Source organism: Saccoglossus kowalevskii, chromosome 10 (genome assembly GCF_978046115.1).
Source record: "Saccoglossus kowalevskii chromosome 10, keSacKowa6.1, whole genome shotgun sequence".
Taxonomy (NCBI): domain Eukaryota; kingdom Metazoa; phylum Hemichordata; class Enteropneusta; family Harrimaniidae; genus Saccoglossus; species Saccoglossus kowalevskii.
The window spans coordinates 32,299,966-32,444,144 of record NC_140650.1 but is presented as its reverse complement, the minus strand read 5'-3'; the positions used below and the strand labels follow the sequence as shown (position 1 = coordinate 32,444,144).

The 144,179-nt window shown below is 36.0% G+C and overlaps 1 protein-coding gene across 1 annotated transcript; it reads right to left on the bottom strand.

The window, feature by feature from the left end:
- Positions 1–25,043: 25,043 nt before the first annotated feature.
- Positions 25,044–71,826, bottom strand: LOC100369101 (octopamine receptor-like). The gene is made up of 2 exons (XM_085504519.1): positions 71,721–71,826; positions 25,044–28,063 (listed from the first exon to the last, which is right to left on the bottom strand). Exon 2 carries the CDS (start codon positions 27,365–27,367, stop codon positions 26,279–26,281), a length of 1,089 nt encoding a protein of 362 aa, XP_085360645.1. The 5' UTR covers positions 27,368–28,063; positions 71,721–71,826; the 3' UTR covers positions 25,044–26,278.
- Positions 71,827–144,179: the final 72,353 nt, after the last annotated feature.

The window sequence follows — 144,179 nt, the reverse complement described above, 5'->3', positions numbered from 1 at the left end:
CATTTAAGGGCTAATTCACCTTTATGCAAAATTGAGTGAAAAGTCTGAGTAAAAATTACGGTATATATGCCAACTAGACAATCACCGAAAGTGACGTCATGACATTACCTCCAGAAAATAATTTTATGTCACGCACCAACATATATGGTCTTACCAACCTAAGTACAACTAGAAATCGAGACACGTGGTGAATTAAGTACCTCGTGGCCTAACGGATTTTATTAATCCGCATTTGGTGAACGGTAGTTGTAGCATTCTCACATGTTGTTTTTTCTGGAAAAATTCTCAATTTGAACCACTTCAGAAAGCAAAATCACCAACGATGTTTCAACCCAAAACACCAAACTATAAATGTGTTCAGAGTGTTAATGTAAAATACACATTTGTGTTCATGCGTAACTAAAACACTTTTTTACAAATTGTTTTGTCTTGAAACACTTTCTAAAACAAACACACATGTAATGTTTCAAGATAAAACACCCGACTATGCATGTTTTATAGGTGTTTACATATATGACATGTACAAACGGTCATAAGAGTAACTAAAGCACTTTTCCTTGAAACTGTTTTAATTTAAGGCACTCCAGAAAACAAACATGCAATGATTCAACCTAAAACACCCGATTATATACAGGACACTTGTGTATGCCGTCTACGCTATGCATCTATAATATACACAATAATTATTGTCGATTTTATGCAGCATATTTATTGGGAAAAAAATTGGCAGCAAGTCATACTGTGCATGTAGAGATAACTTTCCCGATTTTTGTATTTTGAGAGAGTGCATACCATGTACCTGTCACAAGTTTGATAACCGATGGAATTAAACATGCACGATGCTGTTATCAATGTTCGAGTGAGTAAACTGGACGACGGTGCGCTAAACAGGCAATTAACTGTGACCTAATCATTCCATTTCTTTACAGCTCTTATTCTATTGGCGGAGCCTCGGTGTTGAATTCCAATATGGTGATTACCACGCACCAGTGCAAATTGTCGCCCAATTTAAACGAGCTCCTTTAAGCCTCTAATAATACATAACCATTCAATTGTTATTTAGAAATGTAATTAAAGCAATAAATACAACATGAAAACAAATATTGAACAATAAATAAGTTTGCTACTTCTTTGCAAAAATTTTGAGATACCTTTCGTAATCGATGGTTGACATTAATGTTTGTTGCGTGTTCTAGTAATGATTACTTGTGTCGTGCGCACGTCCATCCAGGATTGAATGATACTATCGGGAGTATACGTAGACAGGTGGCGTATTCATTGAAGAAGCAATAACAACTTGAACCAAATGAAGTCTTTTTTTTGATTTACTGAGGAAAGAAGGAAATCGGAAGTTATCCTAAACAAACCTGAAGGTATGATGATATTGTTACTCCTTTACGAAGCGTGTGGAAAGTGTAATTGATAGAGCCAGCTTCGGCAGTTGTGTACTACATTGTTATTTGCAGCGGCCTCAATTCATTTCTTATGTTCGGCATAACTGATTAACACCTGCCAACACCCCGCAGATCAAGATAGAAATGTTGCAGAATTTAACAGGAAATTTCAGTTCATTTCGTTTGTGGTAATATTTTCGTCTTCTCATTACATGCGCGTTAGTTTATAACAACAATATCGCATTGTTTGAAACAATAATGATAAATATTTGAACATTACTCACTGCATTTTGATAATATTATACTTTTCAGATTTTAAGAGAAGCGATCGGAGCGAACAAGATGAAACTGCTAATGTTGGGAATTAATTTTGTCCTGTTAATATGGGTTACTACTGAAAGGGTTCAAATATGTTATTGCTCGTTTCAGTTAATTACTCATGTTTTGAAGTGTAAATTTTCGCAAATATTGGATATTGTATCTACAGTTTCACGAAAGGTTTGAATTTCAGTACTAGTAAACACACTCACTCACGCGATTGATACTATCTTTTACAACAATTATACATGTCTGTTTTTCTTAAATGTTACACTCGAACTTACTTTATTAATGTTGATTATGTGATTTGTTTATCGTTTGTTATGATTACTGTACAATAGTGCAAAGTGCCTCATCATGAAATGCATCATTTGATATATTTTGTTTTCAGAAATAATAATTGTAATGATTTTTTCACCATGTTATCAGTGTAAATACATTTTAAAATGTGTCTCTGTTACAAACACTTGTCAATATTGTGTTTTACTGTTCAAAGTGTTGCGACGATAAACACTTTTTCAATAAATATTTCTGGTGGAAACTCTTTTCAATGTGTGTATTATTAAATAAAACATGTTGACACATTTTTATATGTGTCGTGATTATAAACACATTACAAAATGTGTGTCTAGTAAAAGCACTTTTAAAAGTGTTGTGATAATAAGCACTTTTTATACATGTTCCTGGAGGGAACACTTAACAAATTGTGTGGCTAGTAAAAGCACTTTCAAAAGTGTTGTTATAATAATCACTTTATATACATGTTCCTGGTGGAAACACTTTAGAAATGTGTGACCAGTAACAACACGTTTATATACATGTTTCTGGTGGAAACACTTTTAAAAAGGTGTTTTAATGTGTTATGGGTAAAAACATTCCTGAAATGTTCCGCTAAAAGTGTTTTCATAATATACACTTCTCGCAATTATGCAGATTATAAACACTTTAAGTTTTTTTTAAAGTGGGACAAGCTTATAAACACTTTAAATGTTTTATCACAAAACAGTAAAAATGATTTATTTTAAAACAGTAGCGTTGTAAAATAACTCATTTGCGATTTTGAAAAAAACACTTAATGTGTTTAATTAAAAATCACTAAAAAGTGATTTTAAAGAGGGGACAAAAATGTGTCATATTTTAAAACGCATAGATTTACAGTGTATGTATGATAGTTAATTACTAATGTGAAACAACGCAGAACGTTGTTATACATTTTGAGGTACAGGTTTTAATATATATAATTACAACTCCATCAGTTCAATAAGTAGAGTGGACACTCGGTGGCTTGGATGGCCGAAGGAACCTGAGTTAAAATTAACCGGTTCGATCGATCACTTTTTGCGGTCACTTGCACTGGAGACGGGTGTTGTTTTGTTGACATTTTTTTCGATGTCATTTAAGCCTGGGATTTGTTATTAACATCTATCAGCATAATGTGATAAACTGAACCGGAAGGAATGTGGATAGGATGGAATGAATGAATGGATGGAATGAATGACAAGAACTGTACGTGACCGTTGCGGAATAACATTTGTGAATAAAAAAAATACAATTTACTAAATAAAGGTTTCTGCAAGTTGTGCATGAAAGAAGCGGAATATGCCGGTAGAATGCCCGTATAGTGATGTTACTCTAATTTTAGCAACACTAGATAATATATATTTTTCGCCGCGTTGGTGGTGTGAAAGTTTTAGGTAAAACCAGTAAACTAAAAACACAGTTTACTGTCTAGAGTCCAAATTCTCATCAACTTATAAGCTGGTTTAAACTTCTCTCTGATAAATAAAGAGAATTACCATAGGACAACATGGATTAACAAACAGGTTTTAATTTTTAAATAGAAAATGTACCTACATTGCAATAATCATCTCCAATCCCGAAAAAATAGGGAACTGGACATTGACAATTTGAGGTGCTTGAAGTCTTACTGCAGTTTAGCAAACTGAAAATAAAAATAAGTAGTTAGTGCAGCACGATCGATTTAATTTAATTTGTTTGAGTTTTTTTATTTGTAAGTGCATGGAGCCAAGGTTCTTGTTGGCTTTTTCGATTAACAACACAACATGCTAGCAAAAAGAATATAGTCCGAACAAGGATCTTATTTTAATCAAAACTCATAGCTAATAAAATGGCGTAGTTATAGACGCGCCGCCAGTCACTGGCTCTTGTGATATACGAGGTTTTTATTAATATGCATAACTGATCGACATGCAGCAGCTCTTGTGTACACGGCCCAGCTGCCACATTAAATTTTAGTATACGAATGTCATTAGAACAATAACGCAAAATGCCAACGCTCCTGTACACGTGCGTTGAATTCACAATTTCTTGGACTTTACGAGCATATCCCATTTGAAAATGTGGGCAAAATCGTTGAAAGGAATATGAGACTTTCCCTAATATAGGAGGCTATAAGTCACATAAGACCTTTTGACTCGCCAATTTCTGGATATAAAGTCTTCCCGTGCGGTCTTTTTTTATCCTGGATCAAACTTTTGTATCCCCAAATAGTCCTCGTACTCGAGCTTTATCTTATACTAAACGTGCGACCTCAACAACGTGCCATATGTTTTGTTAAAAACCGGCGGCATAAGTAAGTCTTAGCTCACGTCTTTTTTAAAAAAAAAAACGTTCAGTCGTTTTACAAATAGTAATGTGTGTATATGAGTATAAGTGCTACATTGCTACGCAAAGATCATGATTTGTAACGTACAATGTCAGCAGTGACATTTCACGCTAAACGGCACAATTATAATAGATATGCAGCTACGACATGTGTCATTATACATTGGATAACTACATGTGGGCACAAGTAGAGTCTTGAGGGAATAACGAGCCTCTCATCCATAAAAAAACGTCATTTGTTCCACCATTTAGAAGTGTCTTAAAGCAACTGAAGAGACTCAGCACTATTGAAAGTGCCATTTTCTACCTGAATTGACTTTTATTTGGGTCTGCATTTGTACTTGTCAAATACGTTCTCATTTGTAAACAAATCTTTAATTTTCCTTTGATTTTCATTCATATTATTATTATCATTATTATTCAATTACATTTCTCAAATGAATGTTACACTACGTTTTCATTTTTGATTTTTAATTACATATATCCATAATAAATATATTATGTTATACGTATCAAGAAACAGACGAATGATGTTAGTGGAAGTTTGTCAATATTAACACTGATAACATTCATGTTAAATGATTTCATTTACCTATATACACATAATGGAAATAAAGGAGAAGAAGCCATCATGATCATAACAACTAGCCGCACAAATTTAATGTATAAAACAAGTAACGCAAAGCGGGTCGAAAGGTATGTTGCCAACTAATGTTATGAGTACAAACCGCAATCGATCAATTAATAAATTGAATTGATGTAACAATTCATCCATCTCATGCTCTCTACTTGAAATGCAGAATAACATGTATTGTTTGCATGTGTGTTGTCCCCAAGGTTTTAATATTCAGTGTGTTTATTCATCGGTAGTTAATCTGCAACAACTAGTAATTTAGAATTCCTGAATGCCCTACATGACGTTTTAGACATTATTATCCTGAACATTATTATTTTCTCATAATTACAAAGGTACCATATGGCAGAGTAACTACTCATACCAATTCATCAGCTACTCTGTGTACTCATACCAATTCACAGTTACTCTGTGTACTCATACCAATTCACAGTTACTCTGTGTACTCATACCAATTCACAGTTACTCTGTGTACTCATACCAATTCACAGTTACTCTGTGTACTCATATTAATTCACAGTTACTCTATGTACTCATACCAATTCATAGTTACTCTGTGTACTCATACCAATTCACAGTTACTCTGTGTACTCATATTAATTCACAGTTACTCTATGTACTCATACCAATTCATAGTTACTCTGTGTACTCATACCAATTCACAGTTACTCTATGTACTCATACCAATTCATAGTTACTCTGTGTACTCATACCAATTCACAGTTACTCAGTGTACTCATACCAATTCACAGTAACTATGTGAACTCATACCAATTCACAGTTACTGTGTGTACTCATACCAATTCATAGTTACTCTGTGTACTCATACCAATTCACAGTTACTGTGTGTACTCGTACCAATTCATAGTTACTCAGTGTACTCATACCAATTCATAGTTACTCTGTCTACTCATACCAATTCAGAGTTACTCTGTGTACTCATACCAATTCACAGTTACTGTGTGTACTCATACCAATTCATAGTTATTCTGTGTACTCATACCAATTCATAGTTACTCTGTGTACTCATACCAATTCATAGTTACTCTGTGTACTCATACCAATTCACAGTTACTGTGTGTATTCATACCAATCCATAGTTACTCTGTGTACTCATACCAATTCATAGTTACTCTGTGTACTCATACCAATTCATAGTTACTGTGTGTACTCATACCAATTCATAGTTACTCTGTGTACTCATACCAATTCATAGTTACTGTGTGTACTCATACCAATTCATAGTTACTCTGTGTACTCATACCAATTCATAGTTACTCTGTGCACTCATACCTATTCATAGTTACTGTGTGTACTCATACCAATTCATAGTTACTCTATGTACTCATACCAATTCACAGTTACTGTGTGTACTCATACCAATTCATAGTTACTCTGTGTACTCATACCAATTCATAGTTACTCTATGTACTCATACCAATTCATAGTTACTCTGTGTACTCATACCAATTCATAGTTACTCTGTGTACTCATACCAATTCATAGTTACTCTGTGTACTCATACCAATTCACAGTTACTGTGTGTATTCATACCAATTCATAGTTACTCTGTGTACTCATACCAATTCACAGTTACTCTGTGTACTCATACCAATTCATAGTTACTCTGTGTACTCATACCAATTCATAGTTACTCTGTGTACTCATACCAATTCATAGTTACTCTGTTTACTCATACCAATTCATAATTACTCTGTGTACTCATACCAATTCACAGTTACTGTGTGTATTCATACCAATTCATAGTTACTCTGTGTACTCATACCAATTCACAGTTACTCTGTGTACTCATACCAATTCACAGTTACTCTGTGTACTCATACCAATTCACAGTTACTCTGTGTACTCATACCAATTCATAGTTACTCTGTATACTCATACCAATTCACAGTTACTCTATGTACTCATACCAATTCATAGTTACTCTGTGTACTCATACCAATTCAGTTACTCTGTGTACTCATACCAATTCACAGAAACTATGTGTACTCATTCCAATTCATAGTTACTGTGTGTACTCATACCAATTCATAGTTTGTCTGTGTACTCATACCAATTCATAGTTTGTCTGTGTAATCATACCAATTCATAGTTACTGTGTGTACTCATACCAATTCATAGTTTGTCCGTGTACTCATACCAATTCATAGTTTGTCTGTGTAATCATACCAATTCACAGTTACTCTATGTACTCATGCCAAGTCATAGTTACTCTGTGTACTCATACCAATTCACAGTTACTCTGTGTACTCATACCAGTTCACAGTAACTATGTGTACTCATACCAATTCATAGTTACTCTGTGCTCATACCAATTCACAGTTACTGTGTGTACTCATACCAATTCACAGGTACTCTGTGTACTCATACCAATTCATAGTTTGTCTGTGTACTCATACCAATTCACAGTTACTGTGTGTATTCATACCAAATCATAGTTACTCTGTGTACTCATACCAATTCACAGTTACTGTGTGTACTCATACTAATCCATAGTTACTCTGTGTACTCATACCAATTCACAGTTACTGTGTGTACTCATACCAATTCACAGTTACTCTGTGTACTCATACCAATTCATAGTTACTCTGTGTACTCATACCAATTCACAGTTACTCTGTGTACTCATACCAATTCATAGTGTGTCTGTGTACTCATACCAATTCATAGTGTGTCTGTGTAATCATACCAATTCATAGATTGTCTGTGTACTCATACCAATTCATAGTTTGTCTGTGTAATCATACCAATTCACAGTTACTGTGTGTATTCATACCAATTCATAGTTACTCTGTGTACTCATACTAATTCACAGTTACTGTGTGTACTCATACCAATTCACAGTTACTGTGTGTACTCATACCAATCCATAGTTACTCTGTGTACTTATACCAATTCACAGTTACTGTGTGTACTCATACCAATTCACAGTTACTCTGTGTACTCATACCAATTCATAGTTTGTCTGTGTACTCATACCAATTCACAGTTACTGTGTGTATTCATACCAATTCATAGCTACTCTGTGTACTCATACCAATTCACAGTTACTGTGTGTACTCATACCAATTCACAGTTACTGTGTGTACTCATACCAATCCATCGTTACTCTGTGTACTTATACCAATTCACAGTTACTGTGTGTACTCATACCAATTCACAGTTACGCTGTGTACTCATACCAATTCATAGTTACTATGTGTACTCATACCAATTCACAGTTACTCTGTGTACTCATACCAATTCATAGTTACTCTGTGTACTCATACCAATTCACAGTTACTCAGTGTACTCATACCAATTCATAGTTACTGTGTGTACTCATACCAATTCACAGGTACTCTGTGTACTCATACCAATTCATAGTTTGTCTGTGTACTCATACCAATTCACAGTTACTGTGTGTATTCATACCAAATCATAGTTACTCTGTGTACTCATACCAATTCACAGTTACTGTGTGTACTCATACCAATCCATAGTTACTCTGTGTACTCATACCAATTCACAGTTACTGTGTGTACTCATACCAATTCACAGTTACTCTGTGTACTCATACCAATTCATAGTTACTCTGTGTACTCATACCAATTCACAGTTACTCTGTGTACTCATACCAATTCATAGTGTGTCTGTGTACTCATACCAATTCATAGTGTGTCTGTGTAATCATACCAATTCATAGATTGTCTGTGTACTCATACCAATTCATAGTTTGTCTGTGTAATCATACCAATTCACAGTTACTGTGTGTATTCATACCAATTCATAGTTACTCTGTGTACTCATACTAATTCACAGTTACTGTGTGTACTCATACCAATTCACAGTTACTGTGTGTACTCATACCAATCCATAGTTACTCTGTGTACTTATACCAATTCACAGTTACTGTGTGTACTCATACCAATTCACAGTTACTCTGTGTACTCATACCAATTCATAGTTTGTCTGTGTACTCATACCAATTCACAGTTACTGTGTGTATTCATACCAATTCATAGCTACTCTGTGTACTCATACCAATTCACAGTTACTGTGTGTACTCATACCAATTCACAGTTACTGTGTGTACTCATACCAATCCATCGTTACTCTGTGTACTTATACCAATTCACAGTTACTGTGTGTACTCATACCAATTCACAGTTACGCTGTGTACTCATACCAATTCATAGTTACTATGTGTACTCATACCAATTCACAGTTACTCTGTGTACTCATACCAATTCATAGTTACTCTGTGTACTCATACCAATTCACAGTTACTCAGTGTACTCATACCAATTCATAGTTACTGTGTGTACTCATACCAATTCACAGTTACTGTGTGTATTCATACCAATTCACAGTTACTCTGTGTACTCATACCAATTCATAGTTTGTCTGCGTACTCATACCAATTCATAGTTTGTCTGTGTAATCATACCAATTCATAGTTACTGTGTGTACTCATACCAATTCATAGATTGTCTGTGTACTCATACCAATTCATAGTTTGTCTGTGTAATCATACCAATTCACAGTTACTCTATGTACTCATACAAAGTCATAGTTACTGTGTGTACTCATACCAATTCACAGTTACTCTGTGTACTCATACCAATTCATAGTTTGTCTGTGTACTCATACCAATTCACAGTTACTGTGTGTACTCATACCAATTCATAGTTACTGTGTGTACTCATACCAATTCATAGTTTGTCTGTGTACTCATACCAATTCATAGATTGTCTGTGTAATCATACCAATTCATAGTTACTGTGTGTACTCATACCAATTCATAGTTTGTCCGTGTACTCATACCAATTCATAGTTTGTCTGTGTAATCATACCAATTCACAGTTACTCTATGTACTCATACCAAGTCATAGTTACTCTGTGTACTCATACCAATTCACAGTTACTGTGTGTACTCATACCAATTCATAGTTACTGTGTGTACTCATACCAATTCATAGTTACTCTGTGTACTCATACCAATTCATAGTTACTCTGTGTACTCATACCAATTCATTGTTACTCTTTGTACTCATACCAATTCATAGTTACTCTGTGTACTCATACCAAATCATAGTTACTGTGTGTACTCATACCAATTCACAGTAACTATGTGTACTCATACCAATTCATAGTTACTCTGTGTACTCATACCAATTCACAGTTACTGTGTGTAATCATACCAATTCACAGGTACTCTGTGTACTCATACCAATTCATAGTTTGTCTGTGTACTCATACCAATTCACAGTTACTGTGTGTATTCATACCAATTCATAGTTACTCTGTGTACTCATACCAATTCACAGTTACTGTGTGTACTCATACCAATTCACAGTTACTGGGTGTACTCATACCAATTCACAGTTACTCTGTGTACTCATACCAATTCATAGTTACTCTGTGTACTCATACCAATTCACAGTTACTCTGTGTACTCATACCAATACATAGTGTGTCTGTGTACTCATACCAATTCATAGTTTGTCTGTGTAATCATACCAATTCATAGATTGTCTGTGTACTCATACCAATTCATAGTTTGTCTGTGTAATCATAAGAATTCACAGTTACTGTGTGTATTCATACCAATTCATAGTTACTCTGTGTACTCATACTAATTCACAGTTACTGTGTGTACTCATACCAATTCACAATTACTGTGTGTACTCATAGCAATCCATAGTTACTCTGTGTACTTATACCAATTCACAGTTACTCTGTGTACTCATACCAATTCACAGTTACTCTGTGTACTCATACCAATTCACAGTTACTCTGTGTACTCATACCAATTCACAGTTACTCTGTGTACTCATACCAATTCATAGTTACTCTGTGTACTCATACCAATTCACAGTTACTCAGTGTACTCATACCAATTCATAGTTACTGTGTGTACTCATACCAATTCACAGTTACTGTGTGTATTCATACCAATTCACAGTTACTCTGTGTACTCATACCAATTCATAGTTTGTCTGCGTACTCATACCAATTCATAGTTTGTCTGTGTAATCATACCAATTCATAGTTACTGTGTGTACTCATACCAATTCATAGATTGTCTGTGTACTCATACCAATTCATAGTTTGTCTGTGTAATCATACCAATTCACAGTTACTCTATGTACTCATACCAAGTCATAGTTACTGTGTGTACTCATACCAATTCACAGTTACTCTGTGTACTCATACCAATTCATAGTTTGTCTGTGTACTCATACCAATTCACAGTTACTGTGTGTACTCATACCAATTCATAGTTACTGTGTGTACTCATACCAATTCATAGTTTGTCTGTGTACTCATACCAATTCATAGATTGTCTGTGTAATCATACCAATTCATAGTTACTGTGTGTACTCATACCAATTCATAGTTTGTCCGTGTACTCATACCAATTCATAGTTTGTCTGTGTAATCATACCAATTCACAGTTACTCTATGTACTCATACCAAGTCATAGTTACTCTGTGTACTCATACCAATTCACAGTTACTGTGTGTACTCATACCAATTCATAGTTACTCTGTGTACTCATACCAATTCACAGTTACTCTGTGTACTCATACCAATTCATTGTTACTCTTTGTACTCATACCAATTCATAGTTACTCTGTGTACTCATACCAAATCATAGTTACTGTGTGTACTCATACCAATTCACAGTAACTATGTGTACTCATACCAATTCATAGTTACTCTGTGTACTCATACCAATTCACAGTTACTGTGTGTACTCATACCAATTCACAGGTACTCTGTGTACTCATACCAATTCATAGTTTGTCTGTGTACTCATACCAATTCACAGTTACTGTGTGTATTCATACCAATTCATAGTTACTCTGTGTACTCATACCAATTCACAGTTACTGTGTGTACTCATACCAATTCACAGTTACTGGGTGTACTCATACCAATTCACAGTTACTCTGTGTACTCATACCAATTCATAGTTACTCTGTGTACTCATACCAATTCACAGTTACTCTGTGTACTCATACCAATTCATAGTTACTATGTGTACTCATACCAATTCACAGTTACTCTGTGTACTCATACCAATTCATAGTTACTCTGTGTACTCATACCAATTCACAGTTACTCAGTGTAGTCATACCAATTCATAGTTACTGTGTGTACTCATACCAATTCACAGTTACTGTGTGTATTCATACCAATTCACAGTTACTCTGTGTACTCATACCAATTCATAGTTTGTCTGTGTACTCATACCAATTCATAGTTTGTCTGTGTAATCATACCAATTCATAGTTACTGTGTGTACTCATACCAATTCATAGATTGTCTGTGTACTCATACCAATTCATAGTTTGTCTGTGTAATCATACCAATTCACCATTACTCTATGTACTCATACCAAGTCATAGTTACTGTGTGTACTCATACCAATTCACAGTTACTCTGTGTACTCATACCAATTCATAGTTTGTCTGTGTACTCATACCAATTCACAGTTACTGTGTGTATTCATACAAATTCATAGTTACTGTGTGTACTCATACCAATCCATAGTTACTCTGTGTACTCATACCAATTCATAGTTACTCTGTGTACTCATACCAATTCACAGTTACTCTGTGTACTCATACCAATTCATAGTTACTGTGTGTACTCATACCAATTCACAGTTACTGTGTGTACTCATACCAATTCTTTGTTACTGTGTGTACTTATACCGATTCACAGTTACTGTGTGTATTCATACCAATTCATAGTTACTCTGTGTACTCATACCAATTCACAGTTACTGTGTGCATTCATACCAATTCATAGTTACTCTGTGTACTCATACCAATTCACAGTTACTGTGTGTACTCATACCAATTCACAGTTACTCTGTGTACTCATACCAATTCATAGTTACTCTGTGTACTCATACAAATTCACAGTTACTGTGTGTATTTATACCAATTCATAGTTACTCTGTGTACTCATACCAATTCACAGTTACTGTGTGTACTCATACCAATTCACAGTTACTCTGTGTACTCATACCAATTCATAGTTACTCTGTGTACTCATACCAATTCACAGTTACTCTGTGTACTCATACCAATTCATAGTGTGTCTGTGTATTCATACCAATTCATAGTTTGTCTGTGTAATCATACCAATTCATAGATTGTCTGTGTACTCATACCAATTCATAGTTTGTCTGTGTAATCATACCAATTCACAGTTAGTGTGTGTATTCATACCAATTCATAGTTACTCTGTGTACTCATACTAATTCACAGTTACTGTGTGTACTCATACCAATTCACAGTTACTGTGTGTACTCATACCAATCCATAGTTACTCTGTGTACTTATACCAATTCACAGTTACGGTGTGTACTCATACCAATTCACAGTTACTCTGTGTACTCATACCAATTCATAGTTTGTCTGTGTACTCATACCAATTCACAGTTACTGTGTGTATTCATACCAATTCATAGTTACTCTGTGTACTCATACCAATTCACAGTTACTGTGTGTACTCATACCAATTCACAGTTACTCTGTGTACTTATACCAATCCATAGTTACTCTGTGTACTTATACCAATTCACAGTTACTGTGTGTACTCATACCAATTCACAGTTACTCTGTGTACTCATACCAATTCATAGTTACTCTGTGTACTCATACCAATTCACAGTTACTCAGTGTAGTCATCCCAATTCATAGTTACTGTGTGTACTCATACCAATTCACAGTTACTGTGTGTATTCATACCAATTCACAGTTACTCTGTGTACTCATAGCATTTCATAGTTTGTCTGTGTACTCATACCAATTCATAGTTTGTCTGTGTAATCATACCAATTCATAGTTACTGTGTGTACTCATACCAATTCATAGATTGTCTGTGTACTCATACCAATTCATAGTTTGTCTGTGTACTCATACCAATTCACAGTTACTGTGTGTATTCATACAAAGTCATAGTTACTGTGTGTACTCATACCAATTCACAGTTACTCTGTGTACTCATACCAATTCATAGTTTGTCTGTGTAATCATACCAATTCATAGTTACTCTGTGTACTCATACCAATTCATAGTTTGTCTGTGTAATCATACCAATTCATAGTTACTGTGTGTACTCATACCAATTCATAGATTGTCTGTGTACTCATACCAATTCATAGTTTGTCTGTGTAATCATACCAATTCACAGTTACTCTGTGTACTCATACAAATTCACAGTTACTGTGTGTACTCATACCAATTCACAGTTACTGTGTGTACTCATACCAATTCATAGTTACTCTGTGTACTCATACAAATTCACAGTTACTGTGTGTACTCATACCAATTCACAGTTACTGTGTGTACTCATACCAATTCATAGTTACTCTGTGTAGTCATACCAATTCACAGTTACTCTGTGTACTCATACCAATTCACAGTTACTCTGTGTACTCATATCAATTCACAGTTACTCTGTGTACTCATACCAATTCATAGTTACTCTGTGTATTCATACCAATTCACAGTTACTCTGTGTACTCATACCAATTCATAGTTACTCTGTGAACTCATACCAATTCATAGTTACTCTGTGTACTCATACCAATTCATAGTTACTCTGTGTACTCATACCAATTCATAGTTACTCTATGTACTCATACCAATTCACAGTTACTCTGTGTACTCATACCAATTCACAGTTACTCTGTGTACTCATACCAATTCACAGTTACTCTGTGTACTCATACCAATTCACAGTTACTCTGTGTACTCATACCAATTCATAGTTACTCTGTGTATTCATACCAATTCACAGTTACTCTGTGTACTCATACCAATTCATAGTTACTCTGTGAACTCATACCAATTCATAGTTACTCTGTGTACTCATACCAATTCATAGTTACTCTGTGTACTCATACCAATTCACAGTTACTCTGTGTACTCATACCAATTCACAGTTACTCTGTGTACTCATACCAATTCACAGTTACTCTGTGTACTCAAACCAATTCATAGTTACTCTGTGTATTCATACCAATTTACAGTTACTCTATGTACTCATACCAATTCACAGTTACTCTGTGTACTCATACCAATTCACAGTTACTCTGTGTACTCATACCAATTCACAGTTACTCTGTGTACTCATACCAATTCACAGTTACTCTGTGTACTCATACCAATTCATAGTTACTCTGTGTACTCATACCAATTCACAGTTACTGTGTGTACTCATACCAATTCATAGTTACTGTGTGTACTTATACCAATTCACAGTTACTGTGTGTATTCATACCAATTCATAGTTACTCTGTGTACTCATACCAATTCACAGTTACTGTGTGCATTCATACCAATTCATAGTTACTCTGTGTACTCATACCAATTCACAGTTACTGTGTACTCATACCAATTCACAGTTACTCTGTGTACTCATACCAATTCATAGTTACTCTGTGTACTCATACAAATTCACAGTTACTGTGTGTATTTATACAAATTCATAGTTACTCTGTGTACTCATACCAATTCACAGTTACTGTGTGTACTCATACCAATTCACAGTTACTCTGTGTACTCATACCAATTCATAGTTACTCTTTGTACACATACCAATTCATAGTTACTCTGTGTACTCATACCAAATCATAGTTGCTGTGTGTATTCATACCAATTCACAGTTACTGTGTGTACTCATACCAATTCATAGTTACTCTGTGTACTCATACAAATTCACAGTTACTGTGTGTACTCATACCAATTCACAGTTACTGTGTGTATTCATACCAATTCATAGTTACTCTGTGTACTCATACCAAATCATAGTTACTGTGTGTATTCATACCAATTCACAGTTACTGTGTGTACTCATACCAATTCATAGTTACTCTGTGTACTCATACAAATTCAGAGTTACTGTGTGTATTCATACCAATTCATAGTTACTCTGTGTACTCATACCAATTCACAGTTACTGTGTGTACTCATACCAATTCACAGTTACTCTGTGTACTCATACCAATTCATAGTTACTCTTTGTACTCATACCAATTCATAGTTACTCTGTGTACTCATACCAAATCATAGTTACTGTGTGTATTCATACCAATTCACAGTTACTGTGTGTACTCATACCAATTCATAGTTACTCTGTGTACTCATACAAATTCACAGTTACTGTGTGTACTCATACCAATTCACAGTTACTGTGTGTATTCATACCAATTCATAGTTACTCTGTGTACTCATACCAAATCATAGTTACTGTGTGTATTCATACCAATTCACAGTTACTGTGTGTACTCATACCAATTCATAGTTACTCTGTGTACACATACCAATTCACAGTTACTGTGTGTATTCATACCAATTCATGGTTACTCTGTTTACACATACCAATTCACAGTTACTGTGTGTACTCATACCAATTCATAGCTACTGTGTGCATTTATACCAATTCATAGTTACTCTGTGTACTCATACCAATTCACAGTTACTGTGTGTACTCATACAAATTTATAGCTACTGTGTGTATTCATACCAATTCACAGTTACTCTATGTACTCATACCAATTCATAGTTATTCTGTGTACTCATACCAATTCATAGTTACTCTGTTTCTCATACCAGTTCACAGTTACTCTGTTTATTCATATCAATTCATAGTTACTGTGTGTACTCATACCAATTTATAGTTACTGCGTATACTCATAAAACATCATAATTACTCTGTTTACTCATACCAATTCACAGATACTCTGTTTACTCATATCAATTCACAGTTACTCTATGTACTCATACCAATTCATAGTTACTCTGTGTAATCATACCAATTCACAGTTACTATGTGTACTCATACCAATTCATAGTTACTGTATGTACTCATACCAATTCACAGTTACTGTGTGTATTCATACCAATTCATAGTTACTCTGTGTACTCATACCAATTCACAGTTACTGTGTGCATTCATACCAATTCATGGTTACTCTGTTTACACATACCAATTCACAGTTACTGTGTGTACTCATACCAATTCATAGCTACTGTGTGTATTAGTACCAATTCATAGTTACTCTGTGTACTCATACCAATTCACAGTTACTGTGTGTATTCATACAAATTCATAGTTACTGTGTGTATTCATACCAATTCACAGTTACTCTATGTACTCATACCAATTCATAGTTATTCTGTGTACTCATACCAATTCATAGTTACTCTGTTTCTCATACCAGTTCACAGTTACTCTGTTTATTCATATCAATTCATAGTTACTGTGTGTACTCATACCAATTTATAGTTACTGCGTGTACTCATAAAACATCATAATTACTCTGTTTAGTCATACCAATTCACAGTTACTGTGTGTACTCATACCAATTCATAGTTACTCTGTGTACTCATACCAATTCACAGTTACTGTGCGTACTCATAGCAATTCATAGTTACTCTGTGTACTCATACCAATTCACAGTTACTGTGTGTACTCATACCAATTCATAGTTACTCTGTGTACTCATACCAATTCATAGTTACTCTGTGTACTCATACCAATTCACAGTTACTCTGTGTACTCATACCAATTCATAGTTACTCTGTGTACTCATACCAATTCATAGTAACTCTGTCTACTCATGCCAATTCATAGTTACTCTGTGTACTCATACCAATTCACAGTTACTGTGTGTACTCATACCAATTCATAGTTACTCTGTGTACTCATACCAATTCACAGTTACTCTGTGTACTCATACCAATTCATAGTTACTCTTTGTACTCATACCAATTCATAGTTACTCTGTGTACTCATACCAAATCATAGTTACTGTGTGTATTCATACCAATTCACAGTTACTGTTTGTACTCATACCAATTCATAGTTACTCTGTGTACTCATACCAATTCACAGTTACTCTGTGTACTCATACCAATTCACAGTTACTGTGTGTATTCATACCAATTCATAGTTACTCTGTGTACTCATACCTAATCATAGTTACTGTGTGTATTCATACTAATTCACAGTTACTGTGTGTACTCATACCAATTCATAGTTACTCTGTGTACTCATACCAATTCACAATTACTGTGTGTATTCATACCAATTCATGGTTACTCTGTTTACACATACCAATTCACAGTTACTGTGTGTACTCATACCAATTCATAGCTACTGTGTGTATTTATACCAATTCATAGTTACTGTGTACTCATACCAATTCACAGTTACTGTGTGTACTCATACAAATTCATAGCTACTTTGTGTATTCATACCAATTCACAGTTACTCTATGTACTCATACCAATTCATAGTTATTCTGTGTATTCATACCAATTCATAGTTACTCTGTTTCTCATACCAGTTCACAGTTACTCTGTTTATTCATATCAATTCATAGTTACTGTGTGTACTCATGCCAATTTATAGTTACTGCGTGTACTCATAAAACATCATAATTACTCTGTTTACTCATACCAATTCACAGATACTCTGTTTACTCATATCAATTCACAGTTACTCTATGTACTCATACCAATTCACAGTTACTGTGTGTACTCATACCAATTCACAGTTACTGTGTGTACTCATACCAATTCATAGTTACTGTGTGTACTCATACCAATTCACAGTTACTGTGTGTACTCATACCAATTCACAGTTACTGTGTGTACTCATACCAATTCATAGTTACTGTGTGTACTCATACCAATTCATAGTTACTGTGTGTACTCATACCAATTCATAGTTACTCTGTGTACTCATACCAATTCATAGTTACTCTGTGTACTCATACCAATTCATAGTTACTCTGTTTACTCATACCAATTCATAGTTACTCTGTGTACTCATACCAATTCACAGTTACTGTGTGTACTCATACCAATTCACAGTTACTGTGTGTACTCATACCAATTCATAGTTACTCTGTGTACTCATACCAATTCATAGTTACTCTGTGTACTCATACCAATTCATAGTTACTCTGTGTACTCATACCAATTCACAGTTATTGTGTGTACTCATACCAATTCACAGTTACTGTGTGTACTCATACCAATTCGTAATTTCTGTGTGTACTCATACCAATTCACAGTTACTGTGTGTACTCATACAAATTCATAGTTACTGTGTGTATTCATACCAATTCACAGTTACTCTATGTACTCATACCAATTCATAGTTATTCTGTGTATTCATACCAATTCATAGTTACTCTGTTTCTCATACCAGTTCACAGTTACTCTGTTTATTCATATCAATTCATAGTTACTGTGTGTACTCATACCAATTTATAGTTACTGCGTGTACTCATAAAACATCATAATTACTCTGTTTACTCATACCAATTCACAGATACTCTGTTTACTCATATCAATTCACAGTTACTCTATGTACTCATACCAATTCACAGTTACTGTGTGTACTCATACCAATTCACAGTTACTGTGTGTACTCATACCAATTCATAGTTACTGTGTGTACTCATACCAATTCATAGTTACTGTGTGTACTCATACCAATTCATAGTTACTCTGTGTACTCATACCAATTCATAGTTACTCTGTGTACTCATACCAATTCATAGTTACTCTGTTTACTCATACCAATTCATTGTTACTCTGTGTACTCATACCAATTCATAGTTACTCTGTTTACTCATACCAATTCATAGTTACTCTGTGTACTCATACCAATTCACAGTTACTGTGTGTACTCATACCAATTCATAGTTACTCTGTGTACTCATACCAATTCATAGTTACTCTGTGTACTCATACCAATTCACAGTTATTGTGTGTACTCATACCAATTCACAGTTACTGTGTGTACTCATACCAATTCGTAGTTTCTGTGTGTACTCATACCAATTCACAGTTACTGTGTGTACTCATATCAATTTATAGTTACTGTGTGTACTCATACCAATTCACAGTTACTGTGTGTACTCATACCAATTCATAGTTTCTCTGTGTACTTATATCAATTCACAGTCACTTTCTGTTACCATACTAATTCATTGTTACTCTGTGTACTCATACCAATTCGTAGTTACTATGTGAACTCACACCAATTCACAGTTACTGTGTGTACTCATACCAATTCACAGTTACTGTGTGTACTCATACCAATTCATAGTTACTGTGTGTACTCATACCAATTCATAGTTACTCTGTGTACTTAAACCAATTCATCAGTTACTCTGTGTACACATACTTGTTATTTGCCGATAAAGACAAACTCAAATCTATTTGTGATTCACTTGATGCTACCCCAGTGATTCACGCCTAATCTATCAGCGTCTTATTGCAACTTAAAAACCACCTACAGACCAACAACATATTATCGCCAAGGCAATCTGCTATCGCCATTTTCTCTCCACTGAAACTGCTCTTGATAAATGCCAAGAGGCTGTTCTAGTTTTAACTATAGTACAACATTCGACACAATCGACCACAGTTCTAACAACTGCACAATAGATATGGAATCAGTTAAACTACTCTGCATTGGATATATCGGAACTGTAAACAAGTTGTCATCATTCAAAATATCTTTCTGACTCTTCCTCGCTTCCTCAAAGATATGTCAATGGGGCGTTAGATTTCATCTTATACACTGGGCCTTTGAGTAATGATATTAATACTCAGCCTGACACACATCGCATGATTTATACTAATGATACTCAAGTTTATATTGCACTGAACTCATCCGAGCATAATGTTACTGTTACAATAACTGGGGAATGCATGATTGATATCCGTAAATGACCTATCACAAACAAAGTCGTGCCAAACCAGAATCAGTTCATGTGCAGACATTGAGATCTTCCTACTATCAATATTGGTGGCACCATTCATTATCTCCACATTTTCAATTGCCAGAGACATTGCAAAAATGATTGATAATAACGAGCAATTAAAACAGCACGTCAAAACATTTGCACGTCAGCTAACACTGACATCCACAAAAATGGGAAATATCAACAATCAACTGAACGTCTAATCCAATCGTAAGCGCAATCAACAAATTACCTTGTTCCTGCATCAACTTCATTTGATGCCAGTTCATAAGCAGATTATTTACAAAATACCGAGGCTAACATTTGAAGCCCATAACAATTTTACCCCTGTTTACATTACTGACTTCGATGCTCCAAACACATCTTCAACTTCGTACTTCTAAACAACACCTTCTGAACCGAGTACCCTGATCAAGAACTAAAAGAGCTTTCGCAATTGCAGATTCTAAACCGAGGAATGAAGTTCCATAAATCAGCCAGTCTATTCCTACTCTACCTATTTTCAAGTCGTAACTGGAGACTCATATTTTTATTATTCATGGATCAAAAGCATTTATGCAAATTGAATTTCAAAACAACATGCAAATCCAAATAAGCATAAATATAATTGCAAATCATATTTAAAGTAAAATGTGAGATTCATTATATAATTAAAAAAATGCATATCTAACTGAAAATTAACATAAATAGAAATGCAAATGTAGAGAAAAATATATGACAAACTGTTTTAACGGTTTAATAATTAATCTTTTTGTTTTGCATTCTTCGGGTTTTTAGGTAGAGACTGGTATTTTTAATTACGTAATGTTTATTAGTAAATAACTGATAAGTAACTCATGTTATAATGACAGACTAAGAATGTTATGATGCCAGACAGTTCCGTCGATTTCGTAAGAGCCGTATATTTTCGTCACGTGTTATTCTACATGTTTACATAAATTCGAAGAGTGATATCATTTCGATAAATATTATGTTCAGGAATGCATGTTGGTAGTATTATTCCTTCATCTCTCCAGCTAGAATAAGAGAGTGCATTCAACATGGCAGTGCTCGAACGGGATTGCATAACATACCTTCCTGTGCTCAAACACTGTTAAAATGATTTCAAACTTCACATACCAACCAGCATTTGAAAGTAAGCGAACATTGAGAAGACAGTTTTCAGATATTCTATTCTGATGAATGGAGTCAACACAATGTATAGTTACTGCATCATGCCTGTACGGCATTTGTTTTGACAATGCAAATGCAATATTGTGCACTCTAAATTATATGTCATGATACTTTACCTAGTTAGCGATGGGTTAATACGTAGCAACTACGCATACTCAAATTAATATATTAATACTCGACAGTTGAAACAAACAGTTGAATACATAAAGTTATAATAAAAAATAAGTTTAGTCACAGGGCATTTCATGATATTAAAACATGACGGTTGTCAATACCATAATTTAATCAATTGAACGCCAGGAAATGGCAAACATCAATATTTGCAAGAATATATTCTATTCACATGGGGAACAACGGGTACGCACATCGACACAGAAAGATTGCCCGAAACTTTTATGTCATATAGCTTCCTTGCCAAATGTGCTGCTGGCGAGTTGCAATGTGGGAGATATTTGGAATGATATGAGAACGTGAACAAATAACCTGACATGTAAGCAGTGTGCGTATTCCATGATTGATTTTGTTCTATTACTTTCGTTTAAAAACATCGGACACATTTAGACCGAAATCGTCTAAGGCAAGAACTAAATTGAATGATTGAGACCGTAAGCCCTTATCAACTGATAAAATTCGTGTTAAACAGTAATGAGAACATTTAATTTGCCTATATACACGTAATAGAAATGAAGGAGAAGAAACCATCATAACTAATAACAATACAAATCCAATGTACAAACAAGTAAGCAAAACGAAAACGAAATGTAAAAATCTAGTTTACCTATCAGTTCGCATACACAGTGAAAGAGTAAGGAAAGAATCCGGCATAGAAACAAGTACATGTATCGGAAAATGGAATCGAAATGTATGATAACAAATAACATTATTAGTGCAATGTATTACCACGTTTTGAGTGACAATTTAATTGCAAGCCATTGAACAATTAATAAATTAAATTGCTATACCAATTCATGCATATCATGCACTCTACTTAAAATGCCGAGTAACAGGTATTGTTTGAGTGTGTGTTGTCTCCAGGGTTATAATACCCAGTATGTTTATTCATCGGTAGTTAGTCCACAACAACTAGTTATTTAGAATTCTGTGCACGCCCTACCTCGCGACTGTTTTTTTTTTATTACACAGAAAATTAATACATTGTCATAATTACAAAGGTACCATATGGCGGTATACACAATTTTAGTTGCACATAGATGGGTTTCAGTTTAACTTTCTGTGCCGACTCGCAAATTAACAAACCATTTCTGATAGTAATGACGATATGCGATTGCAATGTCTCAAACCACTATATCAGTAAAATAAAAAGTCCGCCAATGGTAAATTTTGTAAATTAACGAAAACATGGCACATTGTTTGTTTTTTCAGATGAATGTACAGTAGCATACAATTCAAACTAGTATATATATTATTTATACTATAAACGATTATGTGATTAGGTTATAGTGCTATAAACTAAAGCCTATAAACCTGACGATCCAATCGTGATTTATATTTCAGTTCGATCAATTGAAAAAAAAGACGGTCGATTTGTCTATTGAAGGTGCATTGCATTATGTGTGTGACGAAGAGACTTAATATTCATAAGAGTAAACATTATTTTTTCAAACGCATTTGCTGTTATTGCATGGCTTATCTTTGTATGACCTTTAGTTCGTTCGTGTGCGATGTGAGATTAGGTGTGTTGAGGCAAACTAGACCGCAGGGCAAACGGTTTTTCGTTACCGTTCCCCTACGCAGTTCGCTATTGGGAAGTGACGCCCAACAGGGACATATATTCAAAAGCGGAGTTACATGCATATTGCATGTGAAATCACGAGTAGTTTGTTTAGGTGGACTAGTTATCATCGTTTCCCGACGTTCTATAACACAACAAATGAATACACTATATTGTCTTAACGTTGCTTAACATCTTTAAGATCCATCAACGCCACACACAAGTCCATATTTCGGCATGTCACCAAACGATACATTAGCGGATTGAATAATTTGACAAACTGTCGATTCTGAAATTCGTTATTTGTCACTCGCAATTACGGTTGAGATGATCTGCTACGTTGTCTATCCGCGAATTAATGTTTAAACCAAACATGTCTGGCTACCGATTGAACTAATCGCTTCAAGCCGGCGTTGAACATTGGTACGATTTTGTTAGGGTGTGTGTTTTATAATAACAAGTAAGTATGAGGTATTTCTCGTTGCATATCACATCAATAACGAGACATGGGCGAATCAATTTAAGCTTTACATTTGGTGCGAGGACACTATCGATGTGCACTCAAGCCTCGATAGAAAGGACTCATTAAATAAGTGTCTATGAAGGGCAATGCTAGTGAGATTCCGTAATTTTCCTTCGTTGCCCCGGGTATTGACATGTTTTTTCAAAACGTAGTGGAATTATCAGTAGCACATGAAAATGGAAGCGCACATAGAATGTTATGACAATTTAAGTCAAATGACCCTGTTAATGGAGCTGATACACAGTGGAAATTTCATTAAGCCATTCTGGGCTTCCTCCGCTCACTGTCAGCTGCAGATGAAGTTGAAGAAACGAGTAATAGAAACTGACATCTCAAAGTGACGTGAGAATTAACAGAATTGCTTCCGTTTTCGATTTAAATAATATTGTTCCCGACGTCTCTCAATGAATCCTGTAAGCGAATTAATCAAAGGTCGTCGAATGCATTGAATGTTGAAATTATTTTAAATTTAAAATCTTCCCTCGTCATTCCAAATGTTGCCCACAATACATTTTAGGGGAGTTGCCTCCCGTTAAACATTTCATTAGATTGTCTTCTCTTATAATATAGTTTTGCTTGTTGGATACCGAATCACATATATGTAGTTATAAGATAGAACATTTCTAATAATTTCAATTCATGTTTTATAAAATAATGATTATGATTAACTAGCTCCGAAATGTTCATTTTCTCAATAAATTAGTCTTTTGTTCAAATCAATTATGATTTCTCACTCATTCAACATGTTGAACAACCTTGAACTTGATCATAAGTCGCTTGTCCCCGATTACATTGAAGGAACCTATTACAAAAAAATCTCTGATGCTGGGTGAATTTCATATTCATTATTTTTATTTATAAAAGAAAATATACAATGTGCACCGATATTCAGACGCGTAAAAGCCGTGCCTTATATATGTAAGGTAATTTCAAAATTACAATGATTTAAATATCCGTAAATATAAATGTCACTCTCTATGCCAGGGATAACAAGCCCAGAGAAAATAAATTGAATCACATAGTTGATATAGATGTCTTGGACTGACATAATTACGTTATTTAGAAATCCATCTTAATAATCATTTAATTTCATAGACAAATATTACTTGCACTAGACGTATAATAGAAACAAATCGTATATTTCGGATGACATGGATATGCAGCAGAACAAACAACTTAATAAATTCTAAATGTGTGCGACATTATGATGGCCACATGGAATTCGTAAAGTAATTCGTGAAATTATTCGTTTTCTTCGGCTAATTACTTTAGTATGTAAATGTTATTTTCAGTATACATCTCGGCAAACTAAAATGGTTAATCATGTTTGTAAACTATGGGAACCAGGAAACCACTTCACACTTGTGAGCGTCTACCACTCCCCATACTATACTGTTATATTAATCATGGATTAAATTTAAAAAAAAGAACATATGTATTTATTTTTGCATGAAGTAGAATATCACATCAAAAATTTGCTCCGTATTATAAATACCTACAACACTAATGATATTATGATTACAGGATTAGCCAATATTTGAGTCCGATCTTTTATAAACCCTATTGTGTGTGATGATTCCAAGTCTAAATGAACATGCAAACGGGATTTGTTCTTCGCCCATTGTGTTTTCTACGTCAAAGTGGGTTGATTAAATTTGGTGTCCAACATGATACCATCATCGATATTGTTTAGCAGTTATAAGATATGATCTTTTACAAATGTATCATCACAACAACGCAATAACATTAATCGAAAAAGTTAACTTATTGGTAAGAGTTCGAAACTGTATTCCAGGCAATGCCATCGGAAACATGATATGTCAATCTGTTTTGGTAATATTTTACTGTCATTGTGGTTATTCACGTACCATGTATTCGAGCATTTGTATTGGTCGCCCTGCGTAACAAAACATATTTGACTATATTTTGCAAGTGGCTATACTGAGTGATTCTCAATGGTTTGTTTTTTAACACTCACACCGAAAATCTTGCTTGTTTTATATTTTCTGTCACCCTTTACTGCACAGCGACCTGTATAGTTTTTCTGTGCAGCGTACTGTCTCTGTCAGAAACGGCACCTACCACACAACATCCGGGTAAAGGCAGTGCGAAATTCTCTGTTAAATATGGTATAAATTACCGGATTTCCACAGCTATTTGCATAGCCTATCCATGTAATAAAGGCTTCAACGTATTTATTCATACCGCAAGACGAGCCACAGAAAGGCATTATAATGTACATGATGAAGAACGGCAGCCAACATAACACGAATGAACCCATGATTATTCCTAGTGTCCGCGCGGCTTTCCGCTCTCTGCTAACTGATATCCTCGTCTTTTCCTCTCGCATTTGGTCTATCATGTCTTTCACACTTGAGTTCGCTGTCATAGTAACAGACGGAGTTCCCATCCGATTCGAGCCATCTTGCAGGTTACTATCGCTGCTTGAGCTTTGTTTAAAATTGGTCGGCTGACTCGTGAACGTAGCTGTGCTTGCCGGTCGACGTTTGCGAATGCGTAGTCTAGCTGCTTTATAAATACGAAAATACACCACTGCCATTACGATAAAGGGAACATAAAATGAACCCATAGCTGAATATATGACATACCCCTGTTCCGATGTAAGCAGACATAGTTTCTCCCATGGTTCACCATCGTACACTCTTGTATGATCATTCCACCCTACCAGTGGTGGCATTGAAATGAGAGCACTCAATCCCCAAACAAACGCAATTATGACTAATACACGGCGCCGGGTTCGTTTAGCAGCATATGCGATGGGATCGGTGATTGCCCAGTAACGATCTAAGGCAATCGCACACAGATTTAGTATCGAGGCTGTGCACAAAAACACATCGCTGGTCAGCCATATGTCGCAGAGTGAATAACTGAAAATCCAATAACCATAAAGATAATTGATGGTCGACAAAGGCATAATGTAAATAGCCACTAACAAATCAGCAACTGCAAGGGAAACAATAAAATAATTCTGGACCACTTGGAGAGAACGTTGTGTCAGCACAGATGTTATAACCAACAAATTTCCAAAAGCAGTCGCAACGATGAGAATGACAAGTATGACTCCTGTCGTTATAGCCTCTGGTACTGGCGTCAGCATTCCTCCTGACCAAGTAGTGTTATTCACAGGTACCATGTTATATCCGGTGTGACAGTCGTAGAAGTTAATGTCAGCAGATCCAGCTTCAATAGTGAACGCCGCACACACGTGTGTACTGCAAGACTACAGCGGCAACGTTTGTATCTTATTACGCCCTACTATATTTGTGTTTCTTGTCGAGTCGTTCACATAAACAATCTTCACACGGAGCGCAGCATCAACTGCACACTGACTGCGCGAACGCTCCGGTGGTTATATCTACCCACTATATTGTGCTCTTCTCTGTTAATCGCGTGATGGCGTACCTCTCAATGAGTCCACATTGAACTGTCTCGATAAATTATGCATGCCCATATAGGTGAATCGAGCAATTTGCATTTTCCTCTCGCAGTATTGAGACACACGAGAAGAACTTATTTATGTGTTTTAGTCACTGTATACGACATTTACTTGAAATTGAAATAACAATCTCCGAGCAATGTCAGCAAATTCTCTGCACTCAGTCTCACGCTACTCAGCACGGCCACGTTGTCATTAGTCTGTTTCAAATAGCGTTTCACATTGTGTTATAACCTCAGAAACATGAATAGTTGAAGAAGTATCTAATAATCAGCACCACACGGGCTTCCCAGAGTCAACACACATATTGTTCTCCACCAATGTGGCGCGCAGCTTGCACAAGCTGTCGAATGAATTGGTAAACATCAATGAAGCAGGTCAATGGTTGTAGATCTATAAAATGAGAATGGATTACACGTCAGTTGATATATATCATTATATATAACAAACAGTGACACAATGAATAACAATATTAAATTAAAATAATATATTTTATCTAGTACTGGATATGAGATCTTATAATCAATTTAGTTATGTATACATATACTACCGTACTAAGTCCAAACATAGTATTGTGTCATTATGGAGAGTTAATAACAATTGAGTATACTATGCTACCATATATTTCAGTGCGAAAGCTATTTTAGATAATGTTAACATGAGTAGGCAGATCGTATTTATCGTGTGTTACTCATACACAACAGTCAAAGCACATATCATATATTCATTTCTACATCTACACCAAATAAATGGCATTGTTGAAAAATACTGTTATGTACTAAACTTTTGTACATGCGCGTTGTGGCGGTTATACAGTGATCAATAGTTGTGGGCCCTGATATAAAATTGTCAGACTCCCGTTCTTGAAATGTTTACATGGTACTGGACAAGCTAAACAGACGCGGCATATGCATATGTTTTTTTTTTGTGTACAGCACGAATTGATTGTTTTATAGTGATACTATTTTATATGGCTTTTCTGGAATGTACAGACGCTTCCAAACCAAAGGGTTTGAGCACCACGTGGCCGTTTTAGTGAGAAGCGTCAAATCAGGTCAAACAGGCCACATATGTGCACGAATGTATCGAGTTCATAACCTTTCATCAAACAAACGCTTTAGGGATTCAATTAGTTCAACTTCACTGTGGTGTATAACATCATTAGTGTCTTTAATTGATTAACTACGTCTTAATTAAAATATAAACGGCCAGATGAACGTAAAATGCCCATTCATACCCCATTCAGACAAGATCAATCCTATGATCACTGGCTATACAAAATATGTTAGGAGGCTTACTGAGATACTAGTAATGACGTTGTCACTCAGTGCCACTTCAGTTGTAAGACTGTCAATTCACTTTAATTGGCCTTGACAATCTAGATATTAATACGCATTCCTTTGCCTGTAAACTGTCGTTTTATACAACAATAGACTACACTATATGTGGTCTTCCCTTAGTTATAACACTAATGCCTTTGCTATATATAGTTTTACCAATTTGGTTAATAAGCTGTCGTGAAGATTATTGTATAGCACACTTTGATTGTACAAAGCAAGCAAACGACAAGTACACTCCACGCGTGACAGAGAAAACTGTGATACTGTACATTTGTTGAACATTGGTTAAATTAGTAAGGATAACTAAGTGTAATAATGTATTGCTATATAAAGTTGTAAACTAACGTGTCAAAGGTTATGGGGGAGTTTCATTGTTCAACTTGCTACCTCCACAAACTGTTACATTTCCAGTTTGGTTACTCTCGTTCAGTACATCAATGTAAGCCAACTGAAATGTATAACGCAGATATCAAATAAAATAGCTCCGCCAAGACAGTGCTCACACTCAAATCGCGTGAAAAGAAATAAATGTTAAAAAGTATCATGAATACTAATTAGTCTAGCTAGTTGTTTGCCCTATTATTCTCCATGAGTGCACAAATATATTTACTAGTAATGTATAGAATTACAAGAATTGTAGTACGTGTGCATTGTGGGAGATGTTAAAAGCAATGAATTGTTGCCGACATATACTGTGAAAAGTGCTAGGTGGGTGGATGGGTGTGTGTATCGAATAATTTATGTTATACGGAATCAACTAGCAAAATTATTATTCAAATCAGTCGCCTGTTTTGGCTATTAGGTTTACAGAAAATTGCATAAACACTCAACTAATTGATTTGAAACGTTATGTATATCTTATATTTGGCAAGGTAACATAAATTTTGAAAAGCAATCCATGATTGATTGATTGATTTTAGGAATCCAACATAGCTGTGAGTCTAAGTAGTCTGAAAAAGTGACATGTGGCATAAATATATATATATATATATATATATATATATATATATATATATATATATATATATATATATATATTCTTCAAACCTCGCGATTAGGAAATTGTTGCAGTCACGTGACTGGGGTTTACATATCATATGTATCTATACATGATATAATTTGTACAAAATTTTACAATATTATTCTTCAAAAACAGATCATAAGGTTAAGAAATTAATATTTGTGTCAACATTTTTTAGAAAAACTTATAAAGGAATGTTCTGTAATCTTTATACCAGTGATGTACGATTTGAAATTAATTAGAAACCTGCGGCATTTTTTCGGGGATAATAAATATTTAACTAAACATGTTAAACCACTAACTAGACTAATTATGGAGTGTTTCTCATAAACCATTAAGAACGTATCAATCTGACAATGATCAAAGAAGAAAAAGAGATGCAATTGACATGAGAATGAGCTCACGAGTCATGTATTGAAGAGAAAAAAGTAGTTTAAAAGCAAACCTTAGTAACTGCACTAACCGTACAGCTGGTAACAACCTTTCGTGGGTAATTACCTGGAGACATCAATGTCCCCCGAATTTAGAATTTTTAAGGAAAATAAGTGCATAATAGGTTATCGTGAAATACGTCTGATGACACGATTGATAAGAGAGTAGCACGCTGTTCTGATTTACATTACACACGTTTTAGTAATCGCTATAACGTATGAACACATGCTGTGTACAGTAGGGGGTATTCTAGGGTGTAAAGGAGAACGAATAGATATAAGAAAGAAGTGCCATTAGTTTTTTGTCTATATTTTGAACACTTGTTATATCATGGCAATCTCACTCTTGGCTGTAACAACTTACAATTTGCACTATGCAAATACAAACTTCTGGAGCATCATTTTCAAGCCAAGCTACCAAGAACACTTTTGGATTTTCAGAAAGTGAATGTTATACTGTATGCAGAGTAAGGATAATCGTAATCGCAGTTTGCACTATAAATTACAAAGTTAATTGATTATACACGGCGGGATAACTACTCCAATGTGTTCATGTAAATCGTACGAGTGTTTGATAGGCGTGCACTGAATGCATCACTCTAAATTTACTACAAGATATGTTATGTAAATATTATAATGATACTGCTTATTTATATTTCGAAATAAAATACACAAACATGAACGTGACACATTAGACATGACAAAAACTATTCAAAATGTGAATTGAGTCAACAGATAATGCAGTATGTAGTTATGTCAACGAACATTATTTTATCAAATCATATCTGGAAGTGATTCGGTGTATCCTACGCTCGGCATTCGTTATACGTTTTTTGACATCGATGTAAATAAATAAGTATGATTTTTATTGAAATGTCGATTTACAAACTGTATTATTCGCTTTCGATCTGGGCTTTCGATGCCTTTCAAATGGACACGATTTGCGTTTAATGTGGTGGTACAAATATAAATTATAGCTTGATTTGTTGTTCAATTGACGAAGAAAACACTTTTTACGTTTTTGCTTTTTGATGTGTGGTCCTACACTGCAAATACGTCTCGTTTGAAGATTTTGCCATGAAAATACCATGAGTTATTATATTATTTAATTTTTACGGCAATAATATTTAGCAATGATTATAGGGTGCCTTGAATTGGTTGTTGCAACAATTGCAAGGAAACCTTGTGTTTGAGGAAGGGATTATCTATTTTACATGCATATTAATGAAAGACAATACATATGATATTCCATTGAAAATGAATGAATAATCAACAATGTATATTTAATAACCTAGATTATTAATTCTTATATTTTATTATTTATTTATGTTTAAAAATGTAGTAGAGGATTCACATAAGTAAAATTTCCACTAACCATTTCTTTAGAAGAAATGTTTTAAATCATATATTTATGAAAACTCATAATTCACGCTAATTAAAAATCGATGTTACTTTAGATGCAACATTCACATGATTACTCAGTTTAATATAGTTATTAAAGTTTCAAATAAGGGAATTGTTAAGAAATTGAAAAAAATACGTATGGCATTAATGTTAAATGTATATATATAATTTACACTGTGCGACCACATATCACTTGGCTCATAATTAAAATTCAGATCAGTTTTGTTCTGCTATTCAACGAATGCCCGTATCATTTTCCATACGTTTTTTGTTGGTACATACGTTTGTTTATTTTTATGAATTCATTGCTAAATAAATTGCTTGTATTCTCATGTATCGGGAATAAATACATTTAGGCGATCCGTTCATTTAGCTACTACTATATCATTGAGTGCCACGATGCCAAACAAAACCCAGCAACGTATAAAGTGCTAGGAATTCGGCCAAGAAATTGACAATCTGGTATACTTTACACATCAATAACTGTGACGGTACTTCTATGGTATAGGTATATTAGCTCGAAAATTGATTAGGATCACGAGGTCTCGCTAACCAGCCTTTAAATAGGTATTCATTACAATCAACACATACGTGGGTTTTAACTTCCACGATATTGTTTGTTCAAGGAAAATTGCAGCCTAATTAGATGGTATCGACGTTTGTTGATCACCATGTGCTATCTCCATGACAACATGTTATTATATTCTCCAATTACAAGTACGCCTCTGGTAACATCTGTCATAAACGCATTGGTTCTTAACCTAAACGGGAAATACTCTATTGGTATTTTAACAGCAAACAAACTACTAGGAAATACTGTACGCTAAAATAAATTAATCCGCTATGGTTAGACTATGTATTTAACCCACTGTGAATATGCCTTGAGATTTTGCTTCATAATGTTTATTTAACAGTACGGAATAATATAATTTGCATTTTTTTCGCGATCATTTTAGAGTGTTACATAATACTCAATATCTAGCATACATGCCTTCAAGCAATCACTCTTGTAAGTATGGTTTGAATATATTATTTTAATTACAGGCCATGCCCTCTAAGCGACGAGTACGCCATGATGCACCTGATCTAATGGGGAATCTGAATTTATAATAAACACAAGTGTATATTACAAACACGTTGTCTTAGTAGATGGTTAACATAAAGTGAGAGGAAAACTGACAGGAGAGTACAAATTGAGTTGAGGCATTTCATATATACAACAGGAAAATGATTATATCTTCTCTGACAAGTGTGCAATCTCGTCAACTCACGTTGGCGATTGAATGCGTCGTACCAATGCAATTAGAACAAATATAAAGCTAGGGACCAAACAGCTATAAATAGGTTGATATGCATTCAGTTAATGGCGAATTACATTACTGTACTCTTGGTGACCCGTTCATCGGTTAATGCACAATATCGCAGGCTTTTAAGAATGCTTAACTTAACGACTAAAAAGCAACAAAAGAAAGACTATTCAAACTTAAAATTGTGATATACCTTAAATTGTAAACGTTAAGAATATGGATTCAGTTAACAGACGCACATTCAGAGTTAATACACAAATATCAATACGTAACAAAAACAATATCAATATTTCTCACGAATATACGTATTGTACTATATAATCAGATGTACATGTCGGTTTGATTATACTGCACATGATTAATGGAATTTCATAATGCTATTATATCAAATTTTATCTATTGATTCATTTGTTCATTCATTCATTCATTCATTTACTATTGTACACAGAAGTGCTCCTTGTTGACCTCAAATATAAACGCGCGCGTTTTTGGAACGTTTTTTCTGTGTTTCGCGCATTGTATCACGGGAAAAAAGCAACATAATGGACGTTCTACTGAATGTGTTTTTATCAGGTATCAACTTATCCAAAAAAACGTTGGAATATTTCAGTAAGTGTAAATGTTAATCTCATTAAAACTTAGATAGAGTTTCACTCGGCTTAGCCACTAAAAACGCGAAACAAATATAGGCTCACTGTAGTATTAAGACATAATAAAAGTCACATATTAAGTTAATGGGTTACAAGTGAATATAAAAGTAAATGAACATGATCTGAACTTGGTCCTATATCTGAACTGACACGTTATAAAACAGGATGTTGAATAAAAAATAATATTTTCCCTCAAAAATCACAGTTTATATGACTAATTAGTTCCAATTTCGGTTTAATATATTGATCAACCAATATTCTATAAATTTTGATGAGTTGCTGTGTTCCAGTTACGTAATATCGAAATATGTAAAACGGAACAACGACCTCAAATGAATAACAAGTATATACCGCCGGATCAGTGCATGTTATTTCTCACAAATAATGGATTTACATTCTTCTCATATATGTCACATATATGACCAACAACCTTCAATACAAACTAGGAAATGTGATACATAATATTGCATTGTTAGAAGAGATATGAAGTAACTAGTTAATTCCGTTCCACGTGTCCGGCCTAATGTCCGGCAATGTGATTCACTTTGGAACGTGTCTATTAATGTAATTGCTACTCATTTATATGTAATTGGTACATCATATTATTACATTACTTGTGTAATGGATGACATCGATTAAATCACAAATACAATGGTACATAGCGGATCCATGTGATTCCTACCTTGAACAGAACAGGAACATCATATGTAGACATTTCTACTGGCTTAGGGGTTTTGCTAATGAAAAACAAACTATATAGTTCAAGTTTAATTGTTATAAACGGTCTATTTGCATTAATAATTTCTCCATTAGGTGATGTAACAACTTTATCTATATAACGATGTGTGAGTTGCAATATCTACATGTTAGATACAATTCAATGAACTAGGTGGGCTTCTTTACTCTGAATTTACCTCGAATCGATCGTCGCATTACCACATGCTACGGTGAACTTGTTAAAAGCTTGTATATCAAGGTCAAACTCATTTACAGTGCATGTTAATGTATATAATAATCCACGCATACCCCTGAGATTTATAGAACCATTTAACTTACTGAATATGAATAGGAGACAGACATATTTATGGCGATTCTGATCCACTGATGTAAAGTTCATTAATCTAGCAGCCACACACTCCTAAATAAATACACGCCGTAAAACAAGCTATTTTATGCCTAAAGCGTAGGCTATCAAATTACTGATTGCAGTTGGGGGGGGGCATACACCCTTAGCTATACTAAATCAATAAACAAAATGCTGACTATGTGTTCGTCTCCGGGACAAAGAAAGCTAATTTCCGCGAATAGGCCACACATAGCATTCTGAGCCATTGGCAAACCTAGGTTAAGCCATCCGACAAAGAAACACAATCACTCGCGAGACTGTAATTACACATAGGTTATTGAACACCATCGATGAAAAAACTGAGAACAGAGTAGTATTCTAAATGATGGTTACGTGTTTCGTATAAAAATAACATCATTTGTGTGTGTGATTCAATGTTAGAGTTGAGACAGTTTAGTGCAAGTTAGTGTACACGTTATCAGTGTGCATGTTACCATAGCAACGTACCCACAAAAAGGAAATAGGAAATGAATCGAAGATGCTAAACAATTTTCATTAACTCCATGGGTGCGTTATTTGACTCGTGTGTTGAAAACAGTGCTGCATCCATTGTAGACAAAAATCACTGAGAGTCATCCATGTATTACACAGGGCAATGCATTTGTACGGAAGTACACATGCTGAAAAAGTCATTTGAGTCCGGCAACAATGTTAATTTCAACATGCTATAATTTGCCTTATGTTATAATATTGATGTACATTTCAAAAACGACTGACCAATTGATACTCTATCCAAAAAAAATATTTGGAAACATTTAGCATTACCGAAAATGCCGCTGACAGAAAATTAATGGCCATCGAATGCAACCCGGGGAGGGGGTCTTTGATAAGAACATGATCATATGGCCCTGTTAGATAGTTTCAATAATAGACGATATTTTCTGTAAAAGAAATCTGTTACATTCACGGTGACCTCTTGCAGTGTGAACGTACACTAACCATGAGCATCGAAATATCGCTTAGTTACTGTCCTCTAATCATTATGCAGTGTATATTCGGTGGTGATTTGGAGAGCGAAGATATTGAACATGAAAATTAAGTTAAACATTTAGATTTTGTTATCTCTATTTCGTCATGTGTTGCTCTTTAAAGTTCAGAAATTAACATGTCTAAACATGAGTTTGATTCGTCAGAACATGCCACGTAATTAAGTGATGAGTGTGTTAATATATTGTAATGTGGGACATTCTCTAAGGAGACACATTTCATCAAATCCCAAGTTACCAATTTTGTTCGTATTATCCACTACATTATCACTGACATAATAAATACACATTTATAGGTACATGTGGCCTTAAAAGACCGATCAATTTGCTTTTATGCGAGGCATATATACTGCAGAATCGTGAAATAAGTGAAGTGCTAATTTGCATATGAACCAAAATGGCAGTTCATTGAAACAGATCAATATGGTTTTGCGTTGTTTCAAGTTTATTGGAAGATAAATTGATTTTTATTGCTAACCATTACCGGTGTTATATTAGAGCATAATATAATCTAGGATAATATAATAATATTACAAAATTAGGTCAGGATTTTCACGCTAAAAACGTCATGAGGCTTTTTAAAGATATCGTGTTCCACCTTATTAACAAATAAACTGAAATTGAGAATGAAATACTTAATTGCCCGATGCCCTTTACGATTCCTACCTAGTCATGTCTTGTAATAAGTTGTACACTATATTCTATGTGAGCGGAATATTAATGAAGCAATCACATTCAAGTGAAGTAACTGTGAAAGTAGCATTTTTGTTCCAGGGTGACTGCATATATTATTACTTCCTAAGTAATCTATGCGATTAGTTGCAGACATGCTGGATACCTGTTTCAATAAAGAATTAATAGCCTTTCCACGTCCTAAAAAAACACTATAGAAATAAATTATGTAAGTAATCTAATTGGTCGGAATTACTTCCAGAAATAGTGATGGGACGAATATCAAGTAGAAATGCATTTATTTTCATTAATATCACGAGATGATTTGCTCATTTTGTAGAATCAATACCGTAAAGCTGCAAACAGAATACCAATTAGCAGGACGCCTTTACCTCATATCAAGTCACAGTGTCTTAATGTCTTGTTGCCGATTATTTTCATTTCATAGGCTTTTATATGAACGACATCTATCAAATTAATATTAGGTACTATGTAAAACTGTGAGCACAGTGTACGTCTATAACAGATCAACGATGGAGTATTTCAAATATCGATTTCTACAATAATGATTAAAACCGAGGATGAGAATGAAAAACGGTATGGCGGTGATTACATTGCGTTTTCTCATATTGTGTTCTCATTTTAGCAGCGACTGTATGACAATGTCCTGTTATAGTGTTTGAATGATTGTCGCATGATTGAATCAGAAATAGAAATCAATGTTACCGATCAGTCAGACAAAAGATGATCATCAATTCAGTGGGCAAGCGGGACTAAATGGCGACACTAGAGAATTATATTTCAAATACGGCGCCTAACCTAACATCAGCAGTCCTCCCTAGCTGGCATAGAAATACGCAATTTGAAAACAGTAATATATTGAGTTAAATTTGTGTTTTATAAAGTGCAATTGTGTCAAACGTTAATGCACTCTGGTCTAAAAAGCTTGTTATACAGCAGGAAATGAACGTCTTGTTTGAAGCGATTCGGTGTTTACGCAATGATATCGTATGGGTGGACATATTGTTTATGCCAGAGAATAACAGCTAATAGGCGCGATTAACAGCATGATACAATTCAAACTAATATTTTGGGAGTAGAAATGTATGTTGCCATGCTGGACACGCAGATCACATGAAATGTATACATTGAATATTTATCACACATGTAGCCACGTTATCACTTAGGTGTGACGTCACACTGTGGTGATATGGATTTAATAAATTCCATACCAGTACATGTATGCGATATGGTACTTTGACACTGTCAGAATTTTCAAGGCCAGGTTTGCTGTTAGACAAATTGATAAGATTTTGAATTGTGTAGTGGGGTACACAACAAAACAAAATATATACGTCAAAAGCATACACCGGTTTCTTGGTATGATTCGTACGATTGACCGATTTCATCAGAAAACGTAATGAATTTAATTCGAACATAACTAAGAGTACATGATGGTGTGTAATTGAAAATAACTATTTTATTGAACTTTATTAATAAATTCATCAAGCTAAAATGCATAAATCTATGGCGGCACATATCCGTTGAATTATTATATTTCGCGACAGTGGCGTTTGACAGCGCATCCAATACACGGTATGCGATGCATGCCCAAGAGTTAGTCAAATCATCCGTTAATTTATTCAATCAATGTCGAAATTTTTTGACCTGAAAAGTGTCTACAAATATACTAAACATATAATTCTCTGGTATTCCTCACTCATGTGACGTCAGCTTGGTGGCTTCGAGGAATATGGCCGCTATACACACACGTTCGGAAAAACGGCGAAATATATATATGTATGTATCATGTAAAATCTACCTCATCAACCATGAGTTGTATGTTTACATTATGTCAAGAAGTGTTTTAGAATCATACCTGACATAGACTTAAAGTTGTCGCCTTTGGAAGACGGTGAGCCTGGCACGCATGTATACATTCGTGGAGGTCTCTGTTTGTTTGGTATCTAGAGCGATTGCATACGTCACGCGATATGGTAGGTACGTGTACTTTTGTATACATTGATAGAGGCCTCTGATTGGATGGACATACGATACACGATCTGATTGGCAGATTGGGGCAACAGCCTGTGTGCATTATGGCACAGGTGATGGCGCCTATGAAAACTGTGCCATGATGTGAAATTACACGTGGCCCCGGTTTCTCATTGTGTTGAACCAAGCTCCAGGAAAGGTGTTTGTTGGCGTCATTATATTGTGACACTTCTTGACAATGGTGGCAGCGATGGGATACGTGTAAGTGTTAACAAAACAAACACATACTTAGTGTCATCACTTTTCATTCACAGTGTGACCATCTCACCTAGATATTATAAATACCAATGCTCTGTAAATTTAGATAAGCTGACTGCCTGCACTTCTGCAATTTTGAATGCAGATGCTCATACCTCAGATTATTGCGTACATTGTCGCTTAATTTTAATTTTGTCGATGCTCCTGATCCCCGCGAAGGGGTCGGGTCGCAGGGTTATGAAACCACTGATATGCAAGTTGTAAAGGAAAAAAAGGGGAGCAGTATTGTAAATATGGATGGAGATTCGTAGTGGCGTTCAAGGCCATAAGAAGCAAACATTAGTTGGTCCGGCCATCCATCGAGGGTCGTAGGCCCGACGCGTATGATGACGTGGACCGAAGGACCATGTCTGCTAGGGGGGACGTGCAGAAGTGGTCCGGCCATAGCCGGTACGGTTCCTACGGCCTTGGCGTTGTAATTAGAGATGTTGGTTTTTCCTAAGCAAGGTACTAATGAACAGCGCCAGTGTGTTCTATTTACTGGTGCAAAATTTAGTCACTTAACAATAGGCACCCTTTCTACATAAGTCAGACTATGAGAGAACCACTATATGACTCAATCATTGGAAATACCATAGGAGCCCGGAAATCCCGACCGTTCTAAACTGGTAAGCCAGTGCAAATCGTCCACATCTGTGGGGAGGTAGCCTATGTTGCGGAAAAATTATGGTTACAGGGGATGGGGACTCGTGTACGCATAAAATCCCGAAATAGATTTAACCACCCACTGTGTGTCTCTCGATTTAGCACGGATAGCACTCCAGTTAAAACTGCTTGATATCGGCTCATAACAGGACCCTTGATTAAAAAGAGTGCTGGAGCTATGTGGCAAGGGGTGGAGAGTACCTAAGGACGGTCTGCAATGAAATGCAATCGAGATGAAAAACAAAAACTTAAAATCTCGCAAATGTACTAAGTGATATGTAACCGATATTTCAAGCTACGTGTTTCATGTTAAAAATATTTTTCAGATGAATTTAAAGATAAAGAAATACAACTCTCAAGCTCAATGGGTTGATAAACAACGTGTCAGCTGCCTACAAACTGAATAAACATTCTTTACGATATTTATATCAATAAAATTACCATACTTATTTTTAGTTTACAATACAGATCAAATCAGAGGTAATATGGACAAAAATGCCTTATACTGTTTACATTATTATATTCACAGATAACACGAAGAATACAATCTGAATTTCCGTTACGGCGAGTATAGAACCCCGTGTCTACATGAATTCAAAATACCTGTTGAAACTTGAAACAATGTTAATTGACAATGCATTAAAACCTTGTTGACATTTCAAGGAGAACGACACGCAAATAACATGAATGTTTATGGATCTAGATGGGCGAGTCCCATGTGTAAAACGACAAGTGGCCTGTTTAGTCTAATAGCGATCGTTTAAAGCCTGCATTCTGACTGCATGAATTGTAACTTCCAGCAGATTTCGTAAATACCCTGGAATCCCTGATAATATTGCGAAATGCCCATGCGTGTCATCGGTTAACGTCTTGGGATAACGTTTAAGTACTTTTAATCCAAGAAATCATTCAAAAGATCACGCACTCAGATTGTTATGTCTTGCCCAACTGAGGAACCAGCATGACTTACTATGTCTATATCGTATAGTATTGTGAAACATTTATATATCAATGAAAAGTGTAAATCGAGTTGTCTGTCGACGAATAAAGTTGATGGAAATTGGACATAATCATACGGGGATGGTTAAATAATTTGGAGTATGGATTATAAGATATGTAATATACATGAATATAGTTTTTTTTTAAATGCCATGAATCTTTGAAATATAATTGTTTTCTCGACCTCAATATCGCTGCACAGTGTTAGCATAGTATATTTCTAAACTATGATTTTCTTTAATATTATTAATATTCTACACGGGTTTCGTCAAATTGAAAACAGTTTGTTTCACATAGCCCCACACCCACAAGCCGTCATACAAATTACATTACTCTGTAGATATCAGTAAAGAACACGAATGTCAATTTAAAAATGTTTATTCGCGCACGAATGTTTGAATAGTGTGGTGTTGAGGGTGCCTTTATCATTAAGTATGCAAAGCATTTGAATTGTACACGTTAACGTCCATGGTGGAATATCTAATTAATACGAATTGTTATCACCAGCAATGCAGTTAAAATAACGGTACACTAAGACGTGCACTTAAAATTACATCAATAATTTAAAATGCACTATTCAGGCCAATATAAGTGTAATGCATATGTATTCGCACACAAATAAATATTTGATGAACAGGTAAACATTGTAGGAAAGCGTTACACCTTGTTATGATAAAAGTGAATGAGTTTCCAGACGATTACCACTCAACGCGTGCATTTTCTTTTTTAAATATGTTCATGTTAGTGTTAAAAAAATATGTTTTTTCTAATTGAATTATGTTTTAATTAGTCTAATTCTTTCGTGCGTCTGTCCACGGAATACAACACATCAAGCGCTGATGTATGAAGAATCTTTCTAAATTAGATCGCAGAATGCGGACATTATCATTGACTATTCAGCCTGTGTCCGTGTTACTTCTAGTTAACGCAGCATGTATGCCTGGCTTCATGCTGTCCGCACTGTATGCAATGGGTGAAATAATATATTAATTATAACGTTTACAATTACTCATTACAAAACGAGGTATCATCTAGCGACACATCACTAGCCTCGACAATTGTCCTGGCGTCTTCTAGTCGCTATGCGCATCAGAAAACGTGCGACTTACAATGTTGTTAAGCCTGGTACGTCAGCTTTTTTTTTGTCTTTTAATTGGGAACCGTGTAAATTATAATTCTTCCAGGAGATTACAACGCCTACTTCGATCGAATATAGACTGTGTTATTTTGTCGTAGCCGATGCACGGCATTTCAAGTGAACACTACCGAATAATTACATAACATAACAGTTGTTGACAAATAAGACTTTCGTATTGTTTGCATCATGTCCAGGTTTCAAACAATTAAGGTAGCGGGACTATTATTTGCATACTTGTTTTCATCTTCTAATTGTGACTAAATGACTACAAATAGACCCGGGAAAGTATATATTTTTAGAATCGCCTAACTTCAAGCTTTTCACAAGTGTATTTTGCATGCCCGTATCTGCAATCTACGACGCGTTACTCAATCAAAGTTGAAAAATTACTTTTTCTGTAAAAAAAATAATTACGCATTTATGCTGGCGATAAGAAGTATTTTTTTCACTTTTCCTAGTTGTTCAATAGTCTGGTAAATTGAATGTGTCTGGTTAGTTTTATTCAAGCAACGCGTTTTAAAAAATAGTGTCCTGAATTTCAATTACTGTTTTAGTCGCATTGCCCCCAACTCAAACCACAACTCTTTGGTAAATAATCGATGAAATAGTTTGTCTGGACACATTCAAGTTCCTCTCATTGTCACCTGAAAGCTGTGAAAATTTGGTGTTAATCCGACGACAATAAGTATACGTTATTTTTGTTAAAGACCTTGTATTTTGAAAAACATAAACTCCTAGAAAACGTCCATGAAGTAACAGCAAAGATTTTCAAGCTTGTTTATCGGCACAATCAATTTGTTTTCCCATCAAGGTCTGTTTTACCATGTGTAGGGACATCCAAATGTGTAAGGCTATTGGAAACCAAAAAAATAAAGGAATGGGATAGCTATAATTGGATAAATTCGGCATATGAAAACACCAAAATCAATGATTTTTTTATCAGTGGCTGTGTGACCTTGTGTCTGACACATTCATATGCAAATGACTAATCTGTGAAACAAACAGGGGCGGAGACAAACCACTAAAATGTTTGGAAACACTCATTGTGTGTCAGATAGCTACTGATAACACATCCTAACATTGCTTTGTCTTGAGTTTATCTTTGAAACTTATAGGCACACAGATTAAACCTGTGTTGTTGATTTTGGAAAACACTACTGAGGCTGCCTTGCTTCCCTTCAGAAAATCTATATTTTAACCAACTTACATGACATTCTATGTTATATTGACTTTATCATATGAAAGTTTATGGTGCATTTCATCAATTAATAAATAAATGTGAAAATCGTAATTTTCAACACAAATAATAGTCTCGCTACCTTAAATGCACTGTGAAATTTAAGGGGATCTGTAATCGTCATACAATAACCTACCGTATATATAACATAGAACGCACAACGCGTAGTCATCTAATCAGCTGTATCACACCACGTCGAAATCACATCAGCGAAAACGGTTTCAATAAATATTTAGTTTTTTTACAAATATTTGATGTAAAATGAAACTATTAACCCCTGTACCCACAAATAACGCGATGCCATAACAAGACAATTTACACTCACGATATGTTAAATTTGACAGAAGAGTTTAAGTGGTGTGTATATCGCTTCGGTAATACAGTATGTACTATATTCATGTATAATGTAATTTTATCCATGTTCCGACAACGTGTTAAGCCCCACTCGAGCCATTCACTGCAATATTCAATTATTACAACATGACGTACACATTTATTTTCTTCGTAGGAGGCTTTTCAACGTTCAGTTGATATTATGGAAGGTTGTATAGAACGATCGCGTGTTCGGCACTATGATACGCGGCTCTCATGCATCACCGATTAAATAGCTTGTATTATCATCAATGACGTCATACGAGTAAGTCTCGCAACGTAATAAGGACACGCAGAATATCTGAAACGATATTTCAATATTAAACTACACTATCACCGTCTTTAGAAATCCTCTTTCCCATTGTATGTTTGCATAAATCTTTCTGGATACGCATATACATTCAGTAATTCCGATTACAAAACGAATATTACGGCTGTATGCTACTGGTATGACGCAAATAGTCATTCGATTTAGAAATACATATTGTGCATTTATGGCTCTCAGATAAGTGTATTCATCATCCAAATATATTAATCGAAAAAAAAAACATCCATACCTCATACACCAACACCGTTTGCTCTCAAACCAGTCTGCTAATAAATACCGCATCGAGGTTGTGGCACACCGCAGCACGACGCTCACGCAGCGCCAATCGCCTTCAAGGAATCCGTTTGCTAATATGCTAATATGCTATATCAGCATTGTCATACTTGGCATATGTGCCATACTCTCCGTGTGAAGTGAATTATAGATTGCAGTTGCGATGTTGAGTGGCATTATGACACGTCGAATGTACCAGCATTCATACCTTCGTAGGAAAAAACAAGTGTACTTAAATGCTATTTTGGGGAGCTTTTAATGATGCCTTAGATTAGTCAAAGCTCGCGTGCCACGTACAGTTGAGTATTTGTCTATTTCAGTACATTATTATATTTTATTCAAAGATGAATACTGATAACAAATAGTAAAGACAAAGTGCTCAATAGCAAATAGACCTGATTATTTTCAAGAGTCCGGTATGTACGCCACACAATGTATAAGTAATTGACTGGGCGTGGAATTGTCATTATATTTAACTAGTGAATATCGCTCTAACATCATGCCTAGTGTTACTCGCTACATTGAAAATAATCCGTACTCATAGTAACCAACATTTCTATTCATTTTCACGACCTCATTTTCAGTAGCAGCACAATAACATGTCAAATTGCCCCCTGCAAAGGCTATTTTCAAGTAAGTGTATAGTTATATTATATAGCGTAGCTGTCATCTAGAAAAAATCTTACTGTACTTTATGTATTTGATACAATCGGGGATAATATGTGCACATGCGCAAAGCGCGTGCAGCAGTGTGTATGGTACATTGATTTCATTTATTGATGTTCAGGTATGTGAACGTTCTGAGAAAATATTCGTGAACCCTGACACTTGAACATGTTTTATTCTTATTAAGATAGGGAGACATGTACTCACCGCAATGATATTAACATTGTGACTACCACATTAGCCTTATATACATTATAAACACACAATTTTATATTTTCTTTGATAATATACAAGTATTGACGAGTGATATATTTAGCATACCATCTTAACAGAGAACGGAAAATAATTTGGCAAAAATCACCGAAACACATAAATATTAATAATATTGATAAGGTCAAAGACGGAGTCGCAATATACACCACCTAAAGATAGCGTGAAATCACAAGGAGATACATAAGGAATATGTACACGTCCTTGTTGATGTCATAAACTGCACGTTTTTTTTTTCATTTCATATCGCGACTAAAAACAAATCCATACAAACAGAAAAAGAACAATAAACCTTTCATTCAGGCAGTCAACTTCAAGAATAATATTCGCAGCATTATCAAAGCTTATTTAGTAAATGTCTTTGACAATAAAAATTGATTATTCGTGAATGGCATGTTTACAAGACACTAAGTACTAACATATCACTGGCAACATGTACAAGATTTTACACCGATCTGCATGGTGAAAAATTACTCCCTTAACAACATGATTATTTTGTTCTAAAGTAGCACAGATCAATAAATTGTGACATTTAAAAGTATGTTGTTGTAATATTAGAACCAATCGTTCATGTTCAGTAATCGCTTTACTTTTCTCAACTTTAAGTAATGAATGTAACTATTTCAGAGGTACTGCATTTAATGCACTACATTAGTGCCACGTGTTTAAAAATTACACTGATAATTCACAATGAGAGATGAAATTGCGTCTAAGTTTTGAAATACAATGCTTTGTGACAGATTAATATCCCTACAAAGGTGTTACCTATTGGTAAATTGCTAGGCTGTTTTCTCTGAAAAAAAACAGGTTCTTAAAACAGTACTCGTCGAGACACCGTGACACTTATGTGAACTCTGAATTACAGTAGGGAATACTGTAGTGTTTTCTGGGAAATGAGCGGTTACAAAACAAGGCATATAAAATGCTTTTGAACATGCATAACCACGGAAATGCAGCATGGGACAGTGAAATTAATCAACTCTTGTATAATTTTAGGTTTTCTATAGTCACTGTGTGAGAGAATCAAGAATTGGAAAACATTGGCTGGATGTTGCACGAATGTAATTAAATCCGTGCTAAATGCGAAGCAAGACGAATTTGGTATTCGGACATCACTTCGGGTGAGAAAACTAATCATTATAGGCAATTTAAATTTAATTTTGGCAGAGGGAATTACTTGAAACTTTCAATTAACACAAAACTACGTAGCGCATTACCGATCAAGACGTTCGAACCACCCTTTGGCTATATAAGTTTCAGTCAGAATTTCAATTTCCTTTAAAATTCCCCAAACTCAGTACGCTCAGATATATAATTTCTTCCATCATATTTACAAAACCCTGCATTAGCACTCTGATAAATGATTTTTCATTACATTATGGCATCAGATAATAATGGTGGCATTGCAAATGTAGCATATTCTGTTTTCATGCATTTAATTGTAATTGTAATTTCATATTATCTTTTATTCACTTCCAGACCTAGGGCACTTGCGAAATGTAATGTACGCTATTGTTACGTAAATGGATCAGCTATATATATTTAATATTATTAAACATTATGTACTACATACCAATTCAATAATTACTATATGGATACCGAGAATTGCAGCATTTGTCTAATAGATACTAGTAAACTGCTGCAAGGTAAATCGCGTATTCATTTGAAATTCAATTCATAAATGGAACTTTCGTATTCGCGCGTATTGCCCGTCACCGAAACTATATGGAACATATATTTCTCAGAACGGATAAACTTCTATCACCATGCACGTTTTATAATAAATTTTAATATGTGATGTATTATATGCTATTCTTTATATGCACCGATTATCAATCGACTGAATCATGTAAACAAAGTAAAAAAACGGGCGGCCTGCAGCGACAATTTGGACACTTGGCAATTTTTGGATGTTAATTTTTACATTTGCATCCACATTTCTCGCATATTCCATTAATCGCCCAGGCACACCCACATTTCAATAGACGTGCAAACAATATTATTTCATTTAGCATTGTTATTTTCTCCCGGGGTACATTTACTGAAAAGATAATATGCACACGGGAATTAAATGCATTCCCTTTTCAAAAAATTAGAGAAATTGTTATCATGGTTTTCTTATCAACGTAACACAGAATGAATGTAGACAGAGGAACTATGACGTGTTTTGTGAAATGTGTCAGTGTGTCATTAGTGGGCTATACATGTCCTGTATCTATATCGTTTAAATATGATAAATATGTAACACATAGCCGTATTTATGATTGATCAATCAAGTATTTCGACGCAGTATACTATGAGTGTTATATGTGCATTTATACTATAAGTTTAGTGTAATAAAGCAGTGCAATGTTCGCATTACATATCTTCACACAATCTTTAAAAAAATCCAAGTAGTCTGATTGGTCAATATAAGCAGATTGAACTGCATGACATCATTTCCTACAAATTCAAAAAGCAAAACCATTACTAACTATCGCACCCTCAGCATGTTCACATGCGAAAACGTGTTTCAGGTCAATTGTGAGTTTATCAAATATTTTGTAAAAGCTGGAAAATAATTTATAGGCTCCACATAAACCTATTACTTAATTTCATGATGGTAAACTGACAACTATCAGTGTTTACATCTTGAATATGCATTTACAAATTTCGTTTACGCGTAGTATATGCGTTTAAATAGCATACCAAATTCGTGAGCCTACAGTTTCAAATTTAATAAACTCGTGTAGTAATGTTTTTGCTCAGGGCCATTTGCTTTAGAAGTTGGTTTGTTCACTTCATAACGCTTCATACGTACACCGAACGATACATGCAGAAAATGGACGCATCCCACAACATAAACATAGCGTACGTATTGTGTAACATAGTTAACGTACTGTGTAACACAAGTAACAACAAGTTTACTATTCCAACCCAATGTTGTAAAGAGGTACGTGATATCGTTACTAATGTTCTATAATCATTTCCTAGAAACCCTTTGATGTGCGTATGCTGTACATCGGAAAAAGATAAGATTCACAGCTAAACTGAGATATGATATGCATTAGTAAAAATAAGTTTTCTGATAAGCCAGGAGAAGTTGGTCCTCGAACAAAACTATAGAATTACAAGTGCTGTAACCCGTTCAGGTAAAATAGGATCTGTTGGATATACAGAGTTAATCCATGTACGGGTGTTCCAGGCTTTAATGTATGTGTTTGTGGATGAGCTAAATCGACTAATTGTGATGTGGCTCTGTTAATCATGTGCAAAACGTGTGTACAGCTGCATACACCAACGAGAAACACAGACAACAACCTTGTCATGTTTAGGTTCTTCTCTGACTCTCCCTCTTAGTAGAACGTTATAGACTGTGTACGCTGCGTGATTAAAACGACAAGTATTTGCTGTGCCATACCATTATTCAAGCGGTCTTCATTTCATGTCATGTTTAAAGATGTAGCGGGAAATATAGACCATATCATAAATGAAACAAAGTTAGTGTGTCTGTATACTGATACATAATTCTCATTCACTCATGAAATATATTGCCTGGATTCAAAGGCAAGTCTTTTGAGGGGGGAGGCTGAGATATTGACAAACATCCAGCTCTTACAGCTGTCTATTTCACCACAATGTCAATAAACAGAAACCTTTCTGTCTTGTATTCGCCAAGAGACGAATCTTTATTAAAGCACGTTTTTTTCCGAGGGCTTTTCACGCGAAATGATGTCACCACTTAATAATTGTCAGCAAAGGTTTTTCATCTGACATGTAAGGTCAGTGGACACTTAGTAGTTCACTATAACATGCCTGTAATCTGAATACGTCATACATGTATCACGTGGACAAGTTATATGTCAAGGTCATAATTTCATAAATTTTGTCGTTATAATAATTCTTGTATATTAGGTTTTAAAGTTCGGATATGACCAGATCAGAACAATATGCAACGTAAACTGCATTTGTCAGTCCAGTGACTAGCAAGGAGCCTTTCTACGACAGTGGCTTTCTTTTGTGCTCTCATTTGTTGTTCCATGTACTGTTTTGTCACCCAAATTTGACGCTGGAATTGATTTGATCATCGCTGTATCATTTCGTGTTTGGGTGAAATGCTCACAGTTCAAAAGAAATGGATGTTCGCGTGCATATTGTCGAGTAGAAATGTCCGCCAGTATGGAATTTACTCAATCACAAACCTTACTATATTATTCACCATGCAAACAACTATCTACAACACATGTCTCTATTTGCCTTCGTGGGATATCATGTTCACTGGAGTTGATTATAGTCACACTCTCTCTATAGACGTGATAGACGGTGCGATTTATAAGACACTGGCGATATCATTACACACGTGAGCGCCATCATCGGCGACTGCTAGACAGTTTTGTTACAAGTAACAGGTTTTGGTTGCACAAATGAAAAAGACCGATGAATAACAGATAATTTATGTGAAGAATTATACGGACACGGTAAATCGAACATGCCACAAATACTACTTTAGAGCAATAACGCGATGCCTTGATTGTAGGAGAGTGGAAATGTGTCTGGTTCTATAATGGCCATATACTCAGTGACTAAACTAAATACGAGTATTACTACATAAATACATACATTCATAGATGGGCTAGTGATACCGCCTCCAATCGAAGATAAATCACGCACTGACGCACATTCATATCTGTTGACATGACAACTCACAGATGGCACACGCCTACGTTGTTTTTTGTTGATTAAATTGTCCCAATAACCCGGTTAAGCCTCTGACAAACAACGCATCGGTTCCTTCTCCTTTCAACTTTCAACAATTTGATAGTTTTATAATTTTAGATGATGTCTCAGGTCACTGATGATATATACTATTTGTAAATATTTCGCCGCCATGCCTACACTGTTACGGACGACAGCTGCCTAATTAGCATAAGATTTGCATTATGTACAGTAAATTGTATATGAAATTATATAAATATGGAGCAATATTGTTTTTTTTTTTTATATTTTTGATACTTATTTATAGTACGCCATCGTTTGTTCGGCACTCTGACACGTGTTCCCAACGTTTTCGAACGCGGAATGTCTTCGTCCTTTGGCGGAAGAGTCACCATATTGAAATAATCAGAGGTTTAGGCATTAACCGGTACAGCTTGTCGGTCATTTCACGCCAGTATTTATCATAGTACCGCATTTGGTGCTATTTGTCGGCTAGTGTGCGTTCGTTTTCCGTAAATATCTGCTGGGTATCGCTAAATTACCGTAGTGTTTTAAATATGGTGTGTATAATCCCAAAACAATGCGTGCACTGTTTCATATTGATCTACGCACTTCATTAGATGCGAAAGAGATCGCCAAGTCAAAATTAGTGATGAACAGCAACACAGGAGAATGGGTGGATATTATTTGTGGATTTGTGATGTGATATGCGCTTGTACAGTTTTGCAGAGACGGTATCGATACGATGACATATTTTGGCGGATACGACTATGCCTACACGCACCTCACAAAATATAGTACATATTATTTCTCAATCATCCATAATACGTGCTAAATATGAAAAGGCCGACTATGTCACCTTGTTGCCTGGTATTGTTGATGAAAAATACACACAACACAATACAATTAGACACGCTTGAAATCAAGTTGCACATCTGTAACCTATATCTCACGTTGTTCAGCATGGCTGCCATATTTCAATAGTTACCACCCATCATTAGGCGCTCCTGTGAACATGAACTTGTAGTATTTTAGGATCAGTTGCTGATGTTCGAGTGAATCAAAGACAAATAGCATCTCTGTTGGAAAGCGGGGATATGTAGGTGCTCCCTCTGAATAGTCTTTTACAACAAAACATGACACAGATTTCTGTTCAGTAAACGCAAATTAATGACAGTATTGCAGATTTTTGTCTATAAAATAAAATAATTTAATGTGACAATTAAATTGAACTTTTGAATTTCCAGTTTGTGAAAATATTAAAAGAGAATTATAAGATACAACGTTTCGTAATCGTCTGTACATTGCTATCATAAGGTAGAAGACTCGTGATGTGAATTTGCTTGTTCTGTGAAAACCCCAATGGGAATTAGACATTAAAGAATATTGATTTGAAAGCAATACATTTTTAGTTTATCTGTATATGTAGCACGAATGTCTTCACCGCTCACGTACGCCAGTGCCTCCTGGGTGTATTCATCGGGCTCTTGAGATAGTAAAGTGAAATCAACTACGCGACTTTAGATTGCATGCTGTGACAGCAGAACACAACAGAACATGAGACAACATATCAAAAATGCTATTCTTAGCAGTCATGCGAAAAGGAAATGTACGAAAGATTTGTGTTACTATGGTGATCGTTGCTGATGACAATGCCAACTAGGGGATTTTACATTTTCAATAAATGCCGTTCGTACATATAATACTTCTCCCATGGAAAGAATCAATAATGTAAGCCTCGTTTACGCACAATAACGAGGATTTGTACGGTTGAATTCATCGCAATTTTATTATATAATTCGCCGGTAGCAATTTCACCCCCATCGTTAATGCAGCAATTACCCAATGAGTTATCTAAGTGTAGTTTCCGTTAATAAACCATCACTATGGGAAATAATGGCATCAGAAACATGTCTAGGACAATGTGGCTTCGTTGTCTGATACAATTTATAACGTACATTACACAATATTGAAGTAACGTTTTCTTTAAGACTATTATTAGGCGTGATTCGCACTTCTGAAAGTGTTTTGTAAATGAAACACATCTGTTAAAGCAAAGCTGGTAAGCAGGAAAGGTTTATTTGTGCTTTTCAATTTAAGTTCCAATGAGAATATCTGTTAACGTGTACCTTCTCTCGTACGTCATTAGTACACGAGAAAATTACCTTATAAAAGGATTAGTATAATGGTAATATGGTGTTGTGTACTTTTACACTGGTGTTTGGTGTTGTCGAGCAGTGCACCGGGTAACTATGGTGATATCGGTGTTACTAATGGTGCGTGTGGTGTGATGGCTGTTGCTAGGAAAAACTAAACGAATGAAATCGTTGCTATGGGCAACCACGTTGTCATGTGATATATGAATATCACCCAGGGTTGCTATGACGATGTCATGTGCTGTCAGTTTTCATTTAAGTAAGATTTACATTTATGGTGATGATATTGTTGATAATCCTGACGAATATAGTGTATTTATGCTCACTGTAACGACGATGGCACTGGAATTACTAGTACTATACTGTTGTATTGTCATTTATTTCACAACAGCACATATGCAATTGTACCACAAAACGTTCAAACTTCACACATGCCACAAGCGATGCGAAATAACGTAATGCGTGCACGATTACTACAAATACTCAAGGGCAAGTATATATTATACCCATTAGAAAGAGACAAATATACTATCCCCAGGTTCTGGGCCATGAAGTGATGTTAGGTGTTTAGAAAAAAAATGAACATAGTATGTCCCACGCTTCATTCATATCTAATAGTTTCTATCGTTATATAAAATCTTGATTCAAAATTTTGATAGTTAAGAGTGTTGAATCATTTATAAAATGATAAAATAGTGCATTACCGGACAACCCAAATATATATGTAAATATATATGTGCTGGAACACCAACAAGCATGCATGACGTTATTTGAGATATCATGCTGTTCTAAAACAGTACTGACGCATGTTTACTGTATGGATAAAATACAGAATATTTTTTTTTTCATTCAGAGCATTTTCGATTTTATTTTGTAGTTAAATATGATTATACAATCATATTAAGATACGGCGTCAGTTATTCTTATGACTGATTCTATGTGCTAACACGAGCAACGTGTTGTCACGTTACCATCGATGTTTTCAATCAATTGCATAATTTTGGTTATATTCGAAAACCTTGTTTTTTTCAAAACAAATATTAAGTTCGTAACGTTCCAATTACAACAAAGTATTCTTCTAGTCGACAAACTGAGAAACATCGAAATATAGCAATCTATACCAGTTCTTCTGCATTACGTGCACCACACCCACAATATAACAGGATATAAACAAGATATGTACATATTTTAGTCATCTTAGTTACAGACGGAAGCATGACAGTGCCTGGAGTAAATATATGGGTGCGCGAATAAGATCATGGCGTGGATCACCGATATCCGATGTTTGACCACATTTGTTTGGATTTTCTCACGCTAAGACACCCTGGTCCTGGAAATTGTCGTGTAGGTGAGCTGGGTGGTAAGTATGTCTGAGTTGTTTAAGATTTTCTATGAACTTATATTAATCATCAACCTCATGATCATGACAACCAATCAGATTCGCGCATTACAGGTAGATGTATTCTTGTGTCTACCTCCATCCGGGTATCTTTCTCCCGAATTTACCCGATTTACGCCAATAACTTGACAAGTGAGCATGATACGCGGCAATATTCATAACGTTTGCAGGTTTGTGTTCACTGTTTGAATATCTTATTAGATTTGTGGCGATTTCGCTTGATTTCTAGTCGCGCTTGCCGCGAATTTGGCCAGCGCGCTAAGCAACGCGCTTTGCAACATTAGATCTGAGATTGCGCAGTTCGTCTTCCTGAAAAATCCGAGAATCGTGGTTTTGGCCACGAGATGACACCGTTTTTTTACGTATCTTGTGTGATTTTTAGTATATCCGGGTCCTCTGAACCACTCATAGATGGCGTCAATACAATCTATAATTCAATGGTCGTTTCTTAACGTTTTCAGTGGATCATGCTGTTTAAATTACTGCTATCACCACCAAATCACAAATATACGTGAATCGCATTTCTAGACTTAGAAATTGCTGTATTGTGTATATATGTTCACACATAATTCATGGCCTCTTAAATTCTGGTCATCGCAGGCATTCTGGTAACACAGATATTAAATGTACGTAGAATAACGTCATTTTGATCTATATTATACGTTAGCAATACCAGCATATTAAGAAAAACTATGACTGGGAGGACACCGGAAATACTGTTACCACGCCCATGCCGTTATCATAGCAACATCTAAATCCACAAAGTACATATTGAAGCGAAAACATGCCCCGCATATGGGACAATGAATACTGTACCAGTGGTGGATCCAAAAGGGCAGGGCAGGGCTCATGCCCCCCCCCCCCCAAAAAAAACGCATGACGATTCATATCGACTGGAGTACGCATAGCTTCTCTGCGATTTACGCTCCGTATATATTATGCGTAGCTTGGACCCCCCCCCCCAATACATTTTGCTGGATCCGTCACTGTACCGCACACAACATAACTGAACCACTGATAGTTTCATATTAAGATGATGGTGAATGTAGTGTTCTCGTAATTCATGATCATATGGTGAAAAAGTAAATATACTCAAGATAGGGATCACCATCGCTACATTCACTTCGCTGAACCAATGGGAACACTGTCAAGGTCACCTTGCTTTGCTTTAGAGGTTGACACCATTCAGATGCACTCCTAATAATAATATTCTAACAATTTCACGCTACTAATAAGATCCACTTTACTGATAAAATAACGATAGGATCAAATATGAAACTAACAAACTTAACCATAATAACGGCCACGAGGGGTCCTATTCTACGTACAGTCCACAAAATATGTAATCATAAATGTATTAGTTGTAATAAATCACATGTTGTACAATAGAGATATAATTATGTACGTAATCATTATCATAATATAAACTGATAACATCCCACAATCAGAGGTAGGGTTTATAGCCCGAAGGTAGACGTATTTAACATCACACAAACGAAAATGTAAAACTGTGACATGTTACGTGTCCCAGATGTCACCCCGAGACTTCACTTGATGGCTATCCGCGTGACGAATGAGCCGATTAATGATTGACAGAATAAACTGTGTGTGACGTCATGCTATTTAAAATGGAGACAGCGTGGTTCTAGGGGATGTTGCCACCCGGGATCGCGTCCATCAAAGAGGGATTGGAGTGACCATGAAATCTGGCAGCGGATCCACATAATACCATAGGCTGAGAAGTCTGAAGTCAAACAGGTTATGTAGCTTGGCGCTACATTGGCGAAGGTGGAGTTTAACGTTTCAATTCGTGAACTCCAGCCGCTGGCTACGTGAAATTCACCGAGCGACTAACTAAGCGACTGCTGTGATTTGAGACACGATGGTACCAATCATTAACACACACACGCACACACTAGTTAGTCTTGGGCTTTCAGTTAACATAGTACAAATATATATGTGACCAGTATGTAATGCTATTTTCCCCAGTTATCGCATGAACGTTTTCACCGAACTAGCTGTGGTGGGTGCAGTGTATAATGCCGTAACCTTCATCGGACATGCGCGTTGGTGCGTGATGAAGGCCGCGTTTAGCACGAACCGTTACAGGGACGTCTTGTAGTACCTAATAAACTATGGTTTTACGTTATTTATGTGCGATGTCGTATGTGTAAGAATGACCAGTGTGCATTATTGTTTCTAATTATATATGCATATAAATGTATTGAACAATAGGAAAGAAATGTGTTAACTCCATACTGGATTTTGCAAAGGATTGTGGGATGCATGTGTACTGTTGAATACTGTTGAACTATAACAGATTTTATTATGCCATTTGAATATTCAATTTTTCATATGTAAAAGATTCCCCCACCTTTCAAAAAACATTATGTCTCTAATTAAAATATTAAATCCCAGTAACAGGATGTAACAAAACATTACATTCATACATTAACATTACAGAACGTTTATTGTAAAATTATGCGTTGTGTATATTACATATGGGTGAGTGTGATAATTTGATAGGTATTGGCTGTCTATCAGTATCCATTGTATACTTACACAATTTATATGAAAACTGTTCCCACTTTTAATTATGAAAATTTGAAGAAAAGGAAATCGAACAAAGTAGCTATAATTTAATTTACATCTAAAGAGTGGTCGTTTAAATTTTGGGAAGAATACCAAACGCATATGATTCATTGTGAGGGGGCCATGTTATCGATCACACTCGATCGCAACGTCAACCGCCATTTAAAGAGTTTGTACAGTACGGTTATTATTCATAAATGTACATCACTGTGCGAGAATTACGTATTTATGAACACTATGCTATGTAGTCTTGGACAATTTCGGCATGCAGATGCAGGGACTATCGAACATTCTCGGTTTGTATTTGTACATATATGTGCACCACATTTATTAACATGTACGTTGAAGTCAAAAACAACACACGTTTATAAATAAATATATAATGAATTTGTATAAATAAACTCTACTGCTTCCATTTATTAATAACAACGTACGCACATAATATACTACTCTGTGGAGATGTATTGGCATTTATTATCAGAAACATGTACTACTACTGGAATCCGACCTATGCTGCTGGATGCTATATTTAGTGATACACTCAGTTTTCACATATTCTGCTCCTGAAAACACGAATCAGTTACTAATTTGTACGGACACAATGGATGAAATAAATACTTCAATGACTATGCCAATTACCTCAATTAATTTTGACAATGTATAGTGTTGATAAATTGTAAAACTGTTGATTAACAAAGCTGAATAAAATTAAATGTCTTTTTTCCTAATCTAATATCAATTGGAATCGTGTGTATGCATAATAACCGATACCTGCTTACGAGTGGGTGGGTCAACCGTCTCAACAATTCAGCTATTTATATAATGAATAACATTTGTTTTATTCTATAATGGACATACGCATATACAATTGTGTGTGGTCGGTTGGAACCAATATCCATCTAGTAAATGCATCACACCTCGTGCTACATACTGTGAATAATTATTGACTATACCGAGTAATCATGTTTTCAGGTCTTGGATGTACGACCCTCGACATGTAATTTGCGTTATGTAAGTTTATGGCCACACACAGTTCTTATTTGATATGTTCTAAATAATTGCGAATAACAAATTACAACGCCTATTTAAAGCGGGAGGGTCGTCATCTGCGCACGCGTAGGAATTGAGCCCCAAACGATAACAACACAAGCTAAACACGCAAAGGCTCATGGGTAGACGCTTGTTTGTAAGCAATAACACGCTATGGCCATCTGGCGCATGCGCAGGTGACGACTCCCCCGCTTTAAATAATGTGTGTTGTACTTTTCAATGTGTTGCAGATATGCTCGTTACGAGCATGTAATTTGTATAGAAAACTGGCATCGCCCACTGTTTCAATCAGCTCTGAAAACTGAATTGTGCCACGCTCTACTTAAACAATCTTACAATGAAGTGAGGCTTTGTTTCTTAATTGTGTGTTTATGTTATTAAATATTATGCGTTCGACGTAGACATTATATGTGGTGATGCAATGACTGACTAAATGAAAAGACGTTTCCGACAATCTCGGGAAAAGCTCTTTCTGATCATTCAGTTTGAGGGAGCAAAATATGTTATTAGTCACGGTGTAGTTTGAATTGTGTTCTCGTGTGACTAGTGTTTCCATGATGCGATTGGTTAATTTGAATACAGATTTCATATGATTAGTGAATTTGAATAGTGAATTTATTTGATTGGTATATTTGAATTATGGTCTTTATATGTGATTGGGGTATTTTACATGAGCACTTGTCAAATTTTCAAATCCAGACTCGATCTATTTCAACAATTAGGTCCCATGAACGACAAGTGATATCTCTATGCTTCAAAAAAATTATTGAGCGTAAGGTCATGAGTACGCCACTTGAGAAGATAGAAAAGCTATGAATTCTGCTATAATTTATTCCACGTAATTCTTATCAAGCTCCATCCTATAATCTGTAATGATAGGCCCATTATCTATCTTATTTTGAGTATAAAGACTCACAGGCACATCAATACATACGAGAAATGCTTTACTGATACTTGAGTGAGCATCCACTTATTAGATGTAAGTGCTCTTCATTTCATTTCGTTTCCACTTTTCGGCTAAATGCACAATCATCAAAATCGACGTTGGTCCCAATTGGTTATATGAGTGCTAAAACATTATTACGTTATGTGTGTGGATGTCATAAATATAATTTCGTAACATTCCCAGAAGGGTTCATTGTTGTCATTTTCCATCAGAAACATGTAGGAAAGTATGCATTACGTTTTTTATCTGATTATGCATTCATTTAGGACATATTTAATGCAAGTTTATGTCTGAGAAAACTATGTTTACACCTAAATATATTTAAGTTGAACATTGTCCCCAAGAAGGTGGTTTCATCAATCAACGTTCGTGTAATCGCATCAATTTCAAATTTAAATCAAGAAATTGTGTTAACTAATATCACGTCAAAGATTAACTGAAAAAAACATGCGACTATTCGTTTGATTTCCCATAGAAACGCATCACCACACGTGTTCTATTTCCCATGGAAACGCATCGGAGCACGCGTCGCTGTGCTTGATTTCGCCGACAGTGAATACAGATTTATATTTGGAATTCTGCCAACGTAAAATTGTGAGACGATAGAGACGAGGCTCAGTGTAAAATATATTCAACATCTATTGGCTTAAATGTTCGCTTTCCTTCTTCAATACTCATATCAACATAAGTTTAAAGTCCTTAGCTATTCCCATTGTGACCACGAGTTTTTACCCTTTTCCCAGAAAATGTGCCTATATGTCGTGAGTCGCGATCAGAATATCCAACTAATGATAACGGTTATACCAGCTTTGGATAAAGAAAGATCCGGAGATGTCACCAGGATGACCAGACCATTTTTTCACATATTTTCCCGATTCCGTCTTTAATATTTATTATTCAATATTTAGATACACATTATCTATTTTTAGTATTGCTCAGTCCACACTAAAGCTAGATTATGAGAAAGTGAACTTTTATCTATCATTCTAGCTGTAACATTCATGTACAAATGACTAGATGTGACCTAGTCGTTCTAATCAGTGATGCACCGTTTTTAATGGCGCCGCTAGGGGCAAATAATTTCCAGGACCTGTAGTTCATTTGGCATAGCACTGGAATCAAATTACTTCAAGTTTTGCCTGACATTCGGTATTTACTTCAGCTTTAGGGATATCTGTGTACTGGTCTAATGCGTATTTCAGTCTTGTGAAAAACTTTTTTTTAAAGAACCTTAGTGACTTAAAATACAGTCTCTGAAGATGCTTACGATTAATGTATCAGATGTTGTTTTGTCAGGGTTTTCACAATCTCTAACTAAATCATAATTATTAAACACAAATTATAATTAGTAATTCATATCATAAGTGACCTCAAGTCAAAACCAGCACAACTTGATGTAACCCATCGCACGCTCAATACAGTTACAGGCGACAAAACTGAACGCTATTAAAATGCGTTTAAAGGTGGTAATATCTCCATTAATCGAACGATGAATCAGACGATACGTTTCTTGGTTATAATGCAGCAGTACACCACATGAAAAATATCAAATTTCAAATGTTGCTGACGAGCCGATGGCTACTAAAATAGCTACTACACAAATGATGATGGCAGCTCGGACATAGATATTGTTCATAAATGGAACGAGTACTGCAGGAACACTGACAGAACTCATATAAATCGAGGGTGTATACTAAATAACGTAAAATTTGCATATAAAGAAGTTATACTATGTTTTATATGTAAGTGCCGTAATAATTCGTCTTATATCACCATGTGGTGTGTTGATAATAATTTTTTGCATAATTATCATTATTACATATGTACTGCAATTTATTTTGATTCGTCCCTGAAATCAAAATCGGTATTTCCACATCAAATATGCATTAAGGTCTGAGAGCAAACAAAATAATCCCTTCATGAGTACCGTTTTTCGAAACAATATTTAGAAGAACTATATTTTTCTCTTGAGGTACATTAATATACTTGCCAAGAAACTCATTTGCAGATCACCCATGCAATAATGTTTTCGGTATGTTCACGGTCGATATGTAAATAAATATGGTATCTCCATAGATAACCGAACTATTTTTATTTAATAAACAAATTTTCGTCTGCTTTTTTATTCTGTAAAAATCGATCAGTAAAATTGTTGGCATATTAGGTGTACACCACATGAAATACTACGATTGAGAGAACTTAATGTTTGATGTGGTGTATCCTGCTCGTAAAAATAGGGTCGCAGGATACACCGCATCACTCGTGAAAATACTTTCCCTACGCAACGAAAGCCACGGGGAGGGTGTGGGGTTATGTCAGATATATATTGAGAGAAGCTGAATCAGTCAGATAAAATAAATGGCTTATGATTTTTTTTTTGAAAAAGTAAAAATAAATCGAATATAAGTGTCCGTCCATTCACAGAAAGGAATTACTGATGGGAACATGCATACACACAAAATAGGTTTTATCTGTATCAAGTATTAGTAATTAATGTACAGTGAGGTGATTCCGGTTAGACACCAAAAGTAGACGACCGTAGACAATGAATACAACTTGTTCATATCTCATTTAAGTAGAACATGTGCTGACCATTTCTGTTATTTCGTGATGTTGATGAGTGATCAAGATGCCGCAAACGTCATTAATAAATTCAAACAAAATGTTGCATCCTATACCTTGAAGGATAAGACCAAGAACCTCATATTTTCGTTGTTGAATAGTCAATAAGCGATCAACAGAAACCTTCAAAACCGCATGATTTTCTCAAGGCCTATCAGATACGTACTCAGGGCCAACAAAACTGAATCGGCGCAATCTAAGCCGTTGGGTCTTGCTACAAACGTGGTTAAAAATAATATACTTAACTTGATATTATTCCATACACAGTAATAGAACAAGCCAAAGTAAAGTGACTTATCTTTTTCTCAGTTTGACGTCGGGTGTGCAAATTTACTTTGATAAACCTCTACCTAAGCTCGGGAAAACAACTCATTCATGGGCGCATACGCGATGTTCGTGTGAATATGGATAGCTAAACCTGTTCAATGTGTCATGGTGTGTGACAACTGGTGTACATCGTATCTAATGCAGCATGAACACTCCACGCTAGAAATATAAAAATGAAATGCCATAGGGTAAGGCGAATTTAAATGCAGCCATTCCGTTCCGTTATTTTTTTCCGATTCAGTGCTTAAAGTTTAGCATTTGCCACCTTAAACTGTAGAATAATTACCTTTATTTAGGGAATATAGTGCAAGTACCTTTCGCGTAAAAAAATATTACCTCATATAAAAACATGGAGCTTCACTCACATGTGTTGCCACAATAGATTATCTCCACCTGGCTTTTTTGTTTAAATTATAATATGGCCTGTTAATTTCGAAGGTATGTCACCATGCTAACCCTGTTGATGCCACTGAAAATTGAAACGAGATATGCGTTGATTAAAATGCGTTGTCAAAACATCTTCCTTTGATGAATAGCGGAGTACAGTTTCATACTGCAGTGTGGGTTCTAAAACACTTCATGCATACGTCATCAGTAATTACTGTCAGTAATGTCAGTGTTGGAAACATTAGAACACGATTTAAAATATAAGTAATATTTTAAATTTTAGGAGTTGAAACCTGTCTCTCCAGGTAAGGAATTGTTGTTATTGAGTGTTCACGTGGTGTTGGCGTATGTTTTAGTGCAGGTATCGTATTATTAATTTTAGTATATCAGTGTAGTATCCAAGAACAGCAATGTACCGCGGTAGCAACCTATCTCTATAATGATGCCATGAGATGCAAATAAATAGTTTAAATGTTTTATATATTAACAATCACAATCACGACAATTCTGGTAGAAATTAATATTTTCTTATTCTACATGCCCCTTCATGCTTACAGTCATTTATTATGAAAAATTGGACCTGGGATTCGATGTATAGATAAATAAGTAACACTGATTTGCCGAAATAATTTGATAGAGTGTCTCGAGATACGTCAAGGTAAACACAGCGACGTGAGACAGCGCCATCACCAGTATAAATAAAATGCGTCATTGCTATAATAATGAATCCAATTACCTCATTCGACAGATTCGCTCAATTAAATATGTATGGTCAAACATTATTGCCCGGAATCGGGTCGTGTATATCAGATTTACTTCGCAAAAATGTTAAGAATATCTGAACTCTTAGATATTTAATATGTTTTGTGATTTTTCTACTCTGCATCAGGCAGATTATTGAGCTATGTCACTGGAATTACTAACGGTTATTCTCATCATTAGAATAGTATGTGTCAAACGTGCACTTTTTAGAATTATATTGACATTTATAAGTGGCACAGCATCGATCGCAGCCAAGAGAATTCCTTCAAAGTCTAGTCAATTCCTAGCCTTGGCGTCATAAACAGAACATCTATATATTCAAGGTCAACGGTTAAGACTACACGCATGCGCGTAGTGCCATCTGTGGAACATGTGTAGGGCATGCTGAATAATCAGCGACACTCGTCGAGCATGTGCACAATTTTCTCTATCAAAATTACTGTATTGTTTAGCCAGAAAAACATAATGGAAGGGAATCTTCAAAAACGGGTAATCGTTGTATCATTATTGGTTTCATTGTCCCTCTAGGAGGGATAACTCATTGCCCCTCTAGACAGGATGAGTCATTGCCCCTCTAGACAGGATAACTCATTGCCACTCTAGGCAGGATAACTCATTGCCCTTCTAGGCAGGATAACTCATTGCACCTCTAGACAGGATAACTCATTGCCACTCTAGACAGGATAACTCATTGCCCCTCTAGACAGGATAACTCATTGCCACGCTAGACAGAATAACTCATTGCCACTCTAGACAGGATAACTCATTGCCCCTCTAGACAGGATAACTCATTGCCACTCTAGACAGAATAACTCATTGCCACTCTAGACAGGATAACTCATTGCCACTCTAGACAGGATAACTCATTGCCACTCTAGACAGGATAACTCATTGCCCCTCTAGAAAGGATAACTCATTGCCACTCTAAACAGAATAACTCATTCCCACTCTAGACAGGATAACTCATTGCCATTCTAGGCAGGATAACTCATTGCACCTCTAGACAGGATAACTCATTGCCACTCTAAACAGGATAACTCATTGCCCCTCTAGACAGGATAACTCATTGCCCCTCTAGAAAGGATAACTCATTGCCACTCTAGACAGGATAACTCATTGCCCCTATAGAGAGGATAACTCATTGCCCTTCTAGGCAGGATAACTCATTGCACCTCTAGACAGGATAACTCATTGCCACTCTAAACAGAATAACTCATTGCCCCTCTAAACAGGATAACTCATTGCCCCTCTAGAAAGGAAAACTCATTGCCACTCTAGGCAGGATAACTCATTGCCACTCTAGACAGAATAACTCATTGCCACTCTAGACAGGATAACTCATTGCCCCTCTAGAGAGGATAACTCATTGCCCTTCTAGGCAGGATAACTCATTGCACCTCTAGACAGGATAACTCATTGCCACTCTAAACAGAATAACTCATTGCCCCTCTAGACAGGATAACTCATTGCCACTCTTGACAGAATAACTCATTGCCCCTCTAGAAAGGATAACTCATTGCCCCTCTAGACAGGATAACTCATTGTCCCTCTAAACAGGATAACTCATTGCCCCTCTAGACAGGATAACTCATTGCCACTCTAGACAGGATAACTCATTGCCCCTCTAGACAGGATAACTCATTGACCCTCTAGAAAGGATAACTCATTGCCACTCTAGGCAGGATAACTCATTGCCCCTCTAGAAAGGATAACTCATTGCCACTTTAGACAGGATAACTCATTGCCCCTCTAAATAGGATAACTCATTGCCCCTCTAAACAGGATAACTCATTGCCCCTCTAGACAGGATAACTCATTGTCCCTCTAAACAGGATAACTCATTGCCCCTCTAGAAAGGAAAACTCATTGCCACTCTAGGCAGGATAACTCATTGCCACTCTAGACAGAATAACTCATTGCACCTCTAGACTGGATAACTCATTGCCCCTCTAGACAGGATAACTCATTGCCTCTCTAGAAAGGATAACTCATTGCCACTCTGGACAGGATAACTCATTGCCCCTCTAGACAGGATAACTCATTGCCACTCTAGACAGGATAACTCATTGCCACTCTAGACAGGATAACTCATTGCCCCTCTAAACAGGATAACTCATTGCCCCCCTAAACAGGATAACTCATTGCCCCTCTAGATAGGATAACTCATTGCCACTCTAGACAGGATAACTCATTGCCCCTCTAGAAAGGATAACTCATTGCCACTTTAGACAGGATAACTCATTGCCCCTCTAAATAGGATAACTCATTGCCCCTCTAAACAGGATAACTCATTGCCCCTCTAGACAGGATAACTCATTGTCCCTCTAAACAGGATAACTCATTGCCCCTCTAGAAAGGAAAACTCATTGCCACTCTAGGCAGGATAACTCATTGCCACTCTAGACAGAATAACTCATTGCACCTCTAGACTGGATAACTCATTGCCCCTCTAGACAGGATAACTCATTGCCTCTCTAGAAAGGATAACTCATTGCCACTCTAGACAGGATAACTCATTGCCACTCTAGACAGGATAACTCATTGCCCATCTAAACAGGATAACTCATTGCCCCCCTAAACAGGATAACTCATTGCCCCTCTAAACAGGATAACTCATTGCCACTCTAGACAGGATAACTCATTGCCCCTCTAGAAAGGATAACTCATTGCCACTCTAGACAGGATAACTCATTTCCCCTCTAAATAGGATAACTCATTGCCCCTCTAAACAGGATAACTCATTGCCCCTCTAGACAGGATAACTCATTGTCCCTCTAAACAGGATAACTCATTGCCCCTCTAGAAAGGAAAACTCATTGCCACTCTAGACAGGATAACTCATTGCCCTCTAAATAGGATAACTCATTGCCCCTCTTAACAGGATAACTCATTGCCCCTCTAGACAGGATAACTCATTCCCACTCTAGACAGGATAACTCATTCCCACTCTAGACAGGATAACTCATTGTCACTCTTGACAGGATAACTCATTGCCACTCTAGACAGGATATCTCATTCCCACTCTAGACAGGATAACTCATTCCCACTCTAGACAGGATAACTCATTGCCACTCTAGACAGGATAAGTCATTGCCGCTCTAAACAGGATAACTCATTGCCACTCTAGACAGGATAGCTCATTCCCACTCTAGACAGGATAACTCATTGCCACTCTAAACAGGACAACTCATTGTCCCTCTAAACAGGATAACTCATTGCCCCTCTAGACAGGATAACTCATTGCCCCTCTAAACAGGATAACTCACTGCCCCTCTAGACAGGATAACTCATTCCGACTCTAGACAGGATAACTCATTGCCACTCTAGACAGCATAACTCATTCCCACTCTAGACAGGATAACTCATTCCCACTCTAGACAGGATAACTCATTGCCACTCTTGACAGGATAACTCATTGCCCCTCTAAACAGGATAACTCATTGCCCCTCTAAACAGGATAACTCATTGCCCCTCTAAACAGGATAACTCATTGCCCCTCTAGACAGGATAACTCATTGCCCCTCTAGACAGGATAACTCATTGCCCCTCTAAACAGGATAACTCATTGCCCCTCTAAACAGGATAACTCATTGCCACTCTAGACAGGATAACTCATTGCCACTCTAGACAGAATAACTCATTGCCCCTCTAGGCAGGATAACTCATTGTCCCTATAGGCAGGATAACTCATTGCCCCTCTAAACAGGATAACTCATTGCCCCTCTAGACAGGATAACTCATTGCCCCTCTAAACAGGATAACTCATTGCCCCTCTAAACAGGATAACTCATTGCCCCTCTAGACAGGATAACTCATTGCCCCTCTGTGCATGATACGTCATTGTTCCTCTAGGAAGGAATACTGATTGCCCCTCTAGGAAGGATAACGCATTGATCCTCTAGGAAGGAAAAACAATGGCCCCTCTAGGCACAATAACTCATTGCCCCTCTGTGCATAATAACTCATTGTTCCCCTAGGAAGTAATACTGATTGCCCCTCTAGGAAGGATAACTCATTGATCCTCTAGGAAGGAAAAACAATGGCCCCTCTAGGCAGAATAACTCATTGCCCCTCTAGTAAGGATAACTCATTTCCCCTCTAGGCAGGATAACTCACCCCCCCCCCGGCAGATAACTCATTGCCCTTTTTAGGAAGGATAAACAATTGCCCCTCTATGCAGAACAACTAATTGCCCCTCCAGGAAGGATAACTCACTGCCCCCTAGGTTGGATAACTCATTGTCCTTTTAGGCAGGATAACTCATTGCCCCTATAGGTAGGGTAACTCATTGTCCCTCTGGGCAGAATAACTCAGTTCGTGCAAAATGCTGCTCTGCTAGAACAATGTACGTGGATGGGCGAATTTCAAACTGCAAGTACGAGTAAATTAAATGCAGATGGAACTCCGTTGTTCTGATTACTAGTATTCAAATAAGTAAACTGTATAAACAATTACAGTAATGGCAATCCTGAAGATGGTAATAAAGGAAAACATACAACGTGAAAGCCCCTTTTTGTATTACTTGTATATTTCAGTATGCCAGTTGTTCTTTCATCCACTTATAATAATGTTGGCAATTTCAGTGCTATAGGAGATATAGGTGAAAACATAGAGGGAAGTGAGATAACAACTTACAGTAGTAGGGCACTAACAGCTAACCTAATAATTTTATCAACATAATAACACGTTTGTAAGGTGTCATTCTCATTTAATGTTGGTTTTGTCATTAATTAATTAGGATTCAAATGCAATAGTGTCTCTAATAAAAACAACGTTGTAAATACGTATGCGTTCAGGTTGACTTTCGGTCAGTGCATCGTGGTAATGGCGCGAGAAACGTGTATATCGTTGACGTATAGTACCATCTGTGGCATAGTACAGAGCGAATAAAAAAAAACCAAGATATACGTCGCCCTGTGATGATTCACACATCATGGTGCCGCATATTTACTCGAACGATAAATTGCTAATTTTCTCCAAGCCAAATAAAATAACAGAAACACGTCCAAGCACGACGATGTACACGTCGATAGTCAAAGAGAACGAACAGTTTATTTTGTAAACTCAATTGAATCACCTAAATGAGCGTTCACTTCAGAAGTACCGCCACTTTTCAATTACTCTATTGTGCGTGTTTGTATTTGTTTTCATCTATGCTTTTCCGGTACATTTTTCGGCAATGTTGTGACTTGTTGCCACATTTGTTGTCATGTTTTTCCGAAGCGAACATGGTGGGGAGGTGTGCACATGCTCGCAACCAAACGAAGCAACGTTTTTGTGCTCTAATGTTGAGAGATTAATATCAGCGTATGTCAATGAGTCTATGCTAATCTTGGACAGTAATAACACAAATGGGTTACTCAACAAGGAGGATATTGGATATTTACTGGTAGAAACGTGACGAAATAAGGCCACGAGACGAATAAAATAAATCACACTAAAATATGTTATTTTTGGAAGCTATACAGTAAGAGTGACGACACAGAATGTAGTTATATGTAATTATTATCCGAGCGCCAGGAGCTCAAAAAAACAACAAACACGACTTTCTCATTTTGAAGAAGTGAATAAATGAATATTTATTCGAAGTTCTGTGTATATCCTCTAGAAAAATGTTAAATTAAGCATGCTAATACATGGAAATATGCCAGTGTGTACAGAAATAGAACAGTAAGTATTGCTAGTGATGTCGAGTTTTTTTTTAGTTTGCATACATTCATTTAAACTTTGATGAAAACCAGTTATATCGATAACATATATTAGTTTATTGTTCTACACACGTTAACGGTGTTCCCAGTGTTATATATATACTGTTGTAAAATATAACTATGTACAATCATAGAAGTAATAATGTAAATATCATGAAACTACCAACGTTTGTAAAATATGTTCAAACTTATTATTGTTTTTTGAATGAACTATTTAGAATCTTAAAAATATTATTCTTGATTGTGAAGCAGCTTTTCTTATTCAATGAGTGCTGGGTGACCATTTTAAAATGCTGTGTATAAAGGGAATAATTAAATTGAGAATAAAGCAATTAACTCTTCGTGATAAATATTCTTAATGCAATCGTATGTTCAGTCAATCAGTTGGAGGGGCTATGGTATATATTGAAATGTGACACGACATGGGTTTTCGGCACATTTCGTTTTATTTCAAACGACCACGTGTGGACAGAAATGGCATCTCCATGACTACAGTAGCCGCCCATACGAATACACTCATATGATTATGCTAATTGTGCCAGCCTGTGAGTGTCGCATTCAGTGTATGTACACCAAATTGTGTTCGCTTCAATGGACCCCCTGCTCCAGTCGTCATCTAGAGAGTTTCGTACCAGAAGTCAGTTTAACTAGTTAATATAATTAATTATATGTGTTAGCTTGTTATTTATTCATTTATTTATTTAACTTATCGTTTAGATTTGAGTAATTTATATCGTAAATTGATTATTCTGAGGAAGGTCAGACCAATTCCCAACCTACCAAATTGACTTGTTCAAGCCTATATAACCGATGACAAGAATAATCAATACTGTTAAGTATCAGTCACTAATGTAATGACAGCTTTCTAGATTTAACAGTGAATATAAACAACAAGTGTTCAACAAGTGCCTCGTCATTTTTTATACATTCTCGTGAAAGTGTATATTTTACGATTCCCCGTTTTTGAATATGGTTGTTCCGCGGATTTACATAATTAGAAACGTGATCATGACTAGCCTCTCCATGCAGCTGCCAGGAAACCACAGATTATACCATTTTTTTGTATATAAAATCGTATGGTGACCATGCTGTATCAAACGACACAGCTGTGGACATTGTATATCAGTGTTTGACTCTCTCCGCAATTTGATATTCGAATTTCACAGTTTGTCAGAAAACCAAATTTCTTGTTTTGGAACCTTATTGCAGGTAAACCCTATCACCTCAATCACGTGGTAATACAATGTGCATAATAATTATAGCGGAATGCTACAGTAGAAATGTCACGTGATTCTCGTATATGTTTGACATTTTTTTAAATTGCGCCCAGTGATTTTTATTTGTATTTTAATTATATATTTGTCAAATATTTGAATCAAATAACACCTAGCTGCTAGACGTATTCATGACAGTAATTGGTGCATTTTTAGATGACGTATTATCTCTCAGAATAGAGTTCTTTTCTGTCTATAGAACCAGCTCTACATGGCAGAATGCTCAACATGAAGTCACTTGTGTATCAACAAAGAACACTTATTTTATTAGAAATACGTGTTTCCAATTATATAGCTTAGATATCAATAATCAATGGGTATAATTGTGAGCTGTTACTTAAAATATATATGTGCCTGTGTTCCACTGGTTCGTTATAAAGGTCTCTATTCTGAGAGATAATATTCTATATTCAAGTATTGTGGTGTAATTCATTAAGGCGCTCGGTTAGCTTGTGTCGATTTCATTTCGACACAATATGGACAGGTTTCTCGTCAATTGCTCTCCACGTACTACTCCCACATCATGAGTTAGCTCTATGTATTGATCGACTGTGATTTTTTTTTGTAGCACGTCTCGAGAATTTTCTTTTCCCGGCCTTATCGGCACTGTGTGTAGTGCCTTAGGATAAAAGTGACCTGTATTCATATTTAGAAAATAAAGCAGGTCAATCGATGTCATTTCAAATTCCTTACGTTATCAGAGCTTCAATATTCAGAACGACAATAATTTGGTGTTAATTGAATAGTAGCTAGGGTCAGGCAGGGTTGAAAGGCTATTTTGAGGACCCAGCTGGAACAAGCAGATTTCACGGGGAGTAACATACTTTGTATAGTGCTATATTGCATAGAGCGTGAGCATGTAACGAGTGTGACTGCTTTCTACCATATGAGGTATGATTGAATCTAATGTCAGAGAAATTACCTATCGCCATGTAATCAATAAAATCATATAGATTTAAGTTCTTTTCAAAAATAAAACGTTTTCTGCAAACACGCAGAGTTGACTACAGAATATTAATATCAAGTTAAGCCGACAATAGCGTTCAACCTTCTTAAAGAGTAATCACATTATATACTAATAATATGGATTGTAAATTATTGTGGAAGATTTCAATAAACCGAACTGTCTTCATAAAACCTCTCACACTCGCAGAATACGTAATACCGATGTATGGGCATAGTTCACAAGCGTTGCTAGTAGTTACTGCATGGTATTCAATCGGGTTAGCAATTAAAATGTGAACTACTTAATGACTCGGAAATAAAAGTCTATGCTATTGTACATCTTTAGAGGCGACGATTTATTGCCCGGAATGCAATCACGAGTGTTCCATTAAAAATGTGTATGAAATTGTTATGTGTCGAAACGCGAATGATACATTAGCATAAACGAACAGGCGGTAGTTAGTAAGTGTTTGCTAGGAGTCAACGGGTAAGTGTAATACATGTAGAAATGCACGAACGCACTATGTATCGCGGGTTGGTGTGTATAAGTGAGCTACGTCGACAGCATAATTATGAACAAAAGCGACACGTCTCCACCAGCAATAATCCGCTTTGATTTAATAGAAAACATTGAGCATTTTGACAACACGATGTTTGGTGTATACTCGTAATGTGTGAAACCATGACTACGTGCGATTTCGATTGACAGGTGGGAGAGAATCGACCAACTCAACTCGCTTGAGACATGATCAGCCTGACAAATCGTTAACTGGCGAGTACGACTACTTCAAGCTCTTTTTTAAAAAAAAACGACATTATTTTATGATATTGAAATAAATACACGTAAACATACACAGGTGTAAAAATAACATGAACTATATACGCGTACGTATAAACAAAGTAATACACAAAGATAGCGTACACGCTTTACCAAAACACATAGCATACGTTATAATAGTGATATTCATAAAATGAGCAAATCACAGACGTAAGCTAAAATGTATACTCATGCAAACATATCGCTGTATTCGTCCGCGTGACTATGAATGGTGCCATGAATAAACACGCTTATATAAATTCTTTGATGAATCCTAATTCAATCATGATCAATTTCCATTCCAATTTGTCATGGCCTCGATAGCCGTTCAAACCTGGCTGAAAAGACCAACAGGAGAACCGACGTAAGACTTTTTTTCGGATTGAACATCTACATCAACATGTGCTGCCGCACTGAAATATCCTCGTTTGCCAGTGAACGATTGTCAGGCAGGACCGCAATATTAACAACCCCGAATCAGATGATTTGATGCCCTACATAGCCGAAATGCAAGGTCATAAACATTGTACCTAATTAGAGATGATAACTTGCAAATAAACAAATGAGTTGGTGTTTTTGTTTCAAAGTATAGCGCAGGCCATGTGCGCTGGCATACACACCATACAGTAATGTGACCTGTGCGTTTAGCAAATGTAACATGAAATAGTCGTCAATTCATCTACTACTAGGCTGCAATTGTCGCGATGTTACGTAGACTTCACACTCAGTGACATGTGATGCTTGAGAATGAACTATGTTTATCGCTGCAGCCCCAAGCAGCGACGGTTTGGCGTAATCGACTATCGTATAATTCCCTTTACATTTACGAGTCGATCACATAGAGTAGGCGTATTACACTCGTAAGTGTGATGTGTCAGTATACCGCCTGTTGTAAAACAATAACAACGTACTGGTACCGATATGGAAGCGGTAGGATTCCATTACGAAACGCGTGAAAAATGTTTATGTTGGATAGTATCCGTTAAAAATACAATATCGATTGCAAGTAAACCGTGTTCCGTACAGCGACACTGAATACCTCACTCAGTGCAGCACCGTACATCCATCGACGGGTAAACGACCACACTAATTCTATACATACTATACTATTCCTATCGACGTTGAAAACGTTCGCTTCAAATAATACACTTCAGTATTAAATTTGTATTGACAGTAGTGAAATGCAGTTTACCTTGGTTATAGCAGATGCAAGCCTTGTGGGTCTTCGAAGACATACGACACGGAGAACAGACGTCTGTCAATAGGCTGACTAATAAGCAAAACGCACATTTTATATGGCCGGCAATATGATCTCGCGCATGCGCATTTTTTACCTTAAACCAAACCCGCGTAAAGGAAACTTACATTTCATGTACAGGAGACCAACTACCATGCATGCCACTGTGAATTACTGCATTTACTGGTGGGTGCGATTGCATTATGGCTTTGAACATTGATTGGTTTGTAAGTAATTATAGTCTGAGTCTTTGCCGAGAAAAACGAAGATAAGCTCATTTCCTGACAGAATTCAAATGCCTGAATTTCCAACATCACACGTGGCTTGAGTAAATGACTTCGGAATACTGTGGAACAATCTCAGAAGCAACGTTATCGTGTTTCATTGAAGCCTCGTCTTTTCTATTTCTGTTTATACAATACTCGTTTGTTTAACCTCTGCGGAATAAAACAAACGCTTAACATACAGCGGTCCTGAATTAAAGTGAGCAGCTGTGACGTTAATAAAGCATAAAGCTAAACTGTAGAGTTCTTGGGTAGGGGGGGTATGTGTTTTCAAAAGTGTGATGGTCATGCCAAATCAGTAGGTTGGAGTGGTTTTGATTGTTAACAAACTCGTACTTTCAAATTCACTGTACAGTTATCACTCAAGAAACGAGCTAAAATAGTGAATTCTTAATAACATGTGAACTTTGACCCGACTATCACACATCTTTGAAAAATGCACAACGGCTGTCTATTTTACCAACTACCATTAGTCCCCACTGTCGGTACAAACCTGCCTCATATGGTGTCGAGGGTTATACCACGTAAGGACACCATACACATGATACGTATATTTCATCAGTGCACTACAAATACCCTTTCACACTCAAAATAAAACATTCTATAAGTGCACATAGCATTCCTACCAATAATTAATTCACCGCTATATTTTGACCACCGCAAATCATGAATTAAACCATCTCGATATTCCCACATGGATTGGCTTATATTACTGAATATTTGATTTCACGTATATCATGATGCGACAACACGGCACACAGGAAGCAAGTACGTTGCACTCATCTTATTACAGTATAATCTCATGACTTTATCACGGTGTAAGTAAGAAGAATTGTAAAGTGGACCCCCATTGTTGCGTACTCATCCGTTCAATGCCGTATGCTGGTGTTATTTCTTTTTTCTACCACGTGAAAAGCAGCTGGATAGTGTTTAGATTGGCTATGCGCACTCAAATCCCCTCCCCTCTCACTACTTTCAACAACTACAATACGCAACGTGCATTGGCATCAATGTAATATTCTCATCCAATTGCACATACATGTCGTTAATCGCGGCTTTACCCTAATCGGGAATTATGAAATTTCAATACCGCATATTCTTCAATGGTATCAATCGTGAATCAATCATCACTACTGTGAGTCGCAGAGAATAAGAGCCGACTTCCAGCAAAACATGTTACATTTTTATTCCAATAAATTCATTGGAATTAGAAGTAAGCAGCAATGTATTTGTCTTAGCTACGTCTTAAATATTCAACAGATTCGGTACACGTCACGTCCATGGAAGACCTACTATTCTGCACGCATGGATTGTCAAACTGTATATCGCGTTTTTACTCGACAACTAGTTTAATAAAGACGTCGGAGAACTAAAAAAATCTGAAATGTTTGAATCAGTTGTGGACCAAGTTCACGAGTGCGCAGCATAATGTGTTGAGTTGTTATTGTCCCGGCATGTAAATATCAACGCATTGTTTTGCGTGACCGTGATTATCCGCAAGTGATCTCAATCAAATATATTACTTGCAGAGAAAGGTAACCAGCAAAAGGGCAGATTCCGTGTGAGCAGAGTCTCACAGGGTTCACTGACGTCATGCGGAATGGGGCTGCGTTATCCATTGTCTTCATACTCGAACAACAAATCAGATGTAGACGGAGACGCGATGTCGCTTTGGTGCCAGCATGTCCGGCGACAACAACAACAAATGAATACTGATGTGAATTTCAACACTAACCTCAGCAGGCATGACTTGATTTTCATTCTAACACTGAACTCACGTTTATTTCCAATAGTATTGTAGCCCATGACGAAACAAACGCTTACACCAAAATAGGACGGCCGATGGTCAATGTCGTTTTTTACTTCTTTTAGAGATAATCAGATACACTTTTTTTAACGATGATTTAAAGGAGAGGGGATTTCCCTAGTTATTCAAAACGTTTAATAAACTGAAAGAAATTATAATTGCATGATGGAAGAATGTGAGAAGTGAGGTCATTAAATAGCTGTCAATGTGAATTCGAATCTGATTTTGACTTCGAACACACGAAGATTAATAATGTAAGAATACTAAACAACATATCACGTATCATTGCTTACTCAATAAAGAAATCGAAGTAGTTAATACAGTATTGAATCGACAAAAAACGGTAAAGAGGAAATTGCAACGGAGTATGTCTAGTCACCTTTCAGTCATATTATACTCCAAAAAATATTTCTGATCAAATTGTTTTATAACATCGACGCGCGCGGGCGGCTTTTTGTATCCATTAAAAATTGTCACTGATTCTATACTTTTTGTTATTACTATTTTATTTGTGACACGAACGTGTTTCTTATCTGTGGCGCGCGTTTTGTATATTTACAGCAATTACTGTTTTATACAAAACAAAAGCACTGTGCTCGTTTATTCATTGGCTGGTCGGATTCAACTCAATTGATAATCATAAATATAAGATAGCGGGAATACCTTTTCTGTGCCGAAAGTAGATTGGTTCATAATTGTGGTTCGACTATAATGTGACGTGGAATTATAAGTGGAAATAAACGTGCAAAATCAAAGCCCCTTATGTGTTAATGAATGTAATTTTACGTCACACTGTTTAATTTCAAGAATTGCAAGAACAAACTACATTTATTTTGTTCGTCTGGTACTATAGCAACGATCTATTTGTAGAAAAGTTATTTTTAAAATGAGTGGCCTATTATCAGAGAACAGATGTGTTGTTAACGTGCTGCGAAGCTATTCTCTGCATTATTCAATAGCTATTCATATATTAATTACATTTACTTACTCGGTATGAATTCTTAAAAGGTATGATGATATATCTTCATTAACACCCAGTAAAACAACGAATCGCTAAATCCCTGTTACTTCTATTAGTTATGGGTCACGCTATAAGCCGAGTGAATTCAGTGATCCGCGTTTATCTTCAATATAACTAACACAAAATGGTCCATGTCGGAGCTAAGATACAGTAAAAACTACCAAGCTGTCACCAATGACGATACATCTGATCGATTCCCTTCTTTTCGACCTTACTATTCAATTTCATTTGGCGTTGAAAGGAAACTGCTGAGAGTGCGTAGACCGTTGCGTTTTACGGTGAACAAAAGTGCAAACTGTCAATACAAGCTTGAAACGATTGACTCATGAGAGCGTGAAACTATTTATAGTATAATCCAGAATAGTGGAATAACCTCCTTGACATGCAGACCATGTTACTTATTAATTATTCATACACGTTTTTGTTACTCATCATATCCAGCACAATAAATTCCTGCTGACAATAAAATTTACCAACTGGATTATCGTCGTGTACGGCTGTTATTCCGTCAATACATTGGCGCTAAATATTTCCAGTCATCTGATCCTGTCACGTGTCAAATATTTTGTATTTCATGCAGCTTACCTTTTATTTGTGCTGTGAGTGTTTGACTGATTGACCGGCGCTGTTCACGTGTATGTATATTTCCATTTCAGTCTATCGTAATCGTTTGTGTTGGGTTTCAACTCACTCCTTCACTCATCAAACATACGTACACACGTTTACAATTATGCTACCCTATCTCACCCCAAGTCAATACGAGGCTAAAAAACACTACAAGAAATGAACTTAAGTTAATACAACTCGAGCGTAACAGTGATCGTTGTTCCAGTGAGATACATTAATACCAACCATCAAATTAAATGTTCAATTATGGACCCTAGCGACCTCTTCCAAACTAGATTTGCTGTTTAGAAATAGGTTAGAACTTTATTAAATATCCTGATGTTCAAACACGCACGAGATCGAAAAAAAAATATACTTGTATAACGCTGGAATTTTAATTATTTTGTTATTGCCTCTGTTGAGTACCTGATTACATAATTCAGAAACTTTTGGCAATGGCGGATGTTACTTTATGTAGGGAAGCGGTGTGAAGCATTCTATCAATGAAAGTGGTATTTGTCGATGTGTGCGTAGTAGTGGGTCAATGTAGGATATGGTAGAATGGGTAGATAGTTAATATACACCCCATATATAACCGAAATCACAGTTGCGAACAAATAAACATGAAATAAACAATTAACGATGGTGATACGATCCCAAGTTTGGCAAGAAATTGGTGCCACACTAAGGCTTATGCGTAGAGGAATTGTTTAATAGCATATCAGAAGATGATTTTTTTACGGGTTTGGTTTTTGAAAGGTGATCGAAAACAATTATTTTGAATAATTTACAAGTTACTGCACAAGAAGAAAGTAAACACAATATTTTGAATCGTGCTCACGCTATGAATTATGAATAAATTCAATATTTTTTCTTATAAATTCCTGTCTACGTTCAACTGATGCGGCTTGTAGATATAGTTTAGACTAAATTTGATTTAATGTCTACGAATAACGTCAAAAAGTTAAGTTATGCATCCTAATACAAAGTCGTGTGAATTTGAATTCTTGCCGAGGAAATTAAAGCAATGTTTGAATGAAGTTGTCGGCCAAATCAAATTAATTCGTTACAGTGTGGTGGTGTATTTCCCGCAAAACCTAAGGAGGCAGTTGTTTACCCACTGTTGAAGAAACCTTGACTTGAACTGATATTTAATAATTATCGCACAGTGTAAAATTTATCAGTCACTTCAACATTAATTTATTGAGCTGTTTCCAAGCAGATCTATTTATCACACACAAAGTACTTTAGTAATTCATTAGAATCAACATTTCAGTCAGCTTATAAGAAATACAGTAGCACTGAAACAAACAAATCTGTTATAATTATAATGCATGGCAAGTACGTTTTTGTTCTGTTACTTCTCGATTTACGGCTTTTGGCACTGTTGTCATGTTATACTGTTAAAACGGTTGGAAAAGTATTTCGGAATTTACGAAAAGGCTCTGGTTTGGCATAATTCCTATTTAAAATATAGATGTCAGTGTGTTTCTGTTTGAGGGCACATATCGTCTTAGCGTTTTTTACACGTATACCCCAAGGCTCAGCGCTTGGCTAATGTTATTTAATATGTATGTTTCCCGGTCTTATTGTACGTGACGGTTTATTGTATGACATGTATCTTGAGATCACGCAATTGTCCTTTCAATCTAAGACACGTTTAGAAACTTATAACCGGATGATAAGCTCAGTGACTGCATTTGTGATTTGTAAAACTAGATGCAGAAAAATAAACTTGAACTAAATTCTGACATTTTGATAATCGCTAGGAAACGTTACATTGGCCAAGTCGTTGTCAGATCTGGTATAATGTAGACAATAGTTCATTTACTATCTGTGATAATGTATGTAATTCTGACGTGTGCCATCTGTCTATGGCTACTCGTATGTAAATCAGCATTATTTCAACTACGCAGAATACAGTACTTCAAATCAGAAAGTCTTTCTGTCAAAATTACCGAAACTCCCATCATGCACTGATATGTTCCAGGCTTGATTACTGTAACGACATATTTTACTGTGTTTCCGGAGTTCATATATCTAGGTTAGGCCACACTGATTTAATTTTATGGATGAAATCCTCTGGAGACCCCAAAACTAATGCGAGAGGGCGAAAAAAAACCTGCCAAAAAAAAAAAAAAAAAAATGCTGCTAAAACCACATGAGCTGGTATTACGAATTGAACCACAGAACACAGTGTATTAACAAATAAAACAAGAAGTCTTCATTTGTAGGAGGCACATGTTGATGTACACATCTCGTATTGTATTACTGTCACAGGTATAACCATTTCAGACAAGCTCTAGTAGTTTATAAATAAATAAACGCTGCTCGGACTGATAAAAGTGTTCTATGCTATCGATAAAGAGCCATTGCTCGAAACGTCTAGCTATTTTTAATAGTTATTTAGGACTACGATTACCAAATATTATCTTCTATATATCAGACAAGCTCTAGTACATGTAGTCATGATGAAGTACCTTCAGTCAGAAACACTGCATTCAAGGTACAGCATGAACACCATTTTCAGTACAAGTCAAGGCGGAATGTAGTACATTACATATCACTACTTTATGACAATAACTAACAAAACATTGCAATGATACAGAAATGTCCTTGCTTGCTCCTCTCTACACAGCTGGGGTTAGCTTTAACTGTGTTGTCAGTCGAAATGAAGCCTACATGTTAACCCTGCAAGTATGTCTAGTGTCTCATGCCTAGGGATATCAACCTCAAGCAACAACAAAAACAAAACAAAAATGATCTCTTGCACTCCTTTACACACCCCACACATCGATCTCTTCAACAACAGGTCTTTTCTTCCTTCTCAGCTATCACATCCCTAGGCCACCATACACCTCAACTCCATACCATACACCGTTGTCCTTAAAGTTGTCTGGGCGAAACTCGCTTGCCGCTACCAATCTCTCGTATAGCTTTGTAAACGTCACATCTGCCTGGTCGACGTCAATTGCGTACCAGCCTACAACAATCCCTCAGAACTTTTATGCTCACGTATTTTGGTGGCGTGGTCGCCATGTTTGAATTCCCGGCAACACATATGCAGAAGATCATTTACGACAAAATTGGCACGTTTTAAGGTAGTCCAAAACGAGTTTTACGACAATCCGGTGCTTTGCGACAATATGAGTCGGCAAGTTCCGGACAGAAAACCGATCTGTGGAGACTCGTCGTCGGAGATTTTTTTTTTTTGAGAACAGGCGAAAACTAATGCGCGCGCGGATGGATGTCATATATAAAATTAAGTCGGTGTGGCCTTACGGGGTGTCCAAAATGCAGCGGAAAGACTAATTGTGAGGAGAAAGAGTTTGATATATACAGTATCTTGGCGTGACAAATACTGGCATTGCTCGCAATGTTGAATATACTAAGTTCGTCTATTACTAGATGGATAATTGTGCGGGGCGTATGAAATTATAAAATTATTACTAGTATATAGTTTGGTGCAATTGCGTGATATAATATCATCGTATAGCCATAATATGCGATATACATGCAAAATCAACACCGCTATTCCTGTGTGTTCTGAATAATGTTGATTTGTCAAAATAACACCAGATTTACAATTGTATTTCAAAGTGAAAAAATGTATGTAAAATTGCATAGATAATTAAAAATCAACATCTGTATAATAATGTCCCGAAAGTAAGTCAAGAAAGGCGTCCATCACAAAGTGTCTGGAATTTCTATAATCGAATTGTATAATTAATGTGTGCAGTATTACCTATAACATGGTGTAAATCCGTAGTTTGGTAAATCGTTTTGATACATTCTATCACTTTCTGAAGGAGCTCAAGGAATACGGAGATAGTCGTAGGGTTGATGAATTGCAGATAATGGATATCCGTAAATATAATAGTAATTATACAATTATACGTATTGTTATTACTTCATTGAAGTGCCCGGGTGTAGCGGTCGTTTGTATTGAGCGCTTCTTTATTTTATTGAACTTTTCATGGGATCAATATATTTCCAAGCTTGAATGCAATATTCTAAAAGTGGCCTTATCAAAGTTGTATGCAATAAAATACGTGTAGCTATTTGTTTGGATACCTTAAGGGAACTTGAATAATAATATAATAATCCACAGATATCTCTTCTCAGAGACACGTCACCAAACGTATGCTTAGCATGCTGGTATTTATTACCAAATCATTGTCTTCATTGAAATGCATTTCCATGAGACCATCATCGATATACAATATGAACCAGCCTAAATTCCTGTGACAAATCACTATACACAGCTATACCATTCAGCAAAGCACCATGCACCCTATGATGTAACCACACAATTATTCAAAACAACAGTGAGCCATTTTTCTGAAATTACATCAAATGCCGAACCCGAAGCAATACAACTTTCATAAAAAAAAATTGTGGAGAAACAATCCTAAATCAATGTTGAGTTGTCAATGTTTTTATTTTATGTTTTGAGTGTGATACACTGTCATGAGTAACTGACTGTGGATTTATATGCGTGCGGATTAAATTCTTACTATATACGTCAGGAGTGCAGAGACAGGTATGTTAGCTTCTACCAGTATAACACCACCTACTGCCATGAATGTAGCTTTTTATCGGGTTAGCGGATATTGCAAGGTATTTAGTTCCAATCAGATTAACAACATTGCTACCTGGCTACTACGATCTTGTGCTGGATATGTAGGCTCACACCAGGATAACTCTACCTGTTGCTAGGCAATTTGGCTCATATCAACTTTATACTAGTTAAGTTAGATTACCAGCACCTTCTTCTAATTATGTTTGCTCCTATCAGGTTAAAACCACCCTTGAATAACATCACCTGTTGCTACGCATGCTGGTTTATATCTGGTTAACACCACCTGCTGGTACGTATGTTGGTTTATATCTGGTTAACACCACCTGTTGGTATGCATGCTGGTTTATATATGGTTAACACCACCTGTTGGTACGCATGCTGGTTTATATCTGGTTAACACCACCTGATGGTACGTATGTTGGTTTATATCTGGTTAACACCACCTGCTTGTACGCATGTTGGTTTATATTTTGTTAACACTACCTGTTGATACGCATGCTGGTTTATATCTGGTTAACACCACCTGTTGGTACGCATGCTGGTTTATATCTGGTTAACACCTCCTGTTGGTATGTATGCTGGTTTATATATGATTAACACTACCTGTTGGTACGCATGCTGGTTTATATCTGGTTAACACCACCTGTTGTTATGCATGCTGGTTTATATATGATTAACACCACCTGTTGGTACGCATGCTGGTTTATATCTGGTTAACACCACCTGTTGGTATGCATGCTGGTTTATATATGGTTAACACCACCTGTTGGTACGTATGTTGGTTTATATCTGGTTAACACCACCTGTTGGTATGCATGCTGGTTTATATATGGTTAACACCACCTGTTGGTATGCATGCTGGTTTATATCTGGTTAACACCACCTGTTGGTATGCATGCTGGTTTATATATGGTTAACACCACCTGTTGGTAGGTATGTTGGTTTATATCTGGTTAACCCCACCTGTTGGTATGCATGCTGGTTTATATATGGTTAACACCACCTGTTGGTATGCATGCTGGTTTATATATGGTTAACACCACCTGTTGGTACGCATGCTGGTTTATATCTGGTTAACACCATCTGTTGATATGCATGCTGGTTTATATATGGTTAACACCACCTGTTGGTACGTATGTTGGTTTATATCTGGTTAACACCACCTGTTGGTATGCATGCTGGTTTATATATGGTTAACACCACCTGTTGGTATGCATGCTGGTTTATATCTGGTTAACACCACCTGCTGGTACGTATGTTGGTTTATATCTGGTTAACACCACCTGCTGGTACACATGCTGGTTTATATCTGGTTAACATCACCTGCTGGTACGTATGTTGGTTTATATCTGGTTAACACCACCTGCTGGTACGCATGCTGGTTCAAATCTGAATAACACCACCTGCTGGTACATATGTTGGTTTATATCTGGCTAACACCACCTGTTGCTACGCATGCTGGTTTATATCTGGTTAACACCACCTGCTGGTACGTATGTTGGTTTATATCTGGTTAACACCACCTGCTGCTACACATGCTGGTTTATATCTGGTTAACATCACCTGCTGGTACGTATGTTGGTTTATATCTGGTTAACACCACCTGCTGGTACGCATGCTGGTTCAAATCTGAATAACACTACATGTAGGTATGCATGATGGTTTATATATGGTTAACACCACCTGTCGCTAGGTGTGCTGACAACTATCAGGTTGACACTACCGCTTGTTATGAATGTTGATTGATAGGTATTTTAATTCCGATGAGATTAGCACTAGGTATGTTGCTTCACCTGCCTGTTTCGTTTTATACTGGCTCGTATCTTATTAACTTAAAAACACCTGTTGCCAGATATATTGGTTAACGCAAATATCACTTAACGTCAAAATATCTCCAGCTGTTGTTTTGTGTATTTGCTAAGTTGTCGCCAACCAGGGTAACACTAGTGTAAGTTGGTGCCTACCAATTTAACACCATTTATTCTAGGTACGTTGGCGCCTGCCATGTAAACACTATTGTTGCTAGGTAAGTTTATGCCTACCAGGTTAACACTATTGTTGCTATGTAAGTTGGTGCCTACCAGATTAACACTACTGTTGCTAAGTAAGTTTGTGCCTACCAGGTTAACACTACTGTTGCTAGGTAAGTTCGTGCCAACCAGCATAACACTATTGTTGCTAGGTGAGCTGTCGCCAACCAGGTTAACACTATTGTTGCTAGGTAAGTTGTCGCCAACCAGGTTAACACTATTGTTGCTATGTAATTTGGTGCCTACCAGGTTAACACTATTGTTGCTATGTAAGTTGGTGCCTACCAGGTTAACACCATTGTTGCTATGTAAGTTCATGCCTACCAGCTTAACACTATTGTTGCTAGGTGAGTTGTCGCCAACCAGGTTAACACTATTGTTGCTAGGTAAGTTGTCGCCAACCAGGTTAACACTATTGTTGCTATGTAATTTGGTGCCTACCAGGTTAACACTTGTTGCTTTGTAAGTTGGTGGCTACCAGGTTAACACTATTGTTGCTATGTAATTTGTCGCCAACCGGATTAACACTATTGTTGCTATGTAAGTTGTCGCCAATCAGGTTAACAATATTGTTGCTAGGTAAGTTGGTGCCAACCATGTTAACACTATTGTTGCTATGTAAGTTGTCGCCAACCGGGTTAACACCATTGTTGCTATGTAACTTGATGCCTACCTAATCAACACCATTGTTGTTATGTAATTTGATGCCTGCCAGGTTAACACTATTGTTGCTATGTAAGTTGGTGCCTACCAGGTTAACACTACTGTTGCTAGGTAAGTTGGTGCCTACCAGCTTAACACTATTGTTGCTAGGCAAGTTGTCGCCAACCAGGTTAACACTATTGTTGCTAGGTAAGTTGTCGCCAACCAGGTTAACACAATTCTTGCTATGTAAGTTGTTACCTACCAGGTTAACACTTTTCTTGCTATGTAATTTGTTCCCAATCGGATTACGACTATTGTTGCTATGTAAGTTGATGCTTACCAAGTTAACACTATAGTTGCTAGGTGAGTTGATGCCTACCAGGTCAACACGATTGCTGCTATGTAAGTTGTCGCCAACCGGGTTAAAACTATTGTTGCTATGTAAGTTGGTGCCTACCAGGTTAACACTACTGTTGCTAGGTAAGTTGGTTCCTACCAGGTTAACACTACTGTTGCTAGGTAAGTTCGTGCCTACCAGCTTAACACTATTGTTGCTAGGTAAGTTGGTGCCTACCAGGTTAACACTATTGTTGCTAGGTAAGTTGTCGCCTACCAGGTTAACACTATTGTTGCTATGAAATTTGGTGCCTACCAGGTTAACACTATTGTAGCTATGTAAGTTGGTGCCTACCAAGTTAACACCATTGTTGCTATGTAATTTGGTGCCTATCATGTTAACACTATTGTTGCTTTGTAAGATGGTGGCTACCAGATTAACAATATTGTTGCTAGGTAAGTTGTTGCCTACCATGTTAACACTATTGTTGCTATGTGAGTTGTCGCCAACCATGTTAACACTATTGTTGCTAGGTAAGTTGGTGCCTACCAGGTTAACACTATTGTTGCTATGTAAGTTGGTCCTTTCCCGGTTAACACCATTATTGCTATGTAAGTTGGTGCCTACCAGATTAACACCATTGTTGCTATGTAAGTTGGTGCCTACCAGGTTAACACCATTGTTGCTATGTAAGTTGGTGCCTACCAGAATAACACCATTATTGCTAGGTAAGTTCGTGCCTACCAGCTTAACACTATTGTTGCTAGGTGAGTTGTCGCCAACCATGTTAACACTATCGTTGCTAGGTAAGTTGGTGCCTACCAGGTTAACACTATTGTTGCTATGTAAGTTGGTCCCTACCAGGTTAACACCATTATTGCTATGTAAGTTAGTGCCTACCAGGTTAACACCATTATTGCTATGTAAGTTGGTGCCTACCAGGTTAACACCATTGTTGCTATGTAAGTTGGTGCCTACCAGGTTAACACCATTGTTGCTATGTAAGTTGGTGCTTACCAGATTAACACCATTATTGCTATGTAAGTTGGTGCCTACCAGGTTAACACCATTGTTGCTATGTAAGTTGGTGCCTACCAGGTTAACACCATTATTGCTATGTAAGTTGATGCCTACCAGGTTAACACCATTGTTGCTATGTAAGTTGATGCCTACCAGGTTAACACCATTGTTGCTATGTAAGTTGGTCCCTACCAGGTTAACACCATTATTGCTATGTAAGTTAGTGCCTACCAGGTTAACACCATTATTGCTATGTAAGTTGGTGCCTACCAGGTTAACACCATTGTTGCTATGTAAGTTGGTGCCTACCAGGTTAACACCATTGTTGCTATGTAAGTTGGTGCTTACCAGATTAACACCATTATTGCTATGTAAGTTGGTGCCTACCAGGTTAACACCATTGTTGCTATGTAAGTTGGTGCCTACCAGGTTAACACCATTATTGCTATGTAAGTTGATGCCTACCAGGTTAACACCATTGTTGCTATGTAAGTTGATGCCTACCAGGTTAACACCATTGTTGCTATGTAAGTTGGTGCCTACCAGGTTAACACCATTATTGCTATGTAAGTTGATGCCTACCAGGTTAACACCATTGTTGCTATGTAAGTTGATGCCTACCAGGTTAACACCATTGTTGCTATGTAAGTTGATGCCTACCAGGTTAACATTATTGCTGCTAGGTATTTAGACTCTTATCATAGTAACAGTACACGTTGCTGAAACAAGGTTCGTCCATGTATGCACGCACGATACATTTTTTACAGTGGGATATTTGAATGTGTTAAATAGGGAATTCAAAAAAGACAAAAAAAATATTCAAATTGCTAATGATTACGTCATTCTCTATATGAACATATTGTTATTACAATAATGTACACATTAAGATAGCAATGTGCATATTTCCAGTGAATATTTGTTTAAGTTATTAAGGTATGAAACATCAACAACTGTTTCCATTTCATATTACGGAAATTTCATCAGTTTTTGGAGAATATTGAGCTACATGTACTTCTTTCTCAGCCCATGAAAATGCCCTGACTCAATTTCGGCAACATAACTAAAGAATCAATACTGGCCAATCACAAGCTTCAAAATGGTCTTCAAAAATAAACGTTTCAGTATTAAAAAAATACGATGAAGCACAGAAATAGTTCAGTATTTCAAAGTTTGTTCGGTTGTTTCGTGGCTTAAAGCGCCGCCGTTCGTGACTTAAAGCGCCGTCACCGCGCCGCGTTGTGTTCGTTATGTGACGTATACAATGCATGTTTGATACATTGTCTGTTTCAACGAGATTTGATTGCAAGCAATATGTCGACTGAGATTCAAGCAGTAACTGATACACAACAGCACTAGTATACATGTGCTATAAATAAAAAGTAGCTTCATTAGATTCAGCGATCCCAATATACAGTATTGAAACAGAAGTACATATTATGACAATCAGGAAACTGAACCATTATTCTAAAGGTTACAAAGAGATAATCGACTTCCTAATACCACCCAATCATGAGTGAGACTAGAAGGATTTGTGAGTGCTCAGGCGAAGTTGGATTCACGTATCCAATTAATGCAGGTTGCTATTATTACATCTATCTGTAGATTGCAATGGAATCATCTACTCCAGGTACAGATTCGTGACACTCTGCCAATGAAAACACCTGCTAGTTATTACTGAGCAGAAAGGTTTGTTTACGATTCACAGTACATTTCGACACAGTATACTACTAATGTCGTAGTGCATTCCAAAACACGGTTGACATTAAGGAGGAAGTAATGTATATAACAAAACAAATATCCATAAAACTATCCTCATTCGGAATCGAGATGGCGTTAAAGAAACACGACCAAAGTTTATGGGACCTGTACGCTGTGTAGAGTTATGAGAAGTACCAGACACTGTATTCATTTTAAATGATGCTCGAACGTAATTGTAATTTATTACATATTATGTCAAAAATAATATATCCAATCAAAAAATTTCCATTTTTTTTTCGTATAAAATCAACAATTTCAAAGTTTGATAATATGAATAAATATGTTGCTTTAAAATCATTTTAATTTTTTGGACCCCCGCCAATTTTTTTATTTAATCAGATTTCATATTCAAACAAACTTGGCGTTTGATAACGTGTTTATTCAAAACAATTCTCTTTATTCTGTCATGCAGTGAGCATAGCACATTCAAATTCCTAACAAAATGAACTCATTTAGAACTTCCCTTTGAAACTCGCGATCGGCATGTTGATAGAAAACCACTGACAAGTAAATGTAACTATTTGATCTTTCTCGTGGCGCCATGTATACAGCGGTAAATTGTCATTACGTAGTTCAACACACACAGCATTGTCGTGGATAGTACTGCGAATTTTATAAAAATTTAGTGTAGCAGAAATATTATTATTATATTAGATCCATTATATTTAGGTTTTCAAAACAAAAAAGTGTAGAAATACATATTGCTTTTTTTTTGCTAAAATGTGTTCACTACTACATTCTATTCGATATTCACTGATATGAGTGCCACTCTAAATGTAATATATATGCATTTATGAGTATAAGGTAGATTGCAGAACGCTTTCAGTGTCATTTGAGCATGTTGAGATTTGGAGAAATATAGATGAGTTGCAAAGCGGCCAAATAAGACATATCAATTCTACAACAGGATGATAACCATTTTTCCATTTACAACAGGATTATGACTTGTTCAGATATTATTTTTTCTAAAACAATTGACAATAAACGATGTTATAAAATAAAATGAATTCAAATGATAATAACTAAACTCTATATATAACTCTACATGTCTCAACTTTAGGTTATCTGTATGATTCCGGATTTATTGGATCAGAGGACATTGAGGTTGTTTAATGTGTATTTAAATAATGATTAATTAAGTAATTGATAGCACAAATAAAAGGAGTAACACAAAGTGATCTCATAAAATATAAATATAATATTCGATGAGTAAATATATGAATATTCTAATGATGATCTCAATAAATACCACAAATTCTGAGAGAATATGAAACATTAACGTGGAAATTATGTGATGATTTTTTCATGAATATTTTTTATTGTTCTCCTTGTAAAATCATTTGCGTGTTATTAATTTTGTGGAAATTCGTTCAATAACAGCCCACCAGAATATAACTATCTGCCAATTTCAGGGGGTGATGTCACTACATCAGATGATTTTTTCACAGGCAGAAAAGATGAATTTCTAACCAACCATTAGTCTGTTTCAAGATATGGGAGAAATTTTGGCCAGTCATGTATAATAATTTAAATTCCCATATACCATGCACTTGTTATTACACTTGAATATCAGGCGATAAATAACATCGCTTTACTATTAATTTCAGCATCAATTCACCAGACTTTGTGTTTCCTAACAGTGTCACAGCCCGTGGAGGCATTTATTGCAGCTTGTTGTAAATATTTCTTGCACCTTATCTACCATGGTCTATTGCTCATTGTTTGATTCGATGCAATTACTAAATTGGTGACAATGATCACACAGCAATGCAATGAAAGGTCAATTGAATCAAGGTCTGATCAAAACCAGCAATAGCTCATTCACGCTTGAGTCATTTTAAGAATTCCGTTCCGTTTTACAAATGTAATATTAATAATTAGTCATTATATATCCACACTAGTCATATATTATAAACTTATATAATATACCATCACTATAGTAAAGTGTGAAATATGTATCTGTACACTTTGTCTTAATTTTGGGGCCATCAATATGACTATTATTTGCACCCCAGGAAGTCGGATAAATTGAATCGCAACAACCCAACGGCACTCATCAATGCGTAGTACGCTATCAAATTCTTGGATAGTGGTAGTGGACGGATCACTATGATAATATTGTTGACAATTTTAATGAGGTGGTCTTTATATTACAGATGCTCGTTGCTTCGCTAATAAGAAAAATCTTAACCAATTTATGAGGAACAATATTAAGTTAGTGCGCTTAGAAGTTTGGTTTGTTTCCGTGAGCCGTGCCTGAATGTACGATATTACACTATATCACTACGCTCCGTTTATTTGCATAACAATTTACATGCCGTGAAAATCGCTGTCCTTTCACGCACCACGACAAAGTAACAATTGTTTTAAAGAACGGAAGTGCCCTGACTGTGAGCAAATCTGCACAAAAGCAGCTAGGAACGGAGACAGAAGTGGCACTACTGAATTGGCAGTGTTGTAAATCTCTCTTAGTCAAGTACACTTGGTTAGTACAAATGCGGAAGAGATAAAAAAAATCACTTTAGAAATACAGGTGAAACGGTATTAAAAAGACTTCAATGTATTAATCAAACACATTCTTAATAACTTTGCTTCAATAGTCCAGTAGGATTTCCTGTAATATCTTTTTTGAAAAATACGTCTAATTACTTATAGGCAAATATCTGTTCAAGACAGACTAATTTCGACTTCAAAGTGGTCAATGAAATGGAGTATCAGCCCGTTTCCTCGTACCGGAAATTACATTCATGAAAACACAGGTGGTGAGCAAATATGGCATGCATACATTCGACTTGTGACGGTGTTGACTGTCGTTCTTTCACAACCACGCGCGATTGCTGGTGAAATGCGACAAATTAATTGTTCTACACAGCCTATAGTAAACAATTAATCGTCCGTAGAAGTCGTTCATTGTAGACGATTCTAGCTTTTATTAGAACTATTATAAAGTACATCGCACCTTCAAGTGCCATTGTGCGTCAATGAATATTAAACAAACAAGTAGTCTTGGTTGAAACAGCACCAGTTTTGAGGATAATAAACACTGCTTTTTTAAAGGTTACGCTCATTCCCATGTGCATTGAATTTGCGCTTTGACGTGTAATTTTTATCAAAACAGATTTTGATGAGTGGTGTATGGGGGCAATTCACCGATGTTGTTTATTCACCGTTCCAATAACTGTTGTAAGCAGATGGTAGTTTCTCTTTAACATCACACCTAATTAAATTGAATAGTACCATGTGTTCGAGAAACAATAACAACCGATAGGCACAAAGAAACATATGTTGACAATTCGGCGGTGTAACTAAAAAGGAGAAGTTGAGTTGCACTCATACGTTGTCCTGTTTCACATGTTCAGTGTAATTGTACTATACTGTTCACATAGTTGTTTGTTTCGTAATGGGCACAGGTAACCGGTTTCGCAATGCTTTGTCGATTCTATGTTTTTGTGTTCTATGTATTCAAACGCAGGCGAGGTGATAGAATTAGTCACACATATTATTAATCCAGTGCATCTGTATATGTGGCATATCTACCGACAATATACGCGTCTGCCATGTGTCCAATCTATTATTGACATTGAAATGTACGGTGTGACCTCCATGTCTCTCACCCCTATCAAAATACTTCACTTTATACGAAGAACATACATGTATCGAAGACCTTGTAAATGGGAAAAGCGGTCATTATTTTTAATGACTTTAGGTTATGACTTTCAAATAATTATGTAGGTTATATATTTTATCCCGGAAATTAATATTTTGAAATTAACTTGTACGTTAGGGTTCATAAAGAATATATATATATTTCTGACCCTTTTATTTTTCGTAGATCCCATTTAATTGGTATGGAATAGTACAGAGAACGAGGGCGAAGTTAGGAAATATCTAGTGCAAACGTACGTGTTGTAAATACCGATATATGGTGGATGGTCTCTACCCCATCCAACCATGTTTACTCAGTCTCGTTCTTTGCTTCCCATGTTTTATTCTCTCGTGCAACGCGTTTAATTTACGCAATCGCAAAATTCGTACCATTGATGCATGTCTTGTCGAAATTCCATTTCAAATTCGTCACCTTCCCTCTACTATACCCCTACTGCTGTTCTCTTTATTATGAGCTTATTCCATGGCATATGTGAGTCAATGTATTACCCGGCCTTTAAGGTGCCTTTATTCACATTACACATACCAAGACTAAAAGAAATACCCGCATCGTGGAAAACAAAACCCATGAACTAGTTTTCACAAAATATATAGGGTCGGCATAATCTATGTATTTGACATCGCAAAGTACTCTCACTGCAAAAACAATATCATGTTATATATATAATATATATCGTATTAACCAACTGCGTGGCTTTGTGCTACTGTTTCATACATACGAGTAGGAGACATTCGCCCTCTGTTAAGAACGCAATTGTAAAAACAAAACTGATCACAAATATATTCCCAAATCAGACTGAAAAGTAAATTATCGACGCATTAATGTAAGTAAATGAAATAACATTATATTAATTGTAATGTCGGTATTCCAGATTTGCTACTATGAGCTTAATATATAACTATGCCGGGAAACCACCCATTGCTATAAGTAATATGCGAGCTCCGTGGTATTTATGCACTGCGGTTCTAAAGTTCAAACATGACCCACAATGACTTGTTCACGATATTACAGAAATCCGAGTGTACTTTTTTAGATACAGTAACAAAATATCCTCAATACTTCTGCAAAACAACAATATCTGAATTCACGTTCACGAATGCATTGCGTGATCAAATTGAATGAAGCATGGCATATCAACCTCGATATCGGAAGTAAGATCGCATCGAAATAGGAATGTACAATGCTGAGTGATTTCACATAGTGACTATGAATTATCCATGGGAGGGATTCAATATGACGCAACCGTCTGATAACCCTATCAGTGATTGACGTCGACCTTACGCCGACCTTGCATCGTCGTGGATAATGCAGATTTATGAGCACGCCATGAAGATACCTCCTATGGGAATAAATTACTTAAGAGACTAGTAAAAGTGGTCATTTGAGAAAAAAAAATAGGTCAAAAAACATTTCCAAAGTGAAATGTCATTACGCAATTTCAGACTAGAATATTTTATAAATATAAATGTATAAGCTTGTTTGTTGAAGGTCGCTGTGTCCATTATTGTAGTTAATAAGAAATAACCGTCGTGTTTCGCCTTTTTGCGTTAATGATACAATGTGTATGAGTCTAAAATAGAATAAGTACGTTGTTCAGAAACTACTGCTAATGCTGTAGACGTATTGTGAATTGCCAGTGACGTCATAGTGCAGAGACAGAATGCATCTAATGTAACAGATAAATACCAAATGACAATAATTAATATAAATTTTATTTCCGCAGTGAAAAGCTCCGTGGTAACATACTATGCTGTATTGGCCAGCATACTAACAAGGAGTCGACTAATTTAATATAAAGAAAAAATCAAATTTGGTTTGGCTGAATGATATCAACAGGTCGTGCTTCAAGAGACACTAATGAACTCGTTGAATACTCCATAACAATTGACAGCAAATAAAACAATAACCAATGAACACCCAAAAGATTGATAAACTTTTCTATTAGTAAAATGAAAAATAATGAATGACAACTTACAAGTACCTTTTGCACCCGAATAACCGGCGACAACATATTTGAGTAATAGGGGCACAGCCTTTGAAGGAAAACACCAGCTATCGCGTCGAAGTCGCACAGAGAAATGGTGGTTTATCGATATATTGTGTTGATTAATGAAACTCTGACAGCATCGCCTTTACAACTTTGTTTTTATATATCCTATATTCTATAATAGCTTATATAGTTTGGATTAGTCTACATGCAGAGATAGCGACACGAAATTTTGCATGGGGGGGGGGGTCTGCTCACCATCTTGACCCTTTCGCCGAACGAAGGCGGGACTTTACTATGGGGTCCGGGGACATACTCCCTCTTAAAGAATTGGACATCTAGACCACCTGAAACGCTATTTCCTGCATTGTGTGGGGCAATTTTTGCTGACACAAAATATTTCTTGTTTTTGGAGGGGCGATGCCCCAACATTTTTCTTCGACTCTTCTATCCCCCTGTGCCGCCTCCAATGTCCGAGTGTTATATACACCTTGCGTTAATAGTATGTGTTCACATTATGCTTACAGCAAGCCGCAACAATTTAACATGTAGAGAAAAAAAACTTTGTTTCCGTATATCTCGGTAAACAGATGTCACCACATTCACTTCATATATTAACTACAGATAGTGCTGTCAAACGTTTAGTTAATAATCATCGACAATAAGGTGAAATTAAGAAATGTTCACTTCAATAACATGGCATATGTATGATATTATTATCCCATTCTGTTTCGAAATATATACATGCTGCTTCAGAAAACTAGTTCGAAATTATATGTACAGTTCAGGCTTGCATATTGAACACTTGAATGGCGTTTCAAGAGTGATAAATAAGTGATATAAGATACGAATCTAGAAGCGGAAATCATTTGTAAACATATTGTAGGTAATCTATCCACCATATTAGCGCATAGGCTAAAAGTCAATTTGTGTGTGACCGCCAACCACTGTGGGTCAAACTCATGTTAATGTAATAACAGATGCAGTGAACGTTGAAATAATGTAATAACACGGAGGATATACATACCAAATATGACATAACTTCACGTTTAGTGTTTGGGCGGATTTAATATTTAAACCACCAGAGCCATGTGGTGTAAAAATAGGGTATCAATTTCACTTGTATTGGCACGGTCTGCTGAATATAAATTGAACTGGGTTATGCTTGCGTCTTGGAGTCTCTTTTTACTTCTATGTGTAATTGAAGTGTCGTCAATATAGTTTAGTTTCAAGCCGAACGCCTTACGATTTAAATCATTCGGGATTGGACAGTGTTTTCTGAACAGTAGCCAGGAAAAACAAAAAGGATTAGTTATGGCAAGTTTTACTCAATACTTGATCAAATGGCGTAATTCGATTGGAAAAACTAGTATGTGTATTTGCGTGTGTGTGAATTAAGTTTTACGTGAATGGCCTGGCCGTTATTGTAGGATACGTTTGAATGTGCCCGATTAGTGCATGATTATACGTTCGAGGTATAGCGAACAGCCAAGATGAAGGTCACGCAGGCAAACCATGCTTGTTTACGCAACACGGACATGGATAACATACACCTTTCTATAAGTTTATTTTCTGTTTAGTCATTTACACTGTAATTTAACTGGTTACCGTGATCCTAACACGATTTCTGCTGGCCCAGTTCACTCATGACGTCTTACTATAGTGTTATTGTAAACATGCCGTCCCCGAGGAAAGAAAGAAATTATTTTTATATTTGGTGACGAGACAATCGGTATGCTTTAATGGTGTTCATGTGTGTGCATAATGAGATTATCAACTGATATCCCTTGTTCATACAACTGATTGATAAAAGTAACCTCATAGGCCAATATTACTCACGAATCGAATGGAAGTCGATATATACAGAAAATGACGCGAGGAAAAACAACCAACTTCATGAATAAGCGATATAAGGCGATTAGCCTTTTATTACATTACCAACTTCGCGTGCCAAAATAACTGTGAAATCTTAATTTTACCAAACAACGCTTACGAGTCACATTTTTTTAATTTGTGCTGTTTATGCATGACGTCTTGGTTTAACAAGCGTACAATATTAACAATACGTCTAATAATATATATACACCACGATATATGAATTTGAAGTACAATGTGTGTTCAAGCTATAAATTGTATTGTAGTATAAAAACACCATTCTGATTTAAAAGCAATTATATAACGAAAGCGGAAAAAACGCCATTCAAATGATTTTTATTAATTCAAACAACTCCCGCACGGGAGCTAAACTTTACAATTTCGTGCATCTGCACATAAGGTATTAATGGGGCATCGCTGGTACAAAAACACTGAACATATGTTAAGTATATCTATATATTAAGCGCTAGTGAAAGCTCCATGTTTATGGATTTGATGTTTAGACAAATGATTAATTCCATTTTTATTATTCTATTTAGTAGATGGTTCTAATACAGATGTGTTGGGGATACGAGGCCATTAGTGAGAAGACAATTCTGAAATCAATATAAAACATCCTTTATTGCATATTTCTCATGGCAATGTGCAGTTATACAATGGAATGATTGATATGTAGACAAAGCTATAAATCATTCTTCGGATCTTTGCTTCAATTGTTATGTCGGTCAGTTGAATTGTACAAATAGCCATGCAGACGCAGCAGGGGATGTACTATTATGTTTGTATATTTCAGATTTAGCTAGACTATGTCGTTCTCGTCCATCTTTTAACAAGCAAAGCATATTATATTATATTATTTCAAATCTATGAGTTGTTACGCTTGACGACAAAAAATGTTTGATGTCAACGCTACGAAAAGAAATCCACTGCAAATTGGTATTGTACTATGTATTATCTAATAATTATTCATACTATTTTTTTCTCTATATTAAGCGTAGTCTAACTGTAGCAATCAGCACAAAAACACACAAATCAAGCAAGATTGAAATCGATGGTAAAGTATAACATATAGGCTCACTATTTGGATGCATCAAAATAATAAAACATCTGGTTGTTGATAATACGTTGTTATAGCAGAGAACTGGTCGCCAAAAGCAATTACTTCACAAACTTGGGTTATTTGTAAGAACTTTATTCAACAGAGTGAAAAGTAAAACACATTGAAGATTTGGTTAATTTTAAAATAATATAAACATATCATGACCGAATTAAGTTTCCATGACATGAATGTGTAAACTAGTGAAGTTGTGTTATTGATTAAATAGTTAAGTGTTGACTGTAAGTATTAATTAATTGATATGCCACTTAAATGCATATGCTTCACTCTCTATCAGAAATAATTTAAATTTGTCAACATGCCGACACAAATAAAAAGCTCTAATATGTAACAATTAAACTTTCTATTTAATTTTAATTATTAAGTTAATTTGCGAAGCTTATAATGTATGCTCTGGTGCAGTAAATTATTAAACATAAAGCTCCTGATAAGTGAGTGAGTACCTTACGAAACAGTGCTGTCGTGTTTAAATATTCATGTAGTTGTGTATTGTTTCCTCTATCACCGTATATATTAATACACAAGCATAAGAAAATCGATATCAGATAGTTGCGATTTTGATATCCTATATATCCCATGTATTAGTTTTGCGGTTTTATAACCATAATTTGTAATCGGAAACTGTGTGTATGTTCGTCCAAGGCATCGTGAAGTGTCCCATGACTCATCACTTGCGCCATTCCCTGAACACTGTTTAACGACATAGCCATCAATAAACAATGTTTGTGAACTCCCAGGATGAATGCTATTTTATTACAGATGTTTACATAATAATTCGGAAACCAATACATATGGGAAACGAATCGGGTTCACTGCTAAGGTCAAGGTTGGAAGTATTAACATGGGTAATAACGTATTGCGACTATAAATCGCACACGCACCTTGGTGAATATCTAAAACTATCGACGTAAGCATTAATAACATTTTTATCGTATCAGAAACTTTTATTTATATAATAAAATACTGTCGAGTTGTCAAATAAGCTATGCTTTGGCATTTATGGAGATGACGTCACAAATGCGCAGCAACCAATCAGATAATTTATTGTTCTTTTTTTTAAATTCCCATATTTCATTATCGTTTTTTTTTATTTATTCATTTGTGACTATTTCTGGTTTTACTGGCTGTTATTTAATAAAAATAACAAATAAAATATAGTAATTCTAACATAATCAGACTGGTGTATCACATAAAAATATGATAAATGTACATATCTTAGTTTTGGAGAAGACAATATGAGAAGTCATTATCCCCGGGGGCATCACTCATTGTCATTTTTCTTTGAAGTAGGCCATGGCCTCGATATGCCTCGATGTCCATATATTTTATTCTCAATGTGTGCAACATGTCTGCTTTGTGCTGAATATCCATTGTGTAGAATATATATACTATATATATCATTGTTTTTGTCAAATATTTAGATTACTAAGCAAGACGTCTGCACGTACAATTTCCAATTTTGCTTTTTAACAATATGTCCCATTAGAACAAGATGAAATTACTATTTCAATGCGGGCAACTAGAGGATTATTGTATTGTTTATAATGTATTGTATTCATCACGATCGACAGTAAAACATATCGTGCGCCTGGTGAATATAATTCGATTCTTATCAGAGACCTTCTATTCTGTGTGGTTATAATCAGAAACATCTTGGCATCCTTTATAAGTATTATTATTTTACATTTCTTTTTTCGTTTTGCCATTTACCGTGAAGTGATGTATCTATTTGCGATACATGATGAGGGAGCTACTGCTAAATATTTTCATTTCACGTACTGGATCATATGATGATAGGAACACACTTAAAACAGGAGTTCACAATCGATGCAAAGATTGATATTTTAATGTGAACGTTGATGATACAGCTCACAATATGGTTAGCAGCAGTAGTGGTACGATATCACGATACGATATCTTTCACCTCATACAATTACATTATTATAGTTGGAATTCGACAATATCATTCCACCAATATAAGTATCAAGTTCGGTAAATAATATCGAACCCTGCACCAGTGTGAGTGTAATTTTTAAAACATACTCCAGATATACAAATTTTATACAATTTGTCTAACGTCTAAACTTAATTTCAAAATACACAGTTGTTTGTCCTGTGTTTGGTATCTAAAATGTTGTGTTGAATTCATTCGTAATCTAATTTCATGTCAACATATAAATGTATGTCCTATGTTTATGTTTCCAGGTATGTTCACCTAATACAGATGGAGTCTATGAAAATGAATATTTAAATAATGAACTCTCGATACTCGATGTCATTTGTATTTTTTTGTTTTATATTGTGGTTCCTGGAAATGTAAATTATGTTGTGTCAGCATACTTCAATTACCTCGAATAATTTCATTTGTTTAAATCATAAAAATTTGAATTTGCCATATTAAATATTACTATGAAAATCCGAGGGCAGACTGTTTGATGGTCAGCTGTTGAATGTGGACGATGACTGTGTCTCTTCAAACAATGACATACACAGCATAACCACCACGTGTTTTACATTAATTAAGAAAAATATTTTATGAAACTGAGTTAAATTTTGTGTCACAGTTAGGTAAAAATTATGCATTTCCAGATATTTGTTGGTGTAGCCTTTCCGTGTGTCAAGAGGTTGGGTCGAACCCATATGTTGTTGTTTGTATTCATATTACAACTTCGTGGTTCACTTGCCATATGTGCATTTGTTATTATCTTCCTGTGTAAAGTGACAGAGTCGAAGCCAATGGAGATCTAGAGAGCTGCTCAGCTCATGTCTTGGCCGCAGCAATGATTGCCATTGTATTCTCCCTGGAGATCATTGCAAATCAACATATAATCCGACGACACTGGGGACTATCGAACACGGTACGAATGTGACATACTGGTTATTGATGACGAGTGTAATTACTACAGTAAGCCGCCGGGACAAAACATATCAAATGTTCGGTACGCTGCAAAATGAAAATTACAAAGATCTGTCTCATCATCAAGAAAGTGTAATCATACTGTAATCTGTCTCCATAATGGCACGATTGTTGGCATGGTGGTTGCCCAGATCACAAACGCAATAAGCGCGTGGCGCGGGTTGATATGTGAACAGCTATTTTTCAGAGAATGTCAAAAAATGTTAAACTAGTATAGTATTTTTTGTTTGTTTTGATACGGACAGATATTTTATATCCAGTTTAGCCAAATTTTACGTGTCCAAGCTGTAAAATAGTTTTGTAGTATTTTTGTGAGCGCATATCCAAGATATCTTACATTAAATTATTGACTACTCTATTATACTTAACTACCATGATATATGAAATAACAATCAGATCGAAAAGGTCGAGTGTCTGTTATTATGCTTCCCGATTGTAAATATTTTACAATGAGAGGCTTTAAACGCATTATGATTTGGAGTGAGTAGTAATCTGTCGTCGTTTCGCTAATCTCATAAAACATTAAGACATTGCTCAGTATGGTAGCTGAATAATTAGTATAATGTGTTCTATGCATAATTAATAATAACTGTTTTATTACCAGGCGTCTGGTAATCTCGCTTGTTATTATTATTATTGCCGAATAACACTTTAAACTGTCTTGAGTTACGATATTGCATAGATTATAACAAAATGGTACCAATAATATGTCCGTTTCTTTAAAAATAGTAATACAATTCAATATAATAATATTTTTACAATTTACTGATCACAAGTTGCTGAAAGATCACAGTTTACGCCACAATTTGCAATATCACTTAATTCAATTAACATCTTGCTGCCTTTGTAATGAAACATAATATTGACACCAATAAATAGTCTTTGTGATAAAATTTGTAAATAATTTAAATTAAATTATTTTAATATAAATATATTACTTATTTCTACTGATACGCTTGGTCCTTTAAAATCAAATCACTTGAGCATGGTTACACGGGACAATATATGAGATGTTATGTACATAAAGTGAATGCATTTATAGTATTTGGTTTTATAGTTCCAGTAATTCGAACTGTTTTTGCACGACAAGTTGGGAACAGTGTTTTGCACAATATGCAAAATTTTATTGGAAATGGCATTGAATTGAAATATCAGGAAATATATTTTGCATGCAGAAAAAATAAATTCGAAATTAAGAGTCTGCTTTATGGCTTCCCGATCGTAAAAAAATTACAATGGGAGGAAACGACACTTTGAACGCATTATGGGTCTGATTTTGAGTGAGTGGTAATTTGTCCTCGTTTCCTTAATCTCAAATGCATTAAGACATTGCTCAGTGTGGTAGCTGAAAAAGTAGTATAATATGTTCCATGCACAATTAATGATAGTTATTTGTTTTAATGGCAGACGTCTGATAATTCCGCTTGTTATTATCAGTATAGCTGAATAACACTGCAATGTGCATGTGTTAGTGATAGGATTTCCAAACTGTTGCAATTTTAACTGTTACGACGTGTATATATATATATATATATATATATATATATATATATATATATATATATATATATATATATATATATATATATATATATATATATATATATATATATATATATATATATAGTTCATCACAGAATAATTCGTTTGTTTGTTTTTAAATCCATCATTACAATGTACAATTCAGTATGTATCTTGTGATAAGTTTTATCACGCACGGTTATCTGACAAGAACGGTCAGATAAGCGAATTACCCATTGACTTCACTTCGATGCCTGTCACTATGACATCATCGCTTATATTTCTATCTTCGTTCGCTTTTCATGTGTGTCCACTAAATTGGAGAAATAGGGCCCAGTAAGCCGAAAGTCGACGTAGAAACATCACCGTATTGTGTGATACTCGAGGTTTTGTTGTTCTCGAAAAAATGAAAATAATAATAGTTTGTTTTGTTGACAAGTTTGCAGTCTGTGAATCGAAATTGACCATGGCATTTTGTACCCTAAAGAATGTTTTAAAATGATAGTGTTTGTTACTACGTTGTTGATTGGGTATTTTAATGTGGAAACTGTGATAACTAGTTTCAATCGTAACTTTAGAAATAACGCTTTTTGCTGAGGTTAGCGACGTCAGCCATTTTATATTCCTTTGTCATAATAGTTCGGGAAAATTGCTGAAAAATCGAATGAAATTAATTTTTTGTATAACGCAACATTAAATTAGTATTTATAGTTTACATTGTTATAATTCGCGTTATAATTTAAATCTGAATAGATATTTTGTATTTCAATTTTATTATTCATACAATTATTCATACCGAAATTCTGACAATGCTGTATAAGTGGGAAAATTAACTAAAAAACTCCCAATCGATGGATTAATTTTCGAACGGGTGCTCGTTGTAGATGTAATGTTAAATAGTACACCTCTATTCCCCTCCGGAGTATGAAAAATATTTTCCTTGCATTCGATCTCATGAATTTTGTATATTGTACCTCACATTCGATCGGGTGAAATGGAATAAACATACTCCGAAACCGAATAAACATACTCCAATATCTAACCAATTCGAAATTAAACAACATCACTGTTCATAGTGACTGTGATGAGGAAGATAAAATATTCAGAACATGGACACTACCTGCTACTTAATGTTTATTATTATATGAGCAACTATGAGATCATATGTATCATATATAGTTTTAGCATCTATTGTACATAATGCTTGTATTTATCCGTTGAGAACGGGAATGTTTGGAACAGAGTAACTAGCGACCGGGTACTATATATTGTAAATGCAGAACTAAACCCGGTATAACATATAAGCGACAAGCCAAAAAGTAGTATTACTTTCCATAGTGAATAGTTTTTGTTCGGCATCTTTTCACTAGAAAGTATTCTTTCTTTGTCAGCATTTACTAGAATAATACTTTTTTTTGTTTCAAATTAGTCTGTTTACTAGTTTATTTGTTCAAAACAATGCCCTATTACTAGGCAGTGAATGTTTCTTAAAAACTGTCCGCATTTACTAGTAAGCGGTCATTTTATTCTCACATAAAATAAGTGAAGTGGAACTTTCTTTCCTCAATATTTAAAAATAGACGAAACAGTTGGTTTGATATAAAATGCAGCATGTAATTCACTATGATACATAGTTGTATCAGGTGCGACACTACAGGTCGTTTACCCCGTCATTTGCGTATTGTTCTTCTATAGAAGTTACGTAATATACGTACGCCGTGACAGCACGCATCCTCGATTTGCCGTTAACTTCGGAATCAATGGCCACATTTGTCACAGGCCCAGAACGTAGCCGTTAATTCGCGTTGACGTACCCGGTGTGGTAGGATAACGACTAGTTTATCGCACGAGTATCCGTGTTGTTTCAACGACTTCTCTTACGGTCACCTTCCTTATTTGTATCTGAGTAACGCTTGAATTAGTACGCCTACGAGGTGCGATTAACGACTTATACCACGACAGTTTGACGAAAACGTATTATAACTTCAGACAATGCTTCAGTTGTTTTGTATGATTATATTATCTATTATTGAGAAGGTCCGACACATACTGTAACTAAAATTGAAGATATGCACTTACAAAAAACAGACGAAGGTTACTGTCGAATACATGTGGTAATTCATGTCAAGGAATACCAGTCGTATACCAAATATAGTTAAAATTTGCATATTATTTACCACCAAACCAGTCAAAATAACATTCAACTGGATTGTATTTAGTTAGAAATATTGGCAGGTAACAGGAACTATTCCACATAATTTAACCATCAGCACGTGCTTTTTTCATCATATGAGGTCAATTGCCATGTCTTACACTGTGAATAATAGTGTAAAATGCAATACTTTTGCATACAGATGTGAATATTTCAATATTGCCGCCAAATGGGGGTACAGACGAAACATTCAAGTTACCTATTTCTTTAGGCCCTGCGTGTAGCAACGGATGAATGCCATATAATATATGTTGAATTTTGTTACGGAGAACTTTCTCCCATGCTTTGCGTACAAAACCACCAGTTTAAAGTTGACAGGATAAGTTTGGTTGATTTGATATGGATATTATATGAATATGATACTGCGAGTGGTTCTATTAAATGATCAAATATATCAACTCATGTATGACTTTAACAATATAGTAAAGAGTATGATAGAAAAAGGGAAAAAATAGGCGCTACACATATATCCGAACATACAATGTAAGCTAAATCTAAGTCACTTATAACACTCTTAAACTTGAATTTTGCATGTAAAGATGTATTTGGGTTGTCACCCTCTAACTGAGCATATAATAATATAGCATTTATTTATTCGACATATTATTGTGAATGTCCTATTAATGAACTTAGGTTTACTGAAACCTCTGTTAATCACACATACAATTACTTCGTACTTGTAACGAGGATGAAATCCTGGTTAATCAAAACTCATTCATGACAATCTTTATATATTTACAACTGATATATGAAAACTAGCGACCCGAATATCTTCTATTAGATTCCAAAACCACATACTGTGTAAGTTATTTGTTGCTCAAAGACGAGTTGTCCAACTTATCTTAAATCTTAACATCTATATTCTCTAATGATGAACGACCAAAGTACGGTGATACTATCATTTCTCAAAGTACACCAGGGGGCTTATTGAAAATCGTTCTTATAAATCATTAAGTTCCTATGATTGTATTGTGATACAGCAATACCGTTTACGTCTGATAAATTAAAACTACGTTCGGTGTGCTTTTATATGTAGTACATCAACTGAGTATATTTAAAACACATTTGCTACACGAGATAATATATAAATTAAACATAAATCTAGAAAAAAATTTATGATGCTAGAAATGAACAACGTTAAAAAATTTAATTGTACATATGACCAAACGAGTCCACAGAAAATATAACTCAATCACACATTTAAATTAAAGACAAATACAACTATAAAGTTCAGTCGAGCGGACTGAAAATCTAACACAGAAAACTTATCCCTCATAAACTTCAAGATGAAACATGTTGAAAAACAACTACATATAATTCACTAGAGCACGCTGGTGGGATTCGTTTAGTTGCAATATTTATAGGCAACAATCAAGTAGGGATATACCATGTAATCTGACTCGGGTGCTTACGTGTGCTACACGCAGCGACAACTCAGGTAAATTGAGATACGCTTTCTCCGATAACAGATTGTAATAATGAGTACAATTAGAGGTATATTTTTAATTTTTCTGTCTGGAATGAATTCGAACTGACTATCAAAAACAAACTTTCTTACCTACAAGTAAAGATGTATTTCAACCTGCTATGTTTGAGTGTGTGCCGAAGGTTACTATTTGTTTTTATTTCTCCTTTGTTGCCAAGAAATTCAAGCCGGAAAGTGGGGTAACAAATTCGCCAGAACATGAGTTTCAACTTTTCAGTGCTTTTTTTTGCTGGGCCTGGATTTCCTTCAAACTTGAGAAGCAGATCACACCTGCACTTTAGTTGAGTGGAAAAATCTAAAATTAAATTTCTGACCGAACGTTGCCAAGCCAACAGCCAAAATAAACCTACCTTCACGCCAAAAAATCGTCTCCCACAAATCCCTGAATACGAATTGATTGTGTGCCCAAAGTTACTATTTGTTTAAGTCGAGGCCAGTATATTAACTGGATCAAAAATATGCGTACACCAAATTCCCGAATGCCACCAAGCATTCAAATGTTCAAGTCTATAAAACATTCAAATTACCGAGTCTTGGATTTAATGGAACATTCTTGTCTACCAAATGTTAAAGTCTAACAAGAACAAACAAGCGTTCATTAAGTAATTTCTTAAATCCGGACCATTATTGTCTAGCATACGTATTATTTTTTCTCTTATAATTTTGCCTGGACCGACTTTATTCATACTTAGGCTGGTTATATCACAATCTAGTATGGTAGCAACGATTGACAAAAAACGATCAGCATTTCGTTGATATGACGAAGACAAACAACACGATTGCGGTCCCAAATGATGACTAATCAGCCTACAGGCTTGTCTAAAATTTTCTGTAATTTTCAGCGACACATACATACTGTAAACTAGCTATGTACATTTTGAAAAAATGCTCCAAATAAAATAATATTGAGATAAGGAAATTAATGAACTTGATCACGTGAATATATGCGTCAGTACAAATATTATATATACTAAATATAACACGGCCATTCGTAATGAACATTTATGTTCCCCCGACAGTGCAATATGTTGATGATATGGTATAACAATTGATCGGATACGTCATATAATAAATTAGTTAATCAGCATTGCATCTTTGGGTACGTCAACTCTGGATCTGAAATTTAACAACGCTGAAGTGATTCATTCTTTATATTACACACATGACGATTTTCAGTTGTAATCTACATTCAGGTGTCGCGATTATCTTAGTCTTTCCCGCCACGGGCGCTCGATAAACAGGAATCCTTTGGTCATTGGCCCGAGCAATGAGTTATTATATAGTTGAGAGCAATCATTTTGTCGCTAATTTATAATTCACAAACAATAATACAATGTCGTCCATGCCTAACGGTTAACTGTGCAATTGAAATTATAATTTGTCAATTAATCAGACTCAACGGTCAATGAAATATGATTGCAACAATAGTCCAAATGTGAATCTGTGGATTACTCAATTTTCCACTTGACAAAACTGTCCTGTATACAGTTATACAACAATACCGTTACTTATGCAATCTACGCGGACGACATTTGCGCAAAAAAGGGAAGTACTTGATTGGAATGTTCACTGTTCGATGTAGTGTGCAGTGGGAATGCATTGGGTATTGCATGGTAAATAGTAATATTCTATGATATAGGAATCGAGAGTAAAATTGCACTCGACACCACTTTCCGCAGCTGTATTGCTTGCGTTTATTATCGAATTTATTATTAATCATCGAATAGACGTTCCCTGGACATATGGCGTTCTCTGTGGTGTCAATCACATTCGTCACAACAAAAGGGAGTAGTTAAGAACGACACATGGTAGGTTCATTTTAAGGTTGAATGTAAAGATACGATTATAAATCGAATCTAAAACGTAATTAATTTGGACATTAAACTCACTTTCGCTGTCTCAATAGTCTACTTGTGAATCGGATCGTTTTATTCAAAGAAATGAATTCCAATCAAGATTTAGAACCGTGATTGAAACTACTAATTACATTGTTGAACTTAAATGTAAACATTATTAAGGCTGGAATGTGATCGCATTCAATAAATGTGGTATGTATATCCGTAAAAGCCTTGGGGACTTTCCTGTGTACTCAATGCCCCTGCTTTTCAATTTCACCAACACTAACACAACACCAGTGATTAACTTTATTTAACACCTATTCACCCACGTGTTTTGAACACATGCTTTGATTGTCTTAAAAATGGATAATTGCGATAATCAAAGTTTACAATTATCAACGACATATTTATTTTGCAGATTTGAAAAAAATAGATAGTCATGTATGCTATAAATAAACTGTGACGTTGGAATGTCATTGCAAATAAAGTGTAATGTCAAATGTGACGCGAAAAACAGTTTCTATATTATATCCATGCTAATAAGCGTAATATAATGCGAATCAGAGTTGTACGTGTATGTCTATGATTAACGCTCTTTGAATAAAAATCAAATGTGGGAATATTGCGCACCAACACACAATGTTGACGCTGATCTCAACTAGGAGCGAGTCTTCTTTACAATATTGTAATCAAGTAACCATGGCAACATTGTTGTCGTGAAAGCTTTAAATTGTGAATTAAGTAATGTATGACGGGAGTGGCAAACATTCATTTGGAAACTAATGGGGTGTTTGTAGTCCACTTTTAATGTGTATTATATTGCATGGTATTGAATTCTGTATATTGTAGCAATACGGGTATGTCCTTTGGTAGTCATGGTCACGGAAGACATCGTTAAAGGGTCACTATGTGTGACATATTTTTTTATTTCATAGGTTTATTATTGAATGGCCAGTTGTACCGCTAGAAACGTTTGTTTATCGTGTGATTATATTGATTGTTGCATTTTAGTATTTCTAAACACATGCAATTAGAAATCACACAATTGTAAAATTGAAAGTATATTATTATTATTTTTATTCATTTACAGTCTATATAACAAATATAACCTTTGATAGAAAATGTTGTTTTCTCCCATATCGCAAATAGCAATTATATTTGACACAATTTCGTATACAATACTGTCCTTGCAGTGTTTGCTCATTGCTAATTGTAAAGTGTTCATTGATATGTTATTTAAGAAAATATTGCTTAGCGAGATAAACTATTCACCCTTATACTGGAACTAATAGCGCCGATATAGTCGAATTCAATGACAAACTACTAATAAACTAGACATATGTTGCACAGAATTGTATCACTGAGGCCTACTGAACAGGGTTACCATAAACGACTCTAGACGTTTAGAAATAAACAGTTGATTAAGACTGTAATTTTTACAGTGTGTCAATATTCTTTAAGCTACTGTGCCCGCGCTTATGTAGTTAGTGTCTATGTCTAATATTATATAGTCAATAATATTAAAAGATTCACCTAATTTGGTATAGATGTTTTTTCTCGTCATGAAATGAAGACAAACAGAGCATGAATTGCGTTAAGTGTAACTGTAAAATACGTTTCTTGTGAGCGCAATTAAAGTAATTACATTCAGAGTGATATAAACAGCATGCTGTTCTAGTTACTTAATAGTGAATACTAGTACTCACATGCACGCGTACATACCAATTGCAACCATATCAAATGCAATTACCTCACTAACAACCACTATTCTATCAACTGATGTATTGGCGCGAGCTGAGGTTCAGACAGGCAGATATATTCTAGATTGCCAGGGTATATACTAGTATTATTCTTTAGTGAACAGTCAGTTTTACAGTTTTATCGACATTGCATAGGCGTGCTGTCCCCTAAAATACTTGATACCGTTGCCTTGAAATATTGTATGCGCCAAACACCTAACCGTTTTTCTTCTCATGTTCAATATATATATATGAATAGATCTAAATTATATAATATTATTTAATTATTTGTGGTTATGTGATTGAGTGTCTGAGTAATATTTAGTTTACAACATTCACATTGGATGATTGTCCTAGAAAGAAGTGTTGTAAAAACGGGTTTAGGCATCCAGAAGTTTGTGACAGGTTAAGTGCAGCATAACAAAGAAGCCGTGGATCACTCACCTCGTGTAAAACGGGCAAACATTCTCGAACGTGACATTGACAATGGTCTAGTTATCTACAAAACATCACACGCTCACAGCGGTTCGTGAAAGTACAATGACGAGCTGGAAATATGCCTGCCCTCGGAGATGCTGTAAATTAAACTGCGCGTTGTGCATTCTTGAGCACATTCCAATAAGCCAAATACAAAGCGGTTGTCAATAACGTTGGTGAAAAGAGTTTTGCTGAGTGTAGTTAGACGCTTTGATGTGTCCTGAATAATTTATCCTTGACATTCATTAGTTGAGTGATTTGATGAGGGTTATCAGTGTATGTAGTTTTTTAACCGACTCATAGTACGCCTGTAGAACTATTTATGTTCTATTCATTCATTACTTCACTCCCTTAATCTTCCTTCATATCCCATGCCTCTCCCACTTTTCCACCCACCCACTGACTCACTTACTCACTCATAAACTTCGTATCTATCATGTCTACTCCCTGAGTGCCTCCTTGACTATCTAAACGTTGCATACAGTAAGAAACAGTAAACACAATTGAAAATAAATGAAGTTAGTCGTTGAATGCGTATTCATATACGTTGCCTTGCCTAAACGAATCGTTTAAATGTTGTTACACAAAGTAGACATTTAATGAACCTGGTCACTCAATATTGTGTCTGTCAATATTGACTATTTTTCTCTTTTAAAAGCCCACCTGTTCGTCTGTTGATTTTGGCATTGCGCCAGAGCACCAAGGCCAACTGTATTAGTTATAAATTGAATGGAACGCCGTCATATCCCCTTATATTATATTGAAGACGATGTTATTTCGATTTAAAGAAAACATATGATATATGGATGATATGTACAATAATGGCCTAGGTGATGATGTAGCTTATCGGCGCTTGATGACCAAAGCAATCCATGAGGGACAACATAGTGACAATTGCCACTAAGCCTACATAACGTAAATCTGCACTCCATTTCTCCAAAGTAAAATCGTTTCATATACTGTCCCAAGTGCATCAATCTATGCTACAAAAAGCGAAATTTAATTTTGCATTGGTTGGAGTACAGCGCCGTACAAACACATATAATGTCCTTCATCCACTCTGCAATCATATAAAGAGCAATGTGAGGATCCTCGCTATTGATGTGGTAAATAGTTGTTAATAAATGTATTCTGCGCTAATACGTCACGACACTGGAATATAACATGCCTACGTCATACTAGTCTTGTCCCTCGTGTTTCACGTTTCCAAGTGGATGCCTCTGGTCCCTGCTTCGCTATTATGATTATAGGATGCCATGTTTTTAATATCACGCAAAAAAAGAATCTCCTATACACAATAGATGCGTCTAATCATTATGGCCTCACATAGAGCAATTGAATACCTAGAAATGAATTTCGAGGCAACGCACGTCATCCGTCAAATTATTATTCATAGGGCATTATCTCTTTGCTAAAAGTGCGAAATCAATTTGATAAAACCCGAAATTTAAGTCTCCAATCAATCGATTATTAAATAGCTTGACTTGAAATGATTTGTATAAGCTGGTATTATACAATTGTGAATGACCTTATGTTGCGTTGCGTAATATACGTTAGCACTAATCTTATTTTTGTCGTATAAAACACGTTCAAGCGTACAGTGTAGTTTTAGAATCGAAGTCGTCTTAGATTATTCTTGTACATCACCTTTTGAGCAAATCCTTTAAAAACAGGATTTCATTCCTTATGTGTCATCTTTGGTCGTTCACAAACAATCTCCTTGCGTTCTACTTTATCGCAACGCGTCTTCTCAATCACGATGTCTAAATGTATTACATTGGAATTTATGAATAAAAGTTTCACATTTCAGATAAAAATGTTTCATCTCATTCTGGTATTCTTTAAAAATAGTACACACACACACTTTTATAGCTCTTCAGTTGACCCATCTAAACAATACAATTGCTAACCGCGTTCCTATATTTGACGTGTCTTTACTGATAACAACGCCAACTTTGCAGATTTGAGAAGGCGTAATAATATAAGGTCCATGTTAGAATACTTTAATTTGAGTTTTTCGAGTGCATTTTGCAGCCGTGGCCAATTTTATCGTCGCCAATGTCATATTAATAAATAACCCTTAGGTTTTTCATTATCAGGTATTAACTATCACACTTCTTTAAAAGTTTATTTCAAAATCTTGCTTGTCCCTCAAAATACTTGTTCTCTATAATATAATTGCAATCGTCTTGACTTATCAACATTTGCCTGTCCAAGGGATGGTGGTCGTGACCAACAGCCCGAGGGCAGACAACAAATCATCATATTGCCCGCATCATCATGTGTTGTTTATTTCTTATCACATCTCACTGGTGCTACGCATACTGTGTTTGGTTGAGACTAAGTCACATGATACTGAATAAAAATATAGATTACATAGTAAAGTAAATATTACATGGTATATCACACGGATGACGTCACTGAAACTACTGTGCAACGATACTGCGCATATCAAATGGCACTGCGTCCTGATAGCTAGTGGATGTACCATTACGTGTGGTACTATATACTGATACTAAGTCTAAGCAAGATTGTTCATTTATACAAAAAATAGGTATTGTATTATACAATGATACCAGTGTAGGCACAATTAATTAAAACCTAATATCTATCATATGCTTATTTTCTTGTTTTTGTAAATCTTGGAACATCGTGTATGTAGGAATAAGTGTTGTACTATTTATTCCCTTATAGTTATTTTACTGTGGTATTATGCCCATATATAGTTAGGGTAGGTACAAATAAGTTATACCAGGAAAGCTGATGTATGCACGATTGCGTGTGTTATATAACAGTGATATCTATTTCTGCACGATTAGGTGTGGCACCAAGCCCCGATAGCTTGTATGTGCACGATCATGTGTTGTACTACACCCTGGTAGCTAGGGTATACACGGTTACGTGTTGTACTACACCCTGGTAGCTAGGGTATACACGATTACGTGTTGTACTACACCCTGGTAGCTAGGGTATACACGATTACGTGTTGTACTACACCCTGACAACTAAGGTATACACGATTACGTGTTGTACTACACCGTGACAGCTAAGGTATACACGATTACGTGTTGTACTACACCCTGACAGCTAAGGTATACACGATTACGTGTTGTACTACACCATGATAGCTAGGGTATACACGATTACGTGTTGTACTACACCCTGACAGCTAAGGTATACACGATTACGTGTTGTACTACACCCTGACAGCTAGGGTTTACACGATTACGTGTTGTACTACACCCTGGTAGCTAGGGTATACACGATTACGTGTTGTACTACACCCTGACAGCTAAGGTATACACGATTACGTGTTGTACTACACCGTGACAGCTAAGGTATACACGATTACGTGTTGTACTACACCCTGACAGCTAAGGTATACACGATTACGTGTTGTACTACACCATGATAGCTAGGGTATACACGATTACGTGTTGTACTACACCCTGACAGCTAAGGTATACACGATTACGTGTTGTACTACACCCTGACAGCTAGGGTTTACACGATTACGTGTTGTACTACACCCTGGTAGCTAGGGTATACACGATTACGTGTTGTACTACACCCTGACAGCTAAGGTATACACGATTACGTGTTGTACTACACCCTGACAGCTAAGGTATACACGATTACGTGTTGTACTACACCCTGATAGCTAAGGTATACACGATTACGTGTTGTACTACACCCTGACAGCTAAGGTATACACGATTACGTGTTGTACTACACCCTGACAGCTAAGGTATACACGATTACGTGTTGTACTACACCCTGATAGCTAAGGTATACACGATTACGTGTTGTACTACACCCTGACAACTAAGGTATACACGATTACGTGTTGTACTACACCCTGACAGCTAAGGTATACACGATTACGTGTTGTACTACACCCTGATAGCTAAGGTATACACGATTACGTGTTGTACTACACCCTGACAACTAAGGTATACACGATTACGTGTTGTACTACACCCTGACAGCTAGGGTATACACTATTACGTGTTGTACTACACCCTGATAGCCAGGGTATACACGATTACGTGTTGTACTACACCCTGACAGCTAAGGTATACACGATTACATGTTGTACTACACACTGACAGCTAGGGTATACACGATTACGTGTTGTACTACACCCTGACAGCTAAGGTATACACGATTACGTGTTGTACTACACCCTGACAACTAAGGTATACACGATTACGTGTTGTACTACACCCTGACAGCTAAGGTATACACGATTACGTGTTGTACTACACCCTGACAGCTAAGGTATACACGATTACATGTTGTACTACACCCTGACAGCTAAGGTATACACGATTACGTGTTGTACTACACCCTGACAGCTAAGGTATACACGATTACGTGTTGTACTACACCCTGACAGCTAAGGTATACACGATTACGTGTTGTACTACACCCTGACAGCTAAGGTATACACGATTACGTGTTGTACTACACCCTGACAGCTAAGGTATACACGATTACGTGTTGCACTACACCCTGACAACTAAGGTATACACGATTACGTGTTGTACTACACCCTGACAACTAAGGTATACACGATTACGTGTTGTACTACACCCTGACAGCTAAGGTATACACGATTACGTGTTCTACTACACCCTGACAGCTAAGGTATACACGATTACGTGTTGTCCTACACCCTGACAGCTAAGGTATACACGATCATGTGTTGTACTACACCCTGGTAGCTAGGGTATACACGGTTACGTGTTGTACTACACCCTGGTAGCTAGGGTATACACGATTACGTGTTGTACTACACCCTGGTAGCTAGGGTATACACGATTACGTGTTGTACTACACCCTGATAGCTAGGGTATACACGATTACGTGTTGTACTACACCCTGGCAACTAAGGTATACACGATTACGTGTTGTACTACACCGTGACAGCTAAGGTATACACGATTACGTGTTGTACTACACCCTGACAGCTAAGGTATACACGATTACGTGTTGTACTACACCCTGATAGCTAGGGTATACACGATTACGTGTTGTACTACACCCTGACAGCTAAGGTATACACGATTACGTGTTGTACTACACCCTGACAGCTAGGGTATACACGATTACGTGTTGTACTACACCCTGGTAGCTAGGGTATACACGATTCCGTGTTGTACTACACCCTGACAGCTAAGGTATACACGATTACGTGTTGTACTACACCCTGACAGCTAAGGTATACACGATTACGTGTTGTACTACACCCTGATAGCTAAGGTATACACGATTACGTGTTGTACTACACCCTGACAGCTAAGGTATACACGATTACGTGTTGTACTACACCCTGACAGCTAAGGTATACACGATTACGTGTTGTACTACACCCTGATAGCTAAGGTATACACGATTACGTGTTGTACTACACCCTGACAACTAAGGTATACACGATTACGTGTTGTACTACACCCTGACAGCTAGGGTATACACGATTACGTGTTGTACTACACCCTGATAGCTAGGGTATACACGATTACGTGTTGTACTACACCCTGATAGCTAGGGTATACACGATTACGTGTTGTACTACACCCTGACAGCTAAGGTATACACGATTACATGTTGTACTACACCCTGACAACTAAGGTATACACGATTACGTGTTGTACTACACCCTGACAGCTAAGGTATACACGATTACGTGTTGTACTACACCCTGACAGCTAAGGTATACACGATTACGTGTTGTCCTACACCCTGACAGCTAAGGTATACACGATTACGTGTTGTACTACACCCTGACAGCTAAGGTATACACGATTACGTGTTGTACTACACCCTGATAGCTAAGGTATACACGATTACGTGTTGTACTACACCCTGACAGCTAGGGTATACACGATTACGTGTTGTACTACACCCAGACAGCTAAGGTATACACGATTACGTGTTGTACTACACCCTGATAGCTAGGGTATACACGATTACGTGTTGTACTACACCCTGACAGCTAAGGTATACACGATTACGTGTTGTACTACACCCTGACAGCTAAGGTATACACGATTACGTGTTGTACTACACCCTGACAGCTAAGGTATACACGATTACGTGTTGTACTACACCCTGGTAGCTAGGGTATACACGATTACGTGTTGTACTACACCCTGATAGCTAAGGTATACACGATTACGTGTTGTACTACACCCTGGTAGCTAGGGTATACACGATTACGTGTTGTACTACACCCTGACAGCTAAGATATACACGATTACGTGTTGTACTACACCCTGATAGCTAGGCTATACACGATTACGTGTTGTACTACACCCTGATAGCTAGGGTATACACGATTACGTGTTGTACTACACCCTGATAGCTAGGCTATACACGATTACGTGTTGTACTACACCCTGATAGCTAGGGTATACACGATTACGTGTTGTACTACACCCTGATAGCTAGGGTATACACGATTACGTGTTGTACTACACCCTGATAGCTAGGGTATGCACTATTATGTGATGCAAATAACCCTGATAGGTAGTGTATGCACTCAAAGAGGCCGATCTACATCCTGATAGCTGTGCATCTTGAAATTGATGCTGACAGATTTATAAAATGTCTGTCTTCTTGATATGCACTTGCAAGAACAAGACGACGATTTTTTTTCCAGTGGCATATACGAGTCGAAAATATTTACCAAGACGACAAGCATATGCTACACTCGAGCGTGATTGCATTGCTGTTATGGAGTATCAACAAACTTGATATTTATCTCTATGGACGCGGGTTTGTGCAAGTTGACCATCAATCCCTAATGAACATCGCGAGTGGAATGCGTTGGGCATTAACACTGTAATCTAATACGTTTCACACTGAGTGTATAACGGGCTCAGATAGTGTTTGCGCTGACTACCTGAGTCATATATGTTTGATGTTTGAAAGTCTAGAATCTTTGACAAAAAACATATTAAAGTGAATAAAGTGAGTTTTAAGATAGAGGAAATTGTCACGAAATCCAGCTATATTTTGTGTTGTATTTGTTTTGTTTTATTTAGTCTCACTAATATTTGAATGTCACAAGCCATGGTGTGTTGGTAATTTATCTTAGAACGGCGTGTTTGAATTATGTGGTGTAAATGTGCATTGGAATACACGTGTTGGGGTGATTCTATTATTTGCATATGAATGGGTCGGTATGATGTGTGAAGTCAATACGTTGTCAAATCGACACTGCGTTAGTATGTAAATTTAAATTGTGAGGTGAGCTGTGGACTGAAAATGAAGTCCGTCGGTCCAGATATTCTTGCGGTGAGCACATGTCTATAGTAACCGGTTTGTGTAGGCATAAATGAAAATATTTTAGCTTCATATATTCATCTTTGCTCAGTAAATTGCAATAGAAGGTTCCAGAGAAACTGGGTGCTTGGCAGCATTGGTTTTGGATCACTGGAGCCTGTTACGATATAGATATAGAGGAAATAACATCACACCGCGAAACTCAGTATTTAATCATTTGTGTATGTTTAGGCATTGCATTTGTTGAAACAATACCTAAGTGGAAGCTGTAATGGTTGTGGTAGAATTCGGCGATAAATTACGAACGAATAATGTGAATTGGGTTTTTGGGGAAAAAGCCAACGCTGCACTACATGTGTTTGATTTTTTTTTTATTTTGGCCCAACTCACTACTGTTACAATACCTAAGTGGAAGCTGTAATGGTTGTGGTAGAATTCGGCGATAAATTACGAACGAATAATGTGAATTGGATTTTGGGGGAAAAAGCCAACGCTGCACTACATGTGTTTGATTTTTTTTTTATTTTGGCCCAACTCGCTACTGTTACAATAGGCGAGTAGCGAAGTAGAGTATTGGAGTAGCGATGTAATTAGTATAGCTTTATTGTAATTAAACTTGTGTTTTATTGTCATAGATTTGTCATGTTTGAAATTCAGATGGCTGTTTGTTACAGACGCTGACTGGTTTATAGATGCTTGAATGGATGCTTGGATTAAATGCATAATGATTATTGGTTTCTACAATCTCATAAGAATGCACGTTGAGTGATAAGTTCAGACACTTGAATACAGCGAATGACTAGAGATGTCGTACTTTCCCCTGATGCATGATTAGCAACGCACGGACTGTTTGTTGTAGATTACCAAGGTGGCAGTGACTTATGGGTTGGAGACCACGTAATGTTACTTAGTATCTGACCAATTGCGGTTTGTGATTGTATGTACAAACGCATATGCACATGTTATATGTTAAATTACAAGAACGTTTATGTAAAAGAAATGTGAGTGATTCTTGACGGTGACAAAGACAATTTTGTGTATAGCAATAACAATTTTGTGTGTGGCATTATTTGTTGCAAGATGGCTGCTGAATTAGTGAGATTAATGATAGTGTATGCGTGATTGTGTGGTACTTTGTGTATTGTATTGATACCAGGGGTGTGCTCGAATAGGGGTTAGAGTGAACTCTGATTAAATGTGTTACTACAACCTGATTTATAGTATACACACGATTGCGTGTGGTACAATACCCTGATATCTAGCGTATGCATGATTAGGTACGATACGCCACCCTAATAACTAGAGTAGGCGCGATTAAGTGAAGCTGTACTATACCCTGGTAGTTTATGTTTTGCACGAATACGTGTGGTGCTATAACATGATAGGTAGTGCATACACGGATTACGTTTAGCTCTACGCCCTGATAGACGTGATAGTGCGTGCACGATTATGTGTGGTGCAAATATCATTTCTACGCTTGAACTAAATTCATTACCGCCACTATTTCTTATAATGATTTCAGAGTGTTTATGCATATAGTTAATGGCGTGCTAATAAATCTTTAAAAACTATACTAACTGAAAAACCCTTTTGAAATACGTCTGACTAAATGCAAAGATTATGTAATAAGTGTGGGTTATGTCGAAGAGAGTATTCTAGCTGACTACAAAACGACCCCATTAAATTACAAACATGCGCCTATTTGATTCTCTATTCATAAAGGTTAGGAAATTAAGACCTTAAAATGGTTAAATGGTTTGTTATTGAGTATAAGCTAGGTGTAGTTGTATAATTATTTGCCATCTTAAGTGTCTCAAAAACTATTTTCATACACATAACTTATTCTTCTCGGTGTGTGGTAAACATAACAGATACAAATATATATATCATATAGTATGTCTTCTCATACTACGAAATCCTTTCCTGTTGCCCGGAGACTATTTTCCATACGATGAGATAACTACAAACCATGGCTATATTTTCAGATTTATTATTTAATCGTAGGAGAAAATAGGGTTAAATTGTAAAACATCACGAACGAACAGAGTGGCTATTCAACGTACCAGGGCATTCCTATGAAATAAAGCACATTCTCAATTTGCATACGCACGTCATACATTTTCGACGAATGAGACAGTTTCGCGTTTCTCAGTTTCGGGGTGTACTGTACATTTCATGAGGGTATGATTTTTTTTTCATATAATATGAATAACTATTTTATAAAATTATACCACTAAACGAATCACTACGGGTTAAGAATGCAAAGTCGTCAATCGGCGCGTAACGAGTGCAAACGAATTCAATAGCCAATTGAAATATCGTCTTTGGATTTGAATGAAACACGAAGATGAAATGAAAGTTATACGAATGTCCATAAAGCAAAATAATTAACCTAAATTTCTGAATATATAACTTCACCATATTGTTCCCAGTTTGACGTCAGCAGACACGAGTGGTCACCGCCAGAGTAGCATAATATAAAACGCTGACGGCAACTTAAGAACATCTTGTGGGATTATACATAAGTATGATGTTTTAAAATGGTTTCAAATTACAGCCTCCAAACTGAAATGATAATTAATGTTGCACTTTACTAACGCTAAAATTAGAACAAATTTACTGAGTGTTACTATATACACCACTGATGCCTGCGGTATAAGATAACGTTCAGACGACGGTGCTTGTACGTAAGTCTGACTGATTGGCCACAGAGAACCATCCCATATAAACTGTCGACCTTCCCGTATGCCTTTCGCGCTTCAACAAATTGAAACTGTTGCACGAATAAACATATAATGTACAAATAAAAAGCAAGTATGGTATAACAATATTCAAGCTATGAATATGCTGGTAGATTGGCGACATATAATAAGAAAGGTCTACATGATATGTGTACAGGAGCAAATACAATCGGTTCTATAAAATAAGTGTGTGTGACTTCAAATATATTTGAAATTACCAATATAAAATCAAATGACAATGTATGCTCTACAATATCTTATCCAATGTTTCTAATTTATTATATATTAATATCATTTCAACTACAACCAACTGTAACTCGGAACTACAGTGTCCCAAAGAAAACAATATGTATCACTAAATATATATGCAATCGTAACCAGGCACACGACCTTACATTTCATTCAATGTAACGGCCCCTAAAAATCAATACACATTCATCTCGCGATTTCAAAAAAATATTCTTGAATTTTGCAAGTTAGCTTGCAACTGCATTATATGTCAACGTTTTTGATTTGCATAATTAATAGCTCAAGTAGTATCTAGACACATTGCACATTTGTAAATGTTTTTAAATTGAGTGGAACTATGACATTTTTTATTTTACTATTATGTAAGAACACAACATATTATCCAATTACTCGTGGATGTGTTTTCACGAATCACACACTAGATTAGCATCGAGATTTTTGTTCCCTCTGGTAGATTTATTTTCTCAACAGCAAATAGACCGGCATGTACATCTTCTAATTGAATCGGCTAAAAATAACTGATTCAATTCTTGTAAGAAAATTGTTGTATTGCAGAGTGTCCAATTATAATCTTAAGCATTCTCCAGCCTTATAATTCTGAACATCAGTCCACAAAAAAAGACCGCCGCTTGCTCTAGGGATTGTAAGTACTCTGGTTTTAAGGACATCAGTTCTCTGTATGTTTTCAAGGTACTTTTTTCTTCCTTCGTATTCTTGTTTAGACTAATAATATATGCTCTTATCGGCTCAACAAAGCATGAGTGAGATTTATTTGTTCCAATGTATTGCTTTTCGCTATGTTGCACTATATCATTATCAATATTAGAATTATGTGTACAATTCATGATACACTTAATGCATGGTACTTTAAGACATTGTTTGCATGGCTACTTAGTTATTATATCGATACTAATAATTGAAAATTAAAAAGACAAATATGAATACAACTCGATATATCCATAGTGCTTATATGGGTATATGTACTACAATACCATAGCAGCTAATCATATATGTTGCAGTTATATTTGTTTTATTGTTAGCGGTATCGGTTGCATGTCACTTGGTGACAATATGTTTTTGCTGAACGAGTCAGCCTGAGGTTGAAATACACACAAGCATTTCAACGCGTGTGCTCCAAAATTCATTTGGGACAGGCTGTTAATGATTTGGCATTGCAATGTGATTCCACATGCCAGTACTGAAACTGATATATTACGCAGATCGTATACAGATATCATGTTTCGAGCTCGCTTCAAATATATCCAACAGATGGGCCATTTTCCCCTGGGTTACAGTAAACCACGACTACTGACTTAATAAACAGCTTCGATACTCCATGATGTATTTTTCCATTGATGAAATTTATTTTTGCTAATAGCTGAGCACCCAGCCGAGCACAGAAGTCGAACCAACAATTTCGCATACTGACATACATCAATTCCATATATTGCAACAGAATATGTTTACCAGTAGCACGACTCTAAATGAGATTACATTGTGTTTTAAATACGGTTAATTGTCAGTATCTCAGACACGACCATGTTTACCATGTGTACAAGTGAAATTAAAAAATAGGCGTGGGAGGGAATCTTGCAAAATTTCAAGGTTATTACTAAACTTACTACGTATTATTCGAAGTGTTGAATCACATGTGGTTGAATGTTTGAATTCCCATCCGCAAAAGCGAGGCTGAAAAGTATGACACTTTCACAACAGTTCGGGCACTATCGCGTCGAAGTACTTAGCAACCAACGGATGTTTAAAAAAGATCAATAAGTGTTTGGATTGCGCATGTCATTAAGTGCTGCAGACTTGGCAAAATACCAATCGCGGAATGAATGTAAATAGCGGTAATGAGAAACACGGATTTGTATAGGTCTTATCGGCTTCGAAGTATGTAGGTTTAATCGTGATTGTTCAGTAATTTGAACATAATGAATATTTTCATTGGGTAGTCAACATCTTGATGTAAAACCACATTATTGAATTCAGTGTCCCTTTTAACAGTTTCTGAACGTAGACGAAAAAAACACGTGCTTTAAGCAAAGCTAGACAGTAGTAAACACAATGATTATGTTTCCCGGAAATATAAATGTTACTAGGAAAATAATCGTGATATTATTCAGTAAACTGTTTGTCAATGTTCACGATTCTGTGATCACGGGTAAAATGCGTCTATTTTACAGGTAGGAAATTTGATAATATCCAAGGGTATTCAAACAAATTTGTCTGAGTCGTGTTTTTTTAAACAATTGTTTTACGCGTCGTGATCGATGTAGATCCCATGCATTTATACAAAGCTTGTAGAATGTAATTGTAAATACAATTGGTTTTTAAAATAAAAATAGAACCCAGAAACGAATATGCGTTTTAAAAATCGATTCCAGAACCGAAATGGTGTTTAAAAAGGGATAATAAAATAAAAATGAGTTTTCAAAATGTAATTGAATTAAGAAATTATTGAAACCTAATTAGACTAAGATACGATTATGCAAACCAAGTTATACCAATATATGATTAAAACGAAATATTGTTTCATTTATATTATTAACAATGTTAATATAATTGCACATGTTGGAGACGCGCTTTGTTAAGTGAAATTCAAATCAAACACTTAGTTTGGAATACTAAATGATTCATCATTTCTTGTGTGCGGTTGTATAACTAGTTCAGCTCAAAGTTAGAAACGATAATATCATAATGCTTTCGAATACTTGAAATCAAATCAGATTTAGTTTCGTATATAATTCTAAAGAAGCAGTTTGTACAGTATCTACAACGACTACATAGTTTACTTAATTCACTGGGAAACATGCCCCAGTCACATCCCCATCAGCATAATGATGAATTGTTTTACGCATGCCTAGAAGCACCTTAACATTTATCTGATTAATTTATGTTATACTACACGCTGTTGAAAGTGAATCGCGACACGCGGAAATAACATTTAGTTCTTGGTTAAATCGATTCAGGGTCATTGAACTGATTACATAAATCCTCTGCTGACCAGTCGTAATATGTTCAATGTACACGTTTCAAATATACAAAATCTCCGTTTGTAATTTGACAACTTTTGTCGAAATTGGATATAAATAATCTACAAATACTAACATAAAAGCATTCTATTAAGTTTCGTGTTCATTTACGCGTTCCATTTCCGACCACGCGTTGATTATACGGTCTTATGTATTATGACTGCCTCTCCCTCTACCCACAGAAAAGTGAAAAAATGAAAAATATAAACTCAAAATTAAATTTTGTTTTGATATATGTTTATGCAATGTATTCTCTATGGGACATTCTGTGATGTTTATTTGACAAGGGAGCACTGGCTACGGGCGGAAGTCGGTCATCTTGTCCACCAATTTCTGGCGATGCTTTCGTTACACTCTGAATAAATAATGGTGAATCAAATTCATAGAAATCGTTCTATGCATGCCTAGAAGCACCTTATCACGCGATTTGTCGGATTTGTGTATTTTATACTGCTGAAAGAGAACCAATACAAGCCGAAATGACTTTAGATTTTGGACTAATTGATACATGGTCGACGTGCGCTAACATCTTGTAATTATTACATGCTTAATTACTCTCCAGCTACGAAGCCCAACGGTCGATTAACACGTGCTTTGAGTAGAAGCAGAAAAATATCCTATCTAAATACTAGATCTGTTGTAAGAGATACTAGTAAAATGACCAGCCTTTGATCAGCCGACAGAATGGGCGCTCGTAAACCATGATGAATTTAAGAAGAGCTAGCAATCACGAAGCAGCTGATATCGCTATGATATCGTGTACAATTACCATGGACACATAACGCGACGCAATCTATGTAGTGCGTTGTTCTGTCACGTTGATGTATAGCCTATTACAGTTTGCAATTTGAGGTTTAATTCCACCATAGATAACCGGACTAAGATGTCTGGATAGAGCGATATTAGTGAAGATCAATTTATGGAAAAAAATTATGGTATGGTTTAAAGATGTTATTTAGGTAATAGATGTTAATTTGTTACTAACAAAACTTAAGTGTTGTAGAAAAACAAAAATAAAAAGCCCAAAAGCCCAACAGGCAGGATAAAGAGCACTCAAAATTATTACACTAAATAACACATAAAGGTCAAGAGAAGACATTTCGGGTGACCATACTACATCTAAAAAATAAAAAGAGACAAAGCCGGTCATGCAATCTGTATACATATATAGTGATTGGGTCATTAGGCAGAGGAATTAAAAGCGGAATTCATACCTTCAGGTGATGCTAAAGGGCCTAGCTTAACATCAATGGATTCTTTTAGGTTGTTTCCATTATTGTAAGTTCCATTATGAAACGTAAGTACAGTTCAATAAATGAGCACTGTACTGGTATCTGACAATCATATTACAACGACAGCGTTTGCATAAAAATACCATCATGAAGGGACAGATTCCTAAAACTGATTTCACTAGATTTGTAATTTGTGATTCATTAATACTTAATCCAAGTTTGAGTTACTTACGAGTCAAGGTCCAATTAGTATGATGCTACTTCTGCCACCTAGAATTTAATTCACATAAACTAAATTAAAATGTAACCTTATGTGGAGTTGCAATTTGATTGATTGATGATATTTGAAATGTCTAAAAATTATCAGGCCTGCACACCAAATGATTATATACATTTTAATAGGCAGGTAATTGATTGTAATTAATCAGCTAGACGCTAGGAAGACAACAAAAATGGCCTGGTCATTTAATCCTCGTATTTTGTTACATTATATTAAATGGGTCGCTGTCTCTTGCTGTCACAAGGTGTTTGTTTTAGGGACTTACTCGACGCGTTCTCTCTTCTGGAAAGGTGTGAGCAACCTGGGAATCCATCTGGCAGATATCTTATGCATATGCAAATGATCATGAATGATAGTTGCCACAGACCCTGTACTAATTTTGACTTCTTGGGCTATTTGGCGAACAGTAGTGCGTCGATCCTCCAAAATGACTACCTCAACTGCCTCAGGTCTGGGAGCTGTTTCCATGGACTTCCAGGCCATATTTGAATTCACGATGCCAGCGTATTACAGGGTCATATGATGGGGCATCATCACCATAAGTTTCTTTCATTTGATCAAAAGGCTCCTTTTGGTGTGCGTCCTTTAAAAATAAAAAAACGGATCACTGCGCGACACTCAACTGGCTCCAATTCACACCTGACCTAGTTCAAACACCTGTGAATCAGAAACCACAATTATTTCAGAGCTGTTTTGCAACATAACCATAGAGATGTAAATCATTACACATGCAAAATTTCATCTAGATCAGACAACTGGAAGTGGGTCAGGGGAATTACTTATTGAACGCCCCTCATATTTGTTGCTTTCAGCAACTGAGTAAATGTAATATATGTAATAGACCATGGTGTATGCAGTGGCCAATTCGACGCTAACATTGTCGTACACACACTGAATATCTGACACAATAAGGACAACTGAATAAACTTGGTGGGGGTATGCTTTTGAAAAGGAAACCAAACAGGGACATGGAATCATGATGTGGGCTTTGCCAATGAACCTGAAATAGTTATCAAGCTGGAGGTTGCTACCAACTGGGATAAATGAGCACTTGATGGCACTGATGCTCACAACTATTACTCCAATACTCGATGTTGATGATGAGTGCACAAAAGAACTATTGTATGCCCAGCTTGATCGTATAATCCCGGCGTATCATTGCTAGGGAATTCATCCTCTTTTATTGAAGTTGAATAGAATATTGACAAGCATGAATACAACAACATCAGAATTGACACGGATCTGCAAATCGTTACAGCTGAAAAACGAGCATTGTACCATCATGGACTAGTTGGCATGGAGATGGTAGGGGGTTACTCATGTTCTCAGTCGTTAAAGTGTATATTCATTAAGTTCGAGTAATAAATAAGGTCTGAAAATATTACTTACAAATAATATTTTTATATATCAAATAAAATTAATACTTTTACTTCGGAAAGATATTGTATGAAAGTATATAAAACGCATATTAACATTGAAATAGCGTAGAATCATTTGGAGTCGACCAGAGATATATGTTAAAAATAACGAATGATTGTTGCTAAGCAACCTAAGATAATGAAAATTATTTGTTAATACTTTTATGATTGAACAATGAAAATAGGATATATACAGGGATTACTAACACATGTTATCCAGAAGATAAAGTAGTCGATTGCCAAAGTAGTCTACTGTAACAATTCAACAGTCGGAAATCCTGGTACAAAAATGGAGTAGAACCAACATAATGTTTATATCACCCACCTGGAACGTAAACATGGCTGTCAAAACCTGTGTATGTTTGAAATGAATTTATTTTGTCAACATCCTTATTTGTGTTTATCTGGCAAAGGTCATACACGTGTAAACAGACTGTTAACCCCACACGTGTAATTACATGCAGAATGTAAACCTCACACCTGTAATCACATGCAGACTGTAAACCGCACCCTTGTCTTCACATGCAGACTATAACCTCACACTTGTATTCACGTACAGACTGTAAACCTCACACTTGTATTCACATGCAGACTGTAAACCTCACACTTGTATTCACATGTAGACTGTAAACCTCACACTTGTATTCACGTGCAGACTGTAAACCTCACACTTGTATTCACATGCAGACTGTAAACCTCACACTTGTATTCACGTGCAGACTGTAAACCTCACAATTGAAATCACATGCAGACTGTAAACATCACACCTTTAATAACATGTAGACTGTAAACCTCAGATTTGTAATCACATGCAGACTGTAAACCTCACACTTGTATTCACATGTAGACTGTAAACTGCGCTCTTTTATTCAGATGCAGACTGAAAACCTCACACTTGTATTCACATGCAGACTCTAAACCTCACACTTATATTCACGTGCAGACTGTAAACCTCACACTTGAAATCACATGCAGACTGTAAACATCACACCTTTAATAACATGTAGACTGTAAACCTCAGATTTGTAATCACATGCAGACTGTAAACCTCACACTTGTATTCACATGTAGACTGTAAACCGCACTCTTTTATTCAGATGCAGACTGAAAACCTCACACTTGTATTCCCATACAGACTGAAAACCTCACACTTGTATTCACGTGCAGACTGCAAATCTCACACTTGTATTCGCATGCAGACTGTAAATCTCACACTTGTATTCACGTGCAGACTGTAAACCTCACACTTGTATTCACGTGCAGACTGGAAACCTCACACTTGTATTCACATGCAGACTGTAAACATCACACTTGTATTCACGTGCAGACTGTAAACCTCACACTTGTATTCACATGCAGACTGTAAACCTCACACTTGTATTTGCATGCAGACTGTAAACATCACACTTGTATTTGCATGCAGACTGTAAACTCACACTTGTATTCACATACAGACTGTAAACCTCACACTTGTATTCGCATGCAGACTGTAAACCTCACACTTGTATTCACATGCAGACTGTAAACCTCACACTTGTATTCGCATGCAGACTGTAAACCTCACACTTGTATTCGCATGCAGACTGTAAACCTCACACTTGTATTCACAAACAGACTGTAAACCTCACACTTGTATTCACATACAGACTGTAAACCTCACACTTGTATTCACATGCAGACTGTAAACCTCACACTTGTATTCACATGCAGACTGTAAACCTAACCCTTGAATTCACATGCAGACTGTAAACCTTACACTTGTATTCACATGCAGACTGTAAACATCACACTTGTATTTACGTGCAGACTGTAAACCTCACACTTGAAATCACATGCAGACTGTACACATCACACCTTTAATAACATGTAGACTGTAAACCTCAGATTTGTAATCACATGCAGACTGTAAACCTCACACTTGTATTCACATGTAGACTGTAAACCGCGCTCTTTTATTCAGATGCAGACTGTAAACCTCACACCTTTAATAACATGTAGACTGTAAACCTCAGATTTGTAATCACATGCAGACTGTAAACCTCACACTTGTATTCACATGTAGACTGTAAACCGCACTCTTTTATTCAGATGCAGACTGAAAACCTCACACTTGTATTCCCATACAGACTGAAAACCTCACACTTGTATTCACGTGCAGACTGCAAACCTTACACTTGTATTCGCATGCAGACTGTAAATCTCACACTTGTATTCACATGCAGACTGTAAACCTCACACTTGTATTCACGTGCAGACTGGAAACCTCACACTTGTATTCACATGCAGACTGTAAACATCACACTTGTATTCACATGCAGACTGTAAACCTCACACTTGTATTCACGTGCAGACTGTAAACCTCACACTTGTATTCACATGCAGACTGTGAACCTCACACTTGTATTTGCATGCAGACTGTAAACCTCACACTTGTATTTGCATGCAGACTGTAAACTCACACTTGTATTCACATACAGACTGTAAACCTCACACTTGTATTCGCATGCAGACTGTAAGCCTCACACTTGTATTCACATGCAGACTGTAAACCTCACACTTGTATTCACATGCAGACTGTAAACCTCACACTTGTATTCACATGCAGACTGTAAACCTCACACTTGTATTCACAAACAGACTGTAAACCTCACACTTGTATTCACATACAGACTGTAAATCTCACACTTGTATTCACATGCAGACTGTAAACCTCACACTTGTATTCACATGCAGACTGTAAACCTAACACTTGAATTCACATGCAGACTGTAAACCTCACACTTGTATTCACATGCAGACTGTAAACATCACACTTGTATTTACGTGCAGACTGTAAACCTCACACTTGAAATCACATGTAGACTGTAAACATCACACCTTTAATAACATGTAGACTGTAAACCTCAGATTTGTAATCACATGCAGACTGTAAACCTCACACTTGTATTCACATGTAGACTGTAAACCGCGCTCTTTTATTCAGATGCAGACTGTAAACCTCACACTTGTATTCACGTGCAGACTGCAAACCTCACACTTGTATTCGCATGCAGACTGTAAACCTCACACTTGTATTCACATGCAGACTGTAAACCTCACACTTGTATTCACGTGCAGACTGGAAACTTCACACTTGTATTCACATGCAGACTGTAAACCTCACACTTGTATTCACGTGCAGACTGTAAACCTCACACTTGTATTCACATGCAGACTGTAAACCTCACACTTGTATTTGCATGCAGACTGTAAACTCACACTTGTATTCACATACAGACTGTAAACCTCACACTTGTATTCGCATGCAGACTGTAAACCTCACACTTGTATTTACATGCAGACTGTAAACCTCACACTTGTATTCACGTGCAGACTGTAAACCTCACACTTGTATTCACATACAGACTGTAAACCTCACACTTGTATTCACATACAGACTGTGAACCAATCCTCTTAATATTGTGCATGTATCATATAGGGTCACCATTTCGTATGAGAAAAAAATTGGCTCTGAAATGTGAGATCTAATAATTATGGTCAAATTTTCGTATGAGAAAAATAGTTCTTATCTACCATGTGGTTTGACTGCCAACGACTTAACACAAACAGATTTACCTAGAATTAGAAGTGATTGATTCATAATACTTTGGGAAGTATGAAAGGCTGAATTGTTGTCGGCAGCATTTATGTGACGTACATTCTTGTTTTCATTAAAGAAAGCTTAATGTTCTTATGACTCAAGTTTGAATTCAAAGTTATCATCAGTTTCCTGGTTTTGCCGACATTTTTTTTAATGGGAATTCTGCAAAAATCTTCTCTCAATGATTTAATTGAAATTTGGTGTACACAATATATCTTTAATTACTATTGATTGCGTGGTTTTGCCGACATTTTCAATGCATGAAAAAAACTTCTTCGCATAAGGTTCTTGGCAAATTGACACAAAATTTGATATGACCTATTCAGATCATGAATTCATGAACAATGTGTGTGACCTTTGCAGCATATTTCCGTCAACCACTAATAATACTGATATCACAATTGGTTAGTAGCTTCTGTGTTCTTATTGTATTATTGTACAATTTTACACAATTATTATGACACAATATCATTATTATTTCACAAAATGCTCGAATGCCCAAAACTACCGATGCTATATAGATGGGAAATGTTGGGGTAATTGTAGCACAGCTAGCACATCAGAGCCAATTAACTTGTACCTGCAGTGAACAAAATCTTGCTTGGAACCCTGCTGCTTGCAGCTTTAATCTTCTTTTCCCACTTCTTCCGTTTTTTGTCGAAATCATGTTTGAGAAACCCGCTGAATGAAATATCTTCTAAAACCTAACGTTCAGAATGGGGATTAGTCAAGTGGTTCGGCAGCCATCTTGAATTGATGATGAACTGGTTGCCATTTCCAATTCTTTCTCATGGTCCACAGATATACTATTGATTTGAACTGATCACGTGGTTTGTTTGTCATCTTAAGCATCTCTCATACCTAGCCAATAATTCAATAATTTATAAATATTTTTTGGACCGATCGATCGTGACTAAGGACAAAAATTTCAATGAGAACAATACAATGGTTCTGACCAGTCTGGTGAGTAATTTGGATTATTTATGTGGTTTTATCGACATTATTTTATTAAAAAAATAAAGTATTGGTTTAGCAGATCGTCGTAAAATGTAAAATATCGGTGATCATTAATTGGTTTACACAATTGAGCTTTGATTTACCTAATGGAGTTAAGTTTTTTTTAATATCAGAGAATATTCAAAGTTTATCCCGGACGTCTTTTCTGTGCGTGATATGACTGTTGACTCCATATTACCAAACACTGTAAATGCTTTTCAAGCAGTAACCACATATATATCACAATTGGCGTAACGCATATGTTCGCGTACTGCGTTTCAATTAGAGTTTTATGTTAAAGGCATCCTGCAATGTCTGTGCTATGAAGCTTTACCGACAACCCAGGACTGTTATAGCTTACAAATCAGTCAATAGTCTGGTCTCGGAATATATTTACAACAAGTTTACTAGCATTGTTAGTTAGACAGAAGCAGGTGATGTCTATGGATGTTTTTTGTATGAAAATATTCTTAAAAAAGACGTTTATTCATAATCACGAACACGTATCAATTTGTAGTAATACATAATACATATATGCATGATTTATGTCGTTTACTAAAACATCCAGAGCGACGGGGAATTTAATAACTGTACAGGTCACACCAATGTTACTGTTGTAGTAAACTCTTTGTATTTAATGACACCGGTTACAATGTTGGTATATGATATATGATTGTTGTCGTCATTATGTCTCCCAACGGCTTCGTACTGTAATACTAGGATTCTCATCAATGTCGGCTAACTCTTTTAATAAAATATGAATTTACCAAGAACGAATATCTTTAACAATGTAGTTTCCGCCATTTTTAATCTTTACATACCACATACAAAACACAAATAAAATAACATGTGTGAGGGTTTTAGATTAGCTCCCAAAATAATAGCTTAACAAATTATCACAGATAACAGGCCTCTAGTTTTAGGGACAGAAAATACATTATCGCGATTATACAACGATACAGAAAACGTATTATATCATCATGGGGTTACTCATAGACATAATTGTGTTATGTAGTTAATGGAGGTATTTAACCTTTCATAAATAACATTTGATCCAGAGAGGTGTCGTTATCACTCAATGAGTGCAGTTTGTTTAATATGTTACCACATCATACTGGCGTTACCATGGAGACATTCAGGTTACATATTGCGAGATGTATCTTACGGGCATATTGTGATTCGGAGTTGTGTATTCAGACTTAAGTGGGAAATTGAGTTTGTCGTTTATAAACATGTTTACATATGATGTTTAAAACAGAATACAAAATAATTATTATATAAACTTAAATTCTAACTGACAGCCAATACAGTTTAATAAACAAGCTGGCGAATGATTTACAGAAAGAATTATGAATCAGACACAATATTGAAACGTCTGGTGGCGGCATACCATGTTTTTTTCAATCTTTAGAAATGTGAGATATTCGTATAAAATCTGGATAATTACATCATATTTCACTTTCGAATGTGTAAAATATAGATATCTTTTTACTAATGCCAAATATCGTATCACATGTAATTATACAATGTTAGTACAATGATAAAAATTTTATGTATGTTTTCATCAGTGTAATGCATCTCATTTGACCTAATACATGGGTGGTTTATTTACTGTGAAAGTCATTGACCAGACCATGACTACTATAACAGTTGGGTATTTGGCAGTTTATTCTATAATTTATGTTTACTCAATCTGGCATCGAATTAGAACGTATGCATTTGAAATATTAATTCAGTATTACTATTAATGATATAACACGAAGTAATACGCATATCTGCTAGGCAAGCTTAAAGGCTAGAGTGCATCTCTCAATAATTCTAGAACGAGGACGATCGCTTGTGATTTTTTTATGGAACGGTCGGCATTGGGTTTCTGCGGAAACTTTGTATCTACCTTTGGAAAAGGGAGGTCAAAATGTTGTTCATCTATTCAGCAAAATTAAAGCTATGCGCATTAAATATGTTCACAAATATTTATATTCAGTATACAGACATCCTTGTTTCAAGTTCACGGATTATTATTTCAGCCAAGTAGGTAAACTCAAATACACATCACAGTTATTGTTAACCAGCATTGATATTTCATCCTTTCATGGACCTAACTTTTATTCTGATCTGTTGAAGTGTTGGAATTATTTGGATCTACGCCATAAGATTAACACCGGCAATGTTTCTGACGTTCTTTCAGAACCTATTTTTAAAAATCCTCTAGTTTTGCATCCACTTAGAAATGAACCGTATGTGCTCAAACACTTTGTTGATGCTGGTATCACCAAGGTAGGTGATTTTATCGACATGCCAGGAAAAGAGTGGCTTCCGTCGCCAGTTTTGTTCAGAAAAGTCGGAATGCAGTCGGAGAGAATCTTTAATCTCAGTCTAAACATTGTGCGCGAGTCCATCCCTGCGTCGTGGAAAGACTGCAGTCAAACATACTTTAAAAATGAATCTAGTGACCTGCCTCCAACAACTAAACACAACATTGATCTATATAACTCCGATGATTTAAGTATGTCTCTGTGTAAGATGAAAAATGAGGATTTCTACAAATATATGATTTCTTTACTCCATGCTCAAAATCATACTGATAAAATTGATACTGTATGGCGCGACATTTTGAGTGTTCCAAACGAGTTAAAACCAAATTTCAAAGGATTATGCAAACTAGAAGGCGAACTTCAATGGAGAATTCTCCATGGAGCTTATACTACTGGCACGTATCTCTATAGTACAGGACTCACACAACACGATAAATGCCCTGTTTGCGGCGATGACGATTTATTGTGTCACATTTTTTATGAATGTCCCAATATCAATGCTTTGCTGATCCACATCAGGACTATTGCTGGTCGCCTCACATTCCCTGATTCAGCCATTCATCTATGGTGGTTTGTTATGTTGCCACCTTCCACGTCACGTGCCTTTATTTCTAAACAAGCTTATCAACTGTTCATTTACATTGTTGCCACGGCAAAGATGTCAATTCATCTCAGTCGCAGGAATAAGCGTCAAGACATGGGAACTACTGATCCACTGGAGATTTTTAAACAACGCACGCATTCCAGGCTTAACTTAGAGTTTGAGTACTGCCGTTTAACTAATCGGTTACATGCGTTTGATTACATTTGGGCTGTTGGGGGTGCACTATGCAATCGAGATGGAGAAGCACTCAATATCTGTATATAATCGGTTTTCACTCCCGCTTTGCGGAACATCTGGTTACGAACTTCACGGTGAGTCTGTCACCGAGAATCAAGTACGCTACGTAGGGTGGTACACTCATTTACATGCTGTCACGTTGATCTTATGATCCTACTTACTTTTAATTAAAGACCTTATAACAACACGTTTCCTTGTAGTCAGTTATTTACCCGTAGTGTGGTCCACGTAGTTTTTATACATTGTAGTGTGTTTTATTTCTGCTTAGGGATTGGTAGGGGGATCGGAACTCCTTGTGGTGAGAACCAGAGAGTCTGGCCTACCTGCAGGATTCCTTTGTTTAACGTTCACGTTATTGTTTGTTAATTAGGTTGCGTTGTTGTTTTTGTCCGACTGCGATTGAAAAATCACTATTAATGATATAACACGAAGAAATACGCATATCTAGCTTAAAGGCTAGAGTGCATCTCTCAATAATTCTAGAACGAGGACGATCGCTTGGAGGTGGTATTGTTAACACTAGACATCTTCAAAATAAAGTCATTGTGATGTTATTCAAATAATGATTTATACTGATTCGTATTCCATGCAATAACACTAAAAATACGACATATCCCTGTGCACAAATTGATTAAGTAGTTGACCTATTGTTGTGTGCATGTCTAGTTCATGAATACAAATAATTAACTACGTTCCTATAATATCTGGTGTGTCGCAGGGGGTTTGAAGAATATTGTTCAATAAAATATAATATGGTATGAATAAGAACAACGAATAAGTACTGCATTTGCACTTGGCTTCTATTAATGTAGGTGTACGTATGTGTCTATGTGTGTGTCTTTCATTGAATTATTTATGTATATGAGCCCATGACGTGTTTGTAATACACAATACCATAGTAAATATTCAATGGAAACATTACCTATGAAAGTATATGAATCCGAAGCAGATAACAGTAACCGCAAAATGCTGACTGCTGGGAAAATATGCCCAGTGGAAGCAATTATAGGAAATCATATGGCTAAGGAATATCAGTATTGCTATTATACTGTACATACTGGGTTAAATATGACAGTAGAGCCAAGTAAAACTACTGTTCATAGCTTAATAAATTACAATAACCGCCAAGCATTAAACTGCATACTGTATTACAAAAAGAGTTTTGTATGTACAACCAAAACAATAAACATGTGCCTGATAGGCTTGCTACTATCATTAATATATCGCCATAGGAACTATGCACAACTAACATATGTGTAATAAAGACAAGTGAGCGATGACTCGTCAAATGGCTAAAATGTAACCTCTGTTCCTGAACACATACAAATATGGTAAAATTACAAATACTCTAGGCTGCTAACTCATGCTGATTACAATACCTATAAACATGACGATATATGAATCTCAGTGAAATTTCACTAATTTCACACCTAACTCGCGTCTCTATCAGATCACGCAACATAACGCGAGAGCTTAGACAGAGTAGGTTAAACATAGATTTAGAACTAGGTTTACTACACATAATGGTTGATTTGAATAACTATACTATAGTCCGTGCATATAAGCTTTTCCCAATTTTCTCATTTGTAGATTGTTATCTCTTTTAGTCGGGTTTTCGGCATCCTTTATTGATGAAGTTTTGAATATCTGGAGGTGTAGATTATATGTAACAGTACTTAGAGAATGTGCACACATTTCCTGATTAAATTAAACACCTTCTTTACATTTGGTGTACACAAAGCCTTAGGAGCCACATCTTGCCATAGTTTATTTTAACCTTGGTTTTATCCGGTGAAGAACACACTAGGCCTATTAATGAAGTCAACACATAGCAAAAATGAACTTTTCACTTACCCACTCTGTGAAGTTTTTTTTAGTTTGACACCTTTTAGCAGGGTAGTTATGTAATAATTTAATAATTCAGTAACCAATATTTGTTTGTTAATAGTAAATAACTATTCTTACTGTTACCAATACGATTGTCATTTGTTGGATATGCCGAATATTTAAGTAGCAAAATCAATTGATTAATCATGACTGGGTTTTAATTACTTTTGACAAACGCCGAGTCGTTAATACAGCGTAATATAATATAATTTTGTTTGGGTGCAGTAATGTAATGTAAACACGGTGCGGTAGCTCGGTATTATCAATTATGGATGCATTCACATCAGATTTTCATTCGTGTTGTTTTTTGAGAACAGTCAAACGGAGCTAATCTCATATCATGTACATATAAATCACATTATTAACTTTCACATACCGTAACAAATGCGCAACGAGCAATTAAATGTTGCAATAACGTAATTATTTATAAATATGTTGTGTATCCAAACACCATGTTTTGTTTTGTTTTTCGTAGTGAAGATGTATAGTGTATGCCGATTTATAAAAGGTAATTTTACAGAACAGCGATGGTTATATTTAAACAGGCCCAGATGACAAATACCATCTGCTAGATACTAGGATGGTGTTTTATGATACTATCAGAATGTGTGATTGGCAAGCTTTTGTATACATGAAAACATACTATTTGATTTGGATTTATAGATAATTCAAATGATGTTGTTTTTGTATTTGTAGTGACTACAGATGTTGCCTAACTCTCTTGCAAACATACCCTATACCACGTCTACGATCTACGTATGTCCAAAAGCCCTGAACTTGTTACTTTCCTGGGATTTGTTCACACTGACACCACTTGAAACTAAGCAAGGCACGCACAATTAGTTTATGTCTAAATGAAGTTTTTGGTCCAATCGTCACATGGTGTAAACATCACGTGTCTGGAAAAAAGAACTGCAGTCCACCATTCTGTTGAGTAAAATATTTGATTAGACTAAACGCATAGTATGGTGATGTATATTATTACTGTCAAGCATATAACCAGTGAATAAGATTAATGAGAATCATGAATGTGTGGAGAAATGGTAATCGTGTACAACTGACCTCACCAAAAGATGTTGTACATGATATAAACACGACTACAAATACGTTTAAATGTGTTCACGTCCCTAGCAACACAAAGAAACAAGAACAATACATCAACAGTCGTGTACGATGTCGCAACAATGACAACAGTTTATAACGCTGATACAGCAACCCCTTATTATGCAAGTTATCTTTCCCTTAGCGTTCTGTCAGTGATCAAATTAATAATATTCCAACTATAACAATAGACTGACAACATTTACTCATTTTAGTGGTACACTATGTTTGCAGGTATTGACATATACTATATATGAAAAAATGAGACTTATTATTTCCCTAACACAAGATGAGATAATAAAAACACAAGTAATACATCTATGACATGACAAAGATTGCATTCTCATAAAGTCGCATTAACTAGTATATATACAGCTGGCAATTACAATGTCTGCGGACCCCCCTCTCCCCAAACATATTCTGTTACAAAGTGTATATTTCAGTTCTTCAGCAGAGTGTAGATTGGCTGCACCGCAAAGCAGGCGCAGCCCAGCAGGGAGAATATTGTTTACAGCAAATAGAAATGTGGCCACTACAGCTCCTTCTGCGGTTTTAAATCTATGGGCAATATCCAAAAAAGTACAACACATGCCCGTAAAATAGACAACTTTACGACAACAGTCAATGTACAGATCAGTACAGGTGGCATTAATAACTCAGAAATAGTGACAATGTTTATAGAACAGGAAATGAAGTCACCAGTGGACTACCGTGAGAACATGTGAACTTTAATGACATTGAATGTCAGTACATCTTGTTTCGCTACAAATCATTTCCTGTAAAGACTTCTATAATTTAAAAATGAGTGTAATCAATATACAATGTTAGTATATTCGAGGATATTGTCCCCTTTCAGCAAAATAAACTAAAATAAGCAGTCACATAAAGCAGTCACTTAGACAATTTTCAGAAAACCATGCCTTGATTACGAGACAGCTAATTAAAGAATTAAAGTGTTCGAAAACGGGATTTGGCATTTTATTTCTGAAAAGATGGAACAAATATATATATTATAGGACGATTGAAGAATATTCAATGTCAGTAAATTTCAAGATAGCGGCAAAAGTATCAAAAGTGCCTGCAATGTCCGTTCATGTTGAAACCCGGATAGTGAATATGTGCGTGCAAAACCATCGCTGATTCTTATCATCGTAGTATAAGAAGTGCGTACAGATTCGTCTTTGAAATTTCATTGCACAAATGTATGTGCTGGCCCATTGGGATGGTTGATGTAAATGTTAAGTTGCATTGTACTCTCTGTCGACAAGTACACAGAGAAACTTTCAGCTGACGTCAACTTGAAACTCCCTTATCAACAACATAAGCCTGGTCATTTTGACCTAAAAACGGATTCGGAGATTTATTCATCTCAATTGAACATCTAAACATGTTTTTTTGTTATAACTTTGTTTTCATTCATTTATATTGGAGTCGCCGTGAATTGCTTTTTTGTAGTACCACAGTATAGAACATACATTTTTCGATGCTTCTTGTTGAGACATATTTTTCATTGAGCCACTTCAGCAAATCCCTAATAGATATGGAGTATACAGTGGAAATCGATTAAGTTCGACGGTGAAACATGATCAGCGTGCTTGGTCATCTACTGTAACGTTAATTGGCCGATTGTAAAAAGGTCTCGCCAAACAGATGGCGCATGTTAATCAACACACGGCGACGATTAGTGCGACTTCTTGCATTTAGAGTAGTCATCGTCAACCATGTTTAAAATAAGATCGACCACATTGTCTAGACACTACTTTGTGTGGTTCATTTAAATAAAAATTAAAACAGTGTTACAATCCGATTGTCGAACTGCACTATTTTCGTTGTATTTATTGATATTCTATCAGCATACATGACCTATCATCGCAACATTAACTATCTCAACGTGCTTTATTTATCACATATGCTATGAATTCCACGCGTCCGCGTTCTGTCTGAGCGATTTTTCTTCATTTGCATATAGTTTTCCTACTCATCTTGGCAACCGTTTTGAATAAGTGAATAATCATATTTCTATAACTAGTTTTATTGTATGTTATTTTCATTCAGTACTAACAACATCTGTAGCTAATTTTAACAGTTGTGTACATTTGCGTGAGTTTAGTGAATCATTGTGAATTAGGAATTAAACAAATCCGTACTGTATAATCTGTCCTTCAGGTAGAATGTCTTGTTTCAGGGTAAGTAAGTGGAGATGGTTGTTAAAATGATAATTCTTTAGGTAATATGAGAACAACGCTAGCATTACTAGAATCTACATAATGGAAACGTGTTCAGCTTCCCCATGCATGTATTTGTATTTGAGATGTATTGTTATTGTTCAGTTACTGTTTATATCAGCACATGCTGATCATAGGAGAGGTTTCGTTATAGTTGATGTCATACTGATCGTGATTTCAAACTTAGATAATAGTGTCGTGACAATATGCTTATAATGCTTTCAAACTAATTTGGTTTTTTAGATGTTTGTATTTCCTCTAGATATGTTTGATATACAATCCCCTTGTAATTCGCATCGGTGATTTGACAGATTGACGGCAACTATATATGTTTCATATTATTAGCTTATGTGTTAAAGTTCATTGCTAAATAACCTCAAGAAAGTTTGATAGATTACTTATGAAAAGGTATTTAAACGGAAGAGGTAACAAGTATTTAGTACTAAAATGATTCATTGCCAATAAACCCCGGCTTCCATATGCTTTCACTCTCTACAGTGCACAACTATCTAATATTTTCATGTCGAGGCTACCAATTTTACACCAGTCATCGTGTTTGCCAGCTTTCCGCGACAATGACAATACTGTCAAAGAGCTACACAGAAGAACACATAACAAGGAACGGTTATTTCTTCAGTGTGAGGTCAAATGCTCATATCTTCAATTTAAATTATCACATTTTTAGTTCATCTGCTCTTGTTTTACATTTAACTCTCGTATTTTAAATTTAAATTATCGTTTTTTTTAATTGTCCCATTGCCGGACTTTATCTACATTAAATGTTCTAACTTACTTCCATGAGCTTAATCTCTTTGTACTTTTAAGTGTTAACCGGAGGAATAAGCGAGGACCAAACCTCTAGGGGTCCGGACATAATATTCCGATAGCTCATAATTCTGAATGCGTTACTGTTACGGGTTTTTTTCTTTGGGGTGCCGCAAAATTGATTACCATGATATTTAAACATAGATAAACACACAACGCGTTAACAGCGCTGTGTTACCACCCACGAAAACACAGACATATACCTATCACTGAGCTGAAAAGGATCAGGACAACATGTTTTATGTGGTTATAGATTTATTACACAATCTAAACATGAATGTAGTGCACTAAAGTCTTAGATAATTTGTGTGTCTGTAAATATTCATAAACGTTATGGTGGACAGTACGTCGTACACCGCCACCGGATCAGAAAGTTTTCTAACTCAACGTAGCTTGGCAACTTTAGAAATTTTGGTTGTAACTAGAGTATGGGTGTGAAAACCTATCAAGTTTGATCAGACACACAGACAAGCCGATTGAAATGCTCTGTGCTAGAGCTGAGAATATTTACCTTGAACCGACTTCAGGAATGCACTTTATTAACTTGTTTTGTAGAGTTTAACACTTAATGAAATTAAACATTCAATGCTGAACTAAACTTTGTAATATGTTTTCATTTGTTGCAACGGTAACAATGTCCATAGGAGGCAAGGTGTACTCTGGTAATTCGAATACGTGGTTATCTTGTGATTAAAACTCACCGAATGATGTTATCATTATAAGATTGCATGTGGCATGACTTCAGAGGCCAAGAGAGTAAAGATGACATTATGATCGGAATAGAAATTTGATAAGAGTGGTCAATTTACATAGCTGGTAATAAGACATGATCAATCGAATTTTCAGTCTGTGTTGGCTCATGATCTGAGCTGATGATGACGTATGGAAAGTCGCAATTTGCAGTATTAAACAGGCCTGGGGTGGATCATTTCAAAAAACAGCAGACAGACCGAAAATACAACCATGATGTCGCTTAGAGGGATGTCCTTGTCTTACAGAACGACCATTCGACGACCCCTCAATGACCACTAGACGACCCCTCAACGACCACTCAACAACCACTCGACGATCCCTCAGTCAAAACGCCGCGCCGTCTAGTCTGCAGTTCTTGATTGGAGAGTGACTTCTATAGAGATTTATTAACATTGCTGTTCTAACCAATGAAGTCGAGTGTTAATAACGATTTAGTCTAGTACTGACTGAAAACTCGTCTTGTGTGTGTCAATCCAGTAAAAGCACTGATGTCAACTCGAAACAAGATAGTAACTTAAGGCATAGACCTAAGCAAATTACCTGTTACCCCAACTTCGAGGTAGAATGAGACATGCCTGAGGTTTTCAATTTACGTTAATGTTTTTCTAACAGTGTTATATATTTACCTTTTTAGATGTTAAGGCGACACAAGTCATTTCTAAAGTGCATATACATCTTATATGACATTTGTCTTGCCAGTTACATTATTAGTTCAACATGTGCAAAGAATTTTACTTCATGCATGTTTGATTTGTGGATCATTCCTACATGACCTACCCTCCTCATCAGAGTAAGATAACTTCTTAGTAACTTGATTTCATATGAAATTGATTATTGTTGGTCTATTTCATAAAGTATAAGAGCCACTTAGCTCGGAAACGCATAACTCATGATAACTTGAGTTTAATGTGTTTCCCTCAAAGTCGTAGTCATTTACCATCCCGTGGAATCACATAATTGATAGTATGTTTTAAATGCTTTTACGTTAGTTAATAAATAATGTTTCATTAAGGAAATGATTAATAGAAGCTCTATTCAGTGAATTATTTCATACATCATTACTTAGTGAGTCGAAGCTACACTATACATCTCTATTCATAATTAATATTCAAGGAGCTAATTTATATGTTTTGTATGTTTGGGTAAACGTGCACCATATTCGAGATAACACTGTTCGTTAATCAAGTTATACCCAGCGCGGACAATTACTACTGACTTCCATCGACAATAAACTTAATCAATTAAAGATATTACCATGCCCGGTTCATGGTGTCTGTTTTAAATATTAAATATAATTGTAAATGCACAGGAAGTGTTTCCTCGACGCATGAGAACAATTAAGTAATTAGTAGAAAATTAACAAAATTGGTCATAAATCGTATGACAATATTCATTAGTGTATTATGTACAATCATGAAGCTAATGTCCCAAGCTAAAATTAAGTAGCATTATTTTTGTGTGCTACAGTTAAGATTTTTGAGAAACGTGTCCTAATATTTCTTGTAAATTGCTATTTTTGAACAATTCCATAGAACACAATGTTAAAGAAAAATTGCATTTTTGACAATTTTTAAAACCCAGATTTTTAAATAATTCAGGACAACAAAAAGTACTCCATCATTAACAATATATGATATTTTGTCGCCAGGCTAGATTTGTGGTATGCCAAACAGCATATACTGATATTTTGATGATAAGTTGGGTTGAAGTTAGTTAGCAGAAAACCACAGTAGAAGGCGATTACTTTCTTGTTCAATTTCATTGTGAATGCAGTCAAGGTTAGTGTAGGTAGATGATTTGAGGAGATTGAGATCATCAGCGTAGCCATATATTGGTGAAGGAGATTGAAGCCAAGTTGGCATTGATGTAGATGGAAAATAAAACAGGTCCACATACACTACCTTGTGGGACACCAGTCTTGATACCAATGAGCTCGGAGTAATGGCTACCAAGTTTAACACACTGAGTGTGGTCAGAAAGGTAGCTACGAAACCAATGTAGGGTTGTGGGATGGAAATTGTAATGCTTGAGTTTGTGGAGAAGAATATCATGGTTGACGGAATCAAATGCTTTTGATAGGTCTAACATTAGAAGACATGACAGTTTCTTATTGTACATGTTTTCGAGAATGTCATCTGTAAGGCGTTGTAGAAGTGTTGTTGTAGAGTGCTTTGGTCTGAATCCAGAGAAGGTGGGATGGAGAATCTTATTTGCTTCCGGGAATTGAAGTAGTTGTTTGCAGACTAGTTTTTCCAGTACCTTTGATAACGTTAGTAAAAGTGAGATCGGAACGATGGTGCATTTTGCGGAACCAGTCCCGAAGGCGCAGTTTTTGTTTAATATCAGTGTTTATCCAGGGAGTAGCTTGAGGGCGGTGTTTAACTTTTATAATGGGCAATTAAATATATTATTACTGTTTACGAATATTTATAACAATTGTGTGTGGCACACGCACTTACATATCAAAGTAATTGAATGTAACACACACGTTTTAATATTACGATCTAAACAGTATAGTATATGATTCCAGATATTTGTACTCCCTTTAGTTATTGGTCTGCATTGGAATCATCCTCATTATAAGCATCCTCATCGTATTGTTAATAACGGTTTGTCTCAGGGTTGTTTGGTTCTGACATGTGGATACACAAGTACATATACGTGTACACACAACATTTTTCTTGAAACATCCACATTTTTGGATCGACAGCCTGCCTTGCAACCACAACATGTAATTGTCAGTACTGCAGATGGTGCTGGTCGAATGTCCATCAATCAATTTCTAACTTATTGTCTGTAATAGTCCAACGATGTTCATCTGGTGTTGGTTGTTTTTCCTGTGTGAGGCAGTTTCCGTAGAGAAATGCTTGATAATTGACCTTTTTTTTTTCCTCAGTGCACTTTGACAGGGGGGTAATTTCTCTGGATCTTATGTTCTAGATGCAAACATGACTGTGCGCATTTCATTGACCTTGGTAGTTGGAATAGGCATAATGCGTATGGTCCTGGCATTGAAGCTGTAAAATAAACAAGTTACTGCTTCGCAGGGTATGAATAGGTCATCTGAGGGATTAAGACTTTTTCCAAGTGATTCCATCGCGCTACGGAATGCGGCATTATTATGAAACCAGACAACACCTGTTTGTCTCTTGCTGTCACATCCAGTAAATAGATGAGCCCCTATCAAACCTGTTGATGCCATGTCTCTTAGTTTCTCCCCTATAGCTGTGAGATATTGACATAACGTCTGTTTAACCCTGTACTAGTTAAGAACAGACACTTAGATGTGATCAATTTTAACCCACATGCAGCTGGTGCCAGCTCCGTGACATCAGTATCGGGGGGGAGAGAATGATGATTAAATCTGGTTCTGAAGTTTGATGGGATGCATAGTGTGCATGACGGATAAGCCGTTGGTCCGCTTCTTCCATGTTATATTTCAATTGCGGAATGTCCTTGCCTATTTGGTGCACAGACACACGGAATTCATAGCATTTGTCCTCAGCTGTAGCAAGTAGGATGCTCCCCGCAAATAATTCGGCATACTTAGCCTCTCTCATCTCTTCAATCAGAAAATGTGCGAAAGGCTTGTTTAAACTATTCGTCCACTTTTCTGGTGTGCACTGCTAATTACGATGACAGAGGTGCCTTATGCTGATTGAGTTCGATTTTCTCGTTCAGGAAGAACATATCCAATGAACATATGCTGTACAGCTCGATATTACATATTTTCACCTAATTGTTGTTACTGGCAATAGGTTCGTTTATTGTATACGGTCAGTGATTATCCAAAACACGTAGGGTTTTGCTATTTTCACTAGTTTAAAAAAAGAACTCATTGTTTCTCTGCCAAATTCGTGAACTTAAAACCCAGTGAAAATGCTCAAAAATCAAAATAGTTAAATAAAATGCCAGTAAAAATAAGCAGTTTTATAGCAATTTAAGAAAGGTAGTTGCCAGTTATATATACTGTGATGAATGCATATCACTGTGAAAACGCTCTACCGATGTTTGGTCGTAGATCAACATTTCCGATAAGAGAATTGTTGTGTCGGTCTCTTGACCCAAAACGGTCATCTTATCAGGTACAGAAAAAAATCGTGTCTTGTGTATATTGATTGATAGGATTATATATGTACTGACCCCTTTCCGCCTCCACAATACGAAATGTTGCGTCGCAATATTTACTTTTTATATGCAACATTTGCAGACGGCACGAGTTTACACCACCCTTTGCATGGTAATGGGGACGAGATATTATTAAACTTTACCTTGATGATATATCACATAGACATGAAGTGAATCGCATGTTGATACACGCCACAGTGACTAGGAGACATACAACATACCATGTTCTGTTCCACTTCCAGGTCTAACAAGCGGATGAAGACATTGCCAAATAAATCATTATCGGATAATCATCTTCTAATCAAATCTAATGAACTGTTAACATCACCGACTCATGTTACGTTTCCCCGATATCATCAATATTATTTAAGTTTAACAGTTACAAATCCCTTATTTTTCGTTTTCCATCCGATGTTATATTAAGTTAGACATCCCATTCGTCTACCGCATCGACATTTGCTACTGTAACATTTTTCTCTCCGATAATTGATAATAATATTTAAGGAAAACGCTTGGTCAAGTTATGCATGTATATAGCGCTGTTACATATTCACAAACATATACACATTTCGTACAACACTAAATAAATAGTTAATTCGTTTTTTATTTACATTGTATACTAAATAAGTAAACCATGGTTTCCAAGTGTATTTAAATGTACGTGACCTTGGTCGATATATCACGTTGACACAAATGACATTTGTGACTGAATACTGTTCAAAAAGAGTTACAACAGTTTCAATCAACACATTCACTGTTATTGTTTATATTATTGGTGATATGTTGTGATGTTAGTGTACATATATATTCATCTATAACATCAAGGAGTCAATATTTATGTATATATTGTTCATTGTAAATATTGGCCATGAAACACGTAACACGAATCGCATGTTTACAATGTATGCACTGTAATTTATATGCTTGTTACACAGGCCTGTGAATTTTCAAATTTAAACAACCTCGTGATAAATTAATCAGAACTACAGCTTTACCTGGCGTAATTTTTAATGGAACAGCTTCAAGACATGATCAAGTTATAAATGTTTTAGTTGACTTCAGGAATAACTTATCGAGAATGATATGAACTGATAAACAGGATTTGAGTACATGTCATTATTTCTATTACAGGTGAAAACACACGCATTATTATTTAAAGTGAAAGTGGTATTAGCACCAGGAGAAGGCAATGTGGTGACTTACTGGGGGTGATAGCTGGGAATGGTTTCATACACAGAATAAATTGCTAAAAATATATTCAAATTCATGGCTGTGCAAGGATAAAGATACAAAGCATTTTCACATCTCAATTTTATAAATAGAGAATATAAATAGAGAATTGAAGATATCGTAATTGAACGAAAACATCTGATATGGTCCGACCCCAGCTGAGTAGAAGTAGACATTTTTATACATGTATCATACAAACGTATGTGTTTGTTATAATGTGCTGTTTCCATAGCAACCGGGCTACATCTCAAACATTCGATAGATTGGTCCTTGCATTGTTAATGAGAAATTACTTTTGAAATTATTTTCATTCAATTATAACAGAATCTCTATCGAAATCAAATCGATTGGTTCGTATAAAGAACGACCCTTTCTGAAAATTCCCTCCCTAATTCATCCATATTTTTTTCAGATATAAATAAAAAGTCAGTCCCGAAATTGGTGTTTCTATGGCAACCAATCCTGAAATGTTCCAGTAAATCATGTTATAAGTTGTTGAGTTATCCTGCATACAGACAAAGTGGGAACAATATAATCAACATTATATCTGTTTATAAAAGCCGTATTTCCAAGAACGCAAAACACACAACTGACAACAATTCCCGAAACAAGACACAAAAAGAAAACTGGCATGTACACTACTATACAGAGCATAGTACTTTGTAAGACAATGATATATAGACTTAATGGTATACATGAATTGATGTCAGAAGTTGCCAAAAAAAGTAAACATATAGTTTTTGTTTGAAGTGTGAAGTCTACATCAGACAAGTGGCACTGATGTCATCTGAGGTCAACTCGTATTTCGTCATTGTATTTAACCACAAAAAAATTATATACTCTGCACTGATAACCTTTCTGGGGCTTTTAGTTTAATAGTTTGAAAAAAGGAGACTAAAACGTCTGCTTATGTACTGCGGGACGGGCGTAGCGACTAAGTTGGCATCTATTCCATAGTATCACAGTGTATATTATTGTTTACCTTTGTGGACTTAAACAATATCAGATGACAGCGAAGTAAAATGTGATAGGAACGTGACAACCATTATATATGCTGTCAAACGCAATTTGGTAGTATGTATCTATGATAGCTTGCTCAGAATTACATGTATGCATAATAATGAAGTCACGTTACTCCCATTTTACAAGCCGTGTTTATTGTGTACTATCACTAACTAGTAACACATTCCTACTTCAGTTGCAAAACACAAAATCACAATTATCTATATTTATATATTGCCCATTAAGTATACCGTATAATGGGCCATCACTTGGATTGCAAAATCACAAATATATTTCTAA

Coding starts and splice junctions, on each gene's coding strand:
- LOC100369101 (XM_085504519.1), bottom strand. CDS start 27,367: ATGGTACCTGTGAATAACACTACTTGGTCAGGAGGAATGCTGACGCCA.